The sequence below is a fragment of the Primulina tabacum genome, chromosome 3 (genome assembly GCF_025594145.1).
Source record: "Primulina tabacum isolate GXHZ01 chromosome 3, ASM2559414v2, whole genome shotgun sequence".
Classification (NCBI taxonomy): domain Eukaryota; kingdom Viridiplantae; phylum Streptophyta; class Magnoliopsida; order Lamiales; family Gesneriaceae; genus Primulina; species Primulina tabacum.
This window is the reverse complement of record NC_134552.1, coordinates 6,374,207-6,518,385: the sequence shown is the minus strand read 5'-3', so window position 1 is coordinate 6,518,385 and position 144,179 is coordinate 6,374,207. Positions and strand designations below refer to the sequence as shown.

General features: G+C 34.0%; 14 protein-coding genes, 3 long non-coding RNA genes, 1 other non-coding gene and 2 pseudogenes across 27 annotated transcripts; 8 read left to right on the top strand and 12 right to left on the bottom strand.

Moving 5' to 3' along the window:
• Positions 1 to 7,557: 7,557 nt before the first annotated feature.
• LOC142538888 (uncharacterized) lies at positions 7,558 to 8,426 on the bottom strand. The gene is made up of 3 exons (XR_012818757.1): positions 8,189 to 8,426; positions 7,949 to 8,036; positions 7,558 to 7,785 (listed from the first exon to the last, which is right to left on the bottom strand). It is a non-coding gene; the product is annotated as an uncharacterized LOC142538888 (long non-coding RNA).
• A 24,842-nt stretch (positions 8,427 to 33,268) lies between these two features.
• On the top strand, positions 33,269 to 39,384 carry LOC142539680 (auxin-responsive protein IAA9-like). Its single transcript, XM_075645293.1, has 6 exons — positions 33,269 to 33,520; positions 35,968 to 36,590; positions 36,705 to 36,931; positions 37,002 to 37,143; positions 38,797 to 38,858; positions 38,980 to 39,384. The coding sequence occupies exons 2-6, from the start codon at positions 36,001 to 36,003 to the stop codon at positions 39,009 to 39,011; spliced, it is 1,053 nt and encodes a 350-aa protein (XP_075501408.1). The 5' UTR covers positions 33,269 to 33,520; positions 35,968 to 36,000; the 3' UTR covers positions 39,012 to 39,384.
• Positions 39,385 to 39,957: 573 nt separating this feature from the next.
• LOC142539678 (pentatricopeptide repeat-containing protein At1g71420) lies at positions 39,958 to 42,516 on the top strand. Its single transcript, XM_075645291.1, has one exon. It carries the CDS (start codon positions 40,056 to 40,058, stop codon positions 42,111 to 42,113), a length of 2,058 nt encoding a protein of 685 aa, XP_075501406.1. The 5' UTR covers positions 39,958 to 40,055; the 3' UTR covers positions 42,114 to 42,516.
• A 258-nt stretch (positions 42,517 to 42,774) lies between these two features.
• LOC142539679 (COMPASS-like H3K4 histone methylase component WDR5A) lies at positions 42,775 to 45,268 on the top strand. The gene is made up of 2 exons (XM_075645292.1): positions 42,775 to 43,558; positions 44,781 to 45,268. Exons 1-2 carry the CDS (start codon positions 42,863 to 42,865, stop codon positions 45,072 to 45,074), a joined length of 990 nt encoding a protein of 329 aa, XP_075501407.1. The 5' UTR covers positions 42,775 to 42,862; the 3' UTR covers positions 45,075 to 45,268.
• Positions 45,137 to 59,498, top strand: LOC142538333 (putative hexokinase-like 2 protein; annotated as a pseudogene).
• A 5,565-nt stretch (positions 59,499 to 65,063) lies between these two features.
• On the top strand, positions 65,064 to 68,928 carry LOC142539676 (uncharacterized). The gene is made up of 2 exons (XM_075645290.1): positions 65,064 to 67,761; positions 68,242 to 68,928. The coding sequence occupies exons 1-2, from the start codon at positions 65,157 to 65,159 to the stop codon at positions 68,667 to 68,669; spliced, it is 3,033 nt and encodes a 1,010-aa protein (XP_075501405.1). The 5' UTR covers positions 65,064 to 65,156; the 3' UTR covers positions 68,670 to 68,928.
• A 2,956-nt stretch (positions 68,929 to 71,884) lies between these two features.
• LOC142539675 (malate dehydrogenase, glyoxysomal-like) lies at positions 71,885 to 80,406 on the bottom strand. Its single transcript, XM_075645289.1, has 9 exons — positions 80,153 to 80,406; positions 79,524 to 79,739; positions 78,758 to 79,072; positions 78,449 to 78,538; positions 78,290 to 78,373; positions 73,021 to 73,056; positions 72,815 to 72,904; positions 72,638 to 72,732; positions 71,885 to 72,168 (listed from the first exon to the last, which is right to left on the bottom strand). Exons 1-9 carry the CDS (start codon positions 80,228 to 80,230, stop codon positions 72,096 to 72,098), a joined length of 1,077 nt encoding a protein of 358 aa, XP_075501404.1. The 5' UTR covers positions 80,231 to 80,406; the 3' UTR covers positions 71,885 to 72,095.
• Positions 80,407 to 85,534: 5,128 nt separating this feature from the next.
• Positions 85,535 to 88,287, top strand: LOC142539674 (NADH dehydrogenase [ubiquinone] iron-sulfur protein 5-B). Of its 3 annotated transcripts, none has more exons than XM_075645286.1 (3): positions 85,535 to 85,677; positions 86,893 to 87,085; positions 87,876 to 88,287. In XM_075645286.1, the coding sequence occupies exons 2-3, from the start codon at positions 86,936 to 86,938 to the stop codon at positions 87,978 to 87,980; spliced, it is 255 nt and encodes an 84-aa protein (XP_075501401.1). In that variant the 5' UTR covers positions 85,535 to 85,677; positions 86,893 to 86,935; the 3' UTR covers positions 87,981 to 88,287. The 3 variants fall into 3 exon arrangements, with proteins under 3 accessions (XP_075501401.1, XP_075501402.1, XP_075501403.1); XM_075645287.1 differs by having other exon boundaries at positions 85,555 to 85,757; XM_075645288.1 differs by lacking the exon at positions 85,535 to 85,677 and adding an exon at positions 85,824 to 86,135.
• Positions 88,288 to 89,781: 1,494 nt separating this feature from the next.
• Positions 89,782 to 93,412, bottom strand: LOC142539673 (uncharacterized). 2 transcript variants are annotated; one of them, XM_075645284.1, is made up of 2 exons: positions 93,133 to 93,412; positions 89,782 to 91,894 (listed from the first exon to the last, which is right to left on the bottom strand). In XM_075645284.1, exon 2 carries the CDS (start codon positions 91,822 to 91,824, stop codon positions 89,989 to 89,991), a length of 1,836 nt encoding a protein of 611 aa, XP_075501399.1. In that variant the 5' UTR covers positions 91,825 to 91,894; positions 93,133 to 93,412; the 3' UTR covers positions 89,782 to 89,988. The 2 variants fall into 2 exon arrangements, with proteins under 2 accessions (XP_075501399.1, XP_075501398.1); XM_075645283.1 differs by having other exon boundaries at positions 93,156 to 93,412.
• Positions 93,413 to 95,327: 1,915 nt separating this feature from the next.
• Positions 95,328 to 96,727, bottom strand: LOC142538885 (homeobox-leucine zipper protein HAT22-like). Its single transcript, XM_075644180.1, has 3 exons — positions 96,137 to 96,727; positions 95,948 to 96,027; positions 95,328 to 95,786 (listed from the first exon to the last, which is right to left on the bottom strand). Exons 1-3 carry the CDS (start codon positions 96,593 to 96,595, stop codon positions 95,531 to 95,533), a joined length of 795 nt encoding a protein of 264 aa, XP_075500295.1. The 5' UTR covers positions 96,596 to 96,727; the 3' UTR covers positions 95,328 to 95,530.
• A 9,484-nt stretch (positions 96,728 to 106,211) lies between these two features.
• Positions 106,212 to 109,110, bottom strand: LOC142539672 (uncharacterized). Of its 3 annotated transcripts, none has more exons than XM_075645279.1 (3): positions 108,958 to 109,110; positions 108,019 to 108,189; positions 106,212 to 107,930 (listed from the first exon to the last, which is right to left on the bottom strand). In XM_075645279.1, exons 2-3 carry the CDS (start codon positions 108,115 to 108,117, stop codon positions 106,485 to 106,487), a joined length of 1,545 nt encoding a protein of 514 aa, XP_075501394.1. In that variant the 5' UTR covers positions 108,118 to 108,189; positions 108,958 to 109,110; the 3' UTR covers positions 106,212 to 106,484. The 3 variants fall into 3 exon arrangements, with proteins under 3 accessions (XP_075501394.1, XP_075501397.1, XP_075501396.1); XM_075645282.1 differs by having other exon boundaries at positions 108,019 to 108,128; positions 108,958 to 109,095; XM_075645281.1 differs by having other exon boundaries at positions 108,019 to 108,183; positions 108,958 to 109,093.
• An 878-nt stretch (positions 109,111 to 109,988) lies between these two features.
• Positions 109,989 to 115,441, bottom strand: LOC142539671 (uncharacterized). Its single transcript, XM_075645278.1, has 9 exons — positions 115,043 to 115,441; positions 114,474 to 114,683; positions 114,137 to 114,390; positions 113,796 to 114,066; positions 113,561 to 113,644; positions 111,117 to 112,615; positions 110,872 to 111,043; positions 110,459 to 110,588; positions 109,989 to 110,368 (listed from the first exon to the last, which is right to left on the bottom strand). The coding sequence occupies exons 1-8, from the start codon at positions 115,262 to 115,264 to the stop codon at positions 110,511 to 110,513; spliced, it is 2,790 nt and encodes a 929-aa protein (XP_075501393.1). The 5' UTR covers positions 115,265 to 115,441; the 3' UTR covers positions 109,989 to 110,368; positions 110,459 to 110,510.
• Positions 115,442 to 117,426: 1,985 nt separating this feature from the next.
• LOC142539670 (uncharacterized) lies at positions 117,427 to 121,055 on the bottom strand. The gene is made up of 10 exons (XM_075645277.1): positions 120,594 to 121,055; positions 119,722 to 119,908; positions 119,480 to 119,613; positions 119,268 to 119,380; positions 119,001 to 119,124; positions 118,691 to 118,840; positions 118,440 to 118,595; positions 118,117 to 118,196; positions 117,984 to 118,033; positions 117,427 to 117,767 (listed from the first exon to the last, which is right to left on the bottom strand). Exons 1-10 carry the CDS (start codon positions 120,990 to 120,992, stop codon positions 117,628 to 117,630), a joined length of 1,533 nt encoding a protein of 510 aa, XP_075501392.1. The 5' UTR covers positions 120,993 to 121,055; the 3' UTR covers positions 117,427 to 117,627.
• A 4,061-nt stretch (positions 121,056 to 125,116) lies between these two features.
• Positions 125,117 to 126,317, bottom strand: LOC142539668 (receptor-like protein 44). The gene has a single exon (XM_075645276.1). It carries the CDS (start codon positions 126,077 to 126,079, stop codon positions 125,279 to 125,281), a length of 801 nt encoding a protein of 266 aa, XP_075501391.1. The 5' UTR covers positions 126,080 to 126,317; the 3' UTR covers positions 125,117 to 125,278.
• Positions 126,318 to 131,059: 4,742 nt separating this feature from the next.
• Positions 131,060 to 131,903, bottom strand: LOC142538332 (short-chain dehydrogenase virD-like). The gene is given in 2 exon segments (XM_075643675.1): positions 131,060 to 131,224; positions 131,226 to 131,903. Coding segments are annotated over 2 exon segments (843 nt in total).
• Positions 131,904 to 132,762: 859 nt separating this feature from the next.
• On the bottom strand, positions 132,763 to 136,657 carry LOC142539667 (adenylate kinase, chloroplastic). Of its 5 annotated transcripts, XM_075645273.1 has the most exons (9): positions 136,530 to 136,596; positions 135,916 to 136,041; positions 134,927 to 135,211; positions 134,744 to 134,842; positions 134,100 to 134,228; positions 133,828 to 133,962; positions 133,501 to 133,647; positions 133,309 to 133,383; positions 132,763 to 133,036 (listed from the first exon to the last, which is right to left on the bottom strand). In XM_075645273.1, exons 3-9 carry the CDS (start codon positions 135,137 to 135,139, stop codon positions 132,932 to 132,934), a joined length of 903 nt encoding a protein of 300 aa, XP_075501388.1. In that variant the 5' UTR covers positions 135,140 to 135,211; positions 135,916 to 136,041; positions 136,530 to 136,596; the 3' UTR covers positions 132,763 to 132,931. The 5 variants fall into 5 exon arrangements, with proteins under 5 accessions (XP_075501388.1, XP_075501387.1, XP_075501390.1 ...); XM_075645272.1 differs by lacking the exon at positions 135,916 to 136,041 and having other exon boundaries at positions 136,530 to 136,657; XM_075645275.1 differs by lacking the exon at positions 135,916 to 136,041 and having other exon boundaries at positions 134,927 to 135,177; positions 136,530 to 136,589.
• On the bottom strand, positions 136,323 to 136,415 carry LOC142541246 (small nucleolar RNA snoR126). Its single transcript, XR_012819310.1, has one exon. It is a non-coding gene; the product is annotated as a small nucleolar RNA snoR126 (small nucleolar RNA).
• Positions 136,658 to 139,008: 2,351 nt separating the features above from the next.
• On the top strand, positions 139,009 to 139,929 carry LOC142538884 (uncharacterized). The gene is made up of 2 exons (XR_012818756.1): positions 139,009 to 139,318; positions 139,488 to 139,929. It is a non-coding gene; the product is annotated as an uncharacterized LOC142538884 (long non-coding RNA).
• Positions 139,930 to 140,756: 827 nt separating this feature from the next.
• On the top strand, positions 140,757 to 142,028 carry LOC142538883 (uncharacterized). The gene is made up of 2 exons (XR_012818755.1): positions 140,757 to 140,973; positions 141,560 to 142,028. It is a non-coding gene; the product is annotated as an uncharacterized LOC142538883 (long non-coding RNA).
• Positions 142,029 to 142,833: 805 nt separating this feature from the next.
• The window catches only part of LOC142538331 (protein PHLOEM PROTEIN 2-LIKE A10-like), a 2,535-nt pseudogene continuing 1,189 nt past the window's right edge, over positions 142,834 to 144,179 (bottom strand).

The following is a 144,179-nucleotide window of genomic DNA, read 5'->3' as shown; positions in this document are numbered from 1 at the left end:
TCTCCATCCGGGTGTTCCAAAAGTGCTGTTCTTCCGGGGATTCTTCCAGCAATCAACGACCATCTGATTCATGTTTAGAATCAAGAAAATCGATCAGCAACCTTTTTTTTTTTTGAAGACAAATAACGCAGTTGAATGATAGATTTATAAACTTTGAAATTTAATTGCACGGGAGAGTAAAGTAAAGAGGATCCATGGGGAGAATCAAGAATGCATGCGAAACCGCAAAGATAATAACGTCAGCCGGTTGGCGGAGAGGACTATAGCTTCGTCGAGTGCACTGATTCCACATTCTATACTCTATATATCATGTCTACGTGTAACGTCATGATAATTTGAAAGTCCGTGTGAACCATATACATACAAATTATTAAATTTATTTTGTATTTTATTAAATTGTTTTAAAACATTAAATGCATGTTATTTCATGAATTTGTGTTTTAATTAATTGTTTATTTAAAGTTTCGTTCATTAGTGTTTTAAGTTGTATTTCGCGCTCGAACGAGTAATGGAGACCGGAGATTATTAGGAAAAATATTTTTATTAAATGATTAATTTTAATTAATTAATTTGAAGTGTTTTAAGGGTGTTTTTTTCCGAAAATTGGGTCTTGGTGGGTATTTTACTCGTCGGATCGTATTTTTAATCGATACGCAAATTTGATCGAATCAGTGGACTTTTTGAGGGCTCGGACAATATTTTCAAAAACGTACCTAAACGAAATATTTTTTGGAAGGGTTTTTGGTCTTGATAGTATTATTTATTGCTTAATGAATCAAAATCCTTTTAAACCATTAATTTTAATTAAGGACCATTAGTGTATAATTACATTAACTTAACCATATTAAGCAAACCCTAAACCCACCCCTCCCAACTCACGGCAGCCCTCTCCCATTTCCGCAGCAACTTTCTAAAATTTCCAGCAATGTTTCTCTCTATTTCCTCAAGCTTCTTCCAAAGGATTTCTTCCCTCGCCCCTCCGGTGCACGTTCTATGCATAAATCTTCGAGTTTTCGAGCGTTTGCAAAGGCACCCCATGTATCTCTTCTTCTCATCATTTACACCATATATATGCTGATGTATATGTGCTTGCATGTAAAACTCGTGGATTTATCATGTAGCTTCTTTTGTGCAAAGGTTTTCGAGCTGATACGATAGAGCTGATACGAAAGTCACAACTAATGAAGTGAATTCAACTAAAGTAAATATATAAGTATATGATGATATGATGAGAAGTTTTGAAATGTTATGCTTTTATACGATATGTTTACGTTTACGCTTTTAAAATCATGAAATGTATGTTGAGTATAATACTTTTCATTGTTGCATGTTATGTATATGTATTCTTTATAACGTTACAGGTGTGTTGAGCCTTTAGACTCACTAGGTGTGAATGATGCAATGAGCATTTCGATGAGGAGACTGGAGATGATTATGACTGAACGGACGGAGCTGGTGGCGCATGTTAACCCGAGAACCTCGTATTCTTCCGCAAGAATATGATTTTATAGGAACACGTTTAATCAGCTTTTTAAGTGGTTGATGATTTTATTTTGTTGAGGGTTTTGACAGATTTTAATATGGTTGACCTTTTATATTTTTAAACGGTAAATTGTTTAGGTTGGTTGCTATTTTCATAATTTTAACTGTAGTTAATTATTTCATTCAGCTGTGGGATGATTTCACAAAATGCATGTTTCAAATTTTATGGATCTATGTAGGCATGGTTTCGGCCATTGCATTTTTAAAAAAAAAATGTTCATGTTGGGTGCAATAATTGTACCTACTTGGTAGAGCGATCGAACCGTGGTGCTTGAGCTGCTATGCAGTTTAAAAGATTTGAGTTGCACCATTACCACCAGCTATAGCTTTTGGTAAAACGGTAAGCACTCTATCCTACAATTGTTATCAGAGCCAAGGTCACGAGTTCGATTCTCATTGATTGCAAGGAGTGCAATTATTGGGAGGGAGATTGTTGGGTGCAATAAGCGATCGAACCGTGGTGCTTGAGCTGCTATGCAGTTTAAAAGATTTGAGTTGCACCATTACCACCAGCTATAGCTTTTGGTAAAGCGGAAAGCACTCGATCCTACAGTTTAGTAGAATTTTAAAATGAGCAGACAGTTTCACTACGAGCTAAGAATATTTTGTGAGATTTACAATAATAAATCGTTAAAATATCATAGTTTAAATACAATGCTTCAATCCAGAGTCAAGTTTAATTCTATCATTATATATAAAAAAAAAATTCTATAGAATTAGAATAGCAAATTTTTGAATCTCCAATAGATAGACAGGAGTAGAGAATTAGCAGATAAACACCAACGGTGAGTCCGAACTCTATTTTTATGCAAAATCTTGGATTCATGGCTGTAAAATACCTTTGAAAAAGCGGAAAATATGTGTAAGTTGGTAGATTAAAACTGATAATTGACTAATAACACGAGAGAAAAAATGAAAATTTCCGGAGGAGAAAATGTTATTCCCTTTAAAGTGTTCCACATTGCTTAACATACAGCTGGCAAAGGACTGAGAGTACATACTCTTTAATGATTTGTTGTCGATTTTATAATTAAGGCGTACTATCAGCCATCGGGTGGTGAGACGTGCATCATTTGCGAGCACTGGTCCACCACTTCGGCTTGTGGCTTGTTTGCCAATCTGACAAAATCCTCCCTCGCAAAGCCAGTTCTTACCTATTTTCGTAAAATTTCCTATTCTGTATGCAAGCACTTCATCTACGTCTTTTTTCTCGATTTCGTGTGTGTTTATGTACCAGATGAACTGAGAGTAACAAATCCCACTTAATAGTCCTTAACCTCTCATAAGACCCATGATTAGTCATTATTTTGGCAGTTACGCTACATTAACTCCACTACTTGTGTAATGTTGGAAGAAAATATCAGTCTTTGTTGAGTTATGAGATTACTGAAGAATTAACAATTTTTAAAAAATGAAATATGACATATATTGGTCATATGAAGTCCAAATGATTTGAAATTTAGATATAACGTAAAAAATTCAAAGATATAAAAGTTTCATGTTTTGAGTTTTGAAAATTTTGATCGTTCGACTGATCCAAATGGATATATGGATGTTAAAATATTAAATATTATATTATATTATTAATATTTAAAAAAATTTGAGGCGATGGATAATTAATTTCACTTTATCTACAAATAGAGATCGAGAAAGACGAAGAGAAGATGAAAAAGAAATAATAAGATTTTCGATTTTTTTCGATTTTGCGACTTATCGGTTTATCCAATCGACGAACTGACTTCGATTTTGGGATCGTTGACACGAGGTCTTCGATTTGAGGTATTAATTTTATAGTTTTGGTGATATTTGAAATTCGTCGATTTCTTGAATAAATCTGATAAATTGTTGAACCATACAGAAATTGAAGTTTGTTGGATATTGTATGATTTTAACAAAAAAGATGATTATAGTGGTGTTATTTTGAATTATTCTCAATTTATTATAATTAGATATTTTAATCGTTGAATTGAAATTGAGGAGTTGTTTATCAGATGTTATTAATTCTAATTATATATTCGAAGTATATGGAATATATGCTACATGTTGATATAAAGTTTCGTAGTTTAACGGATGTTGTAAAATAGCCTATTATTTGAAGTTAATTAATTAGGATGTATATGATGGTAGTACTGTGAATTAAATACACCGGAATATTAAATTGATGAACGATATGAATTTATAATGGAGTTTTATATTTTGTTGAATTAATTGTTGTTGGATTGTTTGATGTTATATATGGAGGTTGTTATGATTATGTTGATACAGGTGACTATGATATGATAATTGTTGTTAAATTATTTAGATACATCACAAGCCTCGAGATCAAAGAAGTAGCCAGATTTTATATATATACTTGAGTATCAGGTATGTGTTGACGTACGAGCATATGTTGTCATTGTTTAGTACTGATAAATACTATTGTATTGAACGATGGTAAATCACCGGAATTGAGTGATTTGATATTATATTTGTTGTTGTTTATTATTGTTGATGTTATTGACCGTCATTGTTGGGAGACGTATCGTTGCTGTTGCTCGATCGACGATATTGCTATCGTCGGAGCAGGGGTGCAACGTATAGTTGAATATTACAAATCTTATATATGTGATAGATTTGCATGGATTGCACATTTCATAGTAAGGAGCTTCTACCCGGCCAGTAAAAAGTTCAAGACTCGATCATGAGGAGTCAATCGGTCCTCCAGTACTGGGCAGTTCTTCTCTGTATCTATGCCAAATAGCTGTGAAACGACTTGTCCTATCTGAGAAGTTGGAGAAGAGTGGCGTACGTCCCAAGGAATCCAGGTACACATAAATGAATATCCCTGAAAATCTAGCTAGGAGCAACCAGCTGCATTTCGTGGAGTAGATGTACATTTTGTTGCACTTTGTATTTGGCTTATGGGCTTCTTCCACCGGCATGTCGGAATGCGGACTTATTAGTTATTATGGAAGGTAGTTGTTAAGTTGGAAGGCGACAATACTATTGGGTGGGAACAAATTGGGAGTCAACAGCAAGTGTTGTGAACTTCAATTTCTTTCTAATAAAACAATTAGGGAAAATTGTGTTTTTTTCATATGTGTTTGTTCTCTTTATAACTTTGGTTATCTATATTGTCAAATTTCATTTATATTATTTTTTGGATAATTTTAATCATTTTCTGACATGTTGATGCAACATCGATCCAATGCCGACGTATGTAGTTTCACGTCAGTACTCTCGATCAAAAAAGTACTAAAATTGACAAAAATTGGAAGATGAATGATAGATTAACAGTAAAATTTGATAACATAGAATATCAAAATCGCAAAAAAAAAAAACATTCACGACAAAGAACAACAGTTTTTCGTATTGATAATAAAAAGATTCTAATAGTTTAAATAAACAAATAAAATGGCTTTTGAAGTCTTGGAACTGCATTAGCCGGGTCGTTTAGTGGTCCTAGTACCCACTTGGATCTCTTCAGTTTCCATACAATGCGTTGATCTGAATCCATATCCGGGTCGAAGGCTTCAATATTGTAAAACCGACAAACGACAAGAATCCAAATTTAGATCCAGGTTATAACTTTTTTTCCAAGAGTATAATTTTTTTGTAATAATCCAAAGGTATATTTATCACTTTATACCTATCAAATTTCATATTTATTTATAAAAATGATTAAAATATGAATTTATCTATTTATATAACATAAATTATTTATGCGAAATTTTGTACGCGTGGATTTACCAGTATTAATGAGATATGTATGTATATGTGTGTATATTATATATATATAAACATACCAACTGTAAGAAAGGATATATTTTTTTAATGATGATGGAACTCGCAAACGCTACTCTTCAGTTACATTAAATAAACGCTCACACTAATGCAATAACATGTAAATCATGCTCGACACGTAAATTGCAAGGAAAAAACACCGTGCGACAAACTCGCTCGAGAAAATATTAATAAGATAAATCAAATTTTTGATAATTGATAAAACACTCACTTGCTCTACCAACTTTGACACTTTTTTTCCGGAGCAAAAATGTATGGTTATTGGTAGATGATATTCCACTGTACTTTGCACGATGGACAACCATGCATTCTCTATGTGTATCCAATATTAATTTATATTAATTATATAAAATCAAATTTATGTATAAGAACTATTACTATATAGGAAAAGCAATATCAAATTAATAATCTTGATTGAATTTTGATATTATATATATATATAGTTTTGATATACTGCAAATTCACTTGCATTTATATGAATACTAATGAGATGTTCCATATCTATTGAATATGATAAATATATCAAAATTATACATATAATAGGTGAGTGACACATATACGATACTTGCATAAGTGTACGGTGAATGTAGAACATATCAAAATAATATATATATTATTTACTTTTTTTTCTTTTGTTGAGAGAAGCTCGACTCGACTCAATTGTATCCTTTATCATTATGTCACTTTTATCGAAATTTCAAAATTCAACTCGTAAAGAAACTCCAACCAAACGCCACATTAATGTAGGGTTGAATGATGCAAAACTATTACTAAAGCTGCATAAATTATAAATTATATGTCATCCGTTAACTTGTAAACTTTTTTTGTTAAAAAAAAAAAGCAGAATTTCCAATTTTAATATATTTTGCAATAAATAACATAACTAATAGTTGAATAATATCTATTATACTAAAATTAAATTTTTATGTGAGGTACAAAAAATTTATATAACTGAGTCTTTAATTTAATGTTTTTCAACCTTAAAACTTGATACGAAACATACATGATTATAAACAACTCTAATACTTATTATATTACTATAATGACATAAACTTGTATGAGACGTTCTCACGAATCGTATTTTGTGAGACGAATCTCTTATTTGACGCATCCATGAAAAAATATTATTTTTTATACTAAGAGTATTACTTTTTATTCGGAATATCATTATGATTGACATATCTCACAGATAAAGATTCGTGAGACCGTCTCACAAAAGACCTACGCAACTTTAATTAATTAATTTTGGTCAAAAAATAGGAGTACAGGACCAAGAAACTTGTCGTATGAACTTGACTTGGCTCCATGACTCGATGTTTCGAGGGACTGGAGTGTGTGGAAGCGTGACGTGTAAAGGAGTAACGCGTTTTGTATTTTATTTTTAATCAACGGAGGACATACTCTGGATGCGTGTATGTTAAATATAAAACAGAATAATTATATTAAACAAAATTTTTTTTGATATAATTCAATTTTGTTAAATGAATTTTTAATTTAATATATAAAACTGATTCATCCGTCTCACGTATATAAATCTATTAAATCGACTCATAAGATATCTAGTTATTATATGTGATATCGATTAAAATTATTGATCCATGAATTTTAGTTATTGGATAGACTTGGTGGACAAGTTCGATCATTTTTGAAGGTATAAAATATGGAAATTAGTTTTAAGAGATTTGATAAAATGTGTAATATCTTATATTGTATATCTTGTGATATATATATTAAAATTCGGCGGTATGTTTTTTCGAATCCTCAAAATGTTTTCTATTTTTTCATAAAAAAATAAATTTATGTAAAAAAAAGTGTACAAACTAATTAAAACTAGATAAATTTTAAAATTTTCAAATTTAATTTCTAATTTTTTAAAAATAATATTTATATATAAAAAAATCGATTATTTGTTTTCTCATTAAACTTGTTTTGACTTTATCTTGGATTAATTTTCAGATTTAGCCACAAAGTCATTCTTCCTTGTCGCTTTTCTCAGAAATTCAAACTGTGGGGACAGAAACCCGTAAATCATTCACTTTCACATAAACCAAACCAAAATTTATTGTTTTGTAAACAAAATTTTCAGAATATATATTACGCAATATTATTCTTTTCAATTTAATTGTTATATTTTCATCCAAAAATAATTAAATTCTTATATATTATCTTGCAATGATCGATCATAAAATTTATTTTATAGAAGAAAAGAACGTAAGTGACCTTATATCACGATGAAAAATAAACATAAAATTATAAAATCCACATATTAATAATATTGAATAAACTCGAACATTTTCCATAAACATGCAAAGATATCAATCATAATTAATAATTATGAGCAAAACCCATAATTAATTTCCACAAAGAAATGTCCTCTGAGTAAATTCTCACCAGAGGAAGATGATGGAGGGATCGCAGCAGCACTCGTCTATCAGGAAACAGCAACATAAAGCAGCAAGACTGGCAAAAATTACTCGATTCGAATCAAAATAAAATTAAACCGAAAATATCGAAATCTACAACCAAAAAAATACTTTTTATTTTATTTTATTTTATTTTCAACAGAGTCATAAATTTTCTGTACATGTTTTATATGAAGAGAGAAAGGTATCGAGGTACTTACCATCCTTCAAGAAAACCAGTTTCTCTCCGAGGAGGTGGTGCCGCATAATATTGTGGTGGTGCCATCACCGGAGGGCCTTGATATTGGCCTACATCAATTAAAATTAAGTGCAACTGTGCAACGAAATAAGTTTGCGCTTTTTAATCGAAACCCTTTCGAAAACTCCCTTGCTGGTGTAATTGTGTGGTTTGATATGTAAAAAGAAAGAGGAAAAACATAGTTTTTGGAAAAATAATTCACCTTGAGCAGGGTAGGGATATGCATAAGCATACTTCGGTGGTTCATTCATCTCTACGAAATCTTCAAGATTGAAACCCTAAAGTAAGAGGGAATTAATAAAAGATTTATTTAAATAAATGATAAGTAAAATTTGGGAGGATTATATGTGAAGTTGTGCAAGATTTAAGCATTCGTTTTGAAAATATATCGAGGGATTGGAGTGCTTTTACTCATGATAGATGATATATAAACATGGTAAGGCTGAATTATGGCAAGCATGACGACTTGGTAAGAATAAAGTCAAAAACTTATGTAAGACGGTCTCACGGATCGTATATTGTGAGACGAATCTCTTATTTGGGTCATCCATGAAAAATTATTACTTTTTACGCTAAGAGTATTACTTTTTATTGTGAATATCGGTATAGGTTAACATGTCTCACAGATAAAGATTCGTAAAACCGTCTCACAAAAAACATACTCAAGAATAAATACATTTGACTTTCTACAACAAAGTTTCTTCATTTGTAGAGAGATGGGGTAAAACTTTTGTATTTTTCTGATTATTTAATTTAATATATGTCAGATATTGTGTAATTAAAATATAATTATATTGGCGTTGCTAAGCGGTTTCAGGGTTTGTATAATAGGTGATGGATTGACCAATATTTAAAAGTTCAATTATTTTTATTAATATTTTTTCGGATGAGCATGTCACATAGAATTTATCCGATATGGTTTACCTTTCTAGCATAGTTTGTATGTAATTGTGTTAATTCAAATGTTTACGAAGTGAATTTTGAAAGATAACACCTAGGGGATTCATTGTCATAAAAAAATGATATTGATCTTAATCTAAAAGATTTGAAATAACAATTAACAAATATTCCTATTGAAAAGCGAACTAAATACAGCGAATGACATGTTATATCAATTAAGTTTAAAATATTTGAGTTGTGGTTATAATTTTTTAGTAAAGTAGTACGTATTTCATTCCACGATTAGCATCATATTCGAAACCACTAGTTTGATTCTTGAATTGTTGAAAAAACCATTGTCCCAACGAAAAGAACTAGCACAACATAATGTTTAATTTGTTGTACGATTTAACAAATTTGAAATATATATAAACCATAACTATAGCTTTTGAAAAAATATTTAATCACGCACATACAATTTAATGTATTAGTATCGTAAATACACTGAGAGTAGGGGTCCAAAATAAAAGAAGATTAAAGAAATTGGAAGCAACTTGATTTCAATATTTTACGTAAAGATTTGTATTTGGAGAATATGTAATCGACCACGTATATTACTTAATTATAGTTTATGAATCAAACCGAAAAAAGAAATCGCGCAACTTGAATTAAAATATTCTTAAAATTTTATGCGCGATTCGGTTACGATGTAATTAAAACATGAATGATTCATCCAAAAATATAGACAGATATATTTAATTAAAAAAAAATCACTGTAGGAGGGACACTGAATTTAATAAAATTTTAATATTTCTCCCTAAGTTTCTTACTCAAATTAGAAATTACCGATTTCACTATAGGAGGACCACTAAATTTTTAAACCTTTCTCACTAAGTTGTGGACTCAAATTGCATGAATTGTCGATACTTGAAAAGTGACATGTTGGATTGATTTTTTTTTCTCTGATGGTGGAGTTGTTAACTTTATATATCCGATATGATAACTACTACTTTTTTGCGGTTTAGGTATTATTATCCATGGTATATTTTATAAGAAAAATGTTGAATTTATATTTTATGGTACATTCAAGCTTTTATTTTATATAATAAATTATAAATGTATTATTGAATTCAATTAGACCTTTTTTATTTTTTATTCTCTAGTATCCTTGAAAAGAAAAAAATTATCATTATATATGTCAATCAAAATGTAAATCTAGCATTCCTATTTTATAATAGCATGCATAAGCAAAAGAATATATTCTCCGGGATATAATTTTGAATTTAGGTAAAAATAAAAAAAGTTATCAGAATCTCAACATCGTGCATAAATTATATAAGAAATAGTAAGTTCCTACTAAGACGTCTCACAACCATCTTCATATTTACAATAAGAAATAATACTTTTATTATAAAAAATGATATTTTTTCATGAGTGATATAATAAGATATATATATATATATATATATATCACAAAATTGATTCGTGAGACCGTCTCACAAAAGTTTGTGTATAGAAAATTGGTTTGGTTTTGAACAAATTTTGACCAATAACTCGAGGGCAAAAACTTGTGTGAGACGGTCTCACGGGTCGTAATTTTTTAGACGGGTCTCTTATTTGGGTCATCCATGAAAAATATTATTTTTTATGGTAAGAGTATTACTTTTTATTGTGAATATTGATATGGCTGACACGTCTCACAGATAAAGATTCGTGAGACCGTCTCATAAGAGACCTACTCTAACTCGTTAGCAAAAACTTGTGTGAGACGGTCTCACATGTCGTATTTTGTGAGACATATCTCTTATTTAGGTCATCCATGAAAAATTATTACTCTTGATGCTAAAAATATTTCTTTTTATTGTGAATATCGGTAGAGTTAACCCGTCACACAGATGAATATTCGTGAGACCATCTCACAAGAGATCTACTATAACTCGAGTGAGGTTGGTTTTATATGTGAAGATGAAAAAAAAAATAAAATTGTGTAATAAATAAATGAATTTGAAAATTTGATTTCCTTGAAATCAATTTTGGGTGAATGTGCGGTTGGAACAAGAAAGACAAACCAAAAATCCTAATAGTAAGATAGCGATCAAGCCAATATCGTTCTTTCTGGGCCATCCATGCACCAAAAACAGAATTAGAGATCACAATCACTTAGAAATATCCGTATATCATAAAAGTAGTTATTTTGTGAGACGGTCTCACGAATCTTTACATCTAAAACGGGTCAACCGTATCGATATTCACAATAAAAATTAATAATCACAATATATAAAGTAATACTTTTTCATGGATGACCTAAATAAGATATTCGTCTCGTAAAATACGATCGTTGGGACCGTCGTGACATATCATAATCGTCGCCTATTACCAAAAACTTTTCCCAATAACTATAATAAAAATATCAAGATATTTATCAGCTTTTGCACGATATACTCCGATACTTTCATGAATGGAGCCAGTAGCTACGTGGATTTCAGAATAATTTTCGATATTATTTAATTATTCTGCTGAGAAATTTTTTTGACCGGTCTGTATATTCGTTTTCTTTCAAGTTTCAACCAAAGCACTGCCACGTACAGAAGTTAATGCATTAGGTGGATTTAAAATGAAAATTATTGAAATAAATATTATAGTTTTTGTATGCATGTATTGGTAGATAAATTATATCAATTTATAATTGACCACATTATTAATATAATATATGAAAACCGAAATTTCTCAATTCTACTTCACAAATATTAAAATCATTAGTTTTTATTTAAGTATGCTTGAACTAAGAATACAAACTAAACTAAATAAAATATATACATTGATATATTAAACCAGAAGTGTTGGGAACCCATGACTATTATCTTTTTGCGTGTTCGGATAAAATCAAAGAGTCAACCTCTTAGTTTGCAAACTAAGCTGATCAGATAAACTACACTTGTCAAGTCATATGTGGGATACTCAAATTTATAAGACAAAGAAGAATTAAACAAATGATCTCTTAGTAGATGTCCGTCATATCCTACCAAATCGAATACTCCTTAAGGACTAAATAAAGTTATTTCATTTCAAGCGAAAATGGTTTCACCAAACATGTCAAATTAAAATACAACTTATACTCCACTATTTACTAATGCTACGTTTGGTTTGGAGGATAAAATAAACTAATGATTAGTACGTAAATGATAAAAGAAATGATTGTGATAGAAATGTAATATATAATGTAAAATTGTATTTTGTTTTATATGATTTTTAAGTGTGAGATAATTTTGAATTTTTTGATGAAATGAAAAAAGTGCCCTTTTCTTTTTTTTTCCCTTCTTTATTCCGACGGCGACGACGGTGTGGTGGTCGGTCGGCCGTCAGTAGGCGACGACCGACCGACGGCGGTGGTCGAACTGCGACGGCTGCGGTATTCCGGTGATCGACCGGCGGTTGTCGTCGGTCGTTGTCCGGCGGCGGTGGTCGGCCGTAGCAGTGAGTTTGGATATAAAGAAGGATAAAATTGGAAAAATAGGATGGATTGAGAGTTGGATAAATAATCCTAGGAGGTGAGGAGTGATTATTTTATCACACCTTATACAACCTAATCATTTATAGGAGGGATTGAGTTGGTTAAATAAAAATCGTACCAAACGCTTGATTATGTGGGTTTAAAAATCCTAAACCAACCTAATCCCATGAACCAAACCCCCTGAATGCATCCCGCTTTTTTCGTGTTTGGGAATATTGGAAATTATTATAAACAAAATATTAAATTGAGAGGACCTAAGATGACGTAAAGTTTTTTTTTTTTTTTTTGTCTGACTTATTTTTAATAGAAAGATTTGAAATAGATGGATTTGATATTTCCCACCGAAAGCCCATCGTGTATTTTTTTGATAGATATTTAAGCAGGTGTTTTAAATTTATATTTACCTTAAATGTATTTTTGTGTATTTTAAATAAAATTATTTAAATCACTTGGTATGTCTTTTTAAATATTCAATGGATCTTTAAATACTTTGATTTGAAATATACCTTCAAATCCAACATGGATTAAAACACAAATTATGTGAAGGAAACCAAAAGATAATGAGAAATCGAATGAAATTTTAGAATGTTACGAGAAATGTTGAAGTTATTTTCGATAGTTTTGTGTGTGTATGTGTATACATACAATTTTAAGATACATTTTACCTTATATTTTAAAAAATTTATACAATCGTACTAATTTATCTTTAAAATATTATAAAATAAAATTAAAATGGCATATCAATGATTTAAAATATAAAATACCAGATTAAATATTGTTGAAAATTTTAATAAAATTTAGAGGTTGAATAAAAAATTTATGTCTCATGAATGTGGGAGTGTTTTTTGGCTCTCCACATGAAAATTTTATCTCTTTTAAGTACTCTCTTGCATTTCATATTTTTATCTTTCCATTTGGCCTCCGTTAAAGCTTGGTAATAAAGTAAAGGTACGTTTTCAGTTCGTCGTAGTAGTGTCTCGTGTTAAGTCACTGCTGGTTGTTCCATTGTATCATGGGAAACAGACGTCCGCTGAAACCTCGAAGCACATAACGGAGAGGACGAATCTGTTTTAAGGAAACTGTACACGCTACAGACCTCGGTTTAGTTTTGCTTTCTTTTACACAATAGTCATACTGTAAACATCACACTTGTTTCGATTATTGCTTTATCTCTATAAGTTCGTTTACACTATTGTTATTAGCATTGTTTCTAACAAATATTTGTCGAAGAATATATGAAATCCATCTATTTCAAATCTTCCTACTAAAATGCAATCTCACACTCAATATTTTTTTTTAAAAAAAGTTTGTTAATTAAAGATAGAATAGTTAGACATATAAATCTTTTGATTGATTTGAAGAAAAAAGAAGATAATAGTTAAATAGAAATTAAAATATTTGACTTTGTTTTTAAAATTAATAAATTATTATTTATAATAATTTTCAAAAAACAAAAACTAATTTCAAACGTAATGTAATGAATCCATTCGAAATTCAAATCGTTGAGATAACAAACTTGTCATATTTTGTATGGCAAAAACTTGTGAGATTTATTATGTTAAAAGTATTATTTTTATTGTGAATATCTGTGGGGTTGACCCGTCTCACAGATAAAGATTCGTGAGACAGTACCACACATTTTCTAGCTAATGCATTAAACTAAATTCAAATATATACACCAAAAAAATCACCCAAGATTCAAGAAATATTCCACACACTAATCATCCTAATTAACATCAATTAATATAATAAAAATTTGAAATGAACAATTGGAAAATCAAACACCATATATATTTATTTACTCTTAATTAATTACTATGTACTTAACCATTAATTAAGCACTCAAAATTTACCTTGATTAACCCTCATCGGCTGATTGTTTCCCCCAGAAACAATCAATTTTTGCTCCGGAACGGAGGGCATTATCGGAACAAAACTGTACACAGCTTGTTCCCTGCTGTCGCTTACCATGTATGGGCCCGGAACAAACATGTACTGCAAGTTGTGGTACGCGCCTCCGTTACCTAAAGCCGGAACCCGGTAACTAACCGCCGTCTCGGTCGAAGAATCCGTCGCCCCATTCCGGCTGCTCTCGTGATTTCCTGCAGTTTCCTCAAACATACCCGGGATCTGAAGCAGATCCAGCGGTGGCCCGACGCTGGGCCGGTACTCCTTATCGAACCCGAACAGATAATCCGGGTTCAGAGGCATATCCGGGCCGGATGCTTTTGCCGTTGGGTTGATCATCGGGCCGGATTTGTCGAAGACGAAGATGCGGAGCCTGGCGGGCTTGGTTGAAATCTTCTGCATGCGGGAGTACTCGACCATCATGTGCTCCACATCCTCGTCGTTGATTAAGGATACCAGCGCGTCCAGATCTTCTCCGGGCAACTGGTACTTGATCGAGACCACGGAGGATTCGTTTCTCTGGGCGAGGCTGATTAGCTTGGCCAGGATTTCGGAGAAGTTGACGTTGGGATCGACGGCGAGGATCTTGGTTTCGCCGCCGAAATAGGAAAGCTGGTGATCCGACGGCCTGGGTTGGATCTTTCCGCCGTAACTGCACAGGAGTTTAACCTTTGAGCTGCCATTGCTAATGGTTGAGCTCATTGCTAATGGTTGAGCTCTGTCTCCATGGAGTCTTTTGTTTTCTTCTGTTCAGGGGTGAATTCCATCTAAATTTTTAATGATTTTGAATGGCTCTTTTTAAAAGGTGTACGTTGGTGGAGTTGATGGATTTTGATTGACTTTTATAGAATCTCATGAAATTGTAAAACATATTTCATGGACTTTTATAGACTTTTTTTCAAGATTTTTGTAGACTTTTGTAAACTTTTATAATTGTGATTTATTTTTTTATTAATTTCTTTTAAATAATTATTGGACATGTATAACCTTATTCAATTTTAATTTTTTTTTATTTATGAAAATGTAAATGAATTTTACTTACTTAAAGTTAAATAAATTTAATTTGTGAAAAACGACAAATGAACTATCCAATTTATTGAAATCAAAATTTCAATTCTTTATGTCAATTCAACATATTAATGAACAATATTTTTATAAGTTCATAATAAAATTTTATTAAAATGAACAATCAAAATAATAAGTAGACTTTTACATAAAAAAATCTAATCATTATTGACAATTTGATCAACATCGCTCCACATTCCATTGGCTATGGTATCCCTCCATGCATTAGCTCTTGCTCGTTGTTGTTCTTGAGTATCAAATAACTGATCAAAGTTGTCATCTCCATAAACTTGTGCCGATGAAGACAATTGAGCTTCATTATCTGGTTCAATTTGAAATTCATCACATCGACACTCCTTTCGAAAAAAATTGTGTAATCCGGCACAAGCCAATACAAGCTCTGTTTGGGTCGTATATGGAAATGGAGGGGCCATCTTGAATATTTTGAACCGTGATTTAAATATACCAAATGTCCGCTCTATAACATTCCTCAAATAAGCATGACGAAGATTGAACAACTCTTTAGCATCTTCAGGGTGACGACCTTGACCTGTGAATTCTTGAAGATGATAACGTACACCTCGAAAAGGAGCCAAGAATTGACGTCGATTTGGATATCCATCTTCCACTAAAAAATATTTACCTATCAAATCATATTTGTAAAGTTAATTAACTAATGAATAATATACATAATCTTTGAAAGTTACAAAAAATATAAATAGTCATGTAATATATAGGAAACAAATATATACCTTGTGGCACTTTAAGTCCATTATTTCTTGATAAAGCATCAGCCAACACGTGTGAATCATGAGCAGATCCCTCCCATCCACTGAGTACGTAAATGAATTCTAAATCAAAGTTACAAGCTGCCAAAATATTTTGAGAAATTACTCCGTGGCGATTACGGTAACTGTTATTGTCACGCCCAGACACTGTCGCTGGAATATGAGTTCCATCAATAGCTCCAATGCAATCCTGCACCAACAACATGAATAGCAATAACAATAATTACAACAATAAAAACAACAAAAAAAAATAATATAAGAATTTCATTACTTACTTTAAAGTAAGGGTAGAATCTTGTACTCTCTCTTATTTTTTCTGGTACAGCTGATCCAGGTTTAGCCATCATATCTACTGCAATGCTGTTTAATGCTCTCAACATCTTGTTGAAGTTTTGACTAGTATTGTAGTGTGATCGACCAAATGTTTTACGAATCAAGCAATATCGAGTATTTTGACCAACAATAAGTAAAAACATGGCAAGTATTTCTTCAACACAAATGTATCTTGTGTCTTGTAAGGGTGTTCTTTATATAAGAATGGTGCATAATTTTAAAAAAATCTTGGGGTACATTCTGTAAATTTCTCGAAAATTTGTTGGATCCTCTTTTAATATTCTATGAATATAATCATATCCACTTGTAGTTGTTGATTGTCTAGTTAAGGGAGGATGGACACGTTCTCTATGAATGTTAATTATGTGCTCATTTAGCACATATAGGATCTCAAAAATTTGGATCAACAAATACTCAAAAGTTTCATGTAATTCTTCTCCCAGTTCTTCTTCTTCCATTTGTTCATCTACGTTGTGCACATTGATATTTGACATTTAAATTAACCACCTGACATAAAACAAGTAATGCAAAAAAAAAAAAAAACTATGAATCCATGAAAAAACATCATATGTCTAACCAAAACAAGATATGTTCAATAAAAAAACGGAGTAATTATAGAATAGAAATAATCCAAAAGTTCAAATTCGCTATCAGTTCAATAATTAAAAAGCAATTCAAAAAAATATTAGTAAACATTTTAACACAATGTTTATCACTCATTTATGCCACCAAAAATCAATCATTCATTTAAATTATAGTCTATCCATTCCAAGCGCTCTTCGATTGTCATTTTCAAGAAAGCCATCTTCTTTGATCTAGTATTAAGTAAGTCAAGCACCTTGTACCAAGTACGATTCTCCAAGTTTGGGACTTCCTTAATAGCATCCCAACAATTATCATCTACATCACCAATTGATTCAATCTTAGAAGCTACCTTCTCAAGGTTGTAAGAGAGCTTATGCATAATATATTGGTCAGGATTCTTTGATGTGCTCGATTTTGTTTCAAACTCGATACTATCTCGTTTTCTAGTGGCTGATGGAACCTCTGAACTCATTGGTTGAGAAGGTAATGGAGAAGTAAAGTTCTCATGAAGTGGAGGCTGATATGAAGATTCTTGCCTTTCACTTTGAATGAATTCACCACTATCGTAATCAAACATGTAATCATCTATTAAGCTAGTACTTTTATTTTGTTCAGTCTCAAATGTTCTCGCATCAATGTCATCTCCTAATCCAATTGAACACTTTCATGTGGCTGTTCCATTCCCAACTGCAATTCTCAAATCTTCATAATCTTCAAAAGTGCTTGTCCGACAATGTTCATGTTTAGGATGAGACTGTCAAAAAACAAAAAGCAACAAGTGTTAAAAATAATTCTAATTTTAATTGAAAAATGTAAATTTTATTATTCTAATTTGAGATTCTCACCTTAAAATATTCATCACATACTTCATCATTAGCCGTGAATTTCTTTGTCTCAGGATCTCATCCAAATCACGCCATCCTCTCATGGCAGCATCAACCATGAGTTTTAATAATTCATTGCTCTCCTCAGTCGTCCACAAAGTATATTTTGTTTGTGAATCGCCTATTTATAATTTCTTAAGAAAAAGTAAGTATATTAAAATATGAGCATGGGGTTCTTAAATTTTTTGTCAAACATGTTAGAACATTAAAAATGCATCAGCCTACACATGTAAAAATGCATCATACCTTCATAGTATATATATTGAAATAAAAATGAATATTGCAAGAATATAAAAAGGTTCACAGTCGAGAAGGAAATTGGTAGGTAATATGGTAAAGCCATTGGATGCTTCATCTGCCATTGGATATGGCCTGAGAATCCAGGACACTGATTATGAAATAAAAAATTATTTTTTTCCTTGAATAAATCAATACAATGTTTATGCGAGCGTGGGGAATATGGAATTGGTAGGTAATATGGTAAAGCCAATTCTCGTGTAATATGGTAAAGCCAATTTTCGTTGAAAAAAATTTGTAACTGCTCAGTCCAGAAAATTTGATATTTATGACTGAACGCTTTGTTATGACAAATGGCAAGGCTGACATACTTGCATCACTTTGCAAATTGTACGAGACCTCAGAAGATGAGTTGAAGAAAATGCTAAAAAAAGCAAATAACGTGATAACTACTATATTAAAGAAAAAGCCTTGCTTGGCTGCTGAATGTACAGCCCAAAATTTGGAAAATATTGTCACGGATGGGTTGATCTATTTTGAAGATTTGATGGATGAATCATCTTTATCTACGAATATGATGTTATTAGAAAATGATTATGATATGGTTCTCAATAAGGGTGAATTGGATGAGAGAATATTCATCAATGAAGATGACAGCTTGCTAGGTTCAAGCAGCCTATCTGGGGATGCAATAAATATGAGAGGAAACGGAACCAAGAGAAAATTCGACTCGGTATCATCCCCGACGAAGACAGTCACAAGTCCATAGGAATTGGTAGGTCTAATTACAGTCCCAACCATCAAACATGATGCTTTGAATTGTGTTACCGAACAAGTTCATTTACGTCAAGTAATCATGTCGATGTGATGAATTTCAAATCGACACTCCTTTGGTATACAATAATCATAATGATTCAAGAAAAAACACAATTCATCACATGTCGGATCATTCATCGTTTTTATGAGATGAAAGAAAATTTATGAAATACAATAATCATAATGATTCAAGAAAAAAACAACAATTCGAGATGGCTTGAGATAGAAGAGAGATAGCGTATTTTTCAAAAAAGAAAGTTCATCAAAATCTTTGGTATAGGTGGAAGAATATTTTAGATTTTTTGTAATTGTACATAAGGCTTCAAGGTTTGTACATGAATAATAAAATAAGAATACTTGAAAATCTATGGATTTTTTGGATACCTCTTGACTTATGGAGAGTTTTAAAAAGTCAAGTTTGAATACCACATGACTTTTTAAAACTCTACCAAAATCCATGTTGAATACCACTAAACATATATAGAGTCATTAAAAGTTTAGATTGAATACCTCTAGATTTTAAAATTCCATGAAAATCATTAAAAATTTAGATTGAATACACCCCCCTTCGAGTAGACTGACTTGTCATTTGAAATGATGATAAATAGTCTAATCTTCCCCCTATTTCTCGTATTTCCAAATATGTCCCGTTTATTTTAAAAAATTCTAATTTCACCCAAATAGTTAATATATACAATTTTAATACATAACTATTATAAAATTAATATTGTCCCCTTTTTCTCAGTTTTGGACAAATCATTATGTTTCAAGCTTAATCCCCTTTAATTTTCGATTATAAATTTTTGGTATCATTCATATTAAATGTTAGTGTGTAATTAATTACTTTTGGTATCGTTCGAATTGAAAAACTTTTAAAAACTACACTTGAGTTCCTTTGAAGATAGAACTTTTAACTTGCAGCCATAAATCAACTAAATTTTGTCACATGAAAAATCGGTCTTGTGTTCTTGTTCTAATATATGTAGTCAAACTAAATAATTATTTTTATTAATCATAATATTTTTAAAAAATACTAAAATTTTAATTATTAATCTAATCTCTTTTTTGGGGGTGTAGGGTACAAGATTAAATTTGTTTTTGTGCGCGTACATGTGACTATCAATTAAGTGTGAAACACTTAAATAGTAACATTTTGTTAGTTCCAATTTTTTTCACCACAATAACCTTGTTAATTTTCATGAAAAACATAATATAATAAAATAAAAACTCAAGCATAACTTCTTATCAAAAAATTATTCAAATATAATTATTATTCTATATAAATATACAATCAATTTCCCAATATAACTTTTTTATTTGGAAAAAATTTTAATTAAATAAATTTTTCTATATTAAAAATTAGTTTATATAAATGTCTAATTTGATATAAAAAATGAGGTTGTCGTAGGACATTTGGGAAATTGTGAAAAATTTGGGGACTAATTTTGAATTTCTGTATTTTGGGGGAAAAAGAATGGCCCCTAATATGGGATAACATCGTAACACAACATGGATGGCTGACGGGAAAAGGGGTCCACACGGAGAGAAATTTAAGGAAGCGATGGGGTCCAAAGACTGATGGGGCAATTTTGTGGGAGACTACTAAATCCGGATTTTTTTATTTTTCAGTTCGGATTTGGGGAATCCTTTTTCCTATCAAAGGAAAAATTGCAATATTTGTGTTATTTTCTAATTATATTTGATATTTGATTGATTTATTACAAGCAAATAATCATATCTCACGATAGGGAAATTTAATTTACTATTGGTAATTTTGGATAACAATTTGCCAGAGGAGTTAATATCTTTACTTTATTTCATTATATTAAAATTAAAAAAAAAAATTAACGAAATTTTAGTTCCCGAGAAATCAAACGATATTCCAGGCCCCGAACTTACGATTCCTCGTACATAAGGAAATGGTCGTGTCTAGGAGTTGAATTTTACCACGTGGCTTAAAAAAGCACAGTAAATTGTTTTCAATCTTACAAGCAAGGGAGTAAAGGAAAAACAAAAAACCAAGCTCAAGTTTATCTAAGGATTTCATTATTATTACAATGCACGTGTAAAAAGGAGATCGAACCTGAGGAAGAGAGTCAGCTAATCTGACGGATGAGACCACTGGACTAGAAACCCGGTCTCATAAGTTTGCATATTATAAATCTGTAATGCAGAATTTAATTGAAAAACTGAGTCAAGAGTTGAAAATAAGCGGCAGTGGACATCGATAGGATTAAAGTCGATATAGTTAGTGTCCTTGGAATATTTTAAGATTATTAAGACAGTTGCGTTTGTCTTAGATTCTTCGGGAAATTTTGTGTCGGAATATTTTTTGTTTTATTTATATATATTTTATAATACTGTTAAATTTTAAAAATTTAAATATTTATACATATTTGTTTGAGAAATACTCTCTTCTTTTTTAAAAATAAAATAAATTTCTAATACAACTAAACCAAATATAATTTTATCAATGAGCTAATAGTATTCAACTCCCTTGTAAAATTCTTATATAATACAAAATCTTTTATAAAAAAATTAATTAAATATTAAGTCATCAGCCTTTCGAAAAACAAGCTAAGAAACTATTGCGTTAGAAATTCTAGTTACATGCATCTGAAATGCATCTGATCATGTTTTTTTTTTTTTTTTGACTTTTTATCATTTACAATTTAAAAAAAAAACTTCAAATCCTTGAATATATTATTTGTTGGAGAAATTACATTATTCGGTTATGTAATTTACACTTTTTTATTTTTGGTCATGTTAACAATATATTTATATTTAATAAAATTATGTATATTTGGCATATTGGACTAAGTCTCTTGTGAGATGATCTCATAAATCTTTATTTGTTAGACAGATTGAATTTACCAATATTTACACTAAAAATTAGATTTTTCTTGTATGTATCAGATATGAGACATGTATCATAAAATTGACTCGTGAGATAATCTCACAAAAGTTTTGTGTAGTTTATTTGACCACAGTTAAATTTTTTTTGTTCTAATATTATTTGACGAGAAGACACATGATGCAAAGAATTTGACAATGTCTATTTTTATGAAATTGCGACTTTTTAAATTGAAATTTGTGCTGGCTCCAATTTAAATATTATGAATGAATTAAAACCGATATGTAATACGTGTACGATAAAAATTGAACGAGTTGCCTTTCAAAATAATATTTATGAAATTATTGTATTAAAAATAATAGTAATACCCCATATCACTAAACTTACTAGAAAACTTGAATATTTATCATATTGAAATAAATGAAGTATTAAATGTAGAAAAATAACTAAATTTTTTTGAGAGATCTTAATATTTATTAATGCAATATTAATGAATGATGCTTTTTGCATATGTGATATCCAAAAATAACAAGCTTGAAATTTGAAATTTGTAGTTGAAGGCTTTAATGATGATTATTCTTCTACAAGCAAAAACGTGAAGAAACGGAAGACGTTTGTTTATATATATCATTTTCATTTGTTTAAATACTTAATTAGTCAATTACAACTCATAAAGCGTGTCCGAGTTATTTGAATATGTGAGCAGCTGATCAATGGTACTCGGAAGTACGATTTTTTCAACAAAATATTTATCGGACAATCCAGTCGCACATATTTATTCAGTATAGTTTATCTGACTAATATGATATGTATTAAATCGGAAATTCATCTAATGAAAAAAAAAATTGCAACTTTTATCGTTTATCAGAATCAAATCGGGGTATTTTAAAATAAATAAATAGACAAAACCTACATAACGTAGTAGTACGAATATACTAATAAATTATAGGGAAAGCTACTTTAGAAAATCCAAAGAACCGTACCAAATAAAAGAATAAAATAATCATCTTCTTTAATGTATAAGTAACAAGTAACTACCGGAACAACGCGTGTCATGTGCGCGTGACACTAAAGTTTTTTTTTCTGTATTTTCTAAGAAATAATTTAATTGATTTATGTTAATCATTTTAAAATAAATATGTGTAAAAGCATAAAATCTAAATTTAAAATCATAAAAATTATGAAAGGTGTAAAAAAAATTAAAATTTGAAAATATAGTACAAGAAAGTGTCTGCACCAGTAGAGTGAGAGCATTAGACCAATAGTTGTTAGTTTGATTCCTCAACGAACATTTCATATAAAATTTGCCCAAAACGGTTTATCTGGTTAGCGGAATTTGCAGACTACTGCGTTAGCATGTGAGTTAATCTAATAAATATTGAAAGGTAGCCAATACGGATTCTATCATCATTATATATATATAACATTGCTGAGGTAGAAAAATAAAATCATGATGTTACACCATGACATCAAGTTGTATATATCTATATTATAAATCCCGTATTATATATTAGTATTTGAGAAATATATTGATATATAAATGAAAATTTTGAGCATGAATAATTGCAATTATTTAATTAATTAAGCACGTACATGAGATTATATTTGAAAATTTAAGATGCTTTTAGAATGAATCTTCTAGCTGTGATTGTATTATAAAATCTAAATCATGATATTTTTCTTAAAAAATAATAATGCCAACATGACAACTAAAAAACAAATATTTAAGAATAAATGAATTAATATTTTAAATTTGCATGTGAGAGGAGGGTGAACTTTTAGTTAGTCACAGGAATACGAAGTATCCGCATGCAGTTGACACCCAATTTTCGACGATAATCTTTTTTATATTTTATAATTATTGTACCTAAATTTTGTATATTTTTAAATTTCTCCATTGTTTGATGGACAAAATCACTCTTCACTGATTTTTCTTCTATTAGAATTCATAACTTATCTCATAATTATATGTCTATCACTAGTATCATAAATATTTATAAAAATCTACATAGATTTGCTGCCGAGTTAATAAATTTTTCAAATAAAATTTTGAGTAGGTCTTTTGTGAGACGGTCTCACGAATATATTTATCTGTGAGATGAGTTAACTCTACCGATATTCACAATAAAAAGTAATACTCTTAGCATAAAAATAATATTTTTCACGGATGACCCAAATAATAGATCTGTCTCACAAAATAAAACCTGTGAGACCGTCTTGTCTAAAATTTTTATATAGATATGTATAATAACATAATCACATTTCTCATCTGGCTTCTATGATATCTATATATATATGTGTGTGTGTGTACATATATGGATCGAACAATTATTGTCAATGTTATGAGAATAATCGAAATATGACGCTTGAATTGTTATAATGTTAAAAATATTTGAGTTTTACCGTCAATATCAGCTGTAATTTTTGGTAAATCGATAATTATTTGATACTATAATTATTTAGGTATCAAATTAAAGTCAATATTTTTACATATTCGATTCTCGTTTAGTGCAATTATTGATAGCTGGAAGAGCAATCGAAATGTGAAACTTGAATTGTTATATATTTTAAAATATTCGAATTGCACAGTTACCATCAACTATAACTTTCAGTAAAATTGCTAGTGTTTTATCCAACAATAATCATATATTGATCTTGATTCTTACTATAGTAGAATTTACTGATATATTAAATAATCCAAGATTTTAACAAAATCCTATCGTGATTATTTTTATTATGATTTTAAATAACAGATTATGGTAATTATTAATATTTCAAAATATTATTATACTCATCTTGACATTAATTGGTTTGGTGAATTGTGGGGTTATCGGAAATATTTGATGCATCTAACCGGAGTAATAAATTCAATCTCATGTTTTCATCCAATACTCTGGCTTTCCATACTTTTTATTCCTTCCCGCCCGTCCCTCGCCGAGGGTAAGTATAAAAGAAAGCATTTTTGCACACACTTTTGTACAATCCGAACAATCAAGCCATAACCCTAGAGGGAAGCCTCCGCGCGAGTAGCGGTGGACCTCTTTTTCGGTAAATCAAATGCGAAATGGGTGGACAACCAATCCAGATGCAATAAAATGGTGAAAACAAAATTTGAAAATGAATAAAAAGGCAAATGGAGAGCTCGTGGTTTGGTCGACCTTTGTATCAATCACCCATAAAAGTGCCTATATTAAATTTTACATGCATGCACTATGAGCTGGTTTTGCACATGCATGCATGTACTATTTATTTAACATCTTATTGCTACATATGACTCGAATATGCGTGTGTGCGTGTATATAATCTAAAAATCCAAAAAAAAAAAATCAGAAAACACGAAATAATAGAAAAATAAGTTATTGGTCTTTCTTCTCGATCTTCGGTGCACAGCGAGTAGTGTGAGTTGAGGCAAGGAAAATCTTTTTTTTCGCAAGACAAATCTGCTTGTATGTAAGTGCTATACGAAATGACAATCGTCTTCAAAATACAACAACTCCGATCCAGAATTGCATCACCTCAAGTTCTGGATGTTAGTGAACAATACATATGTCTGACAAAATAATCCTACTTTAATCATTAGTTTTAGTTAATTATAAAAAACTCTATCTATAAAATTTTAAATTTTAATACGGTCTCTAATGTTTTTACATAAAATTACTTGATAAAAATATATAATACACAAAAAATAATCCATATTCTTAATGTTTTTTTTTTAAAAAAATGGGTGAGAGGTGTGGGACAATTATTGGGAACGATGTATCTCTGCATGTAACGATAGACTGCCAGTGGTTAGGCTTGTGAACGATACATAAAAATAAATACCAAGGAGCCGATTCCATCAAGCGAAGGGTCATGTTGAGTATTTTTTTTAATTAGATTTTTACTTATATCAATTTTTAATAATATAGCATTTATTTATTTATTATAAATTTCATGCACTTTTTCGAAACTATTTTTATGTGTTATTTACATTCATTGTTTTTAATTTTAAATATTAAAATGGATAATTGACCATTTCTAATTTATCAGAAAAATATAATCTTCAAAACACTACCCGAATCTTTACTTCCTACATAGTAAATCGCTCTCACAAATTGTATATTCAAACATAAATTCCAGTTGATTACGATTAATTAGAAATGGATATGATGCCTCAAATAGAAGCTTGGATAGTAGAGTATGATGATACCTATCAAGATGTCAGGTGTTCAATCCGTCTGTGTTATATCAGTTTTGAGTCTAGCAATATAGGGTTTAACCAATGTATTTTACCTGATCAGCGTGATTTGCATGCTACTGCGTTGACTATTTGGGTTTACCAAGAGTGTGCCAATAACTAATTTAATTTTTATGCATTATTATTTGATTTAACCATAAGATTCTTGAAAAAATTACTCCTAATTTTTAATATATCCGATTCTTATATGAACAAGTACTTAAGACCTGCACATCAATCATCTTATAAACATAAATTATTAGTAACAACTTTCAAAATACAAAATAGCAAATCTTTTGTTAAGCTTTCTCACAATCAATCAATCTCTAATGAATAATGCATACTGGTGACACACAGCACCTGTCGAGAATTAGCATCCCAAAAATGACTAGGATGATGTTGCATATATACATAAATCTGGATGTGAGAGAGCCACCATGATATTAATAAATTGTTAGTCAAGTTGCTAATAACAAAAATATGGAAACAAAAAATCTAGAAGTAGAGAACAAAAGAAATCTCGTAAAGACAAAACACAAAACGAAAATAAAAATACTATTGAAAGTATGAATATCATGTATAAAAGAACAATAAGAAAATAGTAACCCAAGTCGAGGCCTGTACGAAATACAATTTTCTTAAAACAGATTTGTCCCCTCCGACAGTGCTTCGAGGATCTGGACAGACAACTGTTTCCAAGGATACAATGATAAAACCTTGTAGCAACTTAGCACGAAGTACCTACCTATACCGGCAAATTGAAAATATACATTCACTTTATCACCGAAACTTAACGGAGACCAAATGAAAAAGCCAACAATATGAAATGCAAGAGAACGTGGAGAGAGAAAAGACACTCCCACATTTATGAGTCATAACTTTCATTCAAACTATAAACTTGATTCAAATTTCCAACATAAATTTCAATTGCAAGACCAGTAACAATTTGAACAAATAAAACAATGCCGTGAATTTTACTTGAGGCACGTCATGTGAGGGTACCGGCAATAGTCGTAGACTGATTCTACCTCTGTTATAACAATGTTGGCTGCATGTGAATCTACAAGCAACAGGACATTTTCAGTAGAATTTGTCAAAAACATTATAAATAATGTCAAAGAAAAAAAGTGGGATTTAAAGCATCTACAAAAATAGAAAATTTCATGATACAATTAGGATAATCCTTAACATACCGTTACGTGTGAATGATATGATTCAACATCCTTCCATCATCTCGCGTTTTATTTTAGTTTTACAATAACTTGATTTTAAAAATAATTATATTATCATTGTACATTTGAACAATAACCTAAAATATCTCTTCCATGCATTGTGCGCGCGAAGGTGCGTGGCCTCTTTTTTTAGGAGTTCGATAGCCGATATGTGCTAAAACCCAAACAAAGCCCAATAATTGAATTGTACCATATGGGCATATATCGGGCTTCTGTGAAAAAATGAACAAGAAACACAACATTTTCATAGTTCCCGTAGTCCGCAGCATCGATCACTACAAGAAAAACTTCAATCAACAATACTCATACGACAACGGTTTTTATTAAAACCGTTGTCTTTTTTCTTTTAACAACGTTTTAACAAAAACTGTTGTCGTAGCCTAAAAAACCCCGCTTATAGACAACGGTTTTTAAAAAACCGTTGTCTTTTATGTGTCTACGACAACGGTTTTTAAAAAACTGTTGTCTAAGACCTTTTTTTTGGGCTACAACAACCGTTGTCTATTAGCGGTTTTTTTTTAGACTACAACAACGGTTTTTAAAAATCGTTGTCTTTTGGATGGTTTTTTTGGGCTACAACAACGTTTTTTATAAAACCGTTGTCTATATAAGATTCTGTCAAGGGTCTTTCGGATGAAACGTTGTCGTTTTTTAGTGTTTTATTTGGTTAAAGATAACAGTTTTTGAAAAAACGTTGTCCTAGTTTCTAATTTTTTTTTAAAAATCGGTTAATATTAAGCGACGGTTTTACAAAATACCGTCACTAAAATTAAATTTAGCGACGGTTGTAAAAACCCGTCGCTAACTTTAGCGACAGTTCCAGCCTGTTCGTCGCTTACTTTAGCGACGGTTTGTTGCACACCGTCGCCGATTTACTTTAGCAAAAATCGTAGTTCTTAGCGACGGTTTAGTCAAATACCGTCGCACAAGTGTCTATAAATATCCGCGTCCTTAGTCATTTTCTTCACACCCCTAAGTCATTTCCTTAGTTTCACTTCTCAAATTTTTTTTTCTTCCACGATTTTCCTTAAATTTAAATTTTAAGTTAAAGAATATAAATATATTAATTTAGTAAGATTGTTAGTTTATTTTGTTAGGTTTATCAAATTATAACCGTAAATTTTTTTTTATTTTACGAAAAAAACTAGCGACGAAAATCATAAAACAATCGTCGCTAATTAGCGACGGCGATCAAAATACAAACCGTCGCTAATGAGCGACGGACAACCAAAACCGTCGCTATTAGCGACAGGATTGTTTAGAAAAACCGTCGCAAAATTTTTGTTTTACAACGATTTTTCAATTCTACGACAACGGTTTTTCACCGTTGTCTTTGAGCGTGCCCTTTTAGCCACAGTGTCTTTAACAACGGTTTTACAAGACCTACGACAATAGTTTTCACCGTCGTCTTTGATGTATACGACAACGGTTTTTCACCGTTGTCTTTGAGCGCACCATTTAACAACAGTGGCTTTAACAACAGTTTTTTTGACGTATGACAACGGTTAAAAACCGTTGTTTTTCGCTTTTTTTCTTGTAGTGGATGTTCAATCAAATAAATACACTATTAAGTTATAATTTGATAAAATTTAATTTTCGAACCAACGTACAGTGTAAATTCGCCAGTTCCGCGTTATCGCGAACCGTTTTGGTGTGTCGACAACAAAGTTTATTTCTAATTTCATTCGTGCATAATTTGTTCTATAACTTGAATGATCTGAACTTACTAGTAATCTTCATGTCTCACTTTATCTTCTTAATTTTTCTTCTATTTTCTCAAAATTCACGTATTTTTTTATTATTTTATAGTAAGTAAATTACATGAACACGTGGAAATCACGTGCTGTGATTTTTGATATGAATTAATCTATGATTTTTTATATGAATTAATCTAAGCATGGGTTGGTTTATCCTCGTTTAAAAATTTGTTTTGGGATGTCAGTTAGGCCATGCTAAACAGCAAGTTCCCGAGGGGATAGCGTGCCAGTCTGTAATTGGATATGTAGTCCCATGAAACCTGTGCCTGTTTAATTCTTTCTTTGTTGGGAGGAAAAAACAAAAAACATAGAAAATTAAGTATGACAAAAACTTGTGAAAAAAAAGTCGTATTTTGTGAGATGAATATCATATTAGGGTTGACTCATCTCACGGATAAGATTTGTCTCACAAGAGACCTACTAAATAAATCTAGCTCACCAATCAATAAAATTCTAAAATGCGGAAATTCTAATTTAGTTTTAATAGTTCTAATATAATTAGTTTATAACTTACCCATATATAATTATATAATTGTATAATTTAAAACAAGTGCAACCCTAAAAAATAAGAAAAAACAAAGGACGACTTCGTCTGGCTACGAACATTTTTTCAAGTGAATATGTCATATATGACTTGTTATCTAATACGATTTACTTGATTAACATTGTTTGCAGGATATTATGTTAGTTCGAAAGTTCACTCAATATAAACTAATGGATAACGATTATTGATTTTAGTGTCGTATAAAAAACACCAAGAAAAAATTTGCTCCTAAATCAAACTCAACTACAATGGTTGGTTTCTTGCGCAACCAGATTATTATTATCGTGAAAAGATAAGTCCGAAACTGAATCTAACCAACAAACTAATATGAACTGCCGGTTTGGATTAATGGTTTTAGCATATCGTGGTTTGGATTTGTTTAATCAACCAAACCTATGTAGGAAATAATATTTGATTTGCTATTTTGTTAAATATGTGTAGATATAGGATATATCGAATAATCATGGAGTTTCTTTTGAAGCTAAATTATTTTATTTTGATAATTTATAATTTTTATGCTTAATTTGTAATATCGTGGTCGTACATTATCATATTCAAGGAGATAGGTTTTGCCACTTTCTATATATCCAGATTCGTTTGGATATATAGAACGTCACCTCATTCACGAATCGGGATAAATATCCAGATTAATTTGGAGGTAATCTTAATAGCTAGAGTTCACTAAAAAGTCACCTCATTCACGGTATCCATTAGATAATCTAGAGACCCGCGTTAGACTCTATTTATACAGATTTGTTGGGAAGTTATCCAAGAGCTAACCCCTGTTGGCCTCTCATAGTTACATAATTTCGTCGCTCAGCAAGACGTGGCCTACCTCCCGAGCCGAACTCCAATTGAAAACTTGAACTGACTCAAGTCTCGTCAGATAGATAAGTTCATTCCTCAAATGAACTCCCACTCATATACATCAATATGTAATCCACATAGATAAGGCTCATAAAAATTTAATCTAACATTATTTAAGATTCTGATTATCTAGATTCTAACGGATTTAGAATCCTACAAAGACTAGAGTTGTAGCCGTCTAAGAACTCTACTCGCATCGTGGTTTTTTTCCCATAAATACCAGGTTCTTGTCATTGTATATGCATTCGTATATTCACTTATTCTGCACACACATAATACTCTCTCTATTTTCTTATTATCTGACTTAGCGTCGGAGGACTATGCTAGAACAAACTTTCGACCTTCTTCTAACGTTCATGTTTGTGCTTCAGATCCAAAAGTCCGACCTGAACTTCCAATACGAGATCCAACCTCCCAAAACATCTCGCAATTTTTATGAACATCGCATTACATTGTCGTATGTTTTATTATATATGTATATATTGTTATGTGTTTGTTAAATAGAAGCTTGAGTATTTTTTTGAATGTCTTTTGCATTAATGCTATCTCGATAAAAATTATTATAAGGTGATATTATTGAAAATTTAGGCTTCGGTTCCAGCAGGTGACGCTAGCCCGAATGCAGACCTCAAATTCACTTAAAGTCTGAAATCACGAAGGAGACCGTTAGAAAGGAGCTGAGAGGGTGTTCCAGTATAGCCCCTCCGACGCTCAAGTCATATACTGCGAGTATAATGAGAGAGCAGCTAACAGTGCTGCTAAAAGTCAATATATTGAATGAATAGTGAGACTCTCAGACCTGATATTTATATGAGAATACATGAGTTCTATCATGCTACATTGGCTAGGAATGGGCGGGAGTCCAAAATTCGGTTTGAGCATAATCTTGACTAACCCATTCATGAGATATCACAAGGTTATAACATTTATGAATTATAGTTCGAGCCAAATATACATCGCTCGAGTCATCCTAGTTATGTTAGGATATATAGCTAGACAAATAATTGTACAATTAAAGTTGATTCCATGAATAATTCCATGTCTCATACATATTCCCCTATAATCGTGAAATTACTGCCAACAAATTTAGAAAAATCTCATACCTAAAAAGCTATTTTTTCAGAAAAATTGACTCGTATGAATATTTGTAGCATTAATTATGTGCGATGCGGTTGGTTGACTATAATGAAAGAGGAATGGGGAGCAAGCGTGCAAAGGCAATTGACATCTAATGATTCCCGTGCGACAAAGCATGAACATTAAGTTTCCTCAAAATATATTATTAACATAAATATTATTAGGATAAAATATTAATATTGTATATGGACAAAGAATAACTTATTTTTCCATATTCGAGTTGATGGACTAGATTATGTTTGATCAATAGTAATGGTTCGATTATTTACCAAAACTTTCTCGGAAGAGCCTGTCACATAGAATTTGTTAGTGCAATTTATATAACTAACATAGTTTGCATGCTTCAGTGTGTTGATCCACGAGTATTTAATTATAAACAAAATAAATATATTGTTTAAAATTATATGATTGATTCTTGTTTGTAATACTACTAATTGATATAATCAAAAAATAAATTATTATTATATTGGAACAGAAGAAGAGTGGATTAGAATAGCGGAGTGGTTATGACTTATGAGTGTATGAGTCAGTCACCACCCGGCAAATCAAAGTCCAATTGTTGCTTTCTTGTCCCCTCGCCAATTATCAATATTTCAACTCCTTTTTTTCCTCTGTCCCCTCTCTATTTTATTTTTTTCCATAAGTGTCTTATTTTATATTGACCAGTCTTTTGTGAGACGATCTCACGAATCTTTATCTGTGAGACGAGTCAATCCTATTGATATTCACAATAAAAAGTAATATTCTTAGGTCATTTCCAATCCTAAATCTATTTTGGTGCAATTTCTGCACCAAATATAACATTCATCTTCAACCCATTTACTTCAAATCTTACACTAAAAAATATATTCTTAAAATATTCTTTTTGTTTACTATTTATTTATAAATTTAACAATATAATTATAATTAATGTTAATATTAGTATTAATTATTAAAATAATATATTATTGAATATATTATTATTAAAGATATTTAATTATTAAAATAATATAATTATTTTATTAAAAGAATGTTAATTATAATTATTTTAAATATATTATTGAATATATTATTATTTAAAGATATCTAATTATATAAATAATATTTATAATTTTTAATATTAATATTTATGATTTAAATTTTTTTTTTTAAAAAAATAGAGCTTTGCGCCAAATTGACGCAGAAATGGAGCTGCGCTATTTTAATCTCTGTTGGAGAACAATCCTTACACCAAAATGGCGTTTCGGTGCAAGGGTGGGAGATGTCTTTAGCATAAAAATTAATAATTTTTCATGAATGACCCAAATAAGAGATCCGTCTCACAAAATATGACCCGTGAGATCGTCTCACACAAGTTTTTGTCTTTCATATTTATATAATATAATATACAAAATTAGTTAATTAATTATTTTTAGGATCTTATTTTGGAAAAAAATTATAATTAGTTTTCACACGTAACGATGAACCTTCTCTCAATGTATTTCTGGTCGCTCGTATGTGTTACGTGTGAAAAAAGTTAGAATTAGTGTAAAAAAAATAATATATTTATCACCATTTTCGCAAGAATCAACAAAACTGTAAAAATAAGTCATAATACTGCCACCATTTTTACCACCTGCAAAAAACGTGCGATATATTGTAATTGTCTTCGACGGCCGCGATTCACTGACATCGAGAAATCCCAGTCGTTGATCGGGAGAAAATACAAACGAGGGGCACTTTCGTAATTTAAGTGTGATTCTGGGCTTTGGTTTCTCGGCCGAATAAAAAAACAAAGCTCTCCCTCATGTCTTTGTTAGCTTTTTCTGCTGGATTGGAGGGACCTTGAGAAAATCTCTCTGCTTTGCGTTCCCTGCTTTTCGTACAGTTATTTGAAATTCTTGAGCATAATCTGTTTATAAGCTGGGTTGTGAGTACTGGCACTTCCATAATCGATTTTCTGGTATGTAATTTTGTTATTATGCTAATGTAACTTTTCCGTTTTCTTTTTGTTTGATTTGGGTTGGGTGTGCTAAATATTGAGCTGAGATCTAGTAATCTTGGGTGTATGGTTTATGTTTGTTCTTAATAATTAACATGTGTTTGATTTGAACCTGAAATATGGATCTTCTTTGATTTTTTGTTGGTTTAAGTTTTCTACGCTGTGTAATTTTTTTGGCTGTTTATTTTATTGTCCGTGCTAGTGTTCTCTTGGCTGTGAGGTTGTGAAGCCAGAAATTTGCCATCTCCAACCCATATCCTCTGTTTTTTCTTCTACTGTCCTCCAAAATAGAGACCATGAATCTCTATTTAAAAACCTTCTCCAACCCATATTCTCTAAAAATATTACAAAATACTCCATTTTTCTTTTTTCATTTTAAAAAACACACATATAATTACATAATGTATTATATAACCGAACTTAATTAATTCGATAAACATAATACAATAAAACATGTATTAAACTCAATTTATTTAAATTAAAACATTTTTTTAACACGACAAACATAAACGACAATATATAACATTCATAATATAAACATAAAATATAAATCACGACAAATATAAACAACACATATGGTTTAAATAACAAAACATAAATTATATTATTGTTTATTATTTCCATTTCATGATTATTATAAACAATACTTGTAATTAATTCATGAAAATAATAAAAAAATTAAAATAAATTAACTAAATATAAAAATTATTTAACATTAAAATTAATTAATTAAATAGTTTGACGTATAATAATATAAAATGGAGCAAAACAAATATATAAAAATACAAAATGACTATTTTGCAATTGTTATGATGTCATTTCAGTAATTTGGTGGAATCTCCATATTGATCTTCAAATGAACAGTGATCCCCCAAGAATGGAGGATCACTATTGCAATCTCCAAAATGGAGATTGCATTTGGAGTTGGGATGGAGCACCAACCCATTTTGGAGATTTCCTCCAAAATAGAGATGGTTTGGAAATGCTCTTAGCGATGAACCAAAAACTATTGAAATTTTGGATTTGAATTCTTTATATATATATATTAGCCAATATAATAAGCAAAAACATATAAATCTGCGAGAAAATTGAAACAAAGGCACGATAAAATTCAATATAGCATGTCAACCAACCCCTCTTGCTTGGCCACTGGTTCTGGTAGGTTTTGATTTCTGCTGTTTCTGTTTTCTTTTTATCTTCAATTTTTCCAGGCAAAAGTTGAAGAGTACTACTTTGATGAAGGGTTTTACATATCTTTTTTTAAAAATCTTTTGTTGCTATAGTTTTCCCCCTGAATGCAGTTCCTCTTGTTTGTCAAAACAAAATGAGAAAATAACAGTGGATTGCCTTTTTGTTTGCTAACCTTTTTCTGCTTTAGTGTTATGTTTTTATTGAACGATTTGTTTGAATAGTAAATGATGTTGCTGAAATCCGGGATAGTAGCTGGGAGGTCGGATCTTCACTGGTGGAACTCGGATCAGACCTTCGAAAGGTAGTTAGGAGGTCGGATCTTCACTTGTGAAGCTCGTATCGGACCTTCGAAATCTGGAAGCACAAACAGGAGTGTTAGAAGGGGGCTGGAAGGTTGTTCCGGCGTAGCCTCTCCGACGCTCAAGTCAGAGAATAGAAAACTGAGAGAGTAATGTGTGTGCTGAGAGAATGTAAATATATGAATCAATAAACAATGAACGAAACCTGATATTTATAAGAGAAAGATAGAGTCCTGATTTGGTAGATTTAGATCCTTAGAATCTTGTGGAAGATTTGGTTAGATTATAGACAAGATTTGGTTTAGATATTACTGGGCTTGATTTCTGTGGGCTACCCGTTAATATCTAGGTAAGAGCTCTCCTAGGCATGAGCCCGCGTAGGATCTTGGTCCTTTGGGAGCTCGGCTCGGGAGGTCGGCCAAAGCATTTCCCATCGTCGTGAAAACTAACTCTGGGAGGTCGGCATGGGAGGTCGGATTTTGGAGGTCGGCCACCTAACTGATCGACGAGATTGTGGATACAGGAGGTCGGCTTGGATGACCTCCGAGATGACCTCCGAGATGACCTACCGAATGGCCTCTCGCCCACTTCGTGCGAGTGAGGTGACCTCCTGACGGGCTCCGTCACGAAGATGACCTTCCGAAGCTTTCCGAATACCTTTATGAGCTTTCTCTTTTTGGGATCCCGAGAGTGGGCCGGACCCATCTCTGGTCCGGGGTATCAGCAAACTTTAATTATTGTTTTTAAAAAGCATTTTCTGGAACATTTTCTTGTTTTGAATAACATACACATGAAACAATTGTTTCCCCGATCCCGGTGGTAAAGTGTTGGGATTTTCCCAAATGATAGTGCCTCGGAGTTAGGTTGATAAGTTTTGAATTAACCAAGTGTGACAACTGAATATTTGTTGTGTTGCAGATTTATAAAACAGCATGTAAAGTTTCGACTTTTATGTCTCCATTATTGTCGGGGGTTGAGGATCAAAGTCGATGTAATATTTCTTTGATGGCTTCTTCAGCATCAGTTGAATCTATCTCTCAGAATGGCCTGGGGTTGAAAGAGCGCAATTACTTGGGATTGACCGATCGTTCCTCGGTAGACAGCTCTGCCATTTCAGATGTAACCCAGGAAACCAAGAAGAATTTAACTATGAAGGCCACAGAATTGAGGCTTGGTCTTCCTGGATCACAATCCCCTGAACGAGATTCAGGCATTAACCTGAACAATATGGGGAAGCTTGATGAAAAGCAGTTATTTCCCTTAGTTCCATCAAAGGAAGGAATCTGCTCATTGTCACAAAAGATAGTTGTTTCTGGGAGTAAAAGAGGATTTTGTGACACTGCAAATGAATTATCAGAATCGAAAAGTTCCTTGTTTGGTGTGGGAAATTGGATGTTCAATTCTGCAGGTTCTGATTCCGGACAATCAAAATTAGCTGGTAATACCGGGACAAATGTTATGCCAGATATACCCGCAAAAGCATCTAAGGAATGCAATAAGAAGGTTAATGACTCTAACACCAACAGTGCACCTGCTGCTAAGTAAGTGCTGAAATTTCATGGGTAAATTTAGGAAATGATTTAGATAATTATGGTTGAATGAGGTAGTTTTATCCTATGGTGCTTGCCTCTGTTATTTTCTGTACGGTGTTGCAGGGCACAAGTTGTTGGTTGGCCTCCAATCAGATCTTATAGGAAGAATACTCTGGCCACAACCTTGAAGAACAATGATGAAGTTGATGGTAAACCAGGACCTTGTGCTTTATTTGTCAAGGTCAGCATGGCTACTGCACCTTATCTGAGAAAGGTGGATCTGAGAACATATGCCTCCTATCAAGAACTTTCTACTGGATTGGAGAAAATGTTCGGTTGTTTCACCATAGGTAAGTTGTTATTTCAGTGTAGGTTATTTCTTTTGCCATTACAGGTTCTAGGAGAGCATTCTTGTTTCAGGACAATGTGGGTCTACCGGAACCCCAAGTAAGGAGATGCTGAATGAGAGTAAGTTGAAGGATCTTCTGCATGGACCAGATTATGTGCTGACATATGAGGACAAGGATGGTGATTGGATGCTTGTTGGAGATGTGCCATGGGAGTAAGCTTACTTTTCTGCACTTTTATGTATGAAATTTATTGTTTTTTTCCGGTTTTTATTAAATGGAAGATGGGTAACACTATAAGTAATCCATATGCTTGGCAGTAACATTCGAGTCTCCCCTAAGAAAGACACTAAAAAAATGTGATATTTGTCCTAAGGGCAACTACAACAGGGGACATTTGGAAAAATCCCTGTATTCCTGGTGGGTGGACTGCCAGCTGCAGCCCAACCAGCTGCTTCAGCTTCTTTGCTTCTTCTTTTTTCTTAAAAAAATTATTATTTATTTATTTTTAATTAAAGTTTCTTTGGTATACATGCACCCATGCAAGGCCCATCTCATGCAAGCCCATATTTGTCAAACTTTTGTATTGCTATGTGCTATCAGTTTTTTAAAATAAAATTTTAATATTAGATTAATTGTACTATATGATTGTCAAAATATATACATAAATTCAATATTAAATTAAAAATATTACGGAAATTTTTTAAATTAAGCTAATTAGATTAAAGGTAAATCCAAAAAAATTATAAATCATTTTATTTAATGAAATAATAAATGAAGAGTAATAAAGTGACATCAGACCCATAAATATTTGGTTGGTGGGATATTTGACAGGAAAATGTGAGATATTTGAGAATGAGGATATTTGATTGATATGGACCAATGGACCTACAAATATTTGGGAGAAATATCCAGACAACTGTGGATGCTCTAATATCCATATGCTATGGAGTTTGTTTTTAGTTTTTACATACCTCGTGCTTATTCTTTATTCTCTGTACGTTGGAAAGAACAGATACTTGCCTTCTGCGACTGCTATACTGGTCTTGACTGTTGAATAACATCCTTAAAGATACATTTCATTCCCTCACTAGCATAGTAGCATTCCAATGCCTGAGAACTCATTTTCTTCATAAGCCTGCATCCAAATACAACAGTTTTCTTCATAAGCCTGCAACCAAGTACGGTGGTAATTGACTGAGTGCTCTCCAATCATAACAATGTTTGATTTTCAGTCGTCAAAATCAATTCATTTAAGATAAGTAAATACTGAATGAGAAGTTTGACAACAATCATGAGTATGCTTGTGACAATTGCTACTGCAGTTCATTCATACCAAGGAAACTGTTTTTTTCTGTATACTTTGTGACTCTTCTCTCGATTTAATTGAAGCTCTAACCATAGGTGAGTCTGTTATGGGTTTACCAACCTGCAGATAAAACGAAATGCAAGGCCATGAATTGCAGAATTCACATGGTTTTCAAAATGTGATATTATTTTTACATTTACTTTGTTTGTAAAAAACGATAATTCAATCAATGCATTGATAAAAGTCTGAGGAGACTTGAGACCAAAATCTGCATATAAATGACACAACGTTACATCTTGAAGACATTATATAGATAGACGATGGCTAAAATTTTAGTCCTCACTGCTGTGTATCTACTTATTTAGCTGAAAAAAATTTAATATTCATCCAGGATTATTTAAAAAAAAAAAAAATCTTTCAACTGCACACTTTTATAAGAATGTGTGATTAATGTCTTGACTGTTGGCATATATACAATTTAACTTGCATGAATTGTTCCCATATATGATACAATATGCACCCAATCTTTTCATGTTATTGACTACTTTTGCGGTTTTAGGATGTTCATCACTTCTTGCAAGAGGCTCAAAATTATGAAGGGCTCTGATGCTATTGGATTGGGTGAGAAATATTTGTTTCTCTCAATGTTTTTAGAAGGGAACAATTATGGTTTTGGTCTGTTCCACTATGGATGCTGATTTCTGCAATCAACAACGGTAAATGAGTTTCATTTTCTCTACAGCTCCCAGGGCCATGGAAAAATCTAAAAGCTGAAACTAGTATCCGACTATGGCCGAGTGCTGCTTTCTGTCTGCACGATTGACGGTGGAATACCCAACATTACAAACAGAAGAAAGCAATCGAATGTTTAACTCGATGCCGTATAATGTTCGGTATTGCTTTTATTCTCACGTGTTCTTGTGTGCATCGTCTCCGACAACTTCATGTTATATTTGTGGTATGTTTTTTTCTTGGCCTTTTCGTCTGCCCCTTTAGTAGTGAGGCCTTGTAAAATTGTTTGGAAAACTAAGTTGCATATGCGTGTTGTGTATTAAGTATGAATGAATTTAATGTTTGATGTCCGTTGGAATAATTCACTTGTAAAAAATGTTATTAGTAATGAACTGGTCTACTATGTGTTGTCCTATTTTAGCATTTTTTTTTTCTTGGTGCACGTACGGTACAGAACAGTACATTTACGTATAACATAAAAATGGGAATGTCCCTAAATTTTATCTGGAAGTAGAAATGACGACAAGCTTTTTTTACTTAAAATAAAAATATAAGATTTACATATTAATTATTTCTATTATTTTAACATTGGCCCCTATTTTTTATGGACTAATGATTAATGATTATTATTGAAATAAATCAGAATCATCAACTATATTTTATTTTTTTTTGTTATATATACTTTCTTTAGTAACAAATTTTCTACAACTTTATTTAGGTGATAACAAATAAAATTATAAATTAAAATATATAGTTGATATTTTATCCCTTATTTTACAAAATAGTATAGATTATTAGAACGATTATTTATGATTAGTATGCAAAAAATATTAGATTAGATTATTGGAAAAAAAAACTAATTTTTATGGCAAATATATATGCATGCAAGACACGCATGTATATATTAAAATTTAATCTTCAGTATATTAAATTTTTGTAAAATATAAATTTTTAAATATAATTTTTAAGTTTTGATTTTGTTGTATTTTACTTGACTTGACTTTAATCAGACAAGGTCAAGGATATAATTGGAATTCAAGGTCCGGTGACCATGAACGCCGCTGCTTTTCGAGCTATGAGATTCACATGAAAAGTGCTCTGACACCAATATCCGTATCTTTCAGCGGGATTCTAAAGACAGCCCACCAATGCCAGGCCCTTCGCCGCCGTGTGCAAGCCCGAAGTCTCACCGGAACGCAACCGTTTGATCTCTACGCCGCGAATCATCTCATCAACAAGAATGCGAAGTGTGGCCGCTTGGACATTGCACACCAACTGTTCAGCCAAATGCCTCACACCAACATTGTTTCTTGGACTGCGCTTATTTCAGGGTATGCCCAGTACGGACACGTGGACGAATGCTTTGGCTTATTTTCTGAGATGTTATTTCATATTAAACCCAATGATTTTGCATATGCGAGCGTGTTTTCGGTTTGTGATTATAAACGCGGTGTTCAAGCACACGGGCTTGCGTTGAAAACAGGTTGTGACGGTTTGATTTATGTGGGGAATGCTTTGGTGGGAATGTATTGGAAGAATGGTTCCAATTCAGGTGCTGAGGCTTGTAGGGTGTTCGAAGAAATGGACATTCGCAATCTTATAACCTATAATTCAATGATTGCAGGTTTTGGAATGCATGGACAAAGTGATAAAGCCATTTCTTTGTTTAAAAGAATGTTTCACGATGGAGTTGATTTTGACCGCGTCACGTTCTTGAGCTTAAATTCTTCGATATGTGGGCTTGATAATGTTGTAGGACGCTTGTGTTGCTCGCAATTGCATTGCATTGGTGTGAAAATAGGGCTGGGACTGGATGTTGGGGTAGCGACTGCTTTAGTAAAAGCTTATTCTAGTGTTGGCGGGGACGTTAGTGATTGCTATAAGTTGTTCTTGGAGACAACTTCTTCGCAACGGGATGTTGTTATGTGGACTGGAATCATGACAGCATTTTCCGAGAGGGCTCCAGAAGAAGCTCTTCTCCTTTACAATCAGATGAGTAGGGAGCACTTCCGTCCAGATTGTTACGTTTTTTCCATTTTATTGAAGGCCTGTTCAAATCTCATGACTGAGAGGCATGCCGCAGCCGTGCATTCTCAGGTGATTCGAGTAGGCTTTGTGAACGTTCCAGTGCTCAATAATGCTCTTATTCATGCTTATGCTCGATGTGGTTCTATAGATGACGCGAAGCAAGTATTTCATGAAATGCCACTTAGAGATATCATCTCTTGGAATTCAATGTTGAAGGCTTATGCAATACATGGTGATGCCGAAGCAGCACTAAATTTCTTTGAACAAATGGATGTTGTACCAGATGACACTACCATTGTTGCACTGCTCTCGTTGTGCAGCCATACTGGGATGGTGAAAGAAGGAACTGAGATGTTTGAAACCATGCTCGAGAAATATGGAGTCGTTCCTCAACTTGATCATTATGCTTGTATGGTTGATATTTTAGGACGAGCTGGAAATCTTACAGAAGCCAAAAAGGTCATAACAAATATGCCTATGGAACCGGATTTTGTTGTTTGGAGTGCTTTTCTTGGAGCATGTCGAAAACATGGAGAAACTCATATGGCTAACTTAGCATCATCAAAGTTAAAGGAGTTAGATCCTGAAAATTCCCTAGGATATGTTATGATCTCCAATATTTATTGCTCAAGCAATAATTTTGATCAAGGAGGTTTGATGCGGAATAAAATGGACCGTTTTGGGGTAAGAAAAGAACCAGGTTTGAGCTGGACTGAGGTTGGAAATAGGGTGCACGAGTTTGCATCAGGTGGTCAGCGACACCCTTGGCTAGAAGCGATACATGTATATTTGGAGGAGCTATTGAGACAACTCAAGAATATAGGCTACGTTCCTACAACTAGTTTGGTATTATACGACGTAGAAGAGGAGCATAAAGAGGAGCATCTGTATCACCACAGCGAGAAGTTGGCTTTGGCCTTCTCTTTGATGAATGCAGGTGGAAAATTTTCCAATGGGGGCGTTATTAAGATCATGAAAAACATACGAATCTGTATAGACTGCCATAATTTTATGAGAATAGCATCGATATTTGTTCATAAGGTTATAATTGTAAGAGATGCTAACCGGTTCCATCATTTTAAGGAGGGAGCTTGCTCTTGCAATAACTACTGGTGACCGGATTTGTTTGAAATTTGAAGGCCAAGACTTTCAGAGATCATTCGAGGAATGGTTAATGCATATCAAGTTGACTGCATATGTGATCCAACTTCCGACTTTGGTCTACTAACTGCCCATCTATATTTTTTTTTACGAGGCAGACGTTTGGCCATGTGTCTCTATATATATATCTCCAGCATCCGGATCGCATTCATTTTGTTAAAAAATGTACGATGAATCCAATGTGTTACTCGGGTAGGGTGCAAAAGGTTAACGAGGCTCAACTCTGGCATAGCAAGAGACTGTAGTTACTTGAAGTACAAGTATTGATTCAATAAGTTATTCTTTCAAACACTCAAACGATTCCAAACCAGCTCTAGGACCGGATCAAATCAGTTGAAATTCATTTTAATTTGCTATTGTGTTAACAAGATGAGTAGGTATGTTGTGAGACAGTCTCAAGAATCTTTATCTGTGAGACGGATCACTTCTACCTATATTCACAATAAAAAGTAATATTTTTTCAAGGATGATCCAAATAAAATGTCTCTCTCACAAAATACCACCCGTGAGACTAAATTTAATATTTTAATTATTATTTTATTGTTATTTATAAAAATATAATTGAAATCTAAATATTCAAATTCTTTCGTCTAAATCTAACCACAAATTATTGATACTGGATTAGATTCATAGGTTTTAGATTGAACCGGTCTAATCCGATTTGATTTCGGTTTGATGGGATCCGGTTTCACTAGATTGGACTGATGTGGTGTATAAAATGTACAAGCACCAAAAAGCCCCGAATGTCATCAATGGCGGAGGACGCAGCAGTGCCCTTTAAACCCTACTGTCTGAAGCACACTCTGAGCTCCCACAAAAGCGCCGTCGCTAGCGTCAAATTCTCTCCAGACGGCAGTCTACTCGCCTCCGCTTCCGCCGACAAGACCGCCCGCACCTACCTCGTCTCCTCTCTCACCACCACCCAGCATGAATTCCATGGCCACGAACTCGGTATCTCCGATCTCGCATTCTCTTCCGACAATCGCTTCCTCGCTACCGCCTCCGATGACTGCACGCTCCGCCTATGGGACGTCACTACTGGGTCCCACATCAAAACCCTAACCGGCCACTCCAACTACGTGTTCTGCGTCAACTTTAACCCCCAATCCAACATGCTCGCCTCGGGATCCTTCGATGAAACCGTTCGCATTTGGGATGTTAAGTCTGGGAAATGCTTGAAGGTCCTCCCCGCGCATTCCGACCCTGTAACGGCTGTTAATTTCAATTTGGATGGGTCGATTATTGTTTCGAGTAGTTATGATGGGCTTTGCAGGATTTGGGATACCTCCACTGGGCATTGTATGAAGACTCTTATAGATGATGAGCACCCGCCTGTTAGTTTTGTCAAGTTTTCGCCTAACGGGAAATTTATCCTAGTCGGAACTCTGGATAACTCTTTGGTTAGCTTCTCTCAATTTCATTTCTTGATATTAATCCTTTAATTTATTTAGTTAAGTTCATGACTATATGCTGAATTCTTCTTGATGGAACGAACAGAGTGTAACGTGTAAATTTTGAGCTTGGTGATGACATATAGTTCTTTAAAAATCAGTAGTTGGGCAGCACTTGATATATTTGAGGCCTGAAACATATTTCGAGTAACTATGCTTTTTTTAAAAAAATTGAGGGAGATACTGCTTAACATTTAACTCCATCGAGACTGAATTCCTCGAATGATATACAAGTTTTGGTTTTAGAGATTCAAGGTACTTGAATGAAATAAGTTATGGTTTCTCTCTCTGGTTCTATCATGTTTCATGAATATGATGATTTGGTTGGCTGGCATTTGCTCAATTTAATTGTTTTGAGTTTTTCTTTTTCTGAGTTCAGTTTAATTATACCTTGTTTAACTTGAAGTGATTGTCTCAGAATTTATATTTATTAGCTAGGAATTGTGTTATCATTTATCAAGATAATATTGATTTATAAAGCAGCTCCAAATCTGTAATACAAGTAGATGGTCTAAAACCTAATGATTTGCCAGAATGAGTACTTAGTGAAGAAAAAAAACATTTTGGCTTGAAGAAAATTTCTACTATTTTGTTACTTTGTATGCACTGTCATCTTGCTATACCTCCCCCTCCCACATTGTAGAAATTTTCTTCAAGCAAAATGTTTTGTATGCACTGTCACCTTGCTGTACTTCCCACATGGTACTCAAAATGAACAAAATTTGTTAACTCTTGATTTTAATTCTCTCACATTTGTCAATATCTCTCACGAATCTTATTGGGTGATAATCTTTATCCATTTTAGAAAATTTAAAATATAAAAGGTTCCTATCAGGTTGCCAATTGGGGGTGGCGGTTCAATTTTCTTGGACTGTTGAACCAAAAGTTTTTTACCACCGTTTCATACCCTGTCTGCTCCACGAATATATATTTATGTTCACAGATTTATTTATTTTCATGTGAGGTTAAATTTATTTATCGTTTACAAACAAGCAGGCATGACCTGCTAAAAGTTCGATGGTATTCACATCCTTCCCTTGACCGAGAACTTTTAAAATCGTGGCCTAATAAGTAAGATGAAGCGTGCTTTCACTTGGTCTTTGAATCTGCATTGCATTACGTTGACATTATCGAGTTCTCTCCCATGTAAGATTGAATCATTTGCTTGCAGCGGCTTTGGAACCTGTCCACGGGCAAATTTCTGAAAACATACACGGGCCATGTCAACTCGAAATACTGCATTTCTTCAACATTTTCCATAACAAATGGGAAGTACATTGTTAGTGGATCCGAGGACAATTGTGTGTACTTGTGGGAGCTCCAGTCCCGGAAAATTGTTCAGAAGCTCGAAGGCCATACAGATGCAGTGGTATCTGTGTCATGCCACCCGACTGAAAATATGATCGCGTCTAGCGCTCTTGGGAATGACAAGACGGTCAAGATTTGGGCTCAGGAAGAGGATTGATTTAGTTTTGTTGGTAGAATTTTGTAACATATTTATATTTGGTAATTTAACAACATTCCCGAATGGATATTAGAGGAATTGGGCAGGGTTGCAAGACTAAAGAGTTCCTGTATTTGTGCACTCAAGCCATTTGCTACAACGGTTATATTCTAACTATTTTCTCCATTATGTCAGCTTTAGAATAATTTCAATCATATTTAAACTACGATTGTTATTATATTATTGAGTAGATCTATTGTGAGACAGTTTCACAAATTTTTTTTTCATTAATGACTCAATAAGAGATTTGTTTTACGAAATACTATCCGTGAAATCGTCTCATACAAGTTTTTATCTACGGTGAGTTAATATATATAATCATCATAATGTTACTCTAAAACCCAAATTCAACACGTGTTCAAAAATCAAAATTTAAAGACGAAATACAAGTCGTTAAAATCGGATCGCAGTTTACGGAAAAGATTGTTCCCACATCACCCCAAATTCACGTTTCTATTTCACATGAATCATATCGAGGCATGCACGACGAATACTTCGAAAGTTCACGAGGGACTGTGCCACACCAGTTGCGAAGCTTTGGCACAGCGCCGATGAGTTGGCGCCTGAAATGCAGACAGCACTCGCCATCGGAACGGATGGCGACAGCAGCCCCGCACTGCCCTTGCTCGTCTCCTATCTGGCACCACTTCCCACGGGGTAAACGAATTTTAAAATATTACATTCGAATATTTCAAGAAATTTAATATTCGATTGCATTAATCTTTGATATAAAAAATATATATGCGTGACAGGGAAGAAAAAGGAACATATTATGATTTATGGCATTAATCTGCGGGGAACAAATTTTGTAATGTTGCGAGTCAAATTAAGACGGCAAGAATGAGTCTTTATCTGAACTGAAATGCCAAGAGGTTCAAATTCCTTCTTCTGTAATGGCAGATACCAATTCTAGCCCCGCATTGCCCTTGCTCGTTTCCGGCAGATCAAGCTGCCTCATTCACCTCTAAAATCAACTTTGAATCGAAAGATTTGTCAGTCCACTGCCACCGTTGATTACTCTAATTAAACCGTTTCGATTCGATTATTGCAATGATATGTTCACGTGATGTAAGTTTGCCCGCGTATAAATCAGGCTGGCAGGGAATTGAGAGACCAAATCAACATGTCCTTGGAAAAGAACAGTTTAAACATGCAAGTTTTTGCACTCGTAAGTTATGCATTCAATTGTGGATTCATTTTGGCTTCATTATAAATATTCGAGTAAAATATTTGATCATGGAAAGTGGGAATGTAGGTTGATGATACAATTGGAAATTTGGCTGGAGGAAGATATTACAGCAAAGAAAGTGTTGCTGCTGTGACTTTAGGCATGGGAACTGATGTTTCTTACATTGAATCACCCCAACAGGCCTCAAAACTCCTAGCACAGCCACCAAATTCTTCGGAAACCGTACGCAAATATGGAACCACTAATACCCAACTATATTCAGATTGAGTGAGCTTTATTCTTGGCAGGTTGTTAACATGCAACAGGGAAACTACACGTCCTCCCATCTTCCATTCACAGAGTTCGATGCCTCCTTGGATGTTGAAAGCACGAATCCGGGACACCGGGTAATATTAATTTAGGAGTTGAATTTTCTGAAATCAACTTCAATATTATTTAATGTTTTGTCATAATATATAGTTGAATTCTTGGTATGTTTTCCAGATTTTTGAGAAGCTTATTTCTGGCATGTACTTGGGAGAGATTGTTAGGAGAGTATTATTGAAGATGGCTTGGGAAACTGCTCTATTCGGAGACTGTGTGCCACCTAAACTAGCCATCCCTTACTTGTTAAAGTAATTAAGAGACTAATATGTACATCTCGAAGGGAAATATTATTTCCGAATTTAATTGATATATTCCGTTACTTAAATTATTTCTTTCCTTATTGATTTACCTAAGTAAATATTTAATGTGATTTTGTCTTTCTTAGTTGATGAGATATATATTCAAATATTTGTTACTTTTGAAATTGATTTGATAAGATATGATATTGATGTTTAAAAAAGAGTTTATTCCTAATAAAACTCTCACTTTCTTTTTGTTATAGGTTTCCTTGTAGAGATAAGATAGTTCACCAATAAATAAGAGGTCAAGGATACTGGCGAGGGTGGCTTGAATATCGATCATACATACACTGAAGAGAAGATTTTTTTCCAGGAAAAAATATTTCTCGTAGCCATTGTTGTTTGAAGAGTGGTGATCACCGTGTTGCTCTGAATGTGGCCAACATCTACAGACAACATCCGTAACGATGTTGACTGAAGATTACATCCAATTGATCGTGATTTCCGGGATCAAGTTTTTGCTTTCTTATTTACGCTTTAATATTATTGGTAGTTTCTAGAAAGCTTTATTTTCTCAAAGCGTTGAGGAAATTGATTTTAGTTTTAATCACTAGTGATAGGTTTTTGTAAACGATTTGGTTTTCTAGTGATTAATTTTTGCCATAAGGCACCGCACAAGTATTTATACTTGTGCATATTTAATCTCGTCCATCTATTTATTTTAAGCGAATTTGTGTTACACACTTTAATTTTCCGCTGCATGTTGCCTTAGATGTTGGAACATCTGGCATAACATTTAATTCCGGTAAAACACAAATCCTCTGTTTTACACCTTATACTGATCTGATTAGTTTAGAGGTACTTAATTATCTGTCGAACAACACAAAATTCCTTACAAGTGGTATCAGAGCCTACTCTTGATATACTAAGTGTTGATTCTGGTTTGTGTTTTGTCTGACAGATCTGATCAAATGGACACTTCATTTGCAAGCGCAGCACTTCGACCACCAGTCCTATATGGCACCAATTACAGCATATGGAATGTCAAAATAAGATACTACATAAAATCTATAGATGAACGGGCATAGCAACGTGTCATCAATGGATGGACTTCACCAATCATGATAGATCAAGAGGGTGACAACTTGCCAAAACCTGAAACTGACTGGGCTGCTGATGAAGTGCAAAGTTCGAACTACAACTCAAAGGTCTTGAATGCTATATTTAAGACAATTGCACTCCAAGCGTCAAATGACTCCTACAACGAACTTCTTCAAATATCTCAGGAAGTCAATGATTCTGATCTCTGCGAGGACTTTATCTCCCTTATCACAAAGAAATTTGGTGATTATTTGAAAAGAATCAGAGATAAGAAGAAGGATACACAACCATCTAAATTTTCAAGTCTTCCTGCACCTGAAAAGTCACAAAAGTACCCTGCCAAGCAACAATTTCAACCACGGAGTGAAGGCAAGGGACAATACAATTCAAAAAGATATGGTTCGGTGCAGTGTAGAGAGTGCAAGGGCTTTGGACACTATGCCAATGAATGTGCTAATAGATTGCGAAAAAACAAAGGATACAATGTGTCTCTAAGCGATGAAGAATCCGATGCTGAGGAGAAATCCACTGATGAAGAAAATCAAACATCCTTGACTGCATTATTGACAGAAAATCGCAGACTGCAGGTGAACCCTTTAGGTGTTGCCCTAGGTGTTGCCACACCAGGCCGCAACATCTGCAAACATTCAGCATGTTTAAAATCCACAACTTCTGGAAATTTGAGTAGAGATGATGAATCAGAAGCTGATGATGAAGAAATCACTCTTGAGAGTGTGCAAAAGCTTTATGAAGAGTTGTTTGAAGATTGGACCAAAAGAAACAAGTTAAACTCGAGTCTTATGAAGGAAAACACTTATCTAAAAGTCGTAGTTGCCAAACTCGAGGTAATGTTGAGCAAAAAGGATTTGGAACTTGGAAAGACCAAAGAAGAACTTCAAAAGGCAACTGAAACCTTGTCCAAGTTTAACTCGAGCACCTCCAAGCTTGAAACCATTCTTTCAATGGGAAGATATGACAAGAAGGGTTTAGGGTTCAAAGACAGTGTGCATGAAATTGGTGAATCTTCAACAACCACTGTTTTTGTAAAAGGAAAGACTGAAACATTCACACCACCAGAGTCTACACCGTCAACCAAACGCCTTCCATCGAAAAGACAACCCACTGCACCTGTTACTAAGAAGAGAAAACGAAGGTATGTATGCCATTATTGCTTCAAGCCTGAACATATCAGGCCATATTGTTTTAAACTCAGAGATAATCGCATGAACCAAAACCTAAGTCAGATGTTGCCTCAAATGTTGCACAAAACTTTCCGCAACACCTCCAAGAATCGACCTACAGCAAGGCAGGTTTGGGTACCAAAGGTACAAATTCACTGTAATGTTGTATATACTTCATTAAAAACTAAAACTGCAGGTTACTGGTACTTTGATAGCGGGAGGTCACGCCATATGACAGGGTCACGAGACTATCTCATCGATTATGTTGAACAAAAAGGTGGCAGAGTAACCAATGGAGGGGGAGCAAAAGGAAAAATTGTTGGAAAGGGAACTTTTAATATCGAAGGACTACCAAAGCTCCACAATGTGCTCCATGTTGAAGGGCTAACCTCAAACTTGATAAGCATAAGTCAATTATGCGATGACAACCTGCATGTCAAGTTTAATAAGAATGTGTGTGAAGTTTTTGATGAATCTAACATTTTCATCATGACAGGTACAAGGTCATCGGATAATTGCTACCAAATTGGTGAAGAACTGTCGTGCAAACAGGCACAAATCACTGAACTTGACATTTGGCATCAAAAACTTGGACATGCAAATTTTAAAACATTGAAGAACCTGAGTAAGTATGATGCAGTAAGAGGTATGCCTAATCTCTCTTCTGGTATACCATATGTGTGCGGGGATTGTCAAAAAGGAAAACAGACTCGCGTGTCGCATCCAGTGTTGCCAACATTTGGGAGAACACGCTGTCTGGAATTATTACACATGGACCTTATGGGTTCTATGGAAGTTGAAAGCCTCGGAGGTAAGAAATACTCTTATGTGTGCGTTGATGATTTCTCACGATTTTCATGAGTTAGTTTTATTAGAGAGAAATCAGATACTTTCGATATAGTCAAAAATTTAATCACAAGAATAACCAACTTCCACAACCTGAAGGTAAGAAGGATCAGAACTGATCATGGTAAAGAATTTGGAAATATTTCGTTCTCATCCTTCTGTGACAGGAAATGTATTTCACACGAATTTTCAGCACCAAAAACACCACAACAAAATGGCATTGCCGAACATAAGAACAGAACTTTGCAAGAAATGGCGAGAGTAATGCTAACTTCAAAGAACATTGCAAAGCGTTTTTGGGCAGAAGCCCTTAACACGGCATGTCATATTTCAAATAGGGTGTATTTAAGGAGCGGATCACCTCCTATGAAATAATAATGGGAAAGAAGCCTAACCTTAGATATTTTCATGTTTTTGGCTGTGTGTGCTACACCTTGAATGACAGGGATCAACTTGCTAAGTTCGATTCAAAGAGTGATAAGTGTTTGTTCCTTGGTTATGCCACTAATAGTCGTGCTTATCGTACGTTTAATCTAAGAACGAGGACTATTATGGAATCAACTAATGTTGTTTTTGATGATTGTGCAGACCTTAAGAAGAAAACTGCTGAAGATGATGTTGAAAATCTTCTGGAAGCTCAAACTTCACTGGAAAACACAGATGTTGCCCCAGATGTTGCAACATCTTGCACAACATGTGACACTGAAATCACCAAATCACGAGAAGATGCTCACAGCGATGATGAGGCAGTAGATGATGGATCGTGTATTCCAAGCAAAATCCAAAAGAACCATCCAGCATCTCAAATTATCGGAGAAATGAGTGAGGATGTCCAAACCAGGAAGAAAGATAAAGTCGACTACCGAAAAATAGTTGGACTAGTGTGCATGAGTACCATGTACTCACAGGTTATATTTTCATGCTTCGTGTCTCAGATTGCGCCTAAAAATGTTATGGAAGCATTAAAAGATGAATTTTGGATTAATGTTATGCATGATGAGCTTGAAGAGTTTGTTCGAAATGATGTTTGGGATTTAGTTCCACCTCCTGACCATGGCAATGTAATTGGAACAAAGTGGGTCTTTAAAAATAAAACTGATGAGTCAGGAAACATCATTCGAAACAAAGCAAGGTTGGTTGCTCAAGGGTACACACAGGTTGAAGGGGTTGATTTTGATGAGACCTTTGCTCATGTTGCCCGCATTGAGTCAATCCGACTTTTGCTAGCCATTGCATACTACATGAAAATAAAGTGCTTTCTTGAATGGGTTCTTGAGTGAAGAAGTACATGTTAGACAGCCTAAAGGATTCGAAGATCCACACAATCCGAATCATGTGTACAAGCTGAAAAAGGCTCTCTATAGCTTGAAGCAAGCACCCCGTGCTTGGTATGGCAGATTGACTGACTACCTACTTGACATTGGATTTACACGAGGTGAGGTAGATAAAACGCTTTTTATTCAAAAAGCCAAATGTGAGATTCTTATCTGCCAGATTTATGTCGATGATATCATTTTTGGTTCCTCATCCCAAAAACATGCGAATGACTTTGTTGAATGCATGTCTACTACATTTGAAATGAGTATGGTTGGTGAATTACACTTTTTTCTTGGTATGCAAATCAAACAAATGCATGATGGCATTTTCTTGTGTCAAAGTAAGTATGCTAAGAATCTAGTAAAGAAATTTGCAAATGAAAACACCAAGCATGTGAAAACACCTATGGGCTCAAATGAGAAATTATCCAAGGATGTTGCGGCCGAAGATGTTGACAACACCTTTTACCGTAGCATCATAGGAAGTCTCCTGTACTTGACGGCTAGCCGCCCAGACCTAATGTTTAGTGTTTGCTTGTGTGCGAGATACCAATCTAGTCCTAAGATTTCCCACTTAAAAGCTGTAAAACGTATCCTACGATACATAGCCGGAACAATTGACTTAGTACTATGGTACACTCATGACACCAATTCAAATTTAGTAGGTTTTTCTGATGCCGATTGGGCAGGGGATTTGGATGATAGAAAGAGTACCTCTGGAGGGTGTTTTTATCTTGGAAATAACTTGATATCATGGCATAGCAGAAAACAGAACTGTGTTTCACTTTCGACTGCTGAATCTGAATATGTGGCAGCTGGAAGTAGTTGCACTCAACTCCTATGGATGAATCAAATGATAGAAGACTATGACCTTAAGAGTGAACCCTTATTGGTGTACTGTGACAATTCTAGTACAATAAATATTTCAAAAAATCCGGTACAACACTTTTGTACTAAACACATTGACATCCGTCATCACTTTATTAGGGATCTAGTAGAGAAAGGATTGATTCGAATGGAATTTGTTGATACCAATGTTAGAGTAGGTGCCCGTCGAGCCAAGTGTTGGCCGAGGGTTCATGTTTAAACTCTATGTATGAACAGTCTTTATTTTAATAATATTTGAAATTATTATTTTGGCACTTCTTTATCTGAATACCCATGCTAGTTGCATAGATAAAGTCCTTGAATATACAAATAATAGAAAGAATATGAGATGCTCATATGATGAGTATCATGAAACTCGTATTTGGAATAGTGTATATTATAAACTGTTCCTAGTCGATTCAGCCGCCGCTAAGAAGGATATAGGCCGCTCGAGTTCGAGACTAGTATCTGCGATGTGAGTACAATGTTTCATTGGTAGGGGACATTGTGATGTCCGAGCATGCACATAGGTGCTCCTGGTAAAGTGCACTGAACAACCCTCCATAAAGGACTTTCCAAGTGGTTCTCACTTATCGAGTGGAAACGTCCTAGTTTATGGTTGTACACCATTAGTCCTTATGACCCGGGACAACATTGAGACTCTATGTGCTAGAATTACACTTTGACTTGTTTACCGACTCTCATGGGGTCATCAGGTGGCAAGGTTGGGTGTTCTGTCGAAACATATAGGAGTCGATGCATTGTAGTCGGGGATTCACCGCTTACCTTCGGGTATGGATATCCTATGTGTATGTAGTATGAAATATCTGATCAGAGTATGGTGGTAATTATGAAATGGGTTTCATAGATTACACCATCGATGCAACTACGACATGATACATAGCATCGATTCATTGACAACTCTCGATATACCAATGGTTATCGAATCGGTCGAGATATATGAGTTGAAGGGACCGTATTGTACGCTAACCATAATTGAATGGTTCTTGCAGGCACTATCATTTGATACCTAGGGAATCATGTAAGCGATGCTGCTAGGCGTTTAACATGATTGGTTGGGTACTATCAGACTTGAGTTTTGACGTTCTTGTTATCAAGGAGTTGATAATTAAGAATGAAGCAATTGGGGTATGCTTGTATAATGACATGTTTAGTCCGAATCACATGGAGATGTGAACCCACGGCTAGTTGTATCAATGAACCATTGATGACCACACATGTACTAGCTTTCTAGATCCCGTTGAGAAGTAAAATAGTTCAATGTGTTGAACGGCTTATAAAGGAGTTTATAAGCTTGAGGAAAAATAAAAGTATGAATTCTATGAGAGAAATGTAATTTTTAATTTATGAATGTGTTCTTAAATTAAAAGTTGGCCAAATAAATAATGTATTTGAAAATTGTGATTTTCATAAAGATTATTATGGACTAAATTAAATTAATTCAAGTGTTGAATTAATTAAACACTAGTGGGCCTAGTAGAGTTCAAATAATTAAATTAATTCAAGTGTTGAATTAATTAAATAACATTGGGCCTTGTAGAGCCCAATTGGAAATAATTATTTAACTAGTGACTTGAGTAAAATCAAGTGAAGTTTAATTGGGCTCAAATGTGTTTGAGACATTTAAATAAAAGTCCATGGGCTTTGTAAATGTTACAAGCCCACTTACATTGCATGCATGGGAGGTGAAGGGTTGGAGATCACTTTTTCAATCTCCAAGGCTTGGCATGCTAAAAGTGTTTTAGCTTTTTACACTACCAAGACTAGTCTCCCTCCCCTTCATTTTACCATACTTGGCCGAAATTTTGGGGAAAAAAACTCTCCCTCATTTTGTTCTTCAATTGTTGGAGAAAACACTAACTTCTCAAAGAAAAATCCTCCTATTTTTCTAGTGCAAAATATGAGGGGATCTACCTAGTTGGTGGTGGGCTTAATATTTGAGCAAGGAGTGCTCAAAGGAGAGCTTGTAGATTGTCTACCATTGAAGAGCCAAGTTGTTTACAACTTGGTTGGAGCTAAAAATCAATCTCAAGAGATTGATAGGTATACTTTCTAAACACACTATGTATGTCATATTTTGTGTTTTGTATTTGCTACACAGCCTAGTACATGAGGTGTTCGGTTTTCTTGCTAGAAAAGATTTTTGAACTTCCGTTGCGCATTTGAACACCCTAAAACCGATCCTCTTTCAACCAATAACCAACTGGCCAACATATTCACCAAAGCATTAGATTTTGAGAGATTCTCCAACCTTAGGAGATCTATCAGCATGTGTTCTGCTTAATTATTCATAGATGTTGTCTCAAATGTTACAACATCTCGGACAACATCTAACATGCATGTGCATTTCTAGGACTTAGGCATTCTGCATTTTTCATGCACTCTGTGATATGATGTGTTGGAGTGATGTTGCTCAATCTTCGGTTACACTAACAATTCCTTATTCTATTGTTTTTAAACACAGTTGGACATGCAAACTATTGTAACTAAGTCACTAAGGAGTGAAGAATGATCATGTACACCATAAGTTTGTCCCATGAAAAAGGTGATTTGAGTAAATTGAAAATATTTATAATCATGCTCTGTATCAGAAGAAAATATTGGAGAAAGTTACCTAAAAGAGTCCAATGAAGATTGTACTTTTAGTGTGGGAGATACCTCATCTGAATCTAATACAGAAATCAAAATAGAAGAAAATGAAAAAATCTACCTAGAGGAGTCCAAAAGAAGACCGTTCCTCTAGTGTGGGAGCTACCACTTCTATGATCTGAAATTGGTTAAGTCTCTAAGTGTGAAGAAAAATCAAGAAAACTTTTAGGAATTGGTTGTGTTAGAGAAGATGTTGCCAACATCTGTGACAACACCTCATTTGTAAACATATCGCATACTTGTCTCATGTTTCTATTTCTGTTACATTCTGTTTTTACGCATAAATAGGCCATGAATAAACATATCATCGTGAATATTGTTGTGCCAAAAGGATATGTGTATTTCGATAAATAAAAATTCGGTGAAATTCCAGACTTCGCAAAATCTCTAATCTATGTGATCATTGATGTCTAGCGGGGATAAAATTCGATGTGGAGTTATATCTGAAAATTTTGAAAAGTGGTTAGCCTAAAATTGTCTCTGTAATAGTTGAAAATGTATTAAGCCCTTAAAAAGTGCCGTTAATTTTCTTACCGTTGGGAGATTTCAGTGGAGTAAATCAATTTCTTTTAACCGTTTGGACTCACTTAATTATTTGTTTTTATTATCGTTGCACTGTTCATTCATGCTTATCTCATTTCTTGTTTTCGTCTAATTCGTCAATTTTTGCCTAATTATTTCTCGAATTTCCGTACCATCTTCTCGCAATTTCTCTGTGCAAAACTTTTTCCCAAAATTGTCAATTCTTATCTTCGCTTGAATCTTATCTTGTGAAAAATGGCAGGAAAGGGCTTTGAGCTGCACGATATCCGAAGCGAAATGGGCCATACCGAGGATGTTTCCTCACCTCCCGCAACATCTGCTACAACACCTTCTGCGCAAAACCTGCAGATCATTCCTGCTGCTCTCATGCCCGAGCCTCTGGAAGTTATTGCTCCCGGTGAACCTGGGAATGCAATTGATCTGGACAATCCGCCAATAATCCAGGTCTTTGATCCTCCACGCCCTCATGTTCGTTGCTCAAAGAGACAGGCTGGGTATAACCCAGATCTCACTCCAGGCAAAAGATTTCGATTTAAGGGCCAGCCCTCCACTCGCCCTTCTCTCATTGATCCTGCTGAGACTTCGGGAGATGACGCAAATGATGAGGACTACGAGTTGGTAGCTCGTAAAAAACCCACATCTCGGATTGTTACTGAACCCTCGTCCTCATCTTCTGATAAGGATGCCGACTCTCCTCCTGACATTGTCCCCTTCACTGCACAGCAAACTCAAACTCCTGTTGAGGAAAGTGAAGATGAAATCTCCTTGGCCGAATTTATGGCCAACTTGAAGAAGGACAAGAAGTACGGCGCATCCACCTCGGTGCCCACACCAAGCATTCCTCCTACCATAAGCATTGGCTCTGGTACGTCCTCTCACTCTTCTGATGATTTGTCGGTTGAGGGTGCCACATCTGTTCATGCTGATCATGACGATTCCTCTGCTAAAGAGGATATCGCTGAAAATGCTGCCCACATTCCTGTCAACATCGACTTTGCTGATTATGATCTTGATGGTGCGTTCAGCACACAGTTCTATACAGAACACATGGTATCTCAGTGGTACTTATATGCGAACCGAGTCTTTCTTGAGGAAAGGAATATAAATTTTGATGCCTTCGAACAATACAATTTGGTGACATTTCTGAAAAAGTGCACACTCCTCTCCACTGTATCGGCAGTCACGCCATTTTCTCGCTGCCCTGTCTTGGAATTCTATGCCAATCTGTCTACAAGGGTGAGTGATGTACGCTCTCTAAAGTACGAGAAAGTGTTCGTCCGAGGCAGGATCTACAATTTCAATCCTTCAGTGATCAATGCACTTTACCAGACTCCAATACCTGATATTGATGGAATTGGCCCGGATATTCATCTATTCACTTCCGCACTCACCGGGGGCATTATTACTCAATTTCCGAGTCATCCAAAGAAACTACTAGCTGCAAACCTCACCACATTCTACTCGGTCCTCCACAAACTGGCTATTCGGAATTGGACTCCTTCCACCAACACCACAACAGTCACGAGACACCAAGCACTGGTTCTGTACTCCATCGGGACAGATGGGGTGTTCGATTTTGGCCAGTTAGTTTTCAACACGGTAATTCAGTATACGGACGGAGGTCTCAAGTCATCCAAACTTCTTTTTCCAAGCCTCATCTACGGAGTGCTTGTATCCCAAGGTTTTGTTCGAGATCTCACTGAGCACCTATCTGACCTTGGTGAACCTTTCAAGATTGCCCATGCCTTCTTCAAAGGAAATCGAAATATTGATCTTCCTTGGATTGCACCTTCGGCCGCACCTACTAGACAGCACAGCGCTCATACTCCTCCGATGACCACTGATTACATCATGATCTCTGTACCTGATGCTCACGCCCACATTGATCATGCTATGGCAAAGGTTAAGCAAGCCACGGCTACTATTGTGCATGCCATGAATACGATTGAGCAGGCCAACGCTGACATTACCTACTACGAAGCTGTGGCCAGAAACTTTCGACTCCTTTTGGATGTAGCAGTCTTTCCCGGACAAAAAGGGGGAGATGATGATCAAACAGCAGCTGGTCCATCTGGGACCAAGGATGATATAGAGGAGGAAGAGGATGATGATGGAGAGGGAGATGATTGACTGTAGAGATGCTTGACTGTGTTTTTGTTTTTGTTTCTTTTGCTTCTGTTTAGTAAATTTGTTTCCTGGTGTGATAGACCTACCTACTTCTCTCTATTGTGAACTGTTAATGAACTGGTACATGTGTTGTCTCAAGTGTTGCCAACAATTCTAACAACACCCGTGCTAACCGTATTTTATTCAGGGGGAGAAAATTTCTCTAACTCAGAGGGAGTTAATTTGAGCTATTCCAGGATAAATGGGTTTGATTTCATTTTGTCCAAGAAAGGCAAAAGGGGGAGATTGAAGGCAAATATTATTTTCGAATTTACTTGATATATTCTGTTGCTTAAATTATTTATTTCCTTATTGCTTTACCTAAGTAAATATTTAGTGTGATTTTGCCTTTCTTAGTTGATGAGATATATATTCAAAGATTTGTTACTTTTGAAATTGATTTGATAAGATATGATATTGGTGTTTAAAAAAGAGTTTATTCCTAATAAAACTCTCACTTTCTTTTTGTTATAGGTTTCTTTGTAGAGATAAGATAGTTCACCAATAAATAAGAGGTCAAGGATACTGGCGAGGGTGGCTTGAATATCGATCATACATACACTGAAGAGAAGATTTTTTTCCAGGAAAAAATATTTCTCGGAGTCGTTGCTGTTTGAAGAGTGGTGATCACCGTGTTGCTCTGAATGTGGCCAACATCTACAGACAACATCCGTAACGATGTTGACTGAAGATTACATCCAATTGATCGTGCTTTCCGGGATCAAGTTTTTGCTTTCTTATTTACGTTTTAATATTATTGGTAGTTTTTAGAAAGCTTTATTTTCTCAAAGCGTTGAGAAAATTGATTTTAGTTTTAATCACTAGTGATAGATTTTTGTAAACGATTTGGTTTTCTAGTGATTAATTTTTGGCATAAGGCACCGCACAAGTATTTATACTTGTGCATATTTAATCTCGTCCATCTATTTATTTTAAGCGAATTTGTGTTACACACTTTAATTTTCCTCTGCATGTTGCCTTAGATGTTGGAACATCTGACACAACATTTAATTCCGGTAAAACACAAATCCTCTGTTTTACACCTTATACTGATCTGATTAGTTTAGAGATACTTTATTATCTGTCGAACAACACAAAATTCCTTACACATCAGATTATTAATGAACTCTAATATTTTTGGGTTGAGACTTCAGATTTTAGAAATATATATAAAAAATGAAACTCGGGATTTCTTCATTTATCTGTGTTCAGGTCACCAGATATGGCTGCAATGCACCAAGATACATCTGAGGATTATGAAGTAGTGGATGAGAAGCTGAAGGAAGTCTTTGAGGTGCTGTATGATCTACGTTACAATCCTTAGTTTCTTGAATTGTTATTTGATTAAAGGGGTTGCAATCGCCACTCGAGCCGAGTAAAATGTCGAGGTCTAACCTATATATCTCGAAAATATACGCTGGGAATTATATGGGATTTCGTGGGATATAGGATGAGAAACCAGTTTCACCAAAAGCTCGAGATCATTGAAAAGAACATGTTGATAATATTTATATATACTTTTAACACTTATGAGGTGGTTTCAGATAAACAATTCAAGTCCGATGGCTAGAGAAATAGTAGCAGAGGTATGCGACGATGTAGTCGAATGTGGAGCTCGATTGATCGGAGCTGGAATAGTCGGAATCGTTAAGAAACTGGGTATACTCGCGAACAAGAGGAGCTTGATAACGATTGAAGGAGGGCTATTCGAGCATTACCGTTAATTCCGAAACTATCTGCACAGGAGAGTGTGGGAAATGCTGGGAAGCGAGCTTTCAGATAATGTGATCATCGAGCACTCGCACGGTGCTTCTGGGACTGGCTCTATCTTCTCGGCTGCTGCACAAACACAATATATTGCACAACCTGATATAAATGTTATATGTATCTTATGTTTTTAGAACTAGTTTAGTGATAATTGATATCTCATGAACATTTGTCTCCTCGAGTATTCTAGGTTACATTCTTGGATTGACAACAGTAAACACTTGATTCGAAATTGAAGTGACTGGGCATCGAGTTTCGTCAGTCTGATAATTTCTCAAAAGATTGTCCTTGTTCCACAACCTGCTTATTTGGACATAGAAGATTGATTTGTCTTACCCAGATAGATTGTTGTGCTTCCGAAGTCTCATTCAAGAATTGCTTCAAGGTCATGATCATCATCCTTCCCATGTCCTCAAATTTCTCACCTATCATTCATTACCTCCAACTTAGAGTAGGGACTTACTTGCATTTCCCCATCTCTCACCATATTATCCTCAAATTGATTCACCATTTCCTGGGCTTATTTTCTCCCACCGGACGTGCCAATTTGTTTTCCAAGAAAATTTGAAGGCGTGTCAAATGTCACTTTGACACCCATTTTTGGGTGAGATTGGATAAGACTTTTAATCAAACGATGCGGGTTTTAACTTGGTTGTTGATCATGACCTATTTGATTATGACAAAACAATAAAACCGAAAGAAATGCTGAAATAACTAAAAAATAATAGAAAGAAATCCTCAAAACGACATGAATATATAATTATGCCATTAAGGATGGACTTCAACATATTTTTACAACCTAAGAATCACAAATATAAACAAAGGATTAACTTGCAAACGAAAATGGAATGCTAACTATGAAAGCAACAGGAAATACAAACTAACTGTTGAAAATAAAATGAAAATAGCATGAGCAAAACTAAATTGGAAAGATTGCAGAAATTTTGTGGACGAGTTGTCTCCTCCTTTCCTTGAATCTCTTTCATTTTGTTCGATCTCTCAAACTGATCCATTCAATTTTTCCCCACCTTCTGTTAACTGTTCCATTCAAGATCTGATAATCCCGTTTATTCTATTGGGCCTGAAGTCCACTTGGTTTTTACCTCGGGCTTATATTAAATTTGGGTACAACAAAAATATTTCTATATTAAAAAAAAGTGTTTTTTTTAAATAAATTAACAGATTTTATTACATGAATTTTTTTATATCAATGTAATGGGTTTATTTCGATTTATTTTATTTAAAACTTGGACCAAATCAATTTTTAATGATTTTAAAACTAATTATAATTGCCATTGATTGAAAATCGATTCAAAAATCATACCGTTCGGTTCGATTTGGTTTTACATTTCGGTCCGATTTGATAAAAACCAATGATAATAACTAAATATGTGACCTAGGTTCATATTGACATAAATAATAGAGACGCTTTCTGAGAGGGATTGATTAGTCATTTTCTTGGCTTCGCACTTATTAGGCAAAAAAGTAGTTCAGTTCTCACTCTCAGTCTGTCGTTCGCTTGCTTGGTCCCGTATATCATGCCACGAATTGGATGGAGCAATGAGGTCATTATTGTCTTTTCATTGGAAGTAATCAAAGGGGGTAAATTGATAATACGGCTAATAACTGCAAATTTTAAAAGTTTAAATTTGGTGCTGTAAAAGCGGCATCACTCATGCATATCCACTTCAGTCAACCTTTGTTTGACCGGTGAACTTTATCAAAAAAACAAATCAATTCTTTTATTAAAAAAATTGTTTAAAATATTAATACAATCTGGAATTCAATTTTCTAATTTTCATAAAATAATACATGTATGTTTTCTTAAAAAATTAATGTACATAGGTTTTAAATGTTTCAGAGTTTTCTTGGATTTATTTATTACCAGTTTACTTGGTATATTTCGACAACCTTCCAACAAGTATTTTCAGTATTCAACTATCTCAAGAGTAACTTTTTAAGCTAGACATGAGAATTTTCTCCACGAGCTCGAGCCAGTAAAGAAAACCTGAAATGAAGACGGAGATTTTTTATTTTTTCGCGTTTAAGATCGTATTCAAATATGATAATATAATAATAATAATAATAAGTTTGAATTCGAGGATTCCCTTAACACGTGACCACCCCACATCATTAATGTTTTTGAAACGAAGATAGGGATTTGATCATTGCGGCTCGTGTTCGGGGATCAGGCAGGTACGGAATTCGAGGACAAAGATGAGGATGGCAAACTCGTTCACGTCCAGCCCTACCTCGTTGTCATCCTTATTTCGGACATTAGTTATTTAGTAGTATCTCACTTGTGCGATACATGAAGTATTAAAATTATGAATGTTTAAACTACTTAAATTTTTGATATAATGCATATATTTAATTGTTATTAAAAAAATATATCGTTTTATATCATATTCAAATATGGATAACAATCACACCATCAAATTAGATTATTTACCATTGTATTTGATATATTGATTGAGTATAAATATCACTAATAAAAAGAATAGAAAAATGTGTTAAAAAATCATATTTTATTTGTATATCAAAATTTTAAATAATAAATAAATAATTTTCAAAAAATAATAATTTATTAGATGAAAATTTTGACAAATTAGGGACCTCGGAAAGCCGTCGACTTGACTGTATATGGTTTCATTGTGTGTGTTCGGGATAGAAGCTTTGTATAAATGTATTACGATGATATTGCTATTAAGTATTTTTATTTAAGATCTTGGTAAACAATTATTTGCAAATTGACCTGGAGTTTTGAAAAATCCGAACATATTAGAGATAGATAGAATCAAAGAAATTGACGGGGGCCCTGCAGAATCGGTGGAGCATGTGGTTTAATTCGATGCAAAGCAAAGAACGGCTTGACATGCCGCCAATCCTCTTGAAAGAGAGGGTCCTTCGGAAACGCAAACATAGGTAGTGCATGGCTGTCAGCTCGTGCCGTAAGGTGTTGGGTTAAGTCCCGCAACGAGCGCAATTCTCGTGTTTAGTTGTCATGGTTGAGTTTAAAACCCTGAATAGATTGCCGAGGATAAGCCAGAGGAAGGTGAAGACGACGTCAAATCATCATGTTCCTTGTGCCTTGGGCGACACACTTGTTAAAAATTAAATTATTTTGGAACATTTTAAAAAATATTTATATTAAAGTTTAAATAATAATAATAATAATAATAATAATATCGATGCATGAACAAATAATATACCAAAAAATCACGATAACATTCTTCACTAAAAAGTTAAAAGCATAATATTATATAAAAAATTATATCTTATTTAATATTCAGGGAGTACAGATAAATAAATATGTAAACATTACACAAAACCTATGACAACAATCGAAATTAAATGAAATGATATGATCAATGTAATCATTTAAAATAATGTAATTTAGAATTAACTTTTTAAAAATATAATTCTGTTATGATCAAACGCTAACCAATAGACTAAATTCATAGTTATTAACTAAGACACAACTTTATTTTATTACTCTTGTGACAGTGCATAATGCAGCTATTTTTTTTGTGTATTATCTCATTCTTCAACAAAAAATTTTGTATAGATCATTTTCTTGTACAGCCAAATTTTTAAAAGGCATGGGATGAAATATAAAAAAAAAATTAATAATAAGAATAAAGCATCACTTGATAGGAAAATTTTGAAATAAAAAATAAATTAAGACGAGATAATAAAAATTAGTTTAATTAGTAATTTTTTTTTATTTTATTTCACACATATTTTCATATTTATGGATAATTAAAATTTCAGTTATAATTTTTTGAATAACTAAAGTTCTTGATAATATATATTAGGAACCAAGACTACTAATAAATGTATAAAAAAATTATTTATAATGATATTATTATCTAATTATACTAAAAAATAAATGTGAAGTACATTTGACAAATAATAGAATGTAAATATGGTTTTCCTATATATGTACAAATTATGTAAAAATATAATCGTATGATCATAATTCTATTATTATTTATAAAATGAAGAAAGCAAAAATACAAAGAACAAAAAGATGATTCCCTAGACAAACTTCAGATAATGAAAATTCGTTCAATCTTTTTCCTGAATGTACGCCAGATATTCAAAATCTTCTTGCCCTAATATTCCCCGAACCACAGTCCTGTGTAAAAGACAAACTAATGTTAAAAAAAAAAAAAAAAGAAAAAAAAAAAAGAAAAAGAAGCCCTTTTTGTCACTACAATTATAATTTTATATTTTACAAAACAAAGCACCATTTCTCCATAAAAAATATTATATACCAAGTTTTGTGAAAAATTTACATAATTCATAATAATTAGTGTACTTTTTTTGGTAGATTATTATAATTTAGAATATAAGATTAACCAATAGGTAATAATAACTACACGACACATGGTAAATCATGAGGAGATTTGTGTGAGCGCATGGTTTGAATCATATTGACACATTGCAAGTTATACTCATAATTGAGTAGGTCTATTGTGAGACGGTCTCACGAATCTTTATCCGTGAGACGTGTCAATCCTACCGATATTCACAATAAAAGGTAATACTCTTAGAATAAAAAGTAATATTTTTTCATAGATGACCCAAATAAGAGATCTGTCTCACAAAATATGACCTGTGAGACTGTCTCATCCCAAATTTTTGCCATAATAGTTTACATGATACAGATGTCTCGAGTTTGGGATGCGATATCTAGTTTAAAACCCGATTGTTTTAAGCTTCTTTTCCAACTATAAAAAATATATAAAAACTGTAATAAGATCAAATTTATCGGTGTTAGACTTGGCTATGGTTTGGGTTTGACATGGACCCGAACCGGACCATGCCTGTTGTCAACGGATTGGTCTACTGGGTCAGGGTCTTTGACCTAGAACCTTGATCGTAACCGCTTATATGGGAGCCGGTTACGAGTTTCAGATCTAGAACTCGTCTAACCGACGTGTTGATGAATGATGATATGTTTTTCATTTGTTTGAAATAAAATAGATCAACGTCTTATTCTGCATCGATAACCTATATTTAGGAATTTAAATTGATAAAGTATGCGCAAGAAAATTTAAAAAAAATGCAGATACTAATAATATTATTTTGCGATAATCAATGAATATAGACAAGAAAGACCAAGACATCAAAATTTAATATTGGCCTTTTTTTATAAATTTTTTGTTTAATATATTTGTATACATGGTAATTATGAGTGTTTTCACTCGTCTTTTACATGTTTTTTTCAAATTTTTTATACATGCCCTTTTTATTTTTTAAAACATGTTATTTTATTTTATTTTTCAAAAATTAAAGATCAAGGGAATCAAACTCGGACTCGACCCGTGACTAGGTCTAACCGGGGTTTGTGTTGGGTGGAAGCTCACTTCTTTGAAAGATTGTGTTGAGTTGTTGCTAGCTTATATTAAATGAGTAAGTCTTTTGTAAGACGGTCTCACGAATCTATATCTATGAGACGAGTCAACTTTATCGATATTCATAATAAAAATTAATACTCTTAGCATAAAAAATAATATTTTTTTATATTAAGTGGACACATGATTTCTGCAATTAAAAATATATATATACACTAAGTAGCCACATGATATCAGCAATTAAAAATATATATATATATAGTAAATTAAAAAGAAAAACTTTATTTAAAGCTTAGAAATGGTTAAATCTAAAACCAAACCCCCCCCCCCCCCCCCCCCCGCCCATGTTCTCATCCTCCTCCAGCTCCACTCCCTAAAGTAACACTGAGTAAAACGACAACATTCAAAGGCTGAGACACAACACACAAAATGCGTTTCCTCCTACTCTTCTTCCTCCTCCTCCTCCATCTCCATCTCTATATCCTCCACTCCGCCGCCTCTAGGAGGCCGAGGTTGCCGGGGTACCGCGTTCTCCTCTCCATAAAAGCTTCGATCACCGAAGACCCACAATCCGCCTTAGCCTCATGGAACGCCACCACCAGCCACTGCACATGGAAGGGTGTCACCTGCGACTCCTCCACCCGTCGAGTGACTGCCCTCGACATATCGAATCTCAGCCTTGTCGGCACGCTTTCAGCCGACGTGGGCAAACTGCGGTTTCTCTATAACCTCTCTGTTGCCGCTAACGGCCTATTCGGTCCAGTTCCTCCACAAATCGGTGACATTGTTAGCCTGCGTTATCTTAATCTCTCTAACAATGTCTTCAGTGACAGCTTTCCTACTCAGCTATACGGTCTGAAAAATCTCCAGGTCCTCGACCTTTATAACAATAACATGACGGGGGACTTCCCTTCGCAAGCCTTTTTACTTACCGAACTCCGCCATTTACATCTTGGAGGAAACTTCTTTACTGGGGAAATTCCACCGGAGTTTGGTTCTTTTCCACATCTGGAATACCTCGCCGTTTCGGGGAATGAATTAACGGGGAGTGTTCCACCTGAGTTAGGGAAAATGTCTCAGCTGAAAGAGCTGTACATTGGGTATTTCAACACGTTTTCAGGTGGGATACCGAAAGAGATTGGGAATTTGTCCAACTTGATACGGTTTGATGCTGCTAACTGTGGGCTTTCCGGTGAGATTCCGGCGGAGATTGGAAATTTACTGACTTTGGACACCCTTTTTCTCCAGGTGAATGGGTTTTCCGGGCCTTTGACTTCGGAGCTTGGGAACCTGAAAAGTCTGAAATCCATGGATCTTTCAAACAACGTTTTCTCTGGCGAGATACCACTCTCATTTTCGCAGCTTAAAAACTTGACCCTCTTAAACCTTTTCAGGAATAAGCTCACCGGCTCTATTCCTGATTTCATCTGCGAGTTACCGGAGCTTCAGGTGTTGCAGTTGTGGGAGAACAATTTCACGGGAAGTATTCCCCAGAATCTTGGGATTAATGGTAATCTGCAAGAAGTAGATGTTAGTTCAAACAAGTTGACCGGAAACTTACCATTGAACTTGTGTAATGGTAAACAGCTACACACGTTGATTACTCTTGGAAACTCCTTGTTTGGCCCGATTCCTGAATCATTAGGTCAGTGCGACTCATTGAATCGGGTACGCATGGGCGACAACTTTCTCAATGGCTCCATTCCGAAAGGGCTGTTAAGTTTGCCTCAGCTAACTCAAATCGAGCTGCAGAATAATCTCCTCTCTGGTTCATTTCCAGAGACTAATGTGACATCCACTACTCTGGGCCAGATTAGTCTTTCCAACAATCATCTAACCGGGCCGTTGCCACCGAGTATTGGTAATTTTGTGGCTGTACAGAAGCTTCTGCTCGATGGTAATACTTTCTCAGGGAGCATACCATCTGACATAGGGAAGTTACAGCAGCTTTCAAAATTGGATTTCAGCCACAACGAATTTACAGGCCCAATTTCGCCTGAGATAAGCTCGTGCAAGCTGCTAACTTTCGTTGATCTTAGCCGGAATCAAATCTCCGGTGAGATTCCGGATGAGATAACTGGTATGAGGATTTTGAACTACTTGAATTTTTCTCGAAACAAATTGGTGGGCAGCATCCCCTCTTCAATTGCTAGTATGCAGAGCTTAACATCTGTTGATTTTTCGTATAATAATCTGTCTGGTTTGGTTCCCAATACTGGTCAGTTTAGTTACTTTAACTACACTTCGTTTTTGGGCAATCCCAATCTTTGCGGACACTATCGGGGGCCTTGTAAAGGTGGTGTTTCTGATGGGGTTGAAAGACCTCATGAGAAAGGGACTTTGTCTCCATCCATGAAGCTTTTACTTGTTATCGGATTGCTAGTCTGTTCCATTATATTTGCCGTGGCAGCTATAGTTAAGGCTCGATCCTTAAAGAAAGCGAGCGACTCGCGTGCCTGGAAGCTTACCGCCTTCCAAAGATTGGATTTCAGTTGTGATGATGTCTTAGATTGTCTGAAAGAAGATAATATAATCGGGAAGGGTGGTGCCGGAATAGTTTACAAGGGAGTCATGCCCGATGGCGAACAGGTGGCTGTCAAAAGATTGCCCGTTATGAGTCGTGGTTCGTCCCATGATCATGGGTTCAATGCTGAGATACAGACTCTAGGGAGAATCAGGCATAGGCACATAGTTAGATTGTTGGGGTTCTGTTCGAATCATGAAACTAATCTTTTGGTTTACGAGTACATGCCTAATGGAAGCTTGGGGGAAGTGCTTCATGGCAAGAAAGGAGGTCATTTACTTTGGGATACACGGTATACGATAGCGGTGGAGGCTGCAAAGGGCCTCTGCTATCTTCATCATGACTGCTCACCTTTGATTATTCACCGCGATGTTAAATCGAACAATATCCTTCTTGATTCCAATTTCGAAGCCCATGTAGCTGATTTTGGACTAGCCAAGTTCTTGCAAGATTCTGGATCTTCCGAGTGCATGTCAGCTATTGCTGGCTCTTATGGATATATTGCTCCAGGTATTAATACAATTCAAACTAAGTAATTACTGATATTATGGCTCTTGTTAATGATGTATTGATTCTAACGTTTTTTGTGTGGTTACAATCTTAAGTTGGGATCTATTAGTAAGTCATTATGGTCTGAATTGACTTATGGCTTTATGGGGATTCATTTAACATGATACTAATATGATTTCAGTCTCTTTCAATGTGGTATGTATTCAACCACCTTTGGAAAAATAGTTTGAGATGTATATTAATGAGTCTACTTTGACTGAAAAATATTAATGACAGGATGGTCACCAAGAAAATGACAGTAAACAACTTAGGTTCTATTTTGGTTGGAAAATTTACAAATTTTATAGCATCCTTGAATTGCAAACTCTCTGGCTAAATTTCCCGCCATATAATTTACGTCCCTATCTAAGTGCTACTAAATTTCTGGCCTCGTTTGTGTTTAATAATCTTGGTAGATTAATTAATATCTTGATATTTTAGAGTATGCATACACACTCAAGGTCGACGAGAAGAGCGATGTATACAGCTTCGGTGTAGTTCTCTTGGAACTTGTATCCGGAAGAAAGCCGGTGGGGGAGTTCGGCGATGGAGTAGACATTGTTCAATGGGTAAGAAAAACGACTAATGGAAACAAGGAAGGAGTACTCAAAATTCTGGATACAAGACTCCCGACTGTCCCCCTCCACGAGGTGATGCATGTTTTCTACGTAGCCATGCTTTGCGTGGAAGAACAGGCAGTTGAGCGCCCCACCATGCGAGAGGTGGTGCAAATACTCACCGAGCTTCCAAAGTCGCCTAGCTCCAAGCTCGGGGATGAGGCATCAGGTGTCGAATCCGACCCGGCTGACACAAAGAGCCATGAACCTCAGCCAACTCAATCACCACCACCAGATCTTCTCAGCATATGACGCTTGCTCTCTAACGGATTTGCAAGTGATAATTTCTTTCCCTCTTGGCCATTTTCAAATTGGAGTAGCTTCAAATTTTGGGGTTTTGTTTATTTCCTAAGTTTATCAATTTTTCTTGTTTTCCTCGAAGGTTTGGGTACTAGCATGATAGCATTTACTTTAATGTCATGATTTTGGTGGTAATGTCCTCCTTTTCATAATTTATGTACAAAAAATATCAGTGGTGGGCCTTTTCCAAATCAAGCCTAAATTATCTTTACTGCCCTGTACTTAATTTGCTCTCTTATTTTGCAAAGTGGGTGACAAATGAAATATCAATGGCCCATATCCCATCACTCACCATGTTAGCTATAGAAATTACTAGACTCAACCAAAAACCATATATATATATATAGAGAGAGAGAGAGGGGGGGGATGGTTTTTATATATGTAAAATATCATCATTTAATACGATCATCATTATTATAGGTGTTTGGTTTATAGATACGTGTGTTTAAAAATGAACAATTAGCCTAGAAAAGGGAGACTGACTTATATTGAGCAATGTGCAATTTGTTCCAATTACCAAGAAAAGAGGCGTGGGATTCACTTGAAAACCACAATGCGTTTTTGCAAAGAATCAGGATTCATAATGAGAAATGAATGCTGCAAGTTGAGAAATGAATGCAAGTGAAGAAGCACGAGTCCATGACATTAACTCTTCTTAAAGTGAAGTCAAGAGATCTCTCTGTGGTAGTAATTAATAATTATTGTCAACATATAAAATATCAAAATATTAACCTTAGGACAAAAGGAATGGACCATTTATAATTTTGTCCATTTGGTTTTATTTCCGGGAAAATTTCTTCAAATTGGTGTATTCGAACATGTGCCTCTCAAGAATTCATAGCTTTAAACAAAGGCTCCATTGATTGGAGTGAAGCTACACTTGCATCCCAAAATTTCAAAGCAAAAATTTGTGTGAGACGGTCTCATGGATCATATTTTATGAGACGGATCTCTTATTTGAGTTATCTATGAAAAATATTAATTTTTATGCTAAAAATATTACTTTTTATTATAAATATCGGTAGAGTTGATTCGTCTCACAGATAAAGATTCGTGAGATCATCTCACAAGAGACTTACTCATATTTCAAATATTATATCACAGTTCGCACAGGGAGCAATTATTGCTCTGTTAAAAAGAATTATATACTCTCCTAAAAAAAGGATAAATATATGATTTAAAAATTTATTTAGTTTTTAGCTTTGCGAAATAATTCCATCAATCAGTTCTTAATTCATTGAGTAATCATAGTGATTTCAGTCGGTGAATGATATGATTTGACAAAAGGCCAATAATCTGCTGATTTGGCAGGCCCATAACCATCGATGCATCTTGGTGGCAGTTTTATGCCTGAGAGTGTACCTGGTTGATTGATTGGACGGATGTGATTTCACCATGTTTATTTATTTAATTATTATTTAAAATTCTATCATCTCAAAATATACGCTTTTTCCCCTAAATCTATATTTATTATATCTAAGTTTGATTATAAAAACCTCTTAATTTGATTACTGATTTTTTTAAAGTACTCAAATAATTAATAAATTTAATTGTAACATCAAAATTTTTCATCGAGAATTTAATGTAAATGAGACATTATAAATATAATCTATTATTGTTTAATTTTATTTATAAATGAAAATCATAGAAATTTAATTATCAAATAACAAACATAAATATCATCGATTATACATATATATTTTAATGTGGAAAAAATATTACATTTATCTAGTTAAAAAACTTAAAATAAACAGTCATTTTTTTGCCTAAAAAAATAATTTATTTTGAAAGCAAGTGTAAGATAGCAAGAGTGACAATACGATGTGTCACATAATTTTCTCCGACGTTGGGTGTAATAAATTCATGGTGCCAATTGCAATCAATTACTATCCCTTTACCTAGAATCATCAATAATTAAATGCAAAAGGCAATAATTTCATTTTATTTCCTTGAAAAAAAGAATAATGATAATAATAAAGCAAAATGTAAAATTAATTTTGTCGAACATTGGATGCAACTTTTGCAATGAAGCCACGTTCTTGTCTCTTTTCTTGACCCCTTTCTCTTTTGTGTATGTTGACAACACAACCATTCTCTGGATTGGATAGCAAGCATTTCCAAATTTTTTGAATAAATTATTAAATGTAGTAAAAATTGTCAATGAACAGTTCGGTCAAAACTCGACTCAATATAAGTTAATGAAAATTCGTCCGAGTTAAAGCTCAGAAACATTTTCGGTTCGAACCCGAGTAAGGTGCTCCTAGAACTAATAATCGTTGAACATAGATCCCAGAATTGTTGAAGCAACCAAGCCGACTTCTGAAAATAAAAAAATCATAACGGGAGGTGTAACGATAAATTAATTGTGTAGGGCAAAACTAGTGTGAGACGGTCTCATGGATCGTATTTTGTGAGACATATCTCTTATTTGGGTAATCCATGAAAAAATATTACTTTTTATGCTAAGAGTATTACTTTTTATTGTGAATATCAGTAGGATTGACCCGTCTCACAGATAAAGATTCGTGAGACTATCTCACAAGAAACCTACTCATGACGTAGATATTTTATATTATGTAATTGCACTATTTGATTTAGATAAATTAAATATAATCCATATTTGTTATTTTCTCTTAATAATAACTAAAGGAGAATGATATTTGTAATCACGGCCCACTTTTGACATTTAATTTGATTTCACACGAAATTACTCTCAATTAATCATTCCACGTTTTTATAAAGACTAATATGTCCTTGTATGAATCATTCTACTTTTTCACTTTCATATTTTATATATATATATATATATATATATATAATACCAACAAGAAAAGGTAGAATGCGATGCATGATAATGGCATGTACTGCAGGTCACACTTGCAAGACTGGTGAAAACAATAAATTAAGTGGGGATATAGTTTAATCAATTATAATTTCACTTTATTCATTAATTATCAAAACAAAAAACATTTCAGCCAGCATTAATTGGTGTAAACAGACACACATGAATAAATGAGAGTCAAATGTTAAAAAATGTAATCTCATCCTTTGTTCTTTTTATTTGTCACACCCCAACAATACAAGAATAGTTTCCCTTCCCTACCTATAATTTGGCCTTAGAATCCAAGGATATCGAGCTGGACCCTGGCTGTAATTTGGAACATGAGTTATTGAGATCTTGACAGATTTTATTTTAAAAGATAACTGTAAACTTCAAGCTCGATTAAAATCATAGAGAGCATTTAATTTCCTTCCAGGAACGCTTCACTGCGAATAAAATACATATTCATTTACGATTTACGACTTCGTTCAGACGACTCGAGCTTTATTCGTATGGAGAAAAGGTTAACAAGGTGGAAAATTCTTCCCTATAGGCACTCACTTGTTCACAAAGGAAATGCCCTTCTCAATGCTTGAGGCCAACTCTTTCTTTGCCTTCTCTAATCCAACCCTGAAAAAAAAAAAAAAAAAAAAAAAAAAACATCAGAAGGCCTGAAACTACTCCTGTTTTGTAAATTAAAGCTAATTTCCAATTGATGCACGTGCGATACAAATAGCCCTGAAACTAAATGAAAAGGACTCAGTTCGAAAAAAAGTGCAAATGATTATTAGAGCTGAACTCGACTTCCAGTTCTTGAATGAAATAGTTGAATAATTGGCTTGCTAGCCGTTTTCATTTACTTCTGATTGTGAAACTATAGCTCTTCGCAGTTTGGTGCTTGGTTTGTCTAGTAAAATAATTAACACATACATACGCCCGAGAAACTATATCACTGATTTGAAAACAGCTGGGATTCCTTTTCACAGAGAATTTTTGCATATTTTTAGATTTTATATGCGTGTCGTAATCAGTTTAACCAAATATTTATCCAAAAAAGCTCGTAATGCATAATGGAGATCACGAGCTCTTTCTTTCACACCTCTCATATTCATTAAGTGGACCGAGTGAGTATATCGCCTCAACTCCATTGCGCCCGAGTTGTACTTTTGAAGCAAAGAAAGGAAGTTCAGTAACCTGAAAGACCAAAAGAATAGTTTCATTCCAGTGGATACAAAAGACTGGTGAATTTCACAGATTAGAGTATTTAAATACATGCCTGAGACGAAACAAAAGCACACTCAACGACACCTGCATCTCCCCTCATGCCTCGCAAGCACGCATCAGCAAATTTTACAGCAGAATAGGCCTGTAACATTTTTCACAGTTATCATTCAGCTCACTAGCTTAGAAAATAACGGTGAAAACTGGTTCATGGTAGAATTCAGTTAAAATTGTGGTAATATTGCAAACACTGGAGCCTACCATTGAAAGCGTTGCAGATCCAGCTCCAGCTTTGGCCTGTTGCATAAAAAAACCATAATTTATCTTAAAAACCAATGTGCAGGCCTTTGCCTTGCATAACTCTACTTCCTCTGACGGCATTTCATGTGTGCAATTTCTTGATTGAAATATTGAATCACATAATTCTCAACGTCTGAAGAGTTTGGAAAACTAAAGGATCGATAAGTTTGAGAAAATAACGAATAACTTTATTTCATTCTTGATAAGATAATTACAATCAGTCATGTTTATAGATTCCTACAACTAATGAACTATTGACAAGTGGTAGAAAACTGTTGAGAGGTTATAACAAACTAACAAATCAATGAGCTGTGAAATCTATCCACTAAATCTTGCTAAATATATGGGCCGAGACTTTTGTTGACTGAAGTGGTCTTGGGTTTGAAATTATAATATCATGCTTTGGTGTTGGGCTTGATATTAGATCCTTGACTTGCCCCCTCAAGCTCAGTGGAGGTTGAAGAACACACACTGAGCTTGTCACGGAATCGAGTAAACACATAAGCAGATAATGGTTTGGTAAGAGCATCTGCGACTTGATCAAACGAAGGAACATATTGAACACTAAGCTGCTTCAACAACACTTTCTCTCGAACAAAATGAAGATCCAACTCAAGATGTTTAGTTCTAGAGTGAAGAACTGGGTTGGCACTAAGAGCAATCGTGCTCATGTTATCACACCATAAAACAGGAACTCTAAGCTGCTGTACTTGAAAGTTCTTTTAACAATGATTGAATCCACAGTAATTCTGAAGCCGCATTAGCCAAACTTCGATATTCGGCTTCAGTACTAGATCGAGAAACAACATGTTGTTTCTTTGAGCTCCAAGCTATTGGCGAATTACCTAGAAACCAACAAAAACCCGAGGTTGAACGTCGATCATCAGGGTCATTCCCCCAGTCCGCATCACAATATCCAGAGAGCGATAGACAAGAAGAAGGACTCAGGTGAATACCAAGATGTAAAGTGCCTTTGATGTATCAAAGAATTCGTTTTACAGCTTTCCAATGAGTGAGAAGAGGAGAGTGCATAAACTGGCAGACTTTATTGACGCTATAAGCAATGTCTGGTCTCGTGATGGTTAAATATTGTAATGCTCCAACAGTACTTCGGTATAGAGTCACTTCTTCAAACGGATCCCCATCCTTGACAGAGAGTTTAACACCCGTGGACATAGGTGTTGGCAAAGGATTAGCTTGATGCATCTTAGTTTTCAAAAGTAGATCTTGTGCATATTTAGACTGAGAAAGAAACAACGAACAATTGGAATTCCTCTGTACTTCAATGCCCAGAAAATATGACAGATTACCAAGATCTTTGAGAGAGAATTGAGCATCCAAATCATGAATAATCCTGCTGTATTTGAACTTGATCATTTCCTGTTATGACAATGTCATCAACATAGACAAGGATATAAATAGCAGATGTAGAAGCAATTTTAATGAATAAAGAGGAATCAGTGCGCGATGTGATAAACCCCAGAAGCTGAAGAACGGTTCGTAATTTTTCGAACCAGGCGCGGGGGGCTTGTTTGAGCCCACAAAGAGCTTTGTGTAACCTACACACAAGAGGAGTACAACCACTTTGAACTTCGAATCCAGGTGGTTGCTGCATGAACATAACCTCAGTAAGAGAGCCATTTAAGAAAGCATTATTTACATCTAGTTGCTTAATATTCCAGCCACGAGAAGCAGCAAGAGTTAAAACAATGCGAATAGTTGTGGGTTTAGCAACTGGACTAAATGTTTCAGTGTAGTCTAAGCCTGGTGTTTGCGAGTAGCCTTTTGCTACAAGTCTGGCTTTGTGTCGAGCAATAGAACCATCAGGATTCGTCTTGAGTTTAAACACCCATTTACACCCAATGATTGGAGTGTTAGCTGGGGCTGTAACCAAGGAACAAGTTCTGTTTTGAATGAGAGCATTGTATTCGGAACTCATAGCCTTGATCCATTCAGGATGCTGCTGGGCTTCTCTTACATTCTGAGGTTCACATGAAGAGGTCAAAGAAGCACCAAAAACCTTTGGCTTAAACACACCTGCTTTAGACCTTGTAACCATATGATGAGTATTCACAGGAGAAGAGAGAGGTCTGTTTTCTTCAATATGAACAGGAGAATTCAAAGGAGCAACAACAGATTGAGTTGAGTTAGAAAGAGTACCAGAACTTGATAATGGACTATACACAGAGGTAGGAGCAGATGGACTTAAAAGGGAAGTAGAGGACTGTGGGGAAGAGACTTTGGGCAAAAATAAAGGAGATGAAGACGAACACGTCTCAACAGAGGACTTTGAATCAGTTTTAAGGGAGGAAGCAAACGGAAATGATGACTCATCGAAGGTGACATGTCGTGAGACATATATCCGACCATTTGAACTGATGCATATATACCCTTTGTGTTGAGTGCTATAACCTATGAAAGTGCAAGGAGTGGACCTAAACTCAAGTTTATGACGATTATACGGTCGTAAACAAGGGAAACACAAGCATCCAAAAATTTTTAGAGAAGAAAAATTTGGAATTTTGTTATATAGTCGAGTAAGAGGTATGTCCCCAGAAAGTGCAGCTGTAGGTAGTATATTAATGAGATGAACGGCAGTGGAAAACGCATTTGCCCAAAAGTGCAAGGGCATAGATGCATGAGATAAGAGCGTAAGCCCCATTTCTATAATGTGTCGATGTTTACGTTCGACCACACCATTTTGTTTCGATGTGTAAGGACATGAAAAACGATGACCTATACCATGAGTTTGAAGGAAGGATGACAAGGCTTTAAATTCACCCCCAGAATCTGTCTGTAAAGTTCTAATTTTCTTGTTAAACATAGTTTCAACTTGAGATTTGAATAAAGGAAAAATTCGGCTGACTTCTGATTCGAGTTTAAGGAAATAAATCCATGTGTATCTACTATATGCGTCAACAAAGCTGACATAATACCGAATGCCATTACGAGAGAGTTCATGAGATGGTCCCCATATATCTGAATAAATTAATTCAAGTGGTTCAGAAAATGTTGTTTTTGATAAGGGAAATGGCAATTGATGGCTTTTACCCAATGGACAAGCTGAACAAAAATTGACCATTTCATTCTTTGGAATAGAAATATTACAGTGCATCAAAATTTTCTTAACAACAGACATACTAGGGTGTCCTAGTCGAAGATGCCAGCTGTTTAGAAGACCAGAAAGTCCTGTGGTGGGAGTTGAGAGCTGGCTGGTAGTACTCGAGCCTTTTGAAAAATTTATTGAAGTAGGGCTAAGGTGAAGACAAGTTGCAGGAGGGCCAGAGGTGGATGTAGGCTTTCCTAAGCTGAATTTGTATAATCCTTCATGCAAAATCCCTTTGAGAAGAACCACATTGGTTGCTAGATCCTTCACAAAACAGAAAGTTGGATGAAACTCAAAAAAGACTTTATTATCTTGTGCAAACTTGCTGACACTCAAGAGATTCTTGGTTATGTGTGGGACTCGTAACAAATTTTTTAGTAGAAAGGAACGTGATGAAGAGGATAAGAAATTGGAATGTCCAACATGAGAAATGAACAAACCTTCTCCGTTTCCCATGTGAATCTTACCAGTCCCAGTATACTCAGAGCCAGTTGGAAGATTGCCCAGATCATTTGTAACATGATGTGAAGCTCCTGAATCGGGATACCACCAGTCTTCGGCAGATAAGCCTGTGGTTGTGGACGCTAAGGCTGCAACAGGGTATTTTGTTTGTGCTCGAGGCTGACCACTGGATTGATTCTGAGGAGACACAAAATTATATCCTCCATTCTGCCGATAAAGGGGCATGAAATCTTTGTCAAAACGATAATGACATTTTTCAGCAACATGCCCGGTGATGCCACATATTTGACACACTGGTCGGTTAGAGGAGTAACTCCACCCTCGACCACGACCTCGAGAGTTTCTCCCTCGACCCCTGCCTCGATGAAAGTATGTAGGAGTTTGAGGAGGTAACTCAGATTTCTTTTGTAAAGGGAAGGTAGTTGCATTCACTGAAGGAGTTGTGCTCTCAGTGTTAGAGGAGTATGATTCTATCCTTCCTTCATGAGCCATTAAAAGAGCTGCAACATCAGAAACTGTGAGAAATTCAGCTCGAGAAGTAACATGAACTACAACCGAGTCATATTCAAGTCCGACTCCACCCAGAACATATAGAACTTGATCTTCTTCGGAGATGGGATGTCCACAGGCTGCCAAGATATCCATGAAATTTTTCATTTTCCCCAAATAATCTTTCATGCTGAGATTCCCCTTTTTTAGAGTTTGAAGCTGAAGTTTATATTGCATGACTTTGGCTCTCGATCTTGTGGCAAATAGAGAGGACACTCTCGTCCACAACTGCACAGAAGATAAACAACCAATCATTTGGCTTTGAACACTTTCTGTCATGGAAGCAAGGAGAAACGAGAACAACAATTGATCTTGTCGACACCAAGAAATAAAAGCTGGATTGACCATCTCGGTCCCATGTTCATCGATCACAATCTTTTGAGGAACAGGAGGATCATTGAGTATGAAGGGATCTAGTCCTAATCCACGAATACTAGCGAGAATCTGGAGATTCCAGAGAAGAAAATTATCATCACTCAACTTCACAGAATTTATTTGGTTTGCTGGGTTGATTATTAGAATGATGTCACCGGAGAAGGTGTTGGACTGAGTGACAGAAATATTCGGAGATGTGGCTGCCGCCATGGAAGCTCTGATACCAAGTTTGGAAAACTAAAGGATCGATAAGTTTGAGAAAATAACGAATAACTTTATTTCATTCTTGATAAGATAATTACAATCAGTCATGTTTATAGATTCCTACAACTAATGAACTATTGACAAGTGGTAGAAAACTGTTGAGAGGTTATAACAAACTAACAAATCAATGAGCTGTGAAATCTATCCACTAAATCTTGCTAAATATATGGGCCGAGACTTTTGTTGACTGAAGTGGTCTTGGGTTTGAAATTATAATATCATGCTTTGGTGTTGGGCTTGATATTAGATCCTTGACTTGAAGCCTCCAATTCTATTTTCCAATCTTAATCAATAATTTATTTGATCGCATAATTTTGTACTTTATAGAGCAAACTTAAAACATGAAATAATTTGTTGATAATTTTTTTTTTAAAAAAGATCGAGTTCAGCCAAAAGCCACCTAAGATTTCCAGATGGCATCAATGCAAAAGGAAGGGTGTTCAGTTTGAAATTCAAAGCAAGAAACATGCTAACCTCAACCACTTCGGTCCCTCCATTCTGAATGCGAGAAGTCAGATGCTCGGTTTCCTCTTGGGTGAAAGAAACAGAAGGTTTAACCTACATTCCACAATATAATTTATCGGCAAATTGTCACTAAGAGCATCATCCTATTGGGAAATTGTATAGTTCAACCTGGGAGAGAACAGGTAAAATTGTCACACCAGCGTGGCCTCCTATGACCGGGACATCAACCTCCCGCGGATCTAGCCCCAAAACTTCAGCCTTCAAACATAGACGTTCCATTCCATATAAAATGGAAAGTATATAAAGAACAGAAAATATACTCACAGGCAAAACGAAGAATTAAGGTGTGAAGGGCATGCAAATTAAATCCCACGCAATACAGTTAACTAGTCACAACTAACAGAACATATAGATCGATAAAGGATAAATTAGGTAAGAAATTAGATTCAACTATAGACAACAGAGAAAATTTCTTACCACAAATGTATTAGCTCTGACTACATCAAGCTTCGTGACACCAAGTAGTCGTCTAGGGTCAAAGGTGCCAGCTTTCTTGAAAACCTCAGCTGCAATTGGAACTGTGGAGTTCACAGGATTACTAATTAAGTTGACAATGGCCTTTGGACAGCACTTAGCAATTCCCAAACAAAGAGTTTTAACTATCCCTGCATTGATGTTGAAAAGATCGTCCCTTGTCATTCCCGGTTTCCTGGGAACACCAGCAGGAATGATTATAAGGTCCATGCCAGTTAGTGCATCCTCCAACTGTTGTTGACCAAGAAAACCGCGGACCTACATATCCATAAGTTGAGAGTCATATTCAAGTAGCCTAGTTTTTTCATTGTGGTAAGATCATCTTCAGAGATGTATGAGGGCATAAATGACGTTTTCAATACCAGTTTGGATTTCAAATATATGCTGACAAGTGACAAGAATCAGTCATTTGACACATTTTATTTCACTTATTAGATATAAAAACATGTTTCACTGGATCAAGAACGAGTTTTTTCCAATAAAGTATCCAAAATGTGTTAAAATGGGGAAATGCTAGACCTAGGAAGCACCATGGGAAACTTTAGCACAAAGATATGCAATGCATCACATTGGACCATTTTTATTCTACCAGTGAATTGAAACCATATAACAAATTAATTGAAAACTGCAGATTGAATTCTTCCAGCTACTTAAGCATAAGGAACTTAAAACGAAACAGAAATTATAAAGAGATTAAAGTTGAAATTACCACAGCACCAGTATCCATATGGCTGATATCTGATGTTACGCCTGGAGTGTTGACTACATCGTACAAATGAAGCACAGAAACCAAAGGATTCATCTTCATCAGCATTGCCAAAGGCTGTCCTATGCCTCCGGCCGCCCCCAATATAGCCACTTTGAATCCCGCAGACCCACCTTTTGCCCGGCAATCCACACGACTTATACTCGAACTCCCCCTAATCTTTATGCACACATACATACATGAATAACAAGCATCGGGGATGAATAAAAAATTCAGAATGAACGTCTTCTTGTATTTTGGGACCCAAATTAACAAGAAATTCTAAGTTTGTTTTCTATTTTTTGGGAAGGAGCGATGCTAGGGTATACAGGCGTAGAATTTCTTTTTCCCAAAGATTTTCAAGTGAAAATAATTCAGAATCCTAAACCAGCCAGAACAAACAAGTTTTCCATAGAAAAATCAGAAATTACCTGATCAAGAACTTCGTCAATCGTAAAAATTACAAATTGAAGTAAACTGAATCCATTAAACTAAGAACTTCTCAACTTACCACAGTCATGCCATATCGATAATAAAGCCCCCGCGAATTGAAAAAAATCAAAGGGAATTGAAATCAAACGTTAATCACATACCTGAAGTTCGTCCATAGGAGGATTAAGGTGAGCTGATATTCTCGCAATGCGTTGATGAACATCCGAACCCTGATCCATGATTTTGACTGAACCAGAAAACAAAAGCAGCAAATTACGGGAAGATGATCGATCAGAGAAAAATGAAAGCTACTGCTACGTAGAAAATGCCCAGAAATTGGATATCTAAGAACGATGACGCAAGATTTTGCTTGGGATGCGTGAAACTGATTATGTTCTGGATTTGAACTTTGAAGATATAAACCATTTGATTTGATAATATATAGAAGACAATTTTTTCCTGTAATAATTTGTGGACTGTAGCTATTATTTTTCTGTTTTACTAAAATATTACATTAATCAAAATCTAACATATAAATTATTTAATTTTTAAAACGATTTAGCTGCGGATTTACGGCTTGAATTATATTATAATAAATATATTTTTTCATCTCCTTTGCAGGTGGATTAGTATATAATCTCATATTTTATAAGAATGAGACATCACACGTCTCGATAATATTTAAAAGTTATAAATCAATATATCGTTAATATATTATACATTGTTCATAAATTCATAATTCCAACAAGACGATGCCTCGTGATCATATTAATCTTAAACCCATTAATGTTCAAGAATCTATAATATCTATTATTATGTCTTTTGTGAGACGGTCTCGCGAATCTGTCTGTGAGACCGGTCAATCATACCGATATTCACAATAAAAAGTAATACTCTTTTTGCCGAATAAAAAGTAATATTTTTTCATGGATGACCCAAATAATATATCCGTCTCACAAAATACGACCAGTGAAACCATCTTACACAAATTTTTGTCAATATTTTTTAAAGATCCAAATTTTAAGGTTGCATTATGATTTGAAATAACTTGCGTCTTTTTTTGTTTTTTTGTTTTTTTTACCGTCGTTTGATATTATTTACAAAAATTAATATCATTATAATGGTCTCAAATATATAAATTTGTTTATTTTTCAAATAAATTAAAAGAATATTCGGAATAGTAAAATTTACAACAAATTTTCTTTTTTAGTCTTATTTAATTCATACAAATGATCGTACGTTTTTTCATATTTAACAATATAGATAAAATTATTAAAAAAATATAATTATATATTGAAAAAAAATCGTATAATTTGGGCAAGGGAGCAAATGGTAATTTGCCTGGTGCTTTCCGCTTTGTGATGTGATATGGATGTTTAGAAAATATTTGACACGTCGGATCCAATTGATAAACTCAACCATATATTCTGATAACTTGGGCCGTTTATTATTTACTTAAGGCCCAAATTAGGTTTAATGGACTGATCAATATTTTGAACTTTAGGCCCAGGTAATATTCATCCAACTTTAAATAAGTTTCACGTGCTCACCAAAATTAAAACCGAGCAAGTATCAGTAGGGAGTACACAATTTTTTTTTTTATATGAACACATATAATAGATGGTAAATAAAGAGAATACAAATACACTGGTCATGCCCAGGGATCAACTGGAGCGTTTAGTTTACAATATATTATCGGATTGAAATAGGACAGTCCAACACATAATGGAGAGCATGAGCCAGGATCATAATCTCTCTATGATATTATGTTAAGATTGAGACTTTGACCTAATCCAACCTAAAAAACTAGTTTAAGAGATAAGAATTATTCAAATCTGTATATACAACTATCAAGAAGAATCAAGTTTATATTGAGTTCAAAATGCAAATGTTGGGGAGGGGACGACGCCAAGTGTGGAGCTATTCACAGGTTCGATGATGGATGTCTTTTACTCTTTGGATATTTGATGTCAATTTGACATTCGGACCAATTCTTTTCCACTCACAGTGCCTGTCTCTCCTAAATTATGATATAATTTTTATAAAATTAAAAAATATTAGTGTATTTTGTTTTTATTATATGTTTGATATTTATTTGAATGCATATTCAAAAGTTTCCTGAATAAAATTTGAATTTTATTCAGCTCAAAAGTTATGAATGTATCGATCACCATTCAAAATCTCAGTGAGCATTTTATTAAATTATTATTATTTTATTTAATATAATAGAGTACGCTTAAATTTTCACATCTTACAATTATAGATATAAAAAAAACCATCTTATTAAATCTTATATAACATCTAATTTTATGAATATAATCGGTCTCACATATCTTTATTCGCGAGAGAGGTCAACCATACTCATATTACAATAAAAATCAATACTTTTTCTTAGATGACACAAATTGAATATACGTCTTATAAATTAACCAGCGAGACCGCATCACGAAAATTTTTGTGTTGAATATATACATATGCGGCCGCTGTCTTAATCATAATTGAATTGATCTACTTTTACTTCATTGTGTAATAAATAATATCTTAATTTGAACTTAATTTTCAACAATATGATCTTAAATCTTATAAGAGAAAACGAAGATAATTGAAATATATATTATTTTTTTTTAAATAACAATGAGAATGTGGAAATAATAATGAAAGAAAAGAGGATGAGTGGCAGTGAGGAAATCCATATAGGGAACAACGTAACAATTGGAGCAGTGAATGTTGTATGGATAATTCATCAAATCATTGATGAGTCTATTGAATGGAAGCGAAAAGGTTGTTGTATCTTACCAGAAAACGGACCTATTTCAAATATTGAAAGGACGGTCTCCACACCCACAAGTGTACGTACAACATTATTTGTAGCCATGGATAAAAAATACTACAATATGAAAAGTAAAAAAAATGTCTCGATTGGTGTAAGAAAGATCGTTTGTTAATTTTATCAAAAATTATAACTGATTATTATAATGTAAATCAAATATTTTATATAGTACAATAATCTAAGCAACACGTTTCTATCTCTTTCGTGACATGAGCAATTCTTGCTTCGTATTAAGTAGTAACACATTTCCGTATTGGGAGCTGAAATTCCTATCTCAACATATTATTGTAGTACACATGTATTTTATGTTGTTGAGAATGCAACCAAAGTCTCACATTAGAAATATAATAAGAAGATCATGTGTTAATAAGACCAAAGAATATCTTCATTGATATGATCTCTTTTGAGTAAAGACCAAAAACAAATACATGTGAGCTTAAGCTCAAAGTGGACAATATCATACAACTATGGAGATATGTGACTTTCATGACACAACAAGTAGCATAGTCTGTGGAAAAAACAGAGTCATAGTCTAAATCAATATATGTGAGTGAAATCCTCAGATACTTAAACAATGAGGTGAGAGCTCCAAATAAATCCATGATGATATCGAGGCAGACAGTACTCCAAGTATTTCACGTAAGACGTGCCATCTCAACAAAGTGGATATGAGTGGCCTCTAGCTAGGATGAACGTATGAGATTGAGGGGAAGCCTAGATCATGAGAAGAATGATGTTTTTTTTTTTTTTGATGCAAGGATTATTGACAATGTAACCAAATTCTCATATTAAAAATACGAAGGACAAACTTTTGGTTAACAAGTTGAAATGATATCTTCATTAATTTGATATTTTTTTTGGGGTAAAGATCAAAAGTAAATCTATCAGTGCTCATGTTCAAAATGTATAATATCATACAATTGAAGCAAAACATATAACTTTCATGACACAAAAATATGCATCAACGCATAAAGTTGCTCCAAAATTGAAATCATAATAAATTAATAACATTTGAATATTTCTTTGTTTTTAGCTTCTTTAAAGAAGTGACCAAAGTTTATTGGCATCGGAAATATTATATATCTTAACTATGAATTTAAAAATAATACAGATCAACATGCAATTTACTGCAAGCATATGATATAATAGATTATAAATTTGGAATCGTGTCCCAATAACCAGAAAACCGGGCGCAGGCGCTCGTGATTTGAAGTAGACGCGTCTTTCCTTCCACGGCGACTGAGAGCTTTGTCTTCCATTTCCTCCGCCTCCTCCCACTCTCCAACGCCGAAGAAAGTGAGGTTATAACTCATTGACCGTGGCGGCGTGGCGGAGGAGGAGGAGGACATGAGATAATTCTATCTTCACAAGAAAGCCCTTCTACCTTCCTACCTCATATTTCATTTTCATTTTTCTCAATAAATTATGACCGATCTACACCCTCGTTCACTGACATGGAGAACAGCTCTCCACCGAGGTTCGTAGGCCCTCGATGTTCATTTCCTATCAGTTCTGATCTCATCTCAAGTTGACGAAAGCAGTATCGATTTATCTCGTTATTTGTGGGTTCTGAGGTTTACTGGTTAATATTTGTCCTGAAAAACTTTGGAAAGGCAGACAGAATGGAGCCAGGCATGCAGTACACACATATATCATTCCAACCTTAATTAATTTCAGGCTTAGTTTCTTATTATGGAGATTTCTTCTCTTTGTAATTTTTTTTGGATTAAATTAATGAATATTTGCTCCTTTTATCAGCCACTGTGATTATGTGAATCACCTAATTCAAGAAATTTTATTCTCTTCATCTTTACGCAGCTGTATTTCATTTGAATCCAGAGAGGTGAAACTCTTTTTTTTTCTTCCTTCCTTTCTATGGCATATCAAGGATTGAGCTGCTGCTCGAACTAATTATTAGCCCGTATTGTTTCATGGGAACGACGTTGGGATGTCGAGGCTCGATAGGATGAAATCTTCTGCTACATAATAGCTAGGATATATCTTACGAAAGTCCCATTCTTAATTCCTTTATCAATTCACGACTTTTAGCCAATTTTAATATTTGCAGCAGAAGATTTCTTCCAAGATATCTAATGCGATTGCACCTTGTGATTAATGCCCATCTGGGTTGCTATGTCACTCAAGAAAAATGTAAACGACAGCCATTGCCACTATTATTTTGATAGGTTCCGCCCATCAGAAGTGAATGCATATTCACGCAGGCATACAGTCTGTGGTTCGAACAAATTTTTATAAAATAAATTAAATGTTGAAATCTAATTTAAAAGGAGAGATATTTTATTTATTTTTTTTTTAAAAAAATTATTCAATATAAAGTTCATGCTTTATACGGAAAAGGCTGTTTTTTTTTTTTTAAATAATTTATAAGTTTATAGAATTTAAATTTGGAATCGCTAGTACCATTATAATTAAAGTTATTGTTGGTATTACCTCAAAAATCAAATTGTTCAATTTTTAATTAATTTATTAAAATAGACTCAAATAATTATTGGCATTAATTTTTCTGGTGGTGTTACAAATTATTTTATTATACAAAATTTCCGTTTCTTTTTTTTTGAATACTCTAATTAGCTAATTTTTTTTTAAACAAATAAGAGAAATTCAAGGGGGTAAAACAAGGAAAAAGGGCCGCGGCCTACTCTTGTTTTTCCAGCCCATAACCCGTTTATACTGCCGACCTTTTTAGACAAAACCCGACCCAGAACCGAGAGAAGTGACCGAGGAATTTTTTTAAAAAAAGGAAAAGAAAAGAAAAAAAATGTAACAGAGAGTTTAGAGTGTGATTTGATCGTATTGTTGTTCTCCGAGGGGGCGCGATTGCATTCGGCGTACAAGGTGAGAATGGATTTAAACCTGAAGATTTTGAGAATTTTCATTTTTTTTTTAATTCAATTGCAAAACTGCAAAGGGACTAGGTCAGAATTATCGTTTCAAATCTGGTTTCTGAGCATTTGTTGTTTTTTTATCCGTTTTCTTCCATAAATTTGTTACAGTGAGTTCAAAATCGAATTCTGTGTTGAATTGTGTGGTGTTTGAGTATCCTACTTGATTTTATTAGTTGGACAGATACTCTAATCTGATTTCATGCTTTCATCTTCACGATGATTTGCCCTGGTTTTGTTGGAGTTCACGTTAGCTATGAGTTAATTGAAGATTGCCTTTTGGATCGATACAGAGTGGAAGATAGGGCAGAATTCTGTTCAGAATTCATTTTTACGTATCAAGACTCTGGTTCTGTTTCCTCTCGAGAATTATGTTAAAAGAGGTTCATGACCAAGTTGATGAAAATCGTGGTACTTTATGTAGTGAAATTAAATCCTTGAAGCGTGATATGATATCTCTACATGCACGACTGAATCTAAAACTCGAGCTGGTGTAAGCCATTAGTTAAGGTTGTTTTGGGTCAATCTTGTATTTTGCTCAATTTCATGCTGAATTGGTGAAATAGGGCAGCTCATAATGTGAGATTAAATGTTGGAAATGCTAATACACTGTTCCTTATTCCAGAATAAGATGAAGTTAGGAAGGTTGCTCTCGGTAGACTGCAACTCGAGAAGTTTTCAGTTGTTCAACTAGACACCTGCAAATATGATTTTACTAGCTATCAAATGAGATTGTATCACTCTTTTTTTTTCAATTGATTTTGAGTGTGAAATTGGTTGTGTTGTCTTACGTAGATAAAGATTACCAAACATTTTTCTTCTCTTAACTTGCAATGATGAGATTGGTAGCTTATTATTTCCAAAAAAAAATTTCTCCAAAGACGATCAAGTTAAAATGAACTAATTAAGAAATATCACGATATTTAAACAAATTGATAAGTCAGTATAGTGATTTTTTAACTAATATATTGAAATACTATTGATCTTTTAAAAACTAAACGAAACATAGAAGTATGGATTTGCCAATAACACCTTTTTAGTTCAAGTAACATTCCTATATCCGTATAAAAACTGTTACAAAACTCTTTTATTTAAATTAAATTAGTTTGTTAGTTCAATAAAGTCATTAATGGATTTTACTTCTCATTTTCATTCATCCAATTCCCAGATTATTCTAGTCGACAGAACCCTAGCAAGGAAAGTTGAAAGAAATGGCTTCTGGTTGGGGGATAACTGGAAACAAGGGGAGATGTTACGATTTCTGGATGGATTTTAGCGAATGCATGTCCCGTTGTCGCGAGCCCAAGGATTGTGCCCTCCTTCGTGAAGACTATTTCGAGTGCCTCCACCACTCCAAAGAGGTTTGTTTTCTTCTTGCTTCCGTCTCTTTTGATTTCAGGTATTGATTCTGTTAAAAGGTGCATATATTGGGGTCTCCAACTCGATTTCCATCGCCCCACTTACATTAGATTTTTGCTGTTTTTTTGTGTTTATTTCCGATCAAGATTAAGTTTCTGAATTGTGGTGTTTAATGCCATTGGTCAACCAGTAAAAGAGTGCTTGGTATATCAAGGAATGAAGCTTTGAGCATTGGAATTAGAATTCAGAACTGCTTCAAGTCGGATCTGAATATGTTTCTTACAGATTCTAATTCACGAGTTCAATGGATCCAAACATGCTACAAGTCCATTGCCTTTGATTCTTATGCGTCCTTCATTGGATTGGAGGTTGATCTGTGTCGACTCGATATGATTTGGTGAAATCTATGGGATTAGTGTAATGACTTGTTGTCACGTGGTGGCGGTGAATTCTTTTCACGTGCCTGTATTTCTATTTTTATTATTTATGAACCAAAATCCCAGTTGCAAAGTCACAGAAGCTTGGCTATTAAATAGCTCGAGGTTCTTCACCTTGTTTCTGCATTTCCCTTTCTAAAGCATTAGCTTTTATCTGGTGTTTTGGTCTGTCTTAGGTACAACTCTTGGTGACCGATTAGGAAATGAGTTACAAAGCCATTCATAACGTATAAGATACTCGTGAACTGAATTATAAGGTTTATAGAAACTGTTTATTTTCATGATAGGCGGTTGTTGGCCACCTCCACCAATCATTTTCCTAATGATGCATTTAATATTTGAGCATTTATTGCAGTTTCAACGTAGAAACCGAATCTACAAGGAGGAGCAGCGTCAACTAAGAGCAGCTACAGAGAAGGGTAAGGAACACGGAGATGGTGCTCATCACGGAGGATCATGAATGGCTGTCTTCTATTTGAGCAATTGAAACGGGGAACTATGCCATCTTTTTGAGAACTCTGTTATCAATAATGATAATATACATTGTATTCATGTGTTGTTGGATGCTCAAGAACAACAATTCTAAATCTCCTAAATGGGATTGTTGGAGCAAAATCTGAGGTGTATTTTTTTCCTATCACGCATTGAAGCGTGCACTGTTTCAACATTTGGTATGCTTTTCCTTGTGAAGCTCGTCTTGTTTCCCTCGCTGTCTAGTCAAGGAATTCGATGTGCATTTGTCTCCATATTCACAAGTGAATTGAGAACACGACATGTACGAGAAACCATTTGCTTCAACACCTTTCTACAAAATAATAGAAGTTGGTTTTTTTTAAGATCCCTCTCTATTGTTATTATGTCATTAAAATATTGAAGACTTGTAGAAGTCGAGCCTGGTGAAATATATATATATTGATGATTATGTATTTACAATATATAGGCCCTAGACAGACATATTGGTAGGATGGCGTGGCACTTTTTTTTTTTTTTGGCCTTTAATTGATGATTATGTATTTACGTAAATTGCATTTTGTGAATTTTTCAAAATATATATATATATATATATAGGCCCTAGACGGACATATTGGTAGGATGGCGTGGCACTTTTTTTTTTTTTTGTTTTTTTGGCCTTTGATTGATGATTATGTATTTACGTAAATTGCATTTTGTGAATTTTTCAAATTGTAGTATGATATTCATTAGTTTTTGGAATTACGATATTTCTTTTATTTTAATATAATTGTAGTATGATATTCATTAGTTTTTGGAATTATGATATTTCTTTTATTTTAATATAATTGTAGTATGATATTCATTAGTTTTTGGAATTATGATATTTCTTTTATTTTAATATAAATTAAATTAATTACCAAAAAAATTGTACAAATACATGTGCGTGACACGTCGGGATTATAGTATATATTAATTATGGCGTTTTAACTGATCCATATATGACATTTTAAATCATGTAGGCCGCGTTTGGTTCGGATGATTAGCCGGGATAGATTATTTTATCCTACCTAGTCAGCTGTTTGGTACGCGTGATTATTTAACCAAGTCAATCCCTCCTATAAATGATTATGTTATATTAGGTAGGTTAAAATAATACATCATCATCCTCTAGGATTATTTATCCAACTCTTACTACCTCCTATTTTTCCAATTTTACCCTTCTCTTATATTCAAACTCACCACCACTTCCCGCCACCGACCGCCGCCGCCGCCGCCACGATCGCCACCGGCGTCGACTATTTTCGACGCCGGTCGAAATTTCCGGCCGGCCGTTTCTGGCCGCCGCCTGCCGTTTCCGGCCGCCGCCGCCGCGAAGGGGAAGGGCAATTTTGTCTTTTCATCAAAAAATTCAAAATTATCCTACACTTAAAAATCTTACCAAACATAATATATTACAATCCTACCACGATCATTTTCTTTATCATTTACATACTAATCATTAGTTTATCCTATCATTCCAACCAAACGCAGTCGTACCCATTTGCTTGTTGAGACAGTTTGAAGTCTTCTTGGTCAATTTTTTATTTTTTTATTTTTCACTAAACCCATCAAACAATACCCATTTTAACGAAGAAAATCATATTTTTTAAGAATGAAAGTTTGTATATAATCATTGTCTTAGTTCTCCCTTGCTCACACATCACGCACGTGAATCGACCCGAGCCTAATTTAAACATTAAGAAACTACTCGGTTAATTGGTTGGTCATTGGCCACATTGAGAGTTTGGGATAAAAAAATTACTGTGCATATTGCAAAGTTTCACAGTTAACACTATACTTTAATCTGTTTGAACAGACATCAAAAGCAAGAAGATAAAGGGTGTAGCATATTACATCAATACATTGTCACCACAGTCGCCTATGCAATTGTAGGAAAGAAAACATAAGAGGAAAAAAAATGGAAAACAAAACATGGGACCTAAGAATCTTGAACAAAGAATAAGCAACGAATGCGACTAAGCAACGGCATCTTTAGATTCCAATCCCGACTCTGGAAGAGTATCAAGACCCGTACGAGCTTCTTTCTCATCCCGAGGAATCGAAGAAGCCTCATGGCTAGAATCAGCATCCATGTCTGTGCCTCGAGTTGAGTCATCATTAACAGTACTTAAAGTATCAGATGAATTTTCGGATGTTTTTTGGCCTTGCTCGGCTCCGTTACTGTCATTATACGATGTTGCCTTCCCATCTGTTTCTGAATCATTATCAAGATTCTGTTGCTCACTAAAATTGTGACTCCCATTTTCAGCCGATGTTGCAGTATCATCTTTTAGGTCTGGGGCATTCTTGGAATCATCATTCTGCCCATCTCCTGTGTTATCATGATCTGAGTCCTTTGAATCTGGTTCTGAAATGACCAAATTTTCGGTTGTTGTGGATGGAGACTTCGCATCTCGCTTCTCACCTTGGGTAAGAGTCTGTTCATCTTGTTCCTGTTGGCTATGAGCAGAATCATTGGTAGATTTATCATTATCTTGATCGTGTTTATCATTATCATCAGTAGTTTCAGCAGTGGAATCGTGGTTCTGAGAATCCATATGTTCATCGCTTTTAGACGAATTATTCTTCTCCATCATCCCATCATTAAGGTCACTTGATTTCAACTCTTCATGATCGCCGTTGCTCTTCAAATGGTCCTCCCTGTCACTTCGGTCCACATTCACCGACTTATACTCCCCGTTCAAGCCATCCAAACCAACTCTCCGTGTTTCTGTAAAATTTTGCGAATCTTGAACCATACCATCACTTGGAAGATTTTCTCCCTTGGCATTTTCTTCTTTCGTTCCCTCGTTATCAGCTCCACCATGACTTTCCACATCTGATGCGCTCGACTTTTCGGTCGAGCCATCTTTATTCTCATCTATCATGTTGTTTCCCTCATGCTCTTCTATATCTTCTGCACTATTCTTTCCATTCCTCTCCTCCGAATCTTTCTCTTCATTATCATGTTTTTCTCCACTTCCATTTTCTTCCTTTTTATCACCACTTTTGCTCTCGTACTCTGTCGACTCTTCATTTTTGTCTGTTCCAACCCCTTCATTAACGACCTTCTCTTCATCAACTTTCTCCTCGTTCCTCGTTTCATCAATTTTCGGACCTTCATTCTCACTACTGTCAACCTTACCTTCTTCAATATCTGTCTCCACATTTGCCTTTTCCTCACCTTCGTCCCCCTTGCTTTCTTCCCCATTCTCTCCACCTTGATATGTTTCGTCAATTTTCACACGTTCATTGTCACTATCGTCTACCTTACCCTCTTCAACATCAGGCTCCACATTTGCCTTCTCTTCACCTTCTTTTTCATTATTTTCTCCATTTTCCTCTTCATTACTGCCTTCACCATCTCTAACCGTACTTTCTGGCTCTTCACCATTTATTTTACTTTCATCATTCACATTAGTACTTTCAGTCTCTTCACTCTCTCGATTTTCACTTCCCTCTTCTGTATTTTCTTGATCTCGCCCCCGGTCTTCAAGCTTATTTTCATCATCAAAATGCATTGGTTTTTCCTCAGAAGTCTCCTCCTTAGGCTTCTCATCTACGGGATCTTCTTCTTCTTCTTCTTCTGTTTTAGGCAAAAGATCCTTTCTCCCTAGCTTAATGGTGTCGACTCCGTCCTGCACCTTCTCTGAAACTTTTGTATTTTCTCGATAGGATTCCTTCTTGTCACGGGAGTGCTGGACTTGGTAGAGCAACCAAATCCCCACTCCAAGAAGCAAACATAGCTGCAGAACATGCTTCACTTTGAATCCTTTACTTCTTGGGTTCCTGCGTGGCGATTGCCGAAACATGGTTACTTCAACTTAATCTTGACCAACAAATAGATTTAATCGTCCAAAAAGCTCAGATTCCCAGATTGTTCTGTCAAAGAAAGAGCGATAAGAAATTATAAACTTCCAAGTTTTAGAAACATAAAATTGACGGAGGACATAAGCAAGCTTCATAAACCACAGAGAACACAAAATAAATAAGGCTTCAATATTGGCTCAAGTGCAAACAAGCTCAACAGTCGGTGACAATTCCAAAGAACCACTTTCTTGAAGCAATCCGGCACAAAAGGACAGTTTATGTTACCAATGCCACGATATTAAATTTGACCACTTTGTTCATCTTGCGGAAAGATCCGAGGCTACATTATTCGAAACCTTGTATATACTTGGAAAAGATTCTTCGTTGGTATGTTCACTGATTATAAAAATGTTTAATATCAGAAAATGAAAACTTTATTATCTGGAGCACCCTTTACAAATAATCGAAAAGTAGGCCGACCACAATTTGAATTGACTTACTGTTCGATTTTGTTCCCAGAATCAATACCAAACAATAAATCAATCTTAAGTTCTAAGAATTGAAGTACATGTAACCAATTAAATTTATAGAAGTTCAACTCCTAAATTCACATCCAATAAAATCAAGCTGTATTTTTTATTTGAAATTTCGACTCAATTCGAGCCATAACCAAATCTAAATCGAAACCATCACAAACGAAACTCTAATCCACATTCTCTCGAAAGTCGATGGTCAGTTCCAAAATCGAAAACACCAGTCTCACAGCAATGGTCAGGCCTGGTATACACCAACACCAAACAATGTCACAGTGATGTTTATCTTACAATCCATACCTGAACCAAAAATTCATTCATAACAAAGACATGTTTAACTGATCCGGGAGCAAAGAAACCACATCAAACAATTAAACACCAAATCTGACAAATCAAGAGTTCCTTTTTTGGTTCATTTCAAACTCTGTGTCTGAATCAAGCATTACAAGTTCATGTTTTCACAGAAGTACAAGAAAGCCAACTTCCCTTTTTAGTTAAAAGACCTCATAAACAGTTAACAAATCACAAAATCTTGTCAATGTCAAGCCAACCCAGAACAAGATAGTACAAGAAACTAATATATAAAGGTAGTTATAATCAACTAATGCCAATTAAGAGTTAAAAATTCCCAAATCCAGCAACAGATTCACATTAAACCAATGCCAATAAAAAAGATAAAACTTCCAACATTTTCAAATACAGTCACATTCCTTTTCAAAAAAAAAAATCTTGAAAATGCAAACAACAGATCAAGAAAGTTTACAACCGAAATCATGCCTGATGCCGCAAAAAAAAAAGACCTTTTTAAGCTTCTGATTAGCCCCCAAGAAACGAGAATGAGAATTTAATAAGTAGCGATCAATGCTTGCTTTAAATACAATGGGCAACGGGAAAAGGGAATCGAGTCCGCATCATATTCAGAAAGTTAAATGAAACTATCAAAAGGGATTGAGAGGAATTCGCAAATGTTTGTCGGTTGAAATAGATCTGAAATCCGCATCACATTCTGTTTATGCCACTTGTGCTGTCATCATGTGTAGACGTAGACAGTCAGTTTTGTTGACTATCAATCGTACTCTCATTCTTCCATCAATATGAAATATCAAATTTATATATTTATTATATAAATATTATCGTCATGAACGGTGGACAATAAAAAAAAATGCACATGTGTACAGGAGTGAAAAAAAATATCGAATTTTATCGAAAAATGTTGAATCTATCGAATTTTCGTTATATCGAAGATTTCGATACGATACGATATGAATATGAATTTTCTTATATCATAATTTTCGATATGATATATGGTATATGATTTTCGGTACGATACCATGTATCATTCTTACATATGTATATATATATATATATACATACACACACATTTATATTTAGTGTGTGAGTTTATGTGGTGTGGGAGAGAAAGAGAAACGTGTCAGCATTTTCGACTAATTTTTTTGAAATTCAGAGACTACGGCGGTGTTTTCCACGCCCTTCAGCACGCGTAATAGATTTGGGTTTACACATTCCATACCAAATGAAATATGCATGATGTTATACCAAATTAAAGGAGCCAAATATCATATTTGAAACACAATTGTAAAAGTCATCTCTCCAACAACAGATTTAATAATTTAGTAGGCTAAAATCAACAAATTAGTGGATAAAAAACACTATTTTTCAAAAAAAAAAAGATATCTTGTGACAAATAGGTCTCTTGTAAGACGATCTCACGAATCTTTATTTGTGAGACGGGTAATCCCTACCGATATTCACACCAAAAAGTAATATTCTTAGCATAAAAAGTAATATTTTTTCATGGATGACCCAAATAATATATATGTCTCACAAAATACGATCCGTAAGACCGTCTCACACAAGTTTTTGTCTCTTGTGACACAGATATAAAAATAATATTTTTCATCGATTGAGTCATATGTTTATCTCATCAAATTGAAATAAATCTTTCAATGTAGATATGGATCGTACGATACATCTCATATAAAACCTATTATTTAAAATATGAGGGGTTGGATATTAAAATTTAAACGCTCCTTTTACTTTATGTCTATACATTTCTTATAATATATAATAAAAGATGCAATTTGGATGGGTTTTTTTTTATATATATATAATCGCTCAATATTTTTGTGAATGATAATCAATGATAACTCTTTTTCTACATTTCAATTCACCTATAACTGAATTTTTTATAACTTATAATTTTATTTCACTTGTAAATAGGATATTGATCACAACAAAAAACTAGCTCATAAATATGTAACAAGAAATGAATTTATAAATTACAAATCATATGAAAAATTGATATCTGCTCTAAAACATTCAGAGTAGATTTTTTATGAGATGGTCTCACGAATTTTTATCTGTGAAACATGTCAACCATACCGATATTCACAATAAAAAGTAACAATGTTAGCATAAAAAATAATATTTTTTCATGGATGACCCAAATAAAAAGATTCGTCTCACAAAATATGCCCCGTGAGACCGTCTCACACAAATTTTTTCCAAACATAACTAATAATCCAACTAAGAACAAAATCCAACAACATAATAAAAGAAGTTTCGATAAAAATTGAATTTGAAATTTTAGCTTTAATATTTAATACTTAAGCTAACAAAATTTCAAATTCGCAACGTAATTTCATTTCCATTTCTAAAACATCGAATTATTTTGTTGAAGTTGAAAATAAGTTTTAATTTTAAATTTATTTATGAAATATAAGTAATTATATTTTTTAAAAATATAATTTATAAATATAACTATATGTATTTATATTTAAAACAAAACTCGGGGTCTTGGCTGGGCTCAATATCCCCTAATATACCTCGTACCTACGGCCCCGGACTTGTATACATTTATCGTGAAATACTGGTGAAACATTTATGTCTAATCTGGTGGAAATGAGGAAAATTTAAGATTAAATTGTAATTTTATAAAATAGATGATAAAATTTTCTCACAAATATTTTTGTGATAAATAAATACCAATGAGGAAATTTTGATAACATAACTAGAGTTTTCAGGTTAAAAAATAAAATCGAATTATATATATTTTTAAATATTTTAACACTATAAACTTTAATCTATATTTATGGACTAGAATAATTTGATCCCGCGTCCCAACTCCGTGTACTTTGATGGATTGGAGAAGAGATTATACAAGTGCCGCATTGAAGCTTATCGCATAAGAGCTCTTCGCCCCGTTTTCTGCTACGCCGCCGCCATGAATCCTCTCACACGACGGGCACATAGGCAGACTGGCCGCCGGCAGGTGCATGTACAATGGCTGCGCTGATTTCACATCCTTTAACTCTTTAAGCTCCTTGTGCAGCCGCCGGTTCTCATCTGTCAATCTGTCGCAGCATTTCCTCAAGAATTGACAGTCTAACTCCGTTTGCTTCAACTTTGTCCTGCAAAAATTTCAAAATAAAAGTTCGGCAAAAGTCTCACACAAGAAAACAAGACTTCAGAAATGGAAATAACCACCATTTCTGAATACCATATTTTCGTTACCATCTCAAAAACCGTAAAATTATTGAATAATCGTCGATTAAGGATACGAATACCAAACCTGGCCCTTCTGTTTTGAAACCAGACTTCGACCTGGCGAGGTCTCAGCATCAACTCCCTCGCCAACTCTTGCTTTTGCTTCTGCAAATAAACATTACACAAAGTTTTATATAAAAACTTTAGGATCAGAATAAAAAAATCTTTAAAGTACAGCAGATTAAAATTCAGAAAATCAGAATTTAAAATATACAGGATTAAGAGAGCTGTGGCGTTTGAAGCTATCTTCCAAACAAGCAGACTGAATCTTATTGAGTCTAAGCTTCTTCCTTTCACCAAACCCTTCATCTTCTCCACAAGAAATTCTCTGTACTTCAACCTCTTCACAGCTGCCATGTTCTCTTTCCCTCTTCACACTCAAGTTGGAGAAAGACGAAACACCTGTACTATCTTGTCTGAACAGATCATCAGGCTCACGATCCTTAAAAACCCTATTGAAATCATCACAATCTACCGTTTTAGCCTCATGAATCTGATCATGGGTTTCAACACACAAGCTTAGAGTCAACGAAGGCTCGTGTATTTTCCAGAAACGATCAATATCTTGGGCTGCGGCTGCTGGTAGTTTTCTTGAATTGCGAGCGTCTGTTAGTGTTGATGAAATTCCCAGTCCCAAAACAAGGCGTGTTTTGGATGATTCATCGAAACCCATTTCTGTGTTTTCAAGATTGGAGGTTTTTGTTGTGGAAATAAATTAATTTCCGAGCTCTGTGTTTGAAAAATGGTGTTTGCAGATATATATCGAAAGAAGCTGCGCTTTTTCCCAAGGTAATGACGGAATAATATTTATATGTTTCTAATGTATATTTTATGTTAGGGAATTTAACCGAAATTATTGGTTAGAGTAGCATAGTTTTCTTAATGTTGCGCTCTAATTACTCATTTCTGTGGACCATTTTCGTCTCAGTTACGTATTGGAAGTGGTTTGATTTTTAGGTCACAGCTGAAAAACAGAGATAATTTTGAATGTAATGGCTTATTATTATTATTATTATTATTATTATTATTATTATTATAATATTAGGGTGTGGTGGAGACGTAAGAGTTTTTTTTTTCCTTTTAAATGATTTTGTATCGACGTATTTTCGTCGTACGTTAGAGTTTTATGTCACTTCATCCAAATTTTAATATCAAATATTGTTGGTTTATTAGTACCGGGCTTAAATGTGACATAAATTTATATATTACAATTCAAATTTTTTAATATTTTACTTTCCAAATTAAATGAGAAAACTAGTTACTAAGAAATTTGTATTTCGTAGAGAATAAGTTGTTTAATTATTTTATTAAATTGATATTATTTGTATTATGCGTCTATATTTTAAATTATTTAACTGGAATAAACTTAAAAGACTAGCCATATTACAGATGATCAGCAAAGAGATATAGTAAAATTTTAAATACACACAAAGATGTAGCGTTCATGCGAAACTTTTATTTACGGAGAATCTAACTTTTTTAGAAAAAAAATGTTACTTTTTCTGGAAAAAATTTATTTGGGAAAGTTTTCTTCTTGATAAATACTTTCGATAAACCAGAACTAAATATTCTATAAACCAGATTTTAGGCTTCTATTTCAATTTATCTTTGACAATTAAGCAACTTCTTTTTTTTTTCTTTTTTTCTATCTCCACATCCAAACATAAAATTGTTTAATAATTCTAAAAAAACTATTTTTTTAAAAGTACTTTATAAATTAAAGTTTAAACTTTTATATCAAAATTCACCCTAACTCATACTAAATAACAAATAAAAATTATCTCATCGGTTGACTATTTGAACCCCACTTTGCTCCTAATCTCCAATAAAATTATATGTGCCCATCAAGGAGGAAACTAAAAGAAGCCCTTTTTCCTTTCAAAAAACAAAAAAGAAAAAAGAAAGAAGCCCCTTTTAACATGTCAACTAGAATCATTGTAAATAATGAATTGGTGGGAGACACACATCACCACCATGTTTTGTCTTGTCATCTCCCAACCCATTAGGCCCGATTTATAATATATATAATCGGCTTTTTTGTTGTCTTATTTTGAAATTTTTAGATTGTTGATGGGATAATAGATATGGTTATACATATAGGTGGAGAAAAATACGGAATTTTCGATATACCGAGGTTACCGTACTGAAAAATACCGAATTTATCGAAATTTCGGTATACGAAAATTTTCGGTACGATAATGGTATGAAAATTGAAATTTTCGGTATATTCAAAATAATATATATAAATTAAAAAATATAATATTTTTAAATAATAAAATTAAATTTTTAAAAAATATAACGTATTTTTTGGAAGAGAACGATATATATCAATACCGCACTAAAATAAAGAATCTAACTTTTGTTTGGACTCATCATGTTGGAATAGTCCAAATCAAAGTTCAGTGAAGCAGCTCGACTCATAGTTGAAAATTTAAACTGTTGAGAAATCTTATCTTTTTCGCTTAGCCTTACAGCTAGCTAGATGACTGGATGCTGGGTCTCAACTTGTTAAAAAGCTGATAGGCGTCAGGAATCACATAATCTCAGACATTGTCGCAAAGATAGATGATAAAGAAGTCGCACGTGTTGCAGTTGAAGTTTACTGTGTTCATTGACGTCTTGGATCTCCAAACACATGTTGTGGTTGGTGTTTATTGTTTTGATAGATTTATTTTGTATATATCTTTCCTGGTTTCTTTGACTGTCTTTGACTGGCCTTGGAATTACAAGAGAATGAATTTTTTTATATATACTTTCGGTATGACTGTATTTTACCGATACCTTACTAAAACTTCAGCATACCGATTTTTCGATACGGTATACTGTATCGACCACCTCTAGTTATAGAATTTTGATATTATTTTTCAAATAGTGGTAAGAGTAGTTGGTTAATCATTATTTTGTGGAAAATGAGAAAGTATGACTGGGAGATATTATTCAGATTATCTCTTATATTGATAAGACTTATCATGACAAATATTTATATTGATTGGCGATGAATTTATATTGGAAATATGTTTAGGTTTGTGTTTGTATTCTTTCAAACTCTTGATTAAATAATGATAAGATGTAATCAACATTTGTTTATAATTTTTGAAGAGATTTTGTGCATATAGATGCTTGTTAATATCTATATTATGATGAGAAAGTGTTAGTTGAAATGTGCGTGACTTTTGTGAATAAAAATGCATGTTGATCATTTTGTTTTGCGTCAACTTCTATAACAAGTTACTTTTATAATTATGGTTTTGAAGTTTTCAGTTATTAGTGGTGTAAACACATTCAACGTGTCATGATTCATTTCTTGGGAGAAGAAAGTTATATTCTCAGGAGAGAATTGTTTGTGTTATCGAATGGAGTTCGATTGAGGCGGATTATGGAGATAAATGATACTCGTCAAGTGAAGTCTACTAAGTGTGCTCGTTATAGATGTGTCAATAAAAAAGAGATTCTTTTTAGTTTGAATAAGTCCTTGTATGATAACAATTTATATTTAGTGAATTCATTTGATATTTGGACATAGCCCCGTGGACATAGATCTTTGAACCGAACCACGTTAAAATCCTAATGTCTTTGTGTTCATTGTTTTATTATTCACACTTAATAAACAACGATAATGACAAGTCATTAACGTTGCAAGAAACCACAATTATAAATTATTAATAGAAAAATTTTAAATTAAAAAAGGGGGTCGTATAATTTTTTTTGGCGACAAATCGAACAATTATTATATTGATTTTTGAAAAATTATAAGTAGTGGAATGTTAAAAATTATACCTAATCGAATTTTCTTTGAATCCATAATCGATTGTCCTTTTTTAATGATAAATGGATATTGTCGCGTTTGGTTTGTTAAATTAAATTTAGCATTCAATAAGTACCATTAATTTGGCGTCGAGCATTAACCAACTTGTGCAAAAACGTGACTTCAAGTAACTACTTCTCCCTTACTGTTCATCAAGTAATGACTATAAACTTTTCAGATTGAGAGACCAATTTTTTATTTATTTTTTTATTTTTTTGAGATTAGACTTAGAAATTCGATTATTTTGCCGGTTATTATTAATTTACTGAACATAAAAATTATCATATGAAAAATAATGAATCATATATCATGATATATAAAATGATTTTTTTTTTTGTGTGAATGAACAATATATAAAAATACAAAAAATATATTTAACAGTATATATAATAATGAGACATTTGTAAAAATTTATGGTTGTATCACAAAAATGTGATAAATGTCATATATATAAGATACGGTAATATTATCTAATTAAATTGATTGAACAATATGTATCTATATCTATATAATTTAAAAGATGGAGTAAAAGTTGAATCGTTATATTCGAAGAAAAAGTATTTTGTCACTATATAAAAGAACATACGAAGAGATTACATTAAACTATATGGAATTATCTTGTTTGCAATAATTATCTTTGTTAAATAGATTAATCGTACAATTTAAAAGATTTGAGTTGTACGATTACCATCAGTTAAACTTTTGGTAAAATGACAAACATTTGGTCCTACAATTGACATCATAATTAAGGTCACGTGTTCTATAGGACCGAGTGCTTACCGCTTTACCAAAAGCTATAGCTGGTTGTAATGATGCAACTCAAATCTTTTAAACAGCACAGCAACTCAAGCACTTCGGTTCGATCGCTCTACCAAGCAAGGACAATTATTGCACCCAACAATCTCCCTTTCAATAATTGCACTCCTTGCAATCAATGGGAATCGAAACAGTGAATTTGGCTCTGATACTAATTGTAGGACCGAGTGCTTACCGCTTTACCAGAAGCTATAGCTGGCGGTAATGGTGCAACTCAAATCTTTTAAACCGCACATCAGCTCAAGCACCACGGTTCGATCGCTCTACCAAGCAATGACAATTATTGCACCCAACATGTTCGATTCTCATTTATTACAAGAAATACAATTATTGAAGATGAGATTGTTGAGCGCAATAAGTGTCTATATTAGGTAGAACAATCGAAAGTAGTGTCTGAGCTGTTATACGACTTAAAATATTTGAGTTATACTGTTACCATCAACAATAATTTTTAGTAAAACGATAATCACTCGATCATATCAACTATTTTTTTTTTAAAAAAAAGTATAAACACAAATATTAATTAGCTTATAAATAACATGATATATGAAAGTATTAATTACCATTATTTTTGTGGAATGGGAAAGTGGGAAGTGTTATCATTGTATTGGATAGTGAACATATCCAATTATGCATGGTCGGATTTGGTCATTATGAAGTTTGGTTCGTTAATTCAAACAAACAATATACCATTAATGCAACCTTTTTCAGTTTTGTGTTACATCATCAACATTTCAAATATTTATTAAACCTAACTTTATACCGAATAAATAATAAATTACGAAGATATTTTTGTTTCTTGATAATTATTTAATCACATGAAAATTATTCTGAACCCATAATATATATTTATATACATGTGTGTGTGTGTATCTACAAAAGTGTTGTAAAGTAAGTGGTCCTAATTAAGTTCTAAGGAATATTAAATGATGGACTAATTACAATTACTTAAAATTAGGCCAATCATTAATATTGACTTGGAGCATTTGCCCTCTATATAGCTTAAAACACTCACAAATTTATTTATTTTTTTAAAGAAATAAACAGTGTTATTGTTTTTACTCTTAATTGTCGAGGTTTGAATGTGTAAACAAATTGAATTTGATCCGATGCACTTATCTCAAGTTTCTCGCTTTAACGCAAATTTGAACACACATATCTCCAACAAAAAATGATAAATGATGTTTATACCTCTTCATTCAACAAACAATGACCTAAATGTTTTGGGAATAATAATATTAATAAACATTAAATCTAGTGGACATGTCATGAACTTGACAAAAACTTGTGTGAGACGGTCTCACGGTCGTATTTTGTGAGACATATCTCTTATTTGGATTATCCATGAAAAAATATTACTTTTTATATTAAGGGTATTACTTTTTATTGTGAGTATCAGTAGAGTTGACCCGTCTCACAGATAAAGATTCGTAAGACTGTCTCACAAGAGACCTACTCCATGAACTTTGAATAAGTCAGTTCTCAGTCTTGAAAAAATTTCTAACTAATTCTCAAGTTCTTTTTGAATTCAGTTATTCAAAAAACAATCAATATTTGTCATAAAACTCATATCAGACCGTCATATATTTCAATTTATGAAACGAATCTCTAACTCGTGAATAATATTATTATTTATATTAAAAATATTATTTTTTAATATAAATATAAATCAAATCAATAAACGTGAGAAACTCTTTTGATGATTGTTAAGATATTGTACTTTTGAAATTTATTTGATTTGATAAGACAAAAAGGACCCGCCAATGATTTGGTAAGTGATGCATTGGATTGCGTTTTTGATAGCTACTATCCTGAATGATATGATCAAACTAATTGACAAACTATATTTCTGACAGGATAAGGTTTCGTGGTGTCCGTCGTTAGTTCCTGTTTTTGCGCTCAGCCAGCCAACGTTGGCCATTCCAAGTCCGTCTTCAGTCTTCACTTGGTCGGGGGATTCTGTTTTAGATTGTGGGTCCGTTGTTTCGTGTAATTTTAATTTTTAAATTTATACATAATTTAAATGTTATATTCTAATTAATTTTTCTTCTTTTTTATGATTACACTTTTTGCAACACATTGAAATCAAATACGTCAACTCAAATTTTTTAATTCATTAATATTTTGATTTCTCTCACGTCATATTTATAAATGTTGAAATATAATGCAAATTAGACTATATCACATATGGAAAAAATAAAATTTTGAGTGAGAATTTTAATCATGCGGGTAGAATTATTTTTTAGAATAGTGACAATAAATATAAAAAATAATAAATATAGAAAAACGTGAAAGTCGAATAAAAATAAAAAAATCATGTGAATATTATCGCCAAACTTAATTAAACATATACCCTTCTCTTTTGCTAAATACCTTCTTGACGTTAACGGAATATCGTCATACAATCAATCAAAGAACTTTATAACAATTAAAAAAGGAATATATATTTTTTGTGAAGCGATCTCATGGATTTATGTATGTGATATGAGTCAAGTTGATCCATATTTAAAATAAAAAAATAATGTTTTGATATGAAATAATTATATTTTTTATGAGTTGGGTTGGGTCGGAGATATGTCTTACAAAATTGAATCGTTAACAATCTTACAAAATTTTTGTGTTAACAAAGATAACTGAATCTAGAGATTGATCCTCTACATATTTGATATGTATCTAGAAAACGCATATATAAGCTTAATCATAAGTTGCAAATAATATATAGTAATGATATTTAAAATATTATTTTCATGTAAAATCCAGACCTATTTTGAACTATGCATGAAATAAAAGTATTTTCATAATTCAAATCTTTTGAGAACTATTTCCTAGCTGGTTAAAAATTGTACGTGAAGTGTTTGTGACATGAATTAATGCCATACCTGTAATTATCATATAAAATCGTTTCAATTAAAGTAATATCTCAAGCATATTGTGGGGATATGCATGTATTATTCTCCTGTAAATAAAGAATTTTATATTTGTTGATATTCATATATTAAACAACGAATATGAAAAACTTCAAAATATTAGTCAATCCATACCAAAAAATACGTCATTGTTTGCGCAAATTATTACTTTTGAATTCTTCTTTCCAATCCCAAAATTAGCTTGAGGATCACACGGGTTTCATCAGGATACCTCGGTTTTGTGCGCTCGTTGGTCAGGGAATTCGTCCCGTCTAAGGGCTTATAGCTCGACCCATTGACACCTTCGTGGTACAACCCTTCATGCTCATGTGGATCTATGTGCTTCCATATTTTAAAAAATAAAGTTATGTCTCAATCAACGACTGTAATTTTTGATCAAGCACTTGAGAACTTAATTATAACATTTTTCGATATCAAAAAATGGAATTCATCCCTATATATTGAATGATGACAAGGATTGTTATAGGCCATTTACATGGGAATAGAATAACTTTGATGGTTCCAATAGAAAAGTACACGTTATCTTTTCACCTCAATAAGTAAAAGGGATTATCATGCAGCAAAGACTTTTACTAAAGCAAAGCCTTTTGGCACTACCATCCTCTCAGTTTCTATCCTCTATTCTTACCCTCAATCTTTTTTCTTTTTCCTTTTTCAAAATGTTCATCATGTCATAATTCTATAAATCATAAAGATTTTTTGTCATGTATAACTCGTAAAAAGAAATATCAATCGTAATTTGACCTGATTTTAGGTGTGTCACACTTTTGGCCACCAAAGATTATCTAAATCACAAAAAGATGTAATACTATGACTAATTTATTAAACCACAACTATAGAATATAATTATACAACATCAAACTCGAATAATAACTCTGTCGTTTCGTTGAATCATATTATAATTCGCCTAGTTGTATTAAATATAAGATTCAAAATATTTATTTCTTTGTGAAATAAAGAATCTAACATAACATTTCATCATAACGTTGGAAGACTCTTTTGTGGGATTAGACTTACTTATGGAAGCATCATTCTTTCGTTTAAAAGTAGAGAAATTCCTATCCATATTCCCATACCACCCACCACGCCTTTCGACCCAACTTCACCTTTTGGTTTATCACTTTTATTAATTTATACTTGCTGAGTGAAAATCCAAACGAGAATATATATATATATATATATATATATATATATATATCAAAAAATTATTAAAATCGTCTTGTAAGTTGATATATTTCGATTTTGGTTATTGAGTTAATACACGTTGGATATTGTGATATGATGTTTGACAATGCTAATGTGTTTAGCGTCAAATCTTTATTCCAGCAAAAGCAGACATAATAAAAGTAAAGAAAAACCAATTTATCAAACTAAAGACTAATTTTGAATATTTAAAAGACTAAACTCGAAATACTTCTCATATATATATATATATATAATATGTATATATATTTTTATATATGTATGTGTGTGTGTGTGTGTGTGTGTGTGAAGTATTTACATTTAAAAAACATTATTTCTATATGGCATCTGTGAGTCGGGCATATGAGAAGGGGAATAGAAAGAACATTATTTTAAAAAGCCTTTAAAAAGAGCAACTTACATTATATATTAAACTATTTTTACATATTTCTTGAAGTCATTTCAAATCATGGAATGTCAACCGATTCTTCATTTGGATACTTAACACACAAAATCTTTTTCAACAGCACAAATGAATCGAACCTTTTCACTGTGATTCAAAGCATAAACATGGCAAAAACTTGTGTGAGACGGTCTCACGGATCGTATTTTGTGAGATGAATCTCTTATTTGGTTCATTCATGAAAAAATATTACTGTTTATACTAAAAGTATTATTTTTTATTGTGAATATCGGTAGAGTTGACTCGTCTCACAGATAAAGATTCGTGAGACCGTTTCACAAGATGCTTACTTCATAAACATATAATACAATTTCCTTTACACAAATTAAGGATGACGCTAATTAAGATTCCTAACTCAATCAAATCTAACAATATCTATAGTTTGACATTATGGTTCAAATTTGAAGCCGCGCGAATTTAATAGAACATTTTGATAATGGGAGTATATATATAAAATTGAATTACGAATAATTCCCCACGAAAGGGCCATATTTTTGGCACTGAATGGGGTAAATAAAATTTAAAAATCGTTTGTAATTAATTTCCTAAAGATTGTTAACCTTTAGGTCTTGAACATAAGAGCTTACATGCTATTCGTTTCCATTGTCACAATTATTGAAATCGCCTGTAGGATAATAAAATAGAATCTGATTTTATTCCCATACATACGCGGTTGAAACATATGGGACATTATAAAATTATTTCACACAAAATTTGAGGTTGGAATTACATATTTGAAATAAAAATTTCAAGAGAGGAAAATTTGTCATATCCGATGAAAGATTTGATTGGAATCAATTCCAAGGAAATGCTTCTATGAAATGTGGCTCTAATCAGATTCAAATTCGAATTAATTTGAACTCAGCCTAGTTAGGATAGTTGTGACCTAGTGCTAGTGTATGTGAAAAGTTGAAAAAGACGATGTATATGCATACTATATTCAGGTCTTTGTTCCAACTTCAAGTAATTTGAGGTTTACAAAACTATCAATTTGAAAATAATATAATCTTTTAATTTTATTAAGAATAAATTTCGTTGTGCTAATGGCATGTTCACAATCAATCGACGTAGCGGAAGGAAAGTGGGAAAACACAAGTAAAGAAAATAGGAAATAAGCACTGATAGAGAAACATGATCAGTTTTAACAGCAAGAAAGAAAAGCCACGAGGGTAACAGCCACGCCGAAACTCGGCTCTGACTTGTCGTAGTCCGAGGGCGAGCTTATGAGGATTAACTATTGATATTACTTACACATTCATATTCAACCGAACCGAGTTGATTGTATTATGAAAGGTAAAAACTTACAGTGGAGACGATTATTAACAAAGAACGTGCTCTTCATTGAGCTTTCATTAACCCCTGTTACACATCAATTTGTAGCCACCTTCCCCGTAACCTCACTATCTTTTGCAACTCCATCATTTTCAATACAATCATCTGATACTAAACGATCAGAAGATTTGGCATAAGCGTTCTCTTGTGCCTCTACTTCTTCATGTTCAGTCATGTTTTCATTTTTATTTTCCGCTTTTGTATCTTGAGCAGCTTCAAAAGTTTTGTCAGTCTGATTTGCTTCACTAAACTCATCATTCTTAATTGTTTCTTTCCCTTCAGTATCTGCAAGTAAATCATTCTTGTAAGCTCTAAGGAGTTCTTTATCTTCAAGATTTAATACGACATTCTTCTCTGTACTTGAAGCTACTTCAAAACCTTTGGCACTATGGTGATCGTCTCCTTTCCCCGTGAAACATCCATCTCCCTGAACATTCTCTTCACTGAAATATTCATCATTGTCCTCCATCGAATGAGCTTCGTCACCATGGCTCTCCTTTTCATTTTCATTTTCAGATTCGTTCTCTACTACATCCTCATTAATCTCATCACCCGTGTTTTCCCTCCATTCTAGACGCAGCATCCGCCTTCTCAAATCACCCAACTCCCTATCCATCAAGAACAATCTTTCCTTCAAAATCAGATTCTCCTCCTCCAATTGAGCAATATGGGCATCCTGATCATCCACTCGATTCTCCAGCACATTATGATACTCCATCCCACCAACACTGTTTGGATTATATATCATCTCGAAACGGCTCAAGTCATGATCCAATCTCCTCTCCACCTCAACGTGCTCCTCCACATCACTCTCGCTGGAACATCCTTCATCTTCCTCCTCATCCTCATGAGCCTCGATCTCATGCCCGGGCAATCTTAACCTAATCAACCCCTTCATTGACCCATATCCATCAACACCCCATTCTTCCTTAGCCATATCCACCAAAACCTCCCTGGATGGAGAGAATGTAGGAGTCGGCAAAACTGCAGGGGTCACTGGACATGGAGAAACTAACGAAGCGATACCACCACTCTTCTTTGCTCTGATTAAAAAGGAAGTAGTATTCCTCGGAGCAAATGGAGCAGATCTGCTATTGTTGTTGTTGTTAGTACCACCGACATTCATATGCGTTGTATAGTTCTTATTATACTTCTTTTTTGGGAAGAATTTCCAGGTCTTTGTTTGATTCTGATGCTGCAACTCGTTCAAATTTGGAGGCTTGTAGTTATTAAAATTCGAACTCCCAACACCACCAGCACTAATGGTCTTGACACCTCCACCAATTCCACCAGCATTAGAGCCAGCCATTAAGGACTTGTGCTGCTCCTTTCTCCTCTTGTCTACCTTTTTGCCCTTCCAACTATTCCTTGGCCCCAATGCTTTATTAAATGTAGAATGCGGCGGTTGTATTGCACCATGATTAGCGTTATGAAACTGTGACGGAGGAGCCCACAAGCCATAACTCCGATTCATCTGAGCCATCTGCCGACAAGACGTATGACCAATCAGATCACCCAAATTAGAAATAAATGGAGGATTTGCAAAGGGTTTAATAAAGGTTAAACACTACCTGTGGCTGTTGGTGCGGATTCATTTGATTCATACCGATCATATTCTGATTCATGTTCATCAATTGCTGTTGATTCATCATTGCTGCTTGCTCGTTCATCTCAATGTTTACTGCCGATCGATCAAATTGGAAAAAAAGAAAATACAAAAGCCGTAAATCGGATCCCTAAACCTGAGAAATTCAAAATTATTATACGCATTGACATGACAATGAAATGCAGACAACCTATTTCAACTAAACAAGTAACATTACATAAGAACAACAAAAACATATCACGTTGGTTACAAATACATGTAGAATGTTACCCTATTTTTTTTATGTTTTCTTTTACCAGAGGCTAAAAAAATTCCCTTAGATTGTATAGCTAAAGGAATAATAAAGAAATTGAAAAACAGGGGCTGCCCGCTATGCAATCAAACAATATATATTCCAGCAATCAAGAAATGTCTACTTGTATGGATAAGGTAATTCTCATGACCATGATTCTTTAATTCTATTTTATAGCTTGTTCGATGACAAAAACTTTGTTTCTTGAATCTAGGGACACAGCATAAAATTGTGAATCATTCTTAATATAGCATCTCCAAGCCGTGAACTATCAGATCACCTAATCCTTGGTGAGATAAAATGCATCAATTATTGGAATAACCTGGCTTAGAGATTCAGAATTCCACAGAAAAAATTATCAATTAATATCGGCATATCTCATATTTCCGTTAATCTAAACTGAACACGACCGGTTCAAGACTCAATACGAGATCTTGTATAATGCTTAAATTTCAAAATAGAAATAGAAATAGAAATAGAAAATTGTTGAGCCTTTCCTTACATTTTCAGTTTGATTCTAGATAAATCGCCATAAATTGTTTGAATTTAAAGATCTAAGGATCCATAGCCATGAAGTTTTAGGATAATCCCTCAGAAAGTTGAGAAACTTACCCCCAAACAGTAGCTGGTAGAGTAGAAAACACTGATTCGAAGCTTAAATGGAGCTCCCAGCTTGAATTTTGGAAGAAATCCCACGAGGAAAATCAGGGTTTTTCTCTATTTCCACCCGTTGGTAAAGTTTGTTAAGCGGTTTTTTAATTAAATAATAATTAATATATGATATTTGAGTAGTTCAAATAAATATAACAAATATTAATATTAATATATTTTTAATATGATATTCAATTTTATTTTTTTATCCGATCTAAAATAATTTATTTTATATATATGTTTCAAATTTTTAATATTTTGTACTAAATTTTATAAGAAAAAATAATCGTAAGACCATGGAGTGCATTTTGTGTGAATCAAGGACGGTCGAGAAGGTTTAGATATGACAAACACATATTTAACTATTCTCATAAGAATTAAAAGCAAGTCTCTCGTAATAATACAAATACAAATAATAAAAAACGTACCAAAATATCCAAAAAAATATTTAAATGTAATAAACCGGGGTCCAAAACCCGGCCTCCTCGTATTTTTTTATTTTCTACATTATATTTTAACATTATCAAAATCGCTATTATTTTTAAAGTATTATTATTATATAATAAAATATGTGAAACTATACTATTATTAAAATATAAATGTAACAAATAAATCAGTTATATTATGATTATTAACTAACAATAATATAACTGAAATATGAAAAACAATAAATGACGTAAAATAATAGAATATTTTTTAAAAAAAATCATTAAAAGGAGGAGCCGTGGTTGAGACTCCAGTTAGGGAGGAGTATTATATATCTGTTCAACGGAATTAATGGACCAAACTCAGAAATCGACTTGTTTACAGTGGAAGATTTCATCCTACCTTGTGGGACACTGCCCCCATGAAAAGATCAAAGACCCAGATTTATACACACATACATGAGATCCGTCAATTTTTTTAAAATCAATGGTTCAGATCATGTGAGGGCATTTTATTCTTTTAATTCAACATAGGGACTAGCCATCTTGCAGTCCACTGATTACTCCCCATGCACCAAAAATGTCATAAAAAACACAAAGGTAACTTCATCGCATGCACAACACAACCTCAGAGCAGCTTCCAACAAATCATAAGATTCATCCTCGAGCATTTCCTCAAAATCAACAATCAAAGTAGCAAATGATACACAAAGAAACTAAGTCCCCCTAAGTTGCATACCCTACTGCTACAACTAAATAAGAACAGTAACCACACATTCGAACCAAAAAAAAAAAAAATCCATCATGCTACACAACAACGAAATCAGCGCATGCGTACTTGTACAAGCCTATACGATTTACATTCTTGACCTGTGTTTGTGTCTAAGAAAAGAACAATCCGCAACAAAAGAACACAGCACGTCTGCAAAATCAACAGCTTCAAAAACCTACACCAAACGTGAATAATAATTTGTCATTAAGATTATGATCAAACGAATTTAATATGCAAATTTATATTTAAGACTAATATTTGCCACCTTGCTTAGACAGAATGAAGCAGATATGCAAGGATTTGTAGAGTTGGTCCTTTCAAATCTTGCCATTAGTTAATATCTCTAAGCAGCCATTGTTCTTCGCTTTTTCATCGTCCTGTCGGGATGCAGTTTCCTGTATAAATTCAGCCATTTGTCTCATAAAAACGGCCCAAAGAAAAGTAGAAAACTATTCAAAAACATAACAGGGAAAGTATAACGGAGTTGCAAAGTCCAATGCAAATCTCTTTTTTCAAAATACAAGTAAATAAAGATAGCATAAAATCAAATATGACAAAAAAAAGGGAAAAAAACTTGATGTCTATGAGTTGCATGCATACAATCACCCACAAATGCATATGTACGACGGAATTTGTTGGTGAGACACAAAAAATGATTGACTTATAACCAGAAACTACCTTAGAGTCTCCAATGGTTCTTTCAACAGCAACAGCATGAGCAACTGCTATTACATCTTTAAAAGTGATTATTTTATCTATACATACACTTGTTTTTTCTGCACCAACGAGAGTCTGATCAAATGGCACCACATCATTATCAATCTCGGGGGCCCTTAAGTTCTCACACAAACTGCACAGAAGGGAAAAGAATGAACTTGCGTAGAGAACAAATATGCAACATGAATTGATGAATCCAAGAGTACCGTAGGGTGGCAGCTTCTACTTCAAGTTGTGTTGTCACATCTTTCTCTTTCCTTCTCTTGTTGCTTGGCTTTTGCTCCAGCAAGGTATCAGCACACCGTTTCAGCCATGAAAAAGAAGCAGTGATAGGCGAAGATGACTCGAGAGACTTCATTACATCATGTTCAAACCCATTGCTAATGTTACCGTTTTGATCCAAGGGTAATTTATTTTGTGGATTCAAAAAGCTTGAAGATTTCTGAATATATGCCTGCAAAGTGGATAGGTGCATCTCCTTTTCAGCAATACTATCTAATCTCTCTTTCAAATCTTCCAATTTTTTCAAACTATCAATCTGAGCAAGAATCTCCTCTCTATCTGCACGAAGCAATTCCCTTTGTTTCTCCAGCTTCTCTCTCTGCACCTTAAGCTCGTTTATAGAATTATTCAGCTCTGCCCATTCCTGGTCCCTCTTCTCCCGATCCAGATTTATTTCCTTTCTCTCATTATCAAGTCTCTTCATTGCAGATTTAACATGTTCTAGTTCCTTTTGCACAGTTTCTTTGAGAGAATTAATATGTCGAAGTTCTTTCTTTTTGTCTTCCTCAATCTCCGTTTCTCTTTCTTTAAGATAGCTCTCAATTTCCTCAAGTCTATTACTAACACAACTCTCCAGCTCTTCTTTCTGCAACTCCATATCGAGCAAGAAATCTGCACGTTCTTTCTGAAACTTACTGAACCACTCAGAGCGTTCATGCTCAAGTTCACTCATAAATGCTTCGCGATCACGGGAAAGTGACTCAAGATCTTGTTTATATTGGTTTCTCATTGCAGTTCTCTCTGCTGTCAACCTCTCACGCTCATCCTTCAGAAATTTAGAGATGATTAACTTCTCTTCAGCAATAAGCTCGGCTTGTCTTGCCAGCTCCTCTCTTTTCTCATCAATTAACTCCCACTCAGCTTCAAATTTCTCCTTCTCTTCTTTTAAATGATCTGCTTCATCCTCAAGTTCCCGCTTTTGAGCACTTATAGTGTCGATCTCTTCTTTGAGTCTCAATTCAAGCACAAGAGATTCATTTGTTTCACTCTTCATCGCCTTTACTTTCTCTTCTGCGTCATTAACAAATTTTTTCTTCTCCTCCAGAGAATCCAAAGACTTTTGAAGGTCAATCATTTTCTGACTGATTTCTTCTTTCTCCAGTTGGAGAGAGCGTTTCTTAGATTCCAACTCTTCTTCAGCAGTGAAAAGATTCTTCTCTTTCTCTTCAACTAAACTTGACCTCTCTTCCACTTCTTTTTCACGTTCTTGAAGACGTTTTGATTCAATATCCAGTTCAAGTTCTCTTTCTGATATATAATCCTCTCTTTGCCTCGTATCTAGCTCTCTTAGCTCCCATGCACGTCTCTTCACATTCATTTCATCTTCGATCAGTTTGTGTCTATTAACTAATTCTGCCTCAAAAGCAGAGTTCTTCTTTTGAAGAGTTGCTTCATGATTATAAATTACTTCTTGGACATTATCCTGCAATGTACCAATAGGAAAATTGAGGGGGATACAGAAGGTTCCAGGGTGATAGCACTAGCAAATTGATGCTCATGCTGCATACACAAATATGATTACATACATACAGTGATACACTGAAAAATATATATAAAACAATATTGATATATTTTTAAAAATACATGATATATAAAGAATATTCCAAGTCAATAATACATGAATTACATGGGGCGTGAGGGAAAAAAAGAAGTTAATACTACCTCCATAGGTAACGTCTTTGCCAACCTGTGCAGTATCTCAACGGTCAATTTACTTAATATACATGAACAGCATAAGAAGTGGAAATTTCAAAATTTTAAAATATCTAATATGCAAATAATCAATAATATATAGACTAGCCATGACTTTATGATGAAGCAAAAACAAGAATCTAGGCTCCATAACTGCACTAAAGAGTATGTTGAAAGGCTTTCAGGGAGAATACTTGTACAAAAATGAGGATTTTGGAGATGTCTATCACTATTTAAATTGTTAGGTCAGCTAGAAATAATATAATTTCAGGGGTATAGAGCCTAGCAGCGTACGCCTATTACAACAAGACACTAATCTTGGGGACTTAATAGTATAGAACATTATTTTTTTTACAATAGCTTGGCATGCCAGGTATATCTGTAACATGCTTTTGATCAATGAATTATAATTTTTACTTATAAAAAAAAAACATCACCACTGCTACTGTAAGATAAAAAAATGCTTTGCCAATGAAGAATTTGTAGCAATAATTACATTGTGTAAAAGTGCACGACAGTGGTTTAAATACAATGTTTAACTACAAAAGAAGATTCTTTACCCTAAAAAAAGAAATTCAATATACACAATGATTGACTTAGAACTTCAGTCATCAGTTCCAATAATCAAATTGACCATTTGTATCCTAATTTATTTCATTTAGAGGAGTTTACTTACAGATTCTTTGCTGGCAATTTTAGCTTGTAACAGAAGTAAATCTTCCTCCTTCTTGAGAAGATCACACTCTCGTCTGATGGCAGCCTAGAACCAAGTAAAATTTTAGAAAAATTACCGTGCGGATAATCCTATATCCAGGATTACCAATACAGGGAACAAAGAAGAGAGGTAATAATGCAATATAGCAGCATATTGTGTTATTGACAACCAAATAAATCGAAAGTCATGTGTCAACCTCCTCTCTTGCTGATAAAAAACTTGCTCTCAATTCCAGGGCTAGTTTTTCCTCATTCAGGGATCTTTGGTCTTTCTCCAAGCTTAACTTCAAATCCTCCAACTTCTTTTCAAATCTCTCCAACTCTTTAGTTCTAGTGAAGACATATTCCTCCCTCTGATTTAGCAAGCCCTGCCCTTCAAGTAGTCTTTCTTGTGTAAGCTGCTGAGCTTTCTGCCTTTCGGATAGGGATAGCTTCTCATGCTGGATGTCTTTCTCTTTGGCATCAAGCCTGCATAATAATGACAAACAAGGATATCGTCAACCACTTCAGAAAGTTAATAAATGAACTAAAAACTTACTCAGACTTCAATGTCGTCATACGCCTCCTTAAATCATCTTCACGTTCTTCAACTTCATGCAACTTCCTTTCAGCCATTCGATGGTAGCGACTCGCCTCTAATTCCAACAATTCAGCCGCTCTTCGTTTCTCATCGGCTTCTAACAACTTATTATTACCATCTTCCACCATATTTTGTGCCTCAGCATATTTACTTTCTGCAGAAACTTTCACCTCTGCATATTCCACCCGCATCTCATGCAATGTCTTCTCAATCTGAGGAAATTATTGAGTCAGTAAGTAACACGTTGAGATGAATCATAAATACTCATGCAAATTATATATCATAACAAAATTACATTCTTAAGACATTCTTTCTCAATTCCAAGTGATTTCCTCAGACTATCTTCCCGCTTCTTGGCATCAGCCAAATCCGAGACACGAAAAGACTGTAACCGTTTATACTTCAGTTCAGTGGATTCAGCCGCAGATTTTGCTTCCTCGAACTTTGAAAGCCACTCTTTTTTCTCCAGAATGAGAAGGCCCATGTGATGTTGGTGGTCATATATCTATAAAAGCCGGTGCAGGTAACGTCAATGACTAACAAATAATACACGCGCAAAATTTGAACTTATTTACACCAATACACTCGCGGAAAAGATAAAGATATTAAAATATCCAATATAGTGAGTAATTAATGAAAAATTTCCCGCTGTAATATCTAAACCAAAAATCAAAGCATAAATTCTCAGAAACAAACACCCATTTTCCTAATATTCTCCAGCAAGGAAGAACGAAAAAAAACAAAACCCGTCCAACGAATCTTTTAAGTGCTAAAATTAAAAGCAAAAAAGAAGATCGAGAAGTACTCCAAAAAATTAGAACACAAAAAGCACACAAGAAAGAAAACTCAAACGTAAATTTATACCTCAGCTTCAAGTTTCGCGATGTAAGCTATTAACGCAGATTTATCCATCCGGTTTATGGACTCTTCATCAAACGCTGATTCTTTCAACCGTTTCCACAAAACTTCATCAGTCAAAGGAGTTTTCAAAACCCTAACCGAACCTGGATTCGGAGAAAGTGCAACGGTGGAAGGTGCCCTGGGAATCAACGCTAACTTCTCCGTTTGAGAACTAGAGCTAGCCATCAATCGATCGAAACCCTATAATCGCAATGCTTCAAAAACTTACCCTTTTCTCAAATTTCTGCTACGAATTGCTGAATTTTGAGATGGGTTTGGTTCTTCAGTGGAGAAAGGTGTGGACTCCACTACATACTTTTCCTCCATTTTATTCCTTCCCCCCTTTATTATGTTGTCTCCCGGTATACGACGCCGTTTCTGGGTCTAAGAATGAGAAGTAGAATCGGGCGGGTTGTCTAGGTCTAATTTTATTTACAAGTTAACAATCCTTGCCTTAATTAGATTATAAAATCTAAACTTTGAAATTTGAAATATTACTTCAGATTTATTCATGGCGGTTGACCAACGATTACAAATATAAAATCGATAACCTTGTAGAAAGAATATCAAAGGGTTCCATAATATCTAACGTGAATTTGAAAACTTTTTTTCGTATATATTTAAAAGTTATATTAAAATTAAAACTTTTTTGAGACAGAGTCATGTTATATTTATATTATTATATTATTAAGTTTGAGATATTTAGAGTAAATAATTTTTGATTTCAATGTATGTTTTAATAATTATATATATTAATAGAGACTTTTATACAAGTCACATGTTGCTCAATGAATACGGTCTTTATTTTCTAACAATCAAGTTGTAAGTTCAATTCTTAATCCAGTCTTTTTCCTTTCTTTTCCAATTTATTTTAAATTTATATATCAAAATTGAAGTGTAGTTCCTAACTATTTATTATAATTATATTTTTTTTACTCTCATTTAAATATAAATCAAATGAATTATAAAAAATATGGTACAAGCACGCAACGCGCGCATCGATATACTAGCATATGATTAAGAGAGAGACGATACCATTATATATGATGTTGATGAAAATCGCAAGGTCTGCCGGGAGGTCGAAACTCGTTTTGGAAGCTCGGGTCAGATCTTCGGATCTGGAAGCACAATCAGGAACGTTAGAAGGGGACTGAAAGGTTGTTCCGACATAGCTCCTTCAACATTCAGACTAATATGAAATGTGGGTTCAGAATGATTGAATATATGAATAAATAAACAATGACCAGAACCTGATATTTATAGGATAAAAGTCACTATGCGAATAGAGTTCTTAGAAGACTACAATTATATTATTCGTAAAATTCTAAATCCGTTGGAATCCTTATCCTGTTGGACTTTGGATTCTCAGAATCTCAGATAAAGTTAGATTAAATCTTTACGAGTCTTATTTATGTGGATTACATTGTGATGTATATGAGTGAGAGCTCGTTTGAGACATGAGCTCGTCTGACTTGTACTAAGCCGATCCAAGTTTTTAATGAGAACTCGGCTCGGGAGGTCGGCCAAGACTTTCTCAATCGTTGCGATGATATGTGCTAGGAGGTCGGATAAGACCTTGCTGGGAGGTCGGTCACGCTTTGCTCGTCGACGATATTATGGAATTATGGGAGGTCGACTAGGATGAGCTCCCGCATGACCTCCCAACGAATCTGGGTAAATGGAGCGTAAGGTATATCCCTAAATGACCTGATGGATCCGGTGAATGAGGTGACCTCCTATTTAACCATAACCATTTTGATGATCTCTCATGACTATCTGGATATTGGACATAAATTCTCTCTAACTATCGAGAGTGGGCCAATCTTATCTCCTAAGGTATTATTACATATATCACACAAAAAATTTATGAGACGATCATGAGATATATGACAAATTTTTATATATATTTATCATATTAGGTGATTATATACATAGTTGAATCCGCAATATGTCGGATAAAATATTAGCCTAGATCATAACAATTAATAGCTAAATTTCTAAACATAATTTGTGCTTCATCCATAATTTCAAATATATGTCCACATTTTAAAATATCTAATTAAAAATATTTTTCAGATACTTCCACAGCCGTAGAGATCTACCTACTTGGTTTTTGTTTCCGAGTAGCATTCAACATGTCACGTTTCGAAAATAAAATCCGGATTGAATTCTCTGCATTATATGCTGCCCGATTAATTTTATATATATAAGTGGTGGTTTTATTTCTACACCGACTCGAATTAATTATCCTAAATTCTTGCACTTCTTTTCGTATTTAGGTTAATTTAATAGATGTGCCGTATAACCGCATTTGGTATCATATTTTTGTAGTAGAGAATTTGGTGCAAAGAAAAAACCAGTGTTTAGCATCATAATTTGTCTCTATTTAACCCCAAGAAAAATGGGTATAATTGATATGTACACTTTTCCCACTGGTTAACAATTCAAATCAGCGTGATTCAAACAGATGACATTATTTCCATACAAGCTACTAAAACAACGAGATATGATTGCCGATTCAAGATTCTTACCTTGGTAGCATCGACTTTTTAGACGTCGTATAAGGCCTTACTTTTCTCATAGTATTCGTCCAGCCAATCTCGGATCAAACCAACCTCAGCTTCCCTTTGTTCCACCAGCCAATCAGGATCGTCAGCAGTTGCCGGACGCAAATCCAAGTGATGGGCACCTTATAAACAATCAAGTTGTTCAAAGTGTGTCATTGCACAGACGAACGGAATTGCGTTTAAGCATCAACAATCATATAAACACGCTTGTATAGGTAATATGGTGAGGCCAAGGATTTTGTCTCGGTGATGGTAACAAAAATAAGAATTTTAAAGATTTAGGATGGGGGGACATTCTTGGCTGATCAATGGGAAAAGATGGTTCGAAGTATGTTTACCTTTTTCGGTAACAATGGCGACAATGGTATCAGATACATCCTCCAGTACACTGCACCCAGTAACACTCATTCTCATCAATGATATAGAAATTTAATGTCAAAGAATTTACAAGAGCAAAATGTTAAGTGTTACCTGCCTCCACTCCAGGGATCCAACAACCCGTTTGAGAAGATGATGTTACTTCCAAAAGCTTTCAAAGTTTTCTTAAATCCCTTTTGATGTTTTTTTGTAAAAAAAAACAGAGAAGAAATAAGTAACTCTTCGATGACAGCATAGATGTTGAATTCAAAAGATAAGAAAGTATAGTCAGACAAAACTTTAAATATAACCAAAATAAAAGGTTTCATCTTCTGCATAAGATAAAGATTGTGGACAAAAAAGAAAAATAAAAATAGACTCTCATTGATTGTAAAGTATGTAAAAGTAGTATGTAAAATTGAGCATTATTTTCATACATGTCCACCGAATTCCGTAGTTATCCAAGTTGGTCTGGGCTTGACATGATAATTTTCCAAGCAAAATTTTTCATCTGAACTATAATCATAATCATACGCTGGAAACATGCTAGTATTCATGCTACTGGAGACTGGCATGATCATCTCAGTGCATGCCTGGTAAAAGTCGGTAAACAACAGTGGTTAATTCCCTAATGGCATTCAGTGGTTAAAAAAACGATAATCACAGTTTAAATTCAATTATTTCGCACCTGCCAATTCCATCCATCCATACCATGAGGATCATCATCCAGATCAAAGCATTCAACTGATCCAGTATAATTGTAATACACACCAACTCCTTCAAGGATACACTCTAAGACATTGGTCTTATTGGAGCAATTGTCGATCTTATTACATACCTAACCAAAAGTTATAAGATTGGTCAGAGCATTTAATTCGGCATATATAGATCAGATTATAAAAAGAAATGATTTACTGATTTTTCTAAGCTACAAAAATTAACATCTTTTTATGCATGAGATTACAGATATCTGAACTTCAAATTTACAGCAAATCAACCTCCTTTATTGGATTTCCTGGCATTGGCATGAGAAAATCAGCAGGATAGGGGTAATCAGCCATAGCCAAGTAACTATATGCAGATGACAACCAATCAGAGAGATCATCAGCACTGTCTAGTTTCCTGCAAATGTACTTCTCATATCACATCCAGTAGCTTTCCAAATGATTAGACACAGGGCTAAGAAAAGAATTTTTAAAAACATCTGTATAATAAATACACAGAGAACAAACTTGAAAGGAAAATGCACAGTTGTATACTCTTACCGGCAAAAACGGAAGGTTTCTGTCAAATGGGAAAGCCCATTATTTCTCTGCGCCTCTTTTTCTATTAAATCCCAAGATGTCTTTATAGTATTAACGCAGCTAACACTTTCGCGCTGACATGACAGATCAATAAGCAAGGGTTACCACTTAAAAAACTCTTGTGAACTAAAAACTATATAAATGATAAGTTCGGTATGAAGGGAAAAACAGACTCTAAAATCATTAGAGACAATGTCATAAAATGTCTCCAGAGGCACAACATCCTCGAACTGAAGAACTGGTGCTGAGGAAGCAAGGGCCCCAATCGCAATGTGTGGGTATTTGAGCCTCATCCATGCTGCCAGCACTGTTAAACACAATCTAATAAACATTTGTCTCAAAACAAACTGAGCTTCTTAATATCGACACAAAATTGGATTATTGAATGAAGCTAACACAGGAAAGATTTTCTTACTTCCGCCATATGATCCACCAAAAAGCACAACAGGACAAGCCTGGGCAGACAAGTTTCTTTTCAACTCAGTAATCAATACAGCAAAATCAGCAAGAGCTTGCTCAGTTGTTAAAAGTGATAATGTGCTAGCATTCTTATATGCCTCCTCTCGATTTCCGTATGGCATCGACTCCCCATAGTACCTATGCTGTCATGCAACACTCACATTGTTTAAGTCCACGGTAATTGGAAATAACTGTTCAAAAGCATGCCATCTTATTCAAAAATGATAGGTCCCAGTCAAAGCAAAGATGCATTAATGAAAAATATCCTGCTTAGGGTGAGAATAAAACCTCCAAATTTTTTTAATTGAATCAACTTGTTTCTACACTGCTGAAATATGGAATTTAAATACATGAAGACTTCACCACTTTTCCTAACTCTAAGGACTCAACAAACTGTCAACACAATAGCTAACAATTATTAAATTATTTTCTAACAACTTATGGACCCATTCTTATGCAATAAAATAATAAAGAAAATAATGACCAACACACTAATGCCAATCTCAAGCCTTCACTCCACGTTCTCTGTCCATGTTTCTTATTCACTGTATGTTGTGACTTATTCAATCCACGTATCTTGGGTTCCTAATTGACACTTTCTTGGATATTCTAGGCTTATCACAAAACACATTAAACTTCTCGCCAACTCACCCAAGAACAATTAATATACCAAGAATCTCATGGGGGCCGAATCAAAAGCGTCGCCGATCATATTCTTCCTAAACAGATGGATGTGTTTCAGTGTGCAGGGGGATAAGGGGCGACTAAATAAAATTTGCGACAAATTTATTTCCAGCTAAATAAATAACGGCGTAAAAAAATTATTACTTCAGGGAAGATAACCATGGCGCCGAAACGAGGAGCAAGCTCCCAAACGAGGCCGGTATTAGCGGCGAACCACTCAATGTCACCTTCGTTCCCGCAATACAGGAAGATTGGTCCCATTCGGTCAGGGCCCGTCCAGTGCTCGGTGTTGATGAGGTAACGTTGAAGAAAATTTGGGAGCTCAGAAAAGCTGAAGTGATCAAGAATCTGATCGAAGTATCGAGTCTCGTACTGGTACCGTGGAGCTTCGAGAATCCCGTTATTCTTGGTGGGGCGAGAAAATTTGCCCAGAAATCGCGGGGCACGCTTGGAGAAGAGGTGGTTGGGGTTCCGGGCGGGGAGTATTTGTGGGCAGAAGGAGAGTATGAGAAGGAAGAATACGAGAATTGCGAGGTTCGCCATTTCTTAGTTTTTCGAGCTCAGAAAGAGAGAGTAGAGTGGAAGGTAGGCAGGGTTTTAACTAGTTCTGTGGTTAATTTTATTTGAAAAATAAAAAATAAAAATTTGACTCTAATAAATTCTTGACTTTTTAAACCATTAAAAAAATGACAAAAATATATAAACATTCTATTTTTTTAAGAATAACTAATCTATTTAGAATTGTCTTAAATCTAATAGTCAGGGATTTTTTTCCACTAATTATTCTATATATGAACTTCTAAACTTAATTTCATCTCACATTTCATGTATGCATAAAAATGAAATGTTCCCACTATGATACACAATTTTTTTTGAGACAAACCCAATAATACATTGGTTAAAATGAGGGAAAAAAGTGATTGATCACATTCTCAATCACGATCACTAGACGATAGATCGAGTACTCATTCCTTAAGTAACTTTATTTTCTCCTCGAATTATTGACTGAACAATCATGTAAAAAATCATTGTTATTCTCGCTTTGGTAAAAGACATCGACAAAAGAATCTACCTTTGCATTGCGAGATTTAGTGTCTCCTCCGACATATTGGCGAAGCAAACTCGGAACCAACGGGGTTCGACGGAATTGCACGACGACCCTGGAGAGATGCTCAACCCTACTTGGTACAATATCTTCTTCTACATGCTCCATTTCTGCTTCAAAAGTGTTTGAACCCAAAAGATGTCTCATGTCTACCCAAGAAAATAGACCCGCATTGCTTTCTAAGCACGAAATTCCGGCATCTTCCAGCTCATGAACTAGCATCTTGTGCCAGTTTTTTAAGATTCTTTTTATTCTCGACAGCGAATTTTTTTGCAAATTTTAGAAAGCATGGCGGACGGAAGATATATACTATGTTTGTGAAGCAGGACCGGACCTCCGGCGAGGTCAAACAGGCCATCGCCTCATGGTTGGGCCCAAAAAAATTGAATTCATGTTAATGAGCTATGTACCTAAATAGTACATGCATTAGATATTAAAAAAATCTGGACATTGACCCAATAAAAACATGATTATATAAAATATTCATTGGAGATTTAATCCATTTGTGTAGAGTTCAAACAATAACATCACACGGCTCATTAATTAATTTTTTAAAAAAATTGTATGCATTAAATGGTAATGTTGGTCAAATATATTTTTCATTTTATATTAGACCAACTCGTGGGTTGGACTTTATACTCTATTTATTGATTATTTGACATTTTTTTCTTGGATTTATGTAGTTGGCTCTATTTCAAAAAATTAAAAATAAAAATTTGTGATATTTACTCATTTTATGTATCTCTATTTTCTATTTTCTGAATGAAATATTATGTATATAATAAATCATATATTTTTACAATATTGGTTCAATATATATATATATATATATCATTTTATTATTTTGATTGTTTATACTGTATATTACAATTTCTGGCAATGTCAATTTTTTTTTTTCAACGTAATGGGCAGCAGTGAGTACCTAGGTTTTTTGGATCAAACCTCACTTCGTTTCCTCGGATTTCTGCCATAAAATGTGCCAAAGCCCGTGCACATAGAAATATATAGTTCAGATTTGTTGATGCGTATATTAATATTACATATTGTAATTTGCACTTTGGTCAATTGAGCTTTTTCCATTATGAATGAAAATTGGGTATCTTATGGGCTTTTACAAAATACAGCCCTTTCCAAGAACTGCACAAATCAAATTAATCTGAGTCTATGCCTTTAATGAAGGGGGGAGTGTTGATTAATAGTGATTCATATATGGAAATAATTAATGTATTTAGTGTTGGATATTTTCACATCTTTTAGCTGATTAGTCTTACGCTCTTGAGTCGTAGCTAGGAGTAGTGCTAATAAAATCTTCTAGGAGTCGCGATTTTTAGCATTTTATGCTCAAAGTCACAAGCCTTCAGACATGCACCCTGAAATAAGTGAGCAAGAAGCTGTCCTGTTCTTGCCTGCTATTCCTCTGTGTTATGCAAATATCCTTCTTTCCAACTGTTGATTCCAAACATATATCGATGCCCACGAAGCACTGCACATACATATCCATGGCCTCTACCCATCAAAAAATATATATCCACACAATAGATTAACGTCACCTCGACTATATTCACATTAGTACGTACTCATATAATGAGTCCAAATAAAGGTGAAGTTTGTTGTGAAATTTGAAAACAAATATGGAAGCAGAGGCCCCCACTGTATGATAACCAGCATGCAAATTCTCAGAGGGCCCTCCTATGATCAATTCCCTTCTTTTGAGTCTTTGACTCTCACATTTACTTTCGGTGCATCTCTTTATTATTAGTATTATTATTTATTTGACATGAACATGGAGGTCATGATCATCATACTACATTTAAAAATTCGACTTAATAATTAGAAAAATGTTTGTGTAATGATCAGGGAGGGCGTGGAAGGATTTAGAGACCTGTGGAGGGAATAATGAGGCAGCACATCAAGTCCATGTGCTAAAAAATACTCAAAAAATTTAAATCCAATCCAGATTAAACTTATAGAAGGTCTGGTCTCTCTAGATTTTCCTCTATGGAAGTTCAAGTACTGTTCCATAAGATAATAAGTACAAAGGGTGGTTTAGGAATAAATTATATTGATCAAATAGGCTTCTTGGATGTCAAAATTGGTGAAGAGGATTCTTTTTTTGACAATTTTTTTTCTAAAACATGTCATTGTTTGGATAGACATTGGGTGTGGTGTATATGCAAAAACATATATGAGACAGTTTTACAAATCAATTTTGTGAAATGAATATCTTATTTAGGTCATCTGTGATAAAACATTATTTTTTATTTTAAAAATATTACTTATTATTATAAATATAGACATGATTATGTAATTGAAAATTCGACGGGTATAAGAACTTTGTGACTCAAATATTCCCAATTAATTTAACCTTTACACGCCGATTATTCCCATTTCCCCCATCTAGTCAACGCACGATAATATAAAATGCTTCGATTCAATCACGAATCAGCCTCCTGGTGGTGCGAAGTTGCCGCCATGCATTTTTTTTTAAAAAATACGGAATGGCCACATTTTATTATATAATAATAATAATAATAAACCCCAGTCGATCACGTATGCTGAACTTCTCGCTGTTGAAGGTGGTTTACAGATCGCTCAATTGCACGACTTACCGATTCATCAAGTTACATCAGACTCTCTTCTAGCAGTGCAAGCAATCACAAGGCCAGAAGAGAATCTCAGTTATGTAGGGCCCTTAGCTACAGATATCAGAATTTTCTTGGACTCTCAAAGTAACATTACCCTTAGTCATATTAGGCGATCGGCAAACGTAGTCGCCCATTCGATTGCTGCTTTTTCTATTTCATCCTAGTCTCACTTCGTGTGGGAGACTGGGGATTTCCCTATTTGGTTAATTCATCTTGTAACGAAGGACATCTTAACTTTTCAATAAATTACAAGATTTGACCGTAAAAAAATAATAATAATTTTTGTACATTTTGTACACAATCTACCATAGAGTTCTCTCAACCCGTGGATTTAAGTCAAATTTTGTTCCCAACATTAAATTATTATTGAAATGATAGTATTCACAGAAATACCCAATTCTGATCCAAAACAATATGGAGAAAAAAAAAGTAATAATATTATTCAGATAAATACCCAATGTTGAGGGAAAATCGGATGCCCAAAAATAGATGCAATTTATAAAATCTTACACAAATGATTTCAGACTTGAGGGAAAATAAAAAATATCAATCTGAACTTGTTACAGGCCTAAAAAAAATGTTTACATTAATCTAAACAAATGAAAATTTAAAAAATTATTCATGTTTCATGATCTATGATCAATTTACACTTTTAATTAAATGACTACACAAAATAAAATTATGTCAAACTTAGATTTATTTTTAGGAATAAAATTTGAGACACATAATAATCAGATGGTGCCAAAACCAAAACAAAAGTAATGATTGATGCTAACAATTACTATGAAAACCTAATAAAACAAGACAAAATATTTAGTAAAAAGTGGATAAAGTTTTTTTATAAAAAAAAAAAAAGAAAAGAAAACTGAGAAATTAAGGGGGGAAAGGAAGATAAAAATCCAGGGGAAAAACAGCAATTGATCATGCTACACATCCATGGAGTTCACCATTAGAGGAGACGAAGAAAGTGTAAGAAAAACCCAAAGAAGAAGAAAGCTCGAATCTTTATGAAACATACCAGCAATGTTAATCTCCGACATGTCAGTTGAAGATGGCGGGATGAATCTGACGACTGATCTTCAGTAATCAGGCATGAATTGACTGTTTTTGCCTTCTTCATTGGCCAATTTCTGCTCCGAAACCCTCAACCAAATGCAAACAGCAGTGAAACTCAGGACCAGACTGATGAACCCACTCCCCAGCCCGATCCCTACGATCACTAGAATCGAAAGCCCTTTGTTCTTCATCGGCGGTAGTGGGTAGCCGTAGAGATCCTTGTTACCTTCGTACGAGCTTGCATTGAATCGCGGCAGGTTCCCGCTTCGATTGCCTAATGAAGCGGGTATGATCCCGGATAGCCCGTTGTTCGACACATCGAAAACCGAGAGCCTCATGAGTTGCCCCAGCTGCTGAGGAATCGGGCCCGATAGTTGATTGTCGTGGAGATCGATGACGTTCAGGTAAGCACAAAGCGCCAATTGCTGGGGGATTTCGCCGGAGAGGCTGTTGGAGGATAGATTAAGGACAGCTAAGTTGACTAGATACTGGAGATCCGTGGGGATCGGACCGGCGATGGAGTTGGAGGAGAGATCGAGGGCTTGCAAATTGGTGCAATTCGAGAGGTAAGGAGAAATGGTGCCTCTAAGCGAGAGATTAGGAAGGGAGAGTTTGTAAATTCGGCCATTGTTGCAGGTGGCTCCCTGTAGGGACGAGGTGAAACCCTGACATGGGTTGGCGAAAACAGTTCGAGTCCAGTTCTGCAGGTTCTTGAACGGGTCCTCCAACGACTCGCTAAGACGGTTCAGGCACAGCTCGTCGTTCGGATCCGCAGCGGCGAGGGCTAGCAAGGCCAAAGCTAGCAGCTGGCCCGCAAAACCCATGTATTTTCAACGCATAAAAAGGTGCCCAGCAACGTAATATCTCTGTACAAGTGCAAAAACTAACAATAGAATCGGTGGAGGTGCATAGTTCTCGTAAAGATTTAGCTCTTTATGAAGTGGAGAATCGAGGCAGAGTGGGGGCGCACGAAGCCGACAGAGGAAACTGAAAATGAGAGTAATGGAGTTGACACAAGTGAGGGAGAAGGGGGAGGGGGCTGGTGCGGGGGTCAAAGATGGTGACTGCACGGATTCTGGTCGCGGGGGCACTTTCGGTATACCACCACCATTTCTATTGGCTTATATTTTGCCACCAAATATTTTTAAAAAAAAGTCAGCAAAACAGCATTAAACCGTAAACCAAATGGGTGGCTTATGATGGACTTTCGTGGTTTGTTATATTGACCAAATCAAAAAAATGTAAATTTGATTTGGTTTTATTTTAATTTTTTAATGGGTTAGTTTTAACTTGCTGTGTAGTCAAATCGATAAACTTAGTTTTGTCCCATCTTAAATAGAGTAGACAGGTCTCACGAATCTTTATCTGTGAAACAGGTCAATCCTACCGATATTTACAATAAAAAGTAATATTTTTTCATAGATGACACAAATAAGAGTTTGTCTCACAAAATACGACACATGAGACCGTCTCACACAAATTTTTGCATTTTAAATAAACATGCATCCAATCTAATGGATCCATCCGTAGGGTTCTAACTTTTATTTAGTCTATATTACAATACTATCTGATTTTAACATAATAAAATTTTATTAGATTTATTTTAGAATATATATATATATATATATAAATATAAAAGTAAGTATCGATAAAAAGTATAAGGAATGGTTGAAGAGGACAAAATGATGCATAAAGTGTAATTAGAATCGGTGCATTGTGCCCTCCGCATAGTGAAATGGTCCCCGAAGAATTTGCAACGAAACACAGAAAACAAAAAAAGAAGCAAAAACATATCGAACGCTTCAAAATTCTGTAGCCTTATTACAACAAGAATTGATCGTGAATGCAAATGCACCAACATTTTGTTGGAAGCCTAACTCCGATCCAAACACACCCTTACATCATCCAGGCCAATGAAAGTGAAGGCCAAAGCGTCTTCCATTTTCTTGAACCATGAATCTTTTTTGTGGCCTAAATACGGCTTCGTAAAGATTCCATTTTTTGAGCGCCTCTCTTTCTCCATCTCACACGCACACGTACACGCACACGCACACGCACCGATTTGAGGAGATGGTCCCTCCAGACAACATGATATCAAGGTATTGGTCGAAGAATCTCACACCGATTGAAAAACGTCGTGTGTGGTGGGTTTATGCTGGACAAAAGCATTATACTTTACCAAGCGTGAAATGGATGCTGAGATCGACTTGTGTTTATTGGTCTTCTTGATCAGGACCAAATCCCATTTTCACACTCTTAACATAAGCATAGATCGGGTTTACTCGATACATACAAAAAATATTATTGTTTTTTATGTTAAAAATATTAATTTTTATTTTGTATACGTACTCGGATATAGAGATCCGTGAGACCGTCTCATATTAGACTAACTACTAAAATAAATATGCAATAAAAACGTGAAGTTAATATTTTTTAACAAAATAGAGATTACATAGGTATCTTATTATACGGTTTCACATATTTATATATGTCAGATTAGGTCGACCCGATTCATATCAAGAGTGAAAAATAATATTTTTTTGCATAAAAAATATTAATTTTCATGGGTCGTTGATATGATATGTGTATCAAAAAATTGACTCGTGAGACGCTCTTGTAAGAATTTTTAACAAATATTGAATATCTTAAATTATTTTTTAAACAATATGAAAGTCATCATTTTTTTCAACACGATTTTTAATAAAGAACCTTCTTTTCAATAAATTTCTATAATTATGCTACTAAAGATCGTTTTGTCGAAAAATTATAATCCAACAACAATACAACAGAACAACTGTATATAAATAATATTTATTTTAGTTTCAATTCAACTTTTGTGTATATATAATATTAATATAAAAAATTGGAAAATTGAAATGATTGGTACCGTTGCTAGTACGACTACATGAATACGCATACATACATACATACATACATATATATATGAATATATATGTATGTATGTATGTATGTATATATAACGTGGTCGTGAAATCTATTCATCACGCCAATATTTGATAAAGACACAGCTGGTGCAGGACTCACAAAGGTACTCCAATTTTTGGTCGATACGCGTATGTCTTTTGTTTTATCGTCGTCTTCGCAACAATTCCATGTCTACATTTTGAATAGAGTAGGTCTCTTTGTGAGACGATCTCACGAATCTTTATCTGTGAGACGTGTCAACCCTACCGATATTGACAATAAAAAGTAATATTCTTAGCATAAAAAATAATATTTTTTCATGGATGACCCAAAAAAGAGATTCGTCTCACAAAATATGACCCGTCAGACCGTCTCACACAAGTTTTTTCAAATCTTTTTACAAATTTGTGAGATTCTGTAAAAGTCAATAAAAATTTATCAAATCCATAAAACTATATCATTTGAAAAATTTATTAAAAGTCATCGAAACTATGAATTGAATATACATCCATTTGAAGTCCTGATTTTCGCCAGTCGCATCTCTTCTCACGTGCGTGGATGGTAGGGTCTGGTTTTCTTTACGTCATATTAATATTTATAAATTGGGTTCACCAAAAATCAAAGGTCGAAGGTTCTGAACGCAGTTTCCTAATTGGTTCCATTTGGCAATTCCCCAGTGCGATAAATAATGTATGTATTTTAATATAATATTCATTCGATATAATTTTATATAACTTGCAAAATAAGCACGTGTACTAAATATATACCGTACTATAATTCTTATTATTTACTAAAACAAAGTAAACACTTGTGTGAGACGATCCGCATGTTATATTTTGTGAGACAGATCTCTAATTTAGCTAGTCCATGAAAATGTATTAATTTTTATGCTAAGAGTATTACTTTCTATTGTGAATATCGGTAGGGTTGACTCGTCTCGTATATAAATATTCGTGAGACCGTCTCACAAGAGACATACATACTCAACAGATTTATGTGGATTAATGAAGAATTTTTTGCAAGATTTTTATAGACTTTTGTGAATTTTTTTAATAGAATTTTATAAATTTTGTACTTAATTATAACATATTATTTTTTATTAAACCAATAATTAATTGACATATATAACATATTCAGTTTGAAATAGTTTTTCAATATTTATATTAATAAATAAATTTACTTATTTAAAAGTTAAACCATTTAATCTTTACATTTGTATATACGTGAGTTTGTATGCATGTTTGTAAATTTTTTAAAATGCATCGATTGATTAATCTGTAATCTTGTTTTTGAATTGAAAATATACATATGAAAAGAATATTATTTAGCATTGTGTTAATATAATTTTGTATAAAAATAGCATAGCTTACATATTAATTTAAAATGATAAATAAATTTAAAAAATAATGGTTGTTATGAGGCTAATCAATTATTAAGAAGTAAACGATATTTTTTGGATCATTTTTTATTATTATTGAATATTACATTAATTTGTATAATTCATAAATTATAAATCTCAAAATCAATTATAGAGTTCAAAATTTCCTATGATATTAAAAAAAAATTTATTAAATGAACAATCAGCCAACAAATGAAAAATTTGAAAAATAAAGATGAAAATATATATATATAGCGATACACTTCGAAAATTTGAGAGAGTGATAGAAATAGATGAGAGGAGAGAAGATAAGAAAAGATGTGATGTAAAGCGACAGATAGATAAATAAAGAGCTTGTGCATAAGTTATAATTTTTAAAAATCCATCCAAATCTTTGGGTTGAACCAAATATAATTTTTGACAATTTATAGTTATACCTTAGGCTTTAATGTTTGTATATTAATAAATTCCATGAATTTATTAAAAGTCTATTGAAAATTTGAATATCTATAGGCTTTTATCTAGTTTTTAAAAGTCAATGTTAAATATTACTTGACTTTTTAAAACTCTATGAAAATCTATTTTGAATATCACTAGACTTCTATAGAGTATATAAAAGTCTTAATTGAATATATATATATATATATATATATATAGTTCAAGAAATATTTAACAAATTTTATTTACACCCAAGCTTTAATAAAAAATTTCCAATAAAGTTAGAAGAGAAAAAAACGCGGCAGATTTTTACGAAATTTCTTCTAAAGTGTGAGCTTATTGTTTAGATTGTCTTGTAGTTTGTAAGTTTCGATTAACTGAGATGATATAACTAAAGCTAGAAAAATTTATTCACCTTTTCTTCACAAGTTTAATTGGTTATTATACAAATTGAGTTGGATTTACAAGATAAATAAACAACAATTAATAACAAGAAAACATAGATAATATAAAATATAATTTTTTAAAAAAATATCTAAAGAAACTTGTCTCATAGATACTTTTATCATGAACAGCTTGTCTACTTTTTCTTTATCTTATGAAATGACTATTATCATGGTGTGTCATAGAGTCACATGCACAAACTTCCTGCTGAATGACAATAATGCATAAGCTTTATTACATCTCAAACTCTGCAGACTCGAGAACTCGTCTTATTACATGCTAGATGTGCCAGTATTTCGAAACTAAATATTAGGGTTAGACCGATTCGGAGTCGAGCCTGATCGGATCGACTATGGTGTGATAGTTCCAGTAGTAGTAGTCTACTCCAATCCAATTAACGAGTCACTGGAATTTCATAATGAGGTAGAACAAAGTCACAAAGTTCGTAAATAAAATGATTTCAAGATTTTATGTAGGCAAATGCCCTACCTTTACTATATTAAAATAAAAATAAAAATGACACCTTGATTTGGGCCTGACACCCTTGTTTCCTTCTTTACAGTAAGCCTTCAGTCCAGCATGATCTTGCCCCTTGGTCCAATCCCATGTACCGCTAAGTTTAGAACAGCTTCTTGTTCAACTTAAATCGACGTGCAAAAAATAAATCCCTCACCCAAAGAGGAGACCACGAAAGAAAACTAAACAACCCTGTCATATGACCATGAATGATTTCCTTCGGCGGACTCGAATCCATGATTTTACTTATTACGTGCCGAGCGAAAACAGGTAGCATCCGTCGATTTTCCCTCTTGAGATGCCTTGGCCCTCTCCTCTATATCATTCTTGAAAATATTATAAATTTTCCACTCTTGATCTCTCAAACCATCAGAGCTATTACCTCCAAAGTTCGATTTTATGGCCCCGGGAAGCACAAGTACTACGTCGATATTAAAGGGCTTGAGCTCGACTCGTAGAGTATGAGATATGGCGTGAATATATGCTTTGCTAGCACAATAGGACCCAGCCCAAGGGGTTGGAACTTTTCCTACTACACTTCCTATATTGACTATGATTCCACGACGTTGTGTCACCATGTGTGGAACGACATGTTGAACTAGACGCAACGCTCCTAATGCATTTATTTCATATGCTCTTTTGATAACGTCTAGTGAGAGTTCGGCTAGAGGACCTACGCTCCCGATTCCTGCATTGTTGACTAGGATATCCAGCTTCCCATGTTGTGAAATCACATGATCGATCGCTTTTGCAACACTTTCATCAGACAAGACATCCAGACCTATCGTCTCGATGTTTTTGGATCGCAAGTCTAAGAGATGGTGCATTTTTTGGGGGATGTCGGAAGCAATGACATGGCAATTATGCTCAGCAAGTGCCTTGCAATATTCATAGCCGATGCCACCAATGGCGCAACCTGTGACCAAGGCAACCTTTGTGTCACTCATTCTGCCTATGCCAATTCTTTTCTCGTCGTTCTTGGGATATATATAGTTTCTAATTATTCAAGGGACATGATCAAGAAGTACTACGATTTAAAAATTATATTGAAAATCAATTTGAACTGGCAATTTAACCTTAAACGGGGCATATCAGTAAGAATATGCTGCGATTATTCGTGATTAGCCGGCTACATTTTGCTTGGAACAAATGAAAGGACAAAAATGAGCGGCACATACCGATGGAAAACAAACAACTTCTCAAGGACGGGATTGTAAATTAGAACGAAAGATAGATTATACTGAGGTTATTTTCAAGAATAATCAAGTGTTTTCAATATAAATTGGGCATTTTAATTATCTGTGCGATGATAAACAGAAAGTTTTAAAAAAATAAACTTTGACATTTTAAAAAATAATTTCATTTTCATCTTTAATAGCGGCCCTTAATGGAGAAATATCACCACATGTTCTTATACTTATCTTCTACGTGCTAACTGGGATTTATTATAACCAAATCAATTACAAACGCTAGAATTTTTGCCTTATGCAGTATGATTTTTTTAAAAATTTATGTCATATGAATCTAATTACAATCGACGAAAAATTCGAGATTTTATACTCGAGAAATAATCATATATATAATATATGTTTCGTAGTGTTTGAATGAATAACTGAGGAATGTTTAGCTTGAAATGAAACTGATCATTTATATAGGATTATACATTTACTTGGCAATGAAAGAACCTTCAGACAAACAAGAACCAGATCTTAAATTCCTGGCAGATGGCAAGGATAGCATGAACCAGTCCAGACGATATGAAAAAAGTCAGATTTTATAATTCCCCCACCCGTTTGTTCAAAAACAAAAAAAAAAGTTACATAAATAATCATCTATTCAAGTGTACAAGAAAAAAGAAAAAAGAAAAACGAAAAACTGAAGCAGAGTAAAACAAATACAGAGCTTCTGCATCAATATAGAATACAATTTGCACATTGCTGGCAATGAATGGTGTAATGTTTCTTCATTTCCTCGATCATGTTGCTACCGACCCTGATGGAGCCAGCTTTTGCTCAAGTAGCTTTGCCAAGGCACTGTCGATCTGTGAAAATACCTCATGTTTAGGGAGACTTCCATCTACCTGCAACCGAGGGAAAAGCAAAATTATTGGCCCAAACTTGAAGGGCTCACTGTGGCACTCTAGATATTTCGTTCAAATATTGCTCCAATCTCATATTCCATATACTCTAGTGAATGAATCGCGTCTTTGTAAAAATAAGAACATGATACCCTATTTCAGTCATGTGACACATGATTTTTATCATTTTATGTTTTTTCCTTGTTATTTGAGATGGGGGATGAGAATACGTGCATTTCAATTGGAAGAAATTGCATGATAAGTATACTGCATACCCTCAAGGTTACATCTCCATAGATTGAAAGCACATCTTCCACATTCGTGTTGTGAGTGACCAAACGCAGTTTGACCTGGAAAGAAAAGAGCATAAATATACACACTGATACGCACGCTACTACTGCTTCAAAGAAACTGATGGAAGAGTAAAAACAACCAAACAAGGATAGAGACTAAAAATTGAAGAATGCCTTTTCTTCAGTGTCGTCGAATCGTTGCGTAAGTCTTGCAGCAATTTCATCGGTTTCCGGAGGAGAATATTTTAGATGGTAAATTTTTCCTGTAACAGGATCTAGTCTGCGCCCAACGACTCTCTCCACAAGGATGTCTTCAGGGACCTGTCAACACAGCATTGCGAAGGTAGAGACAAATAAAAAAGGGTATCACTTCATAACCACCAAAGCCACCGCTAACTACTTTCAGAGAGGTAAAAAAGCACGACATGTTATAACTCAACTTTTCACATTTTATCGATAGAGCATAATCGTTAAATGGCAAGAGCAAAAGTAAAACCTCACTTCAAGAAGAATGAAGATATCCGGATCAAACCCAAAACCCTTGAGAGCATTCGCCTGAGATGCACTCCTTGGATATCCATCCAGTAGCCAACCTTTCTCCTGAGAATCTTGCTGTGATAAACGGTTCTTGACCATCTGTGAGAAACAGTGATGGAGGCATTATAGAACCGAGATGATGCTATTTCTTGTACATTTTTTACTCGACAATTTTTAATTATCTGAGTAACATTTAAAAAGACAATCGATAGTTAAGAATACATAAATCTAACTACCATCACAACGATTTCATTAGGTACGAGCTGCCCTTTCTCCATGTATTCCTTTGCTAGCTTCCCGTTTTTCGAACTTGCAGCGATTTCAGCCCTTAAAAGATCTCCAGCCGCTACATGCACCAAATCATACTGCAAGGAGAACAATGAACAAGTGCAACAAGATACTTTAGAAGATCTGCTAGTACGGATGAAACACAGACCAAGCAGGAAAAAGACAAACATGCACAACAGGATTCTTCATAAGTTGGGTTAGTACGAATGACACACAAGCTAACAAGGGAACATCATCATGATAGAAATAATTGAATGATAAAAATTCCAAATACATATCAATTAATCTATGCTCTTTAAACCAATCAATCTACTAAGCACCAACAACAAAACTAACTATTAGTTAGAGGGAACCCAAAAAAATTAAAGCCTTGAAAGTATTAGAAAGCCAAGTGACAAATGGGGAAAAAATTTAAACTAATCCATAACCCGTATTAAATCAACGAATAAGCATAACAGAATAGCCACCGGAAAAGGGGAAAAAATTGTGCCAACTTTCGATTCACTGCTAACAATTATGTTCAAATGCTATTACACAGTTTAAATGCCAATTAAAAATGCCAATTAAAAAAAATAGAACATAGGAAAAACACCTTTTCAGTAATAAGCTCGCATTGTGTTCCTTTACCGGAAGCTGGAGCTCCTGATATCATCACCCTCAAAGGCTCCCCTTTTTCTCCGGATGCAACAACCTGTTGAGTAAATTAATCCACCAAAACTTTACCACAACTACTTATTTCAAATATAAATAAAATTAGGAAAAAAAATGTGTTTACCAGGATACATGGAGCAGCTTTCGACTTTCTGAAACGGGTTCGGGAAAATCTTTGGTTAAGTTGGACAGATATACAGGGAAGCCGAGATTTAGACGATGGTGATCCTGAAGGGTTAAAAATCTGATTATGAGAGGAAGTTGAGGGCTTGTTTCGATTCCAGGATGGTGATGTTGCGGCTGTGAAGTTGACAGAATAAGAACTACACAAAGCCATTTTTGGCTGTTGATCTTCGTCTCTAGCAGTCACCACCGCTTCTTGAAATAAATTTGATTGTTATTCACAGTGCTTTTAACAACAATGAATCAAAGAAAATGAGTTAGGTCTAGTTTGATGGTGCGAGTTTATGAGATCTAAAGAGCAAGTATAAGAATATAATAAGCTGTGGAGAGCAGCACACATAGAACAAATTTATTTTAGAGACCTTTTTTTGTGCTGGACAAACACAACTATAGAATAAAGTTTTGGCCTTTCTGCTTCCTCACCAATTTCAAGAGTTTGTTTTCAATTGAGAGAATTCATTTCAATTACTCCAATATCATCTATTTGTGTCAATTCTTATTGTCACGACAAATTTATCAACATTTGGGGCTGCTTTAAGCTACATTATTCATCGAGGGAATTGAAATATGGAATGGATCTTAGTGATAAGGAAATTGGAGGAGAGCTGCAAGAATTCTGGGTTGATAAGGAAATTGTTAATGTTGGCTATTTGTCGCAATTGTATGCTGTGATTGGATTTCTTGAATTTATCTGTTCTGAGAGAAGTATACTAGCAAATTTGCAATTCCCGTTTTTGTGTTATCCTCCTAAGACAATTTAGATTGCAAGATTCTCCGCGATAGTGAATAAATGGCAAAAAATATCTGCACTGATAATTGAATGTAGGTAGGTAACTTGAGAATCTAGTCCTGATTATTGACAATTCAGTCAAATATTGATCCTTTCCCTTCTTCTGGTAAGCCAAATATGGTTACTCGTACGATTCTTACTTTTTTATCACGATGAGTTCTTTTGGGCATGGTGGTCGTTTTCACTCCCTCTTCTTTACTTCTCGACTTAAGATTTCAATGTGGTTGCCATTAAATTTGTACTTGCTACATATTTGTGTGCAGCTCCTGTTGCAATTTTCAATCATTTAACTTGAGATGCATTATCAATAGAGACCGGAAAAAAGTCCTCAGACTGTATATAGATATAGGCTGATCTAGGACAGCAAAAAATCAAGAAACATTCTCTAAATGGACCTCTCACAGGTTTTTGGTAAGAAGTAAACTGGAGTGGCACCATGCTTTCTGTACATAATTACTAGTTCCAGTATGCGTGTGTTCAACAACCTAAAGCTTCTAATTTGCCTATTACACACACACACACATATGAGAAAACAGAATTATCGAATGAGGCTCAGACACGCATAAATGGGTCATCATAAATGAAAGGTCGAATACCATCGATAATCAGCATCGAGAAACGATTTCTATCTTCATCGCCTCACAAGAACTCACCCAAAAACAAAATTAACGGTACTAAAATAATCAGCAAAACACACTCTCTGGAATCAAGAATATGAAAAGGAATCACATACCAACGGGGGATTTACTTATACCTGAGAGATCCAAGAAGAAGAAGTGGGTTTATTTTTGCTGCCTGAGAGAGAAGCGGCATCGCTGAAGTTGAAATTGTAAGAACGCTTTGACTGAAATAGTTAAAGGTGTTAGGTTGAAGATACTGGGCTGCTGTTGGGAGATGGGCCTCTCTCAGGATTCGGCCCAAAACATATAGTGGATAATTTTGTTCTGTTCTTGCACGATTTTAGTTTAGGTTATCTTTTTTACTTCTCGCATGAATTTAATTATATTTTATAAAAGGGATTTAATTGAATGTATACTAACATAACTACAATAAAGATATAAAGTTAGATGTTCTGAGAGGTATTTTGAAACGATAAAAACTTGTGTGAGAGGATCTCACGAGTCGTATTTTGTGAGACAGATCTATTATTTGGATCATTCATGAAAAAATATTACTTTTTATGCTAAGAGTATTACTTTTTATTGTGAATATCGGTAGGGTTGACCCATCTCACAGATAAAAAGTCGTGAGATCGTATCACAAGAGACCTACTCTTTTGAAACATATGTGGTGCATACATGTTATGATCGAATATAACTTACGACACTATTTAGTTCCTGAAATGAAATGAAAAAAAATCTATAATAGAGATATGATAAATTGAAATATATGAATAACAAAATGATTTTAACTTCGATCATTTAAAAAATTTCAGATAAACATCGATCAAACGAAACCTGGAATAGCGAAAATTAGAAAAAGGGTGATATTTTCAATGCAGGATGCATAATATGTTGCTTCTCTAATTTCCTTCCCTGGTTTTGACACAATTTATTGGTAAAAAAAATAATCCAAAAATTATGAAATATTTATTTTTTGAAATTCTAAGAGACAAGAAAGTAAAGAAACATGCTCCTCCAAATTATTAATAGTAATAATTACTGCCGACCTATATGTAATGCTAAAAAGATACTCCTATATTCTTCTTTAAATTAACAATCGACTTTCTCCTCCCTGTGCAAAACGTGTGTGTCTCAAATGGTTATGTTTTGAGTCATTGTAATAATTTCAAATTCATTTCATAATGAAGTCATTTCAAATTCTCTCTCGAAATACTTCCTCAAAGTCAATTCTTTAAATCCAAACGCAACATAAGTGACCTCGAGTCTCACACAGACAAGAGTTCAAGTCGAGATAGAACTCTACTCTCACATTAACTCTTCTCATGTAAATATCATGTTTTAGTGATCGTTTTATCGATTCATATATTCACTCATATTTAGTACACACAATACTCTCTCTATTTCTATTATCTGACTTGAGCGTTGGAAGAGCTACGTTGTAAAAACCTTTCGTGCCCATATGCCTCTAAACCGAGCTGACCACCTCCAGGATATCTTTGTCGACCCTTCGACAGATATCACGATTTTCATCAGCATCACAAATGTTACATCATATGCTCAATTTATTATATACTAGTAAAAGATACAAATATATTGCATGTATTATTATTAATTTAATTTGATCAAATAATACTAAGCAATTAACACTAAATTATTTTCAATTTAGAATAATTGTTCGATTTAAAATTAAAGTTTTGTTTAGATTTTTTTTATATAAAATATGGGGTGACTTAATAAGATTTTTAGTAAATAAGAAAAGTAATTATGAAATTAATAAGGAGTTCAAAATTAATAATGTAATATAGATAGTATAGATATTTTGACTTATTTTTCATTGATCACGTTTTTTTAAGTGAATATTCTGACTACGTGTTCAGAATAATATTGCAATTATTATTGATTAGTAATCCAACTATACTTGTTTGCTAGCGGTGTGAGCAATCTTTGACTATCTTATCTAATTAATGCCAACTTTGAAAAGGTCAACAAATGGGGATATCATGCGAATTAATTTGATTCATATATATATATATATACACCTTCTTTGTGTGTGTGTGTGTGTGTCTATATATATATATATATATATATATATATATTGTTTGTTTGTTTGTTTTCACCTTTAAATTAATATGTCATGTATCATATGTTATCAGAGAAGTGTTGAAATACAAAAAGAATGAACGTAAACCGAATTTTAGGTTTTCCAGCAGGTTAAGCAGACATTAAAATAAGGACATGAAAAAGAAAGAAGAAAGCCGGTGGCATCTTTCTCCATTAGGGGGGCCATTCATTAAAGATGAAAATCAATGTGTTTTTTAATGTCAACGTTTCTTCCTTTTTTTTTCTTTTGGTTGCTTTTGCCATAAGACCCCATCAAACCTTTTTGGTCCAACAAATTATCCATCGACACCAGCCAAAAAAATAAAATATTGAGTGATGATTGTTTTATCTTATATTTTTTAAATTCAAAATTCATTTTTTTAAAATGTCAATATTGACTGCTACAATAATTTAAAATCGTGTTTTCTTCACATTATATATGTATCTGTACATTCAAAAGATGAACACGACAATATATCAAAATTATATACACACGTGAAGATCTGAGTTATGTATATGTAATGGTCGGTATCAAATACTACTTTATCATTAATATTTAGAATTTGTCAAATTTGATATACACAACCCTAAAGCATTAAAGCAGAGCCCCACTTTTGCTATTCTAAATTTCTAGTTCACACCATTGATCATCTCCTATATAAATTGACACCATTTCTAAATTTCCTCAAGACATTCATATTATAGGAGAAAAATGTCTAAATCCGCATCCTTCTTCATTGTTGTTCTCCTTTTCTGCTTCGGTTTATCATCCTCTAGTCGTCCAACTCTGCTGATCCATGATGCCAAAGCCAAACACGAGGTTAATTGTTTGCAACAATTATATATTATATTTATATGAAATTTTTGCACATTAATTAATATCTGATGATGATCATCAATTCACAGTAGTTGTGTTCTAAATATTGTTTATTTCTTGTAAAAATTACAAAGTTTTTATTCTAACTTTGCTCGAATATTTGGAAATTTAGGTTGAAAGAGAGGGAGTTCGAGTCGAAGAAAATTGCCGAGGAATGGGTGAAGATGAATGTTTAATGAGAAGAACCCTAGCTGCTCATCTCGACTACATATATACTCAGAAACATAAACCTTAGGATATATAGTTGCCAAGAATATATATATATATATACACACACACACACACACAGGTGGGGTTATGATAATGATGAAATATTACTGTGTTCTTAGTTTTATATGTAAGTGTGTGTGTGTGTGTGTATATATATATATATATATATATATATATATATGTAAACTTAGTTTGAAAGAACCCAAATTTTTTTGTTATGCTTGCTTTGATCTTATGTTAATTAGATCAAAGTATTTTATTTTATTACATATCGCATTTCGTACCATACAATTTCACTGCATCTTGGCTGTGCATGGAGAATTCAAGAATATTTGACAACTGAACATTATATTTTATAGGTGTACAAAGTTCACAAAACCATATATATTTTCGAGAACTTTAGGTGTAAAACCTTGATTTCTAAGCTACAATGACTTCAAATGAGGTAGAAATATCGGATCGGACCTAATACCGGAAAACTCTATGAAAATCAATCTTTCACACTATAAGATTATAATATTGACATGACATCGATTATCCGAAACTGACCATTGTTCATGAAGAAAATATAAGCCAGAGAACACTTTGAAAATGCTTAAACAAAGAATCATGCACGGAGAAATGTAATGAAGAACTTCAAATGAATTGAGGATTTAAATTCAGAATGAGTCTCCCAAGTCGAGACTGAATATTTAGTTGACTGTCTGAGTTTTAAGATGGTCCACACGTTATTGTGGGAGAGTGCATGTGATGTTGAAACCTGAAATGAAAAGACGAATGGTCTGCTTCATGAGATTTAATGCAGTTTTGACTTTGCTCCTCCTTAAACTTTTGTTTTTATATTATCAAATTCAATTTGTCTTTTTTTTTCAAAAAAAAAATTATGGTCATTGATGATCGAGGTGTTGCCGATATGGTGTTAACTCGATGCCGACGTGACGTTCACGTATGCAAGTATACTTTATTGGTATTTTTTATTTAAAAAAGTGATAAAAATATGTGACTAAAACTGATATGTAACACAAAAATTGTGAAACACCATCAAACAAAAATATTACAATTTTTCTTGATCTGAAATATTAGAAAAACAAATCTCGAAAGTAGATAAAATATTATTCTTCGAAAAAAAAAGTAGATAACAATTAGAAAATTGAATTTGGTATGGGCCATAAGTTGTGAAGATATCTCCCAAATGGGCTCTGGCCCAATATGGATCCCCCACCCAGAATTCAAGATCTAGATGTAATCCTAAGATACGAAGAGGAAACAACGAACAAACCAAGAAACACAACACCTCTCCCTTTTTATTATTTTTGTTAATCAAAGAATTATAATATGTTTGGTCGGAGGAGATTTCTGTCGCTGCCACTGGTCGTCGGCGCTGTCGTGTAAGACTTTTTCTCCTCTTTCGTTTTCTTGTTTTCGGGTACTGCTTTTTGCTGCGATGTGTGTGGAGAGAGACCGGAAGCTTGTTTGATTGTTCCTCGACCATCCCTTTGCGTTTAATGGTATTTGTTTCCCAACAATATCTCGTGAAAGTTCAATGATTTGGGTTGAGTCTATTTTGCTTTGGATTTTTAGTGATTGCATTATCGGGTAACCCAAATTGGGAAATTAAATTTTGGGTCTGACGGTGGAAATAGCTGTCCACTCGTGATTTCGATCATTAAGTACTTTTGATACAATGGCGTGTATTGATGTCCCATAAATTCTGCTTACACATGTTCTTGGTTGTTATGTACTATTCAATATATTATGGCCTTTTGAGTTCGTTCCGAAAACCAAAATTTGGAGTTTTTGGATACTAATTAGATAGAGCTATTTTCTTCCATGGAGTGCAAAATTTTAATGTTATCTTTTATGGTGGATGGAGTTTACTATGTTTGAAACGGTTGGTTTGAATGGGATGGATGAATTTTGCAAGGATACTATGACAGAAACGCTTTGTTTGATGGGATAGATGAATTTTCGCAGGGTCGGAGTTGTGTCAGGGAAAGCCATATTCGGGCCTCCTCTGGATGAATACTGGAAAAAGAAGCTTCAAGAAGAAGCTGCCGTCAAGCATCACGAGGCTAAGGTGTCGGAATAAATTTGCAGCTCGTCGAGAGATTATTACACCTTTCTTGGTGTGGAACTGCCATTTCTTGTAGAGCTTATAATGTTGTAGATGTTGAAAGAGAATCTTGAGGATGTGATCTGGGCAGATTTTATGGGTGACTGACTCTTTCTCGCTTCACCATCTCACAATGTTAAAATATATGTATGAATTGAGTGGTGAAATTATGGTGCAAATATAGACTCGTTTCATGTTCGATTAGGAAAAGTGATTTGTAAATTGTTCGAGGCATGAGTTTCACTTAACAGACATCTGTATGTATCAAAGAGAAGAAATCAAGAAAACAAGAACCATCATGGAATCATTGTCTTCATCAGTTGCAAGATACACATATTCCACAAACCTGAATGAACATGGACACAGATTGTTTGGATTCTACTTTTCTGTCGGAGATGTTTTTACCTGCCAATTCCAAATTTTCGCAAGAATGTCCATATGTTTTTATCATACAAGGCACGAGTCTTGATGATTCGATGACATGAAGACCAAAGTTCTTTTTTTCTTTTTTGGGGTTGCATTTGTGTTGGAAACATTTTATTTGAGTAATAGATTCCAGGGATGGATTCGAAATTATGTGCAATTAAATATTTGAAATACCTTACATATGTCCAAAAACTGACTAAATTGGGGGATTCAAGACCCATTTTTTTGAACGTTAACTAGATGAAAAGCTTTGGGATAACAGTGAAGATTTGAAATCTGGACACAATGACTTCTTCTATCCAAACGCAATCTGGGTGTATGTTTTGACCAAATTGTTTGAAAACGGAGGATTTGAAATTTTACTGTCAAATATTTCATTTATATTCAAATCATTTCACTCAAACACAATCCGAAAGTTTAAAAAATTCAGTGAGCAGCCAAACTCCACGGGACACTCTCCGGTAATTTCTCCAATGAAAACTCGAGAAAAGATCTTATTGTTTCGCAGTTCGGACGCCACCGTTCCAATCATATCAAGAACAAGCTTCTGGTTTCTTGGCACGGCCAGAGATGATGATATTTTGCCTACCAAACCACGATCACGATTCCTAAATTTTCTTGAATTATAAGGGTTAGACTTGGTTTTCTCCCAATAATCGCCTTCTCTACCTCAAAGAAACCACCATTCAAATCAATTTTCGAGGAACTATCAAAATCTGGTTTCAAAACAGCAACTGAATCCGTAATTCAAGACAAGATGAGCCGTATGGATAAATGTTTCCATGCATTGTTACATAAAGATACCATCATATCTTTCACTTTAGATTCGTGATTGGGATTTGTCAAGCCGCGTAATCAAATGTGTTTACATTCGACGTCTTGTACAAATAAACTGCCACGGCTGTGCTGACGAATATTTGGGGTACAATATCCAATAAGCTCCCTAAACTTGTGTTTATCACAGATAAACTCAACCCGAAGCGGAAAATTCTCATTTGTTATTATTGGAGCATTGAAGAATATTCTGTATATATATATCTCATGCTAAATTAGTAGAGGTAATTAGAGCTAATTTTTGGTACATGCTTATTCTTTATGAACTAATTATTGTACATCCATATTCTTAGGCTAATCACGATTGATGAAGATTGACAAAATGTATCTCTATATATACTTGTAATATGCATGAAATCTGTATGAATAAGAATTTTTCTCTTTTTCCAATTTCTTCAGGGTATCATTACAGTGATCCTTGCATGCTGCTCATATTATCTTAATTATTGTTATGGCAGATGCTATTGTTGCTATTGGAGGATCGAAGGATATTGCTGATTATGATGTCAAGATTTCTCAAAAATTGAGTCCAGTGTTGTTGAATGAATTCAATTACTTTCCATGGTCTATAAATCTCCAACTCGCTCCACAAACTCTTCATACTCCCCACAAAACTTACGAATGGCTTCCCATCTTGATGAAAATTTGCAATATCCTTGTGAATTTGGAAGATCATGGCAGAATTGTTTTGGTTGCCATACATGTCACATACAGCATTTCAAAGATCCAAAGAAGATTTTGAATAACTGAAAATTTATGCAAAATCACGCTCCATCGAGTTAAAAATCCATGACATAACTTGTTGGTCCTTTGACTGCCAAGTTTCATACTCCGACGAACTTGATTCAGGAGATTTCAGAGTGCCGTTTATGAATCCCAACCTTGATCTACTACCAAGAGTAATGGTAATTGCTCTCGACCTTGGAAGGTAATTGAATTCATTCAACAAAACTGAACTCAATTTTTGAGAGATGTTGACATCACCATTAACAATATCCTTCGAACCTCCGGTAGCAATAATTATGAGAATATGAGCAGCGTGCAATTATCATTGCTATGATATCATGAAAAAATTGGGAAAGAGAGAAATTCTTATTCATACAGATTTAATACATATTACAAGTTTATATAGAGATACCTCTAGTTATTTTGCCAATCTTCATCACACATGATTAACCTAAGAATGTGGATGTACAATCATTAGTTCCTAAGAATAAGCCT

Coding starts and splice junctions, on each gene's coding strand:
- LOC142539680 (XM_075645293.1), top strand. CDS start 36,001: ATGTCTCCATTATTGTCGGGGGTTGAGGATCAAAGTCGATGTAATATT. Junction 37,144..38,796: donor GTTGGAGATGTGCCATGGGA/GTAAGCTTACTT, acceptor TTGCGGTTTTAG/GATGTTCATCACTTCTTGCA. Junction 38,859..38,979: donor CTCTGATGCTATTGGATTGG/GTGAGAAATATT, acceptor TTTTCTCTACAG/CTCCCAGGGCCATGGAAAAA.
- LOC142539678 (XM_075645291.1), top strand. CDS start 40,056: ATGAAAAGTGCTCTGACACCAATATCCGTATCTTTCAGCGGGATTCTA.
- LOC142539679 (XM_075645292.1), top strand. CDS start 42,863: ATGTGGTGTATAAAATGTACAAGCACCAAAAAGCCCCGAATGTCATCA. Junction 43,559..44,780: donor GAACTCTGGATAACTCTTTG/GTTAGCTTCTCT, acceptor ATTTGCTTGCAG/CGGCTTTGGAACCTGTCCAC.
- LOC142539676 (XM_075645290.1), top strand. CDS start 65,157: ATGCGTTTCCTCCTACTCTTCTTCCTCCTCCTCCTCCATCTCCATCTC. Junction 67,762..68,241: donor TTATGGATATATTGCTCCAG/GTATTAATACAA, acceptor TTGATATTTTAG/AGTATGCATACACACTCAAG.
- LOC142539675 (XM_075645289.1), bottom strand. CDS start 80,230: ATGGATCAGGGTTCGGATGTTCATCAACGCATTGCGAGAATATCAGCT. Junction 79,740..80,152: donor CTCCTATGGACGAACTTCAG/GTATGTGATTAA, acceptor GTGTGCATAAAG/ATTAGGGGGAGTTCGAGTAT. Junction 72,733..72,814: donor GTGCTTTTGTTTCGTCTCAG/GCATGTATTTAA, acceptor TTGGTCTTTCAG/GTTACTGAACTTCCTTTCTT.
- LOC142539674 (XM_075645286.1), top strand. CDS start 86,936: ATGGCTTCTGGTTGGGGGATAACTGGAAACAAGGGGAGATGTTACGAT. Junction 87,086..87,875: donor GCCTCCACCACTCCAAAGAG/GTTTGTTTTCTT, acceptor CATTTATTGCAG/TTTCAACGTAGAAACCGAAT.
- LOC142539673 (XM_075645284.1), bottom strand. CDS start 91,824: ATGTTTCGGCAATCGCCACGCAGGAACCCAAGAAGTAAAGGATTCAAA.
- LOC142538885 (XM_075644180.1), bottom strand. CDS start 96,595: ATGGGTTTCGATGAATCATCCAAAACACGCCTTGTTTTGGGACTGGGA. Junction 96,028..96,136: donor GCCACAGCTCTCTTAATCCT/GTATATTTTAAA, acceptor GTTTATTTGCAG/AAGCAAAAGCAAGAGTTGGC. Junction 95,787..95,947: donor TTTCAAAACAGAAGGGCCAG/GTTTGGTATTCG, acceptor AAATTTTTGCAG/GACAAAGTTGAAGCAAACGG.
- LOC142539672 (XM_075645279.1), bottom strand. CDS start 108,117: ATGAACGAGCAAGCAGCAATGATGAATCAACAGCAATTGATGAACATG. Junction 107,931..108,018: donor ATCCGCACCAACAGCCACAG/GTAGTGTTTAAC, acceptor TCTTGTCGGCAG/ATGGCTCAGATGAATCGGAG.
- LOC142539671 (XM_075645278.1), bottom strand. CDS start 115,264: ATGGCTAGCTCTAGTTCTCAAACGGAGAAGTTAGCGTTGATTCCCAGG. Junction 113,645..113,795: donor TTTTATCAGCAAGAGAGGAG/GTTGACACATGA, acceptor ACTTGGTTCTAG/GCTGCCATCAGACGAGAGTG. Junction 112,616..113,560: donor AAATTGCCAGCAAAGAATCT/GTAAGTAAACTC, acceptor GGTACATTGCAG/GATAATGTCCAAGAAGTAAT.
- LOC142539670 (XM_075645277.1), bottom strand. CDS start 120,992: ATGGCGAACCTCGCAATTCTCGTATTCTTCCTTCTCATACTCTCCTTC. Junction 118,596..118,690: donor TGGATGGATGGAATTGGCAG/GTGCGAAATAAT, acceptor GACTTTTACCAG/GCATGCACTGAGATGATCAT. Junction 117,768..117,983: donor CGCCATTGTTACCGAAAAAG/GTAAACATACTT, acceptor ATTGTTTATAAG/GTGCCCATCACTTGGATTTG.
- LOC142539668 (XM_075645276.1), bottom strand. CDS start 126,079: ATGGGTTTTGCGGGCCAGCTGCTAGCTTTGGCCTTGCTAGCCCTCGCC.
- LOC142539667 (XM_075645271.1), bottom strand. Junction 134,229..134,743: donor GCGAGCTTATTACTGAAAAG/GTGTTTTTCCTA, acceptor TTCTCCTTGCAG/TATGATTTGGTGCATGTAGC. Junction 133,648..133,827: donor ATATCTTCATTCTTCTTGAA/GTGAGGTTTTAC, acceptor CTGTGTTGACAG/GTCCCTGAAGACATCCTTGT.